The 144,179-nt window shown below is 38.4% G+C and overlaps 1 protein-coding gene across 1 annotated transcript; it reads right to left on the reverse strand.

Moving 5' to 3' along the window:
• Positions 1 to 16,431: 16,431 nt before the first annotated feature.
• On the reverse strand, positions 16,432 to 106,312 carry VEGFC (vascular endothelial growth factor C). Its single transcript, XM_069573056.1, has 7 exons — positions 105,572 to 106,312; positions 47,392 to 47,605; positions 45,513 to 45,703; positions 30,833 to 30,984; positions 20,412 to 20,518; positions 19,792 to 20,125; positions 16,432 to 16,930 (listed from the first exon to the last, which is right to left on the reverse strand). Exons 1-7 carry the CDS (start codon positions 105,716 to 105,718, stop codon positions 16,816 to 16,818), a joined length of 1,260 nt encoding a protein of 419 aa, XP_069429157.1. The 5' UTR covers positions 105,719 to 106,312; the 3' UTR covers positions 16,432 to 16,815.
• Between the last annotated feature and the right edge of the window lie 37,867 nt (positions 106,313 to 144,179).

A 144,179-nucleotide genomic window follows, 5' to 3' on the forward strand; every position in this document is an offset into this window, starting at 1 on the left:
CTCCCTCTAACAGGACACTGTGATAGGCCTGGATAAGCTGTAAATGCCCCATCATGAGATCTTTCATCTTTTCTTCTGCAAGAATAAACAAGGTTATGTTGACAGGTGTCTCCTCAGGAATGGGGATGTGGGTGTTTCATGGTGCTCATTTTTTGGTTTACCACAGGCTTTTCAGAGTTCTTGGAGAAGGAAACGGCAACCCACTCCAGTATTCTTGCCTGGAAAATCCCATGGATGGAGGAGCCTGGCGGGCTACAGTCCACGGGGTTGCAGAGTCGGACAGGACAGAGAGACTTCACTTTCACTTTAGGGTTGGTTTTTGACAGTGTTTCATTTCATGACATCCAGTTCTATTTAAATTACTATTATTGCCTAAACACAGCACCTAGGACTTTGCACCCCTTCTGCCCCCTCCCCCCCCAAAATTCCCAGTAGACGCCTAATTTCTATTCGGTGGTATCAGGGGCCTCTGCTGGGGCTGATTGGAAGGACCGCCATTTGGAATCAGGCGTGTGTCCGCCGCTGGGCTGGGCGCAGTGAAGGCAGGCTCAGTGGGGAAGTGGACGGATCACACGTGCGAGGCTTCTCGGTGTTGCTCAGGCTTCCCCCAGCGTGAGAGCCCTGGGGAGCTATTCAGCTCACTGTGCTTCAGTGATTCAACACAGTCACAGCCCAACCAGGCAGATGCCGGTGGGACCCTCAATGGGGGCGATCGCACAGCACGGTATGGAGCGCGTGGGAGGAGAGAGATTCCCGCGGCCATCTGTGAAAAATGCACACAGGACAAAATAAGAAATAGCAAGTACTGAATACACAGGTTATATTATTAACTCAATTTTAAACTCACCTACTCCATGGCTAAGAAGTCACCCAGACACACACAGAGTATGTGAAACCTTGAATCACTGTCTCATCAATTCCTTATGAAACAAAGATCTGAGGAACAGCTTGGTCCTGCCACGTAGAAATGTGTGAGGGCTGAGCATTCATAAGAGGGTAACTTGAAAAGCCACTGAGGAACAAAAAGGAAATATTTTAAAAATACCTGAGTCATAAGTATTTTTTATTTTTTTGTCTCAATAATTCTCTGGAAGCTGGACTGCTTGGGAGGTGGAAACAACTCCCCAAGATGCCTGGAAGAATTCCTTCTACTTTGTTTATTCCTCAGGGTCAACTTTTTAATGACTTTGATGAGTAGAATTATTTCATCCTGGTGTTTTTCAATTGCAGCTTTTAGAGAGGGTTTGGATAGTGTCCTCTGTCTTTATTTCCCCTGTGAGTAGTTGCTGGCGGAGAGAAGAGGGGCTTCTTCCATCACTTGGCATATTGTTTCTCTTTACAAATAGGAAGGAATACTCTTATCATGGAATCAAACTAGAACAAGGCTTCCAACCACTCTAAAAATAGAGTGAAAATTATGATACTGTGAAAGCTATTATATTAATGGAATTGAAGGAAAAAGTGCGGAGTTGGAAATTTTGGGAAGAGCCATTTTCAGAATTTCCAAATGCAAGGCTTTATACTCTCTGAAGACTTAGATTAAATTTTTCATCTCATAGGAAGCTGGCCTCAAGCTTTGGCGCTTGTCACAACTTTATTTTAGCTGGCATTGCTCTCCCTGTGGGTCACTTGGTTGTTTCACCTGTGTCCTTTCTTCATGCAGCCAGACTCTGTTAGCATCTTGGTTTGTTTCCTTCCATTGACATGTCTGAGTATGCTGATAGCCCTAGTTCCGCTGGGTGGTATGTGACCTTCAAAATGCTGTTCTTGTACTTTGCAGCCAAAACGCCATGGAGCTGAAACGGAACAACATGGGAGGAAAATTAGATCTCTCACATAATTATTTTGGATTTTGCAGGTTCTTGAACTGGGTTTTAAGTGATTAGAAGAAGAAAAAAGCCCCCTTTGAGCAAAATACTGCTTTGTCATCTTGATTTTAGAGTGTTCTTGCACTCAAAGCAGCTAAACGTGTGGAAATGTAAAAAGGAATTCATATTTCTGAGCTTCAAGAAATTGCCTCATGTTTTTTTTTTTTTTTTCATTTCTGTGGCACATTATTGGTCAGTAGGAAGTTGTCTGTTTCTGTAAAAACACCTGGAGGAATTCTACCTTCCCTGGACTCAAGGAAGATTCAGCATTTTATTTTATTATTATTTTTTTTTAACTTTGGGTCAGATCATTAATACAGGACTCAGACAGACTTCCCCACAGGCCTCCACAGAGCCCAGAAATCCAGGCTATTCTCAACGCGCTCTGTTTTTCAGTATTTGTCTCCAAAGTAGGATGCTACTCTCCAATTTCATGAGTAGTTAAGTGAGAACCCCACCTCTCTACCATTTCTCTCTGCCAGAACCTCCATGGAGCCAAAGCCGTAATTCCATTCTATTTCACGTAGATCACTGTTTTCAGTTCAGTAGAGGCAAAGAACTTGGAGTTAGAAACAGTCAGAGAAGAGTGATTTTAGATCATCAATTTTGCCGCTAGATCTTAGAGAAAAAAAAAAATCTGACCCTTCAATCTTGGAAATAGAAAGTTATAAAATATGCAAAATATTGCTTAGCAAAAGGCACTAACCTACTGGTATCACAACATCTCCACATAAAGGATGGCAGTCTAATTCCTGCTGAAAGCAATTCTGAATTCAAGAGATTAAAACTGGAATTTTGTTGGCTTTTCAAAACCTAACATGTAAGGGGCAAGTCAATTATTTCACATAAATTCCACGATATGGAAAATACTCAATCCGGAGGCCTTTTCATCTCAATAAAGTTCTTTATAGCTTTTTAAAAAATGAGGCACCTGTTACATCCTAGGCATTACACTAGGTATTTTACAAAATTGAAAAAAAATTTTTTTCTTCCAATTCCTAACATTTTAGTTATAATTGTTCCCATTTCAAGATTTCCCAATTAAACAGTTCAGTACATAAAACTGCAAGAGAGGACAACCACCTTTGAAGCTTGAATTCTTTGATTGAAAAATGAAGTGCAAAAATATTTCAAGACCCAGAAGAAAAAAAAAATATTAAAAAGTTGAAAATCAGGATAGAAAGGAAAAGGACTTGAAAGGATAAATTTATGGAGCCAAACATGTCACTAATAGGAATTGTAAGGAAGAAAATGTAAATTGGTAATAATACAATAAATAAACAAGATTGTATTAAATTGTCTATAATTCCTAAACTAACTTGTCACTCCAGTGATAAAAGATGCTGCACATCAATGCAAGATATTCACACTTCCCAAATAAGAATGGTATCTACTCTCTTTTTCCAGTAGCTGAAATTTCTTATATTTTTTCCTGTGGCTTGAGCTGATACTCAGGTGTGAGAATTTCATTTCTAGCTAAATCAGAATCTGTTACGTGCAATAGTTCTATCAAGCAATGTACTTAAAATGTGAAACATTTCAAAGAAATCCATCCTTTAGTCAAACAGCTGAGATTTTCTTTTTAGATATTATCTCAAAAGTTAACTTATTGAGTTTACTTGGCTATGCAGAAAACATTGCAGAGAATATGCAGTTACATGGAAATGTCTGGTTTAATATAAACAGACCTTTGTGGCACCGAAGCTCATGAGACCATGGGGGCTGAAAGTTATTCTAGAAAAGCAGGCTTGGTCAGACTGCACACAGGAAAGAACAAAGTCATCCAGAAAAATGTGAGGATTGACAATCTGGAAATATCCTTGCTGGGCCTGACAGGACACAAGATGGAAAAGGTGCTGTCTGAAATACTGAAATGACATTTCATCTGCAATAAACTTATAGACAGAATGAATAATCAGATTCCTTTGGTGTAAAGATTGGCAAAATGTACTAAATATTTTTTAATTGAATAGATAAAATTAACCTTTGAATATTTCAGTTTACAGGACAAACACAAAAATAAAATAATGATCAGATATTTATTAAAAATTGTATCTGAAATCAAGCTTGTCTTTGAAATCAAGCTTAAGACTACTTTAAGCAATGGCACCCCAGCAGATGGATGCACTCTAAGGTGGCTGCTTCTGAAGTTTTCTCAGAAGGTGAAAATTAGAAAAGAGGAAGACAGGAGGGCAAGAGAGAAAATTAAAATTTGAGATGATTTGTTTATAACATTATGTGAAGAAAAACACATGTCAGTCTACCAGGTATATTTTAAATTTACTCTGTTACTTACAACTTATTTGACCTCTGTTTGGAAAAGATATATTCATTGTTACTGGAAAAACCATTTCATGGTTCAGAGAGGTCAGAGGTTACATTCCTGTTCCTTTATTATTTTTTATCCTGGGTAGCATTAGCTTTTAACAGGCATCACTCAGCTTTTAAGCAGGCACATTATTTTGAAGTTTCCTAGGTTTGATAAGCTTAGAGCTGCCACTTAGGAGTTGAGGTGAGAGAGTAGGGGTGCATGCCATAAAAGACTTGGGAACTAGAGGTTTCAGAGAAAGTAAACATGTTAATCCAGAGCATGCTCCAGGCACTAGCAAGTCACCAGAAACATGTAAAATGAGAGAATACGGCAAGACCACTAGCACTTTCAAATTTAAAATGTTAGTTTTATGTTCTGTTTATAGGTGCTTGACTTGATGTTTTTGTTTGTATTTCCTTAGGGGCAATCTTTTTGAAGACTGAAAGAGTAATTATCTGAAGCTTCACTGTCCATAGTTTGAAATCTTTTAATCATACAAGTGTCTATTCTAGTTATGAAGGGAATGGCTTTTCTCAAGTTTATGAAATTATATGATCTAAACTTGGTCATCTCTAATGGTGAATTACTCCATGAAATGAATGAATGTTTATTCAGTGTTTCCAATTAAAAACCATAATATCGGGAAAAATTGTTATGAATTATAAAAAAACAAACAAAACTGAATGCTTTGGAAAGGCTCAGCCAAGGAGAGTCAGTAAAAAACCAGTGTGTCCATTTAGGTCTGGGAATGCCAACAACTGTCAATGTTTAGGGCAAATGTAACAGAAGAATTTTTTTTTTTTCAGATTGCTTTGTAAGTGACTTTCTCAATTCCTTTTAATAAAATAAAAACTGCGAAACATAAAAATCATTTAAGGATTTGTATATAAAACTGATATCCAACTTCAAAGACAAAGTCTTGTTTCTACACCAAAAGCCTAGTGAATCCATGTACAGACATATAAAAAAAGAAATTATATTTAAAGCACGATTACATTATACTTAATTGTCCTCATTTTAACTTTGTAGCTTAGCCAACCACCAACTGTGAGTTATGATTAACTGTGGTCAAATCTTTCCTTCCAATAGATTTCAACCTTGAGGCACAGATTACACCACAAGCAGAATCTAAAAACTTCCTATTTAATGTCTTTAATTTGTACAATAAAAATTAAGCTCCTCATGAATTCCATACCTATTGCTAAAGTTAATGCCAGGGAGGTGTGTAATTTGCCAAAAAAGTCTCCGTTGAGATTCTGTTAACATTTTCATCCAGTGAAATGAAATTTGCTCAGTCGTGTCTGATTCTTTGTGACCCGATAGGGTCAGTGTTTGAATTCTCCATGGAATTCTCCGGGCCAGAATACTGGAGTGGGTACCCTTTCCCTTCTCCAGGGCATCTTCTCAACCCAGGTCTCCTGAATTGCAGGAGGATTCTTTACCAGCTGAGCCACCAGGGAACCCCTATTCATCCAGAGGGTGCCATTTTTCTCACTTTAATTCTCCTCACACCCAAATTGTTTTTTGCTTTAGCATAAAGGTTTTATATATTTATCTAAAGATCGACAACCCAAAATGCCATTAGAGAGGAAGAAGTAATCTTACACATTTCTTAGAAAATGTGTTCAGAAGGATTCCTTGACTATTACCTGATTGGTGATGACAAGTGCTGGTACTGGTCCTGTAACCATCTCTGAGTGTCCCTCCCATTCAGAAGTTGTAAGGCCATCTCCAAGTTCAAGTGTGCTCATCCTCACTCAGCATGACGAGAAGACAGATTGTCAGATGTGACTTCCTCCAATAATCGTGTTCCGTAAACGTGGTCTGAAGAGGCAGTGGGACTTGGGGTTTAAGTGTCACCTGTCCTCTCAGAGTCCATCACTCTCCTCAACTTTGTAATCAAGTGACTATGAAGACCATTAATGAACAACACGTGATAGGTAGTGTCTGGGAAGAAGTTACCCCAACTAGGGGGTTGAGTAGTTAGATTTTTTTAAAAGCTGGTGATGGGGCCTGTCTTTCGCCTTCTGAGATAACGCAGGTGGTGGACCTAAATAAAATAGAAAGTCGTGCTGTAATTCCTTCATAGAGTGACAGTTGGTTTGAGAGGTCACCAAGGCACCAGGTAGCTCTCCTCTTCCATCTTGATGCTAATTTTGCAGTGGCTAGGCCAATATTCTCCCCTTGCTCCACCTTTATACATCCTTCTGAGATTATAATTTCCAGGAAATCCCAGTCAGGGAGGTTGTGGGATGACTGATAGTATGTCTTAGGAGACAGAATCCCTGTGGTTTTCAGGAGCTAAGAAAATTAGGCAAAAGAAGAGAAAGAAGGAACACTTGTTGTACCTAACAGAGATTAAAAATGTTTCAGGCTAAAATTTCACAGCACTGATGAAAGAATCAAAAACAAGCGGGTAAAAAAGTAGACAGCCTTCGAAGCAACCAAGAGTACATAATATAAAGACTTCCCCGGCAATCCAGTGGTTAAGAAACTGTGCTTCCAATGCAGGTGGTTGGGTTCCATCCCTGGTCAGGGAACTAGGATCCCATATGCTGCATGCAAAAAAAAAAAAAAACAAAAAACCAAACCATAACAGATACGTAGAATAAGAACACACACACACACACACTCATTCACTCCACCTGAGGAAATAATTATTCAAAAATATCAGTAGGGCAATTGACTAAATAATTGGGGCAAAAGTTAAATTAAGCCATAGAATAAAATAGGTTTTTGATGACTTAAAAAGTTAAATTTTGCAAATGCTACCATTAAGAAACCATTTAGTTTTTTATAAGACATTCTTTTTTCTAACATGAAATAATTAACATTTTATGTCACAGATTCTCTGGCAAATTAATTTGTAAGTTTGTTTTCTCCTTTGAATAGTTTTATTTCCTTATACAGATATTCTACGACTCTAGGGATTTTATATTTTAGGAACAAAGGAGGTCCAATGAAATTATTATTAGGATTACAATTCGAAGAAGCATCTGATTTCTTGACCAGAATAGTCAAATGCCTTTCTTGTAAAACCATGGAAGGAAAAGAGACTTGAACTTAGACTTGTCTGTAGTGAGTTTCCTCTCTCTGAGAAGTACTGACCTAGTTCATGTCCCAGGTTCACTGTTGTAGATGTTCCTTAGTGATACCATTTTCTCCATCATCTTCATAATCCTGAAAAATCTTCTGACTACTGTAAAAGGAAGGAGGCTTAACATAAATGAAATGAAAAGAGCAGATAGAAAAAATGGTTTGACTCCATAATATTTTTATACAGAGAGACAACATAAACTCCATGACCAGGCCAACAGCAAACAAGGAGAGATATACATGAACAAGTAGAAACATCAAAATTTAAATAGTATTACTCTTTAAAAGTTCATACAATTTGATAAATAGAGCAACCTGATAAAAACTGATGAAGACTGAAGAGGATTGTCACAGAGAAATTATTTGTTAACACAGGAAAGTATATCCCACCTCACCATTACCAAGCTACCTTCAAACTTTGAAATATTATCTGCAAGTTTTTGTGGTTGTCTAATCAAAAATTTTTAGATGAGTGTTTTATTTCAAGACCAGCTTAGTTCCCTGATGTGTGTAGACTAGAATAGTTTTATATGGCTACAATAAAATAAAAGTATCATCCAAAAGTTGAATCTTATTGATAATATTTAGGTTTTCTGAAGATTTGCAGTATTGAATACATGGAGGATGATCTATATTTTTTATGAACATTATAGTAGAGTCCTATTTTACCTTTTATCACTGGAGAAGGAAATGGCAACCCACTCCAGTATTCTTGCCTGGAGAATCCCATGGATAGATTGGCCTGGCGGGCCATGGTCCATGGGATCGCGGAGAGTCAGACATGACTGAAGTGACTGAGCACATTTTACCTTTTAATTTGCCTATTAGTATTTCAAAATTATATATCACACATACTTTTTGGTCTGGTGATTTTTATAGTTTTATTTTAAAATTATTACCTCCCTACTCTAAGCTCTCATAATTGTACACTTTAACCTTTCACCCTTTTCAGCAAACTATGCTTTCAACAACCTTGATTGAGACTTCTGTTGTTCATCTTTTAGGAATGGTACTTGGGATTTCCGTAGATCTCCATAAATTTATTTTCTTTTGAGGAAGGAAAAAGTAAAAAAAAAAAAAAATTCCAATCTGCTAGAAATGGATGAGAATTCCCAATATAGCTATTTCTGAGTTATAGTATTTTTTCTCCAACAACTGTTTAATAGCTACATCCAATCTTATAAGCAAGTTATATATTAAGAACACAGTTTTGCCTCCTTTGTTCAGTTTAAAAGGACAGGAATATTATGCATTTCTCAGTGACATTTTCCAGAGCATGTTCCCTTTAACAACGCAGTAAGAATTCTCTAGTTAATGTTTGAGAAGTGCTGATTTAAACTGAATCTCTAAGGTTTATGACTAAGGTTGTTGTTGTTCAGTCACTAAGTCGTGTCTAACTGTTTGTGGCCCCCTGGACTGCAGCACGCCAGGTTCCTCTGTCCTCCGCTATCGCCCAGAGTTTGCTCAGTTTCATGACCATTGAATTGATGATGCCATCCAACCATCTCATTCTCTGCTTCCCGCTTCTCCTTTTGCCTTCAATCTGTCCCAGCATCAGGGCCTTTTCCAGTGAGTCAACTCTTTGCATCAGGTGGCCAAAGAATCAGAGCTTCAGCATCAGTCCTTCTAATGAATATTCAGGGTTGATTTCCTTTAGGATTGGCTGGTTTGATCTCTTTGCAGTCCAACGGACTTTCAAGAGTCTTCTCCAGCACTACAATTCGAAAGCATCTGATTGTTTGGTGCTCAGCCCTCTTTATGGTCCAATTCTCATATCTGTACATGACTAACAGGGAAACCATAGCTTTGACTATACGGAATGTTGGCAAAGTGATGTCTCTGCTTTTTAACACGCTTGTCTAGGTTTGTCATAGCTTTTCTTCCAAAGAGCAGACAACTTTTAATTTCATGTCTACAGTCATGATCTGCAGTGACTTTGGAACCCAAGAAAATAAAATCTCTGTAACTGCTTTCACTTTTCCCCTTCTATTTGCTATGAAGTGATATGACTGGATGTCATGATCTCAGTTTTTTAATATTGAGTTTCAAGCCAGTTTTTTCATTCTCCTTTCACAAAAGTGCATTTTGTTAAAAATGAAGGAAATTCCTATCTCAGTGATACGGGAAACACTTAATCAAGCAGACATTTCAGTATAAAATTTATTTCCAATGTAATGTCATTAATATTAAGATGACTTTGAATTATTTCTTCTCATTTGTTTCCTTTTTCTTTCTATCTGTATGTTTTACAAAAACTCCCACATTTTTAAATTAAAAATGACCATTTTTCAGAACATTTCTCTTGATCTCTCAAAGCCAGACTCCAGTAAACTCTTTTACATATTAAACAGTGAAGGGTTGGAATTGATATATTTAAAGTACAAAGTTGAATAACCTAGTTTGACAAAAGGTATGATTGAATTCTGTATTACAACATTCTTTTGTCACAGTCACAAGTCGTGATAAATTCAGATCCCCAAATTTTATACTTGGCTGAATCCTGACATTCTCTAGTTTTTGCTCTCTCAGAACTTTGCTGCAATTTTAAAATAAAGTTGAATCTTGGATATTTTACTACTGGTTAAAAAGAGAATTTGACATTGAAAACTACCAAAGACTATATAAATTACTTATTGAGGGCTTACTGTGCTATTCTAAACACAAACATATCTGACAATTTTGCCATCAACTGCAATCAAGGAATGAAAGAATTTCCCTTTGAAATCAACAAGAGTGGCTTTGATTCTTGGCCACCCATTGAATCCCAATGCTGAGTGCGATCATCAGCTTGTGTCTTGTTTGGAAACACCTTTTCTAGGTTTGTCACAGTTATCTCCAGATTTCATCTGACACATTAAGAATGCATGGTGATTCCTGAAAGCAGCACATGGTTGTTCAGAACAAACCCATTACAATACAAGGTATCTTGATGTTATCAACTACAGAGGCAGGTCAATTTAAGACCCAAGTGGGGAGCAAAATCCAGCTTATTTCATTATTTTTACTTACACCTCAGTTAGGTAGGCTATTTTTCACAAACTCTCTCAGGTTGAGTTTTAGGTGTAGCTTGAGTGTTCTTGAATTAGTTATTTTCTCTGCCTATCTCCTTTGCTCTCACACCAGCTCCCAACACTATTAAGACACTCTATCTGCCTTGAAATAAATTTCTTTGGTGTCAAATGTTTGATTCACATCCAACTTTTTCTTGCCAATTAAAATTTGCAAGAGAGGCTGCTATGGACTGCACTGTGTCCCCTCCAAATTCCTATGTCAAAATCCTAAGCCCCAATATAATTACATCAGAAAATAGGGCTCTTAGGGAGGAAATCGGGGTTAGATGAGATCCTAAGGCTGGAGTTCTGATCTGCTTGGTTTGGTGTCCTTATATGAAAAGACCAGAGAGTTTTTTCCTTCCACAGGTGCTGGAGGAAGGACCACATAGGAATACAGTGAGGACATGTGGTGGGAGTGAGGAGCTAGGGAGAAAGACTGCACCAGAACCAACTCTGCTGGCCCCTTGATCTCGAACTTCTAGCCTCCAGAATGGTGAGAAATCACTTTCTGTTGTTTAAGCCACCCAGCCTGTGGTATTCTGTTATGGCAGCTGACCAGATTAAAAGAGGGCAAAGTATAAAAAATGAGCTGAGTTCATACCAGCCTTCTGACAAAAATTGATCATGTCAGATAAGGGATGCTCCATATTTTTGTTTACAGATTCAAAGTCGTTGGTACAACTCTTCATAAGGTAAGAGAGAATCAAGCATGTGGATCTGGTCAAAGAATAATGCCTCACGGTTGAAGGTGTGTGCATGGAGGGGGCCATTGATTATAAATCCAACACAGGGATGCTCCAGCCTACCTTTGGTCAAAGGCTGTCCAATAGGTGTTAATTATTTTAAAAACCTGAATGAAAGCCTACCTAGTTTTTCTCATAAATTCTCTCTTGTAAGCTTTATTCAAGCTGGGGCACTTTGCATGGGGGTTGCAAACTTTTTTCCTCTCCTGATAAGAACACGGTGACCTTGCTTGGTGTCAGCAATCCATTGGTTGAAGGGGATTTTCAGAGCTACAGGGTTTTGACCAAAACTTTGACCACAGCTGCCCCTCTGGAAGGTGATGTCTTTTGTAGAGAGCAAGAAGTGGTTAAAATAATTCAATAAGGTAAATGTCATATTTCTGAGCAGTAATTTGAAGAAAGAATTTGCAAGGACTTTTCTTAAAATTAAAATTTCCAAATGTCTTGACATAAAACAGATAGAGCTGCTCTGTGCAATGAGGCCTGGCGGTCTGGTGTCCAGCCTACGACTTTGTGGAGCACACACTGATAGCCACCGTAGAAGTGAGAAAACCGGTACACTAACGGTCACTTGCCCTGTGCTTTCACATGGACTCAAGAGAACTCTGCAACCTTGAGGACCCCCTCAGCTCCTTGAAGCTCTGGGTCCTCCCCCAGCTCAAGAGATGTGGGTCCTTACCAGGCGGTACAGATGAAGTAAAATTCTCTTTCCCGCCAGCCCTGTCACTGCCTACTCTCATGAGACAGCGGTCACAGAGCTTGTCATTTCCTCACACAGCACAAACCTGTCATGTAACTTGTTATGAAAAAATCACGATGGAAATCTCACGTGATAGGACATTACGTGCAAAACCATCTGCTTTAAATCCAGAGATGAAGAGATTCTTTCTGTTTCTCCACTGTCTTCTTGAAAGCAAATTCATCACAATATGATCACTGGTGAATGATGTGACTTTCAGCATCCATGCCCATAAACAGAGATGGAAGTTATTTCCAGCCAAATGTATTTTAAGTTTTTTTTATTTAATTAAAAAACTTCAGGGAAGCCCCATTCCTCTGATTAGTGACCTCATTAAGAATAACTATTAATCTTTAAGAAAATCACAACAAAATTCTCATGTGATTGTTTGAAATGTTTCATGTCAGAAATTGTAAATGAAAATCTTTTATAATTCTAATTCTTAAATTACAACTACTTTAGACAATTTGTTTGGGAACGCATGTAAGAATTAAAGATTTTAAAATTAAAAAAATAAATAAATTAAAAAAAAATAAAATTAAAAAAAAAAAAATAAAGTGTTGTATTTCCTGATTTCTTCATATCAAAGGGGATCACACATGGAGACTCTGGAAATTTTCTTTCAATTGTTGGAAAAGTAAATATCTTAAAAAAAAAAACAAACCCAAAACAAAACCAAGCAACTTTCGCAAGAAAGCAAAAATTGAGATTTCCTGTGCACTGCTTCCAAACCTCAGTCAGAGGCACACATACTGTATTTCATCCAGGCAAGGCTGTTGAAGTGAAATTGACTTCTGACAGTGTTTCCATCTGGGATTCTGATGATAGGATTTGATTAGGAACTGGGCCTGCAGCATCAGGATCTGGCATCTACATGTTCATAAGTCCAGAAGTCAAAACACTTGGTGCTGCCCATGGACTGTCTACAGAGGCAACTGTAAATGCTTTGAGTTGATAGAAATGATTGTCTCACTCATCACAGGCGTGGTGCTTCCCTGAAGTTCTTGAAGTTGTTCTTTTTACCTCCCCTCTGAAGGTAGTTCAGTCCGGTGTTTGTAACTCTAGGGTTGGACACAATGCACAATTTCATTCAACTTACTACTTTGACAGATTAAGAAACTGAGACTCAGATTTTGGTGATTTGCTCAAGGACAAAGCAGAAAATCAGGATTAAAAACTGGCTCACAATTCCCAGTCCAGTCCTCTTTCTGTTATAGTATGTAATTTTTTTTTTTAAAGTAGTAGGTTGTTGGCTATCGAATGAAGAAAAAAGAGCATGTGAAACTTTTTTTTTTTTCAAATCATCGAACTCCACTTATTAGTACATGTCTATAAGTCTATTCTCTGCCTACAAAATAGCCAATATCTTAAAAATCCAAACACAAACAGATAAAGCAGTACTTACTTTATAACATATGTGCCATGGACTTCCCTAAGCAGTTCTCTGGGTGGACTCTATGCTTCTTTAGGATACAAACATTGCATTTATTCACAACTTCCTACAGTTCATCTAAAAAATCAGATACATCAACACACTCTTCTACTGCAGTGGAGGAAAATACTATTTTTATGTTATTCTCATTCTCAGTTTAAAAGGTAAAATCTCTAAAAAGCATCCTTTGAAAAATCTGCTATTGGGAGTTCAGACCTTGGGGGATGGCATAGAAGTGTAGATGAAGTGGAGTCAAGGGAGTTTGCTTCAGTGCTTTGCCCTAGCATTTCCTGGGAAGGTGAACATAGAAATTCGATTACTTAAGGAGACGTGTAAACTTTAACAAAATACCAAAGCAAGTGCTGCAATATGACCTCCCTCACCTGTTGAACTTGCTTCTTCTCTCTCTTTCACTGAGTAAAATTCCTGCTGAACAGGGTACCCCTGGAGGAAGCCTGGACTGTGTGGTCAGTGAGTGACTTTCTCCCTTCTCTGAAAGAAGTGCACACAGGGTGTACCACTAATGTTCACTTCTGCTTTGAGCAGTATGGAAATGGAGGACAGAGTTGATTTTTAGAAATTCTAATAATGGAATCTGTTTCCCTCAAGAAATTAGCAAATGTCAAAAGGTCAAAACCTCCTTCTTAAAAAAAGAAATGTGGAAGCTAAATCTTATAACTGCTCACCGAAATACTTTGTTTTGTGAGTGTTTTAAACAGAATATATAGTGTTACGGAGAAGGCGATGGCACCCCACCCCAGTACTCTTGCCTGGAAAATCCCATGGATGGAGGAGTCTGATAGGCTGCAGTCCATGGGGTCCCGAAGAGTTGGACATGACTGAGCGACTTCACTTTTACTCTTCACTTTCATGCATTGGAGAAGGAAATGGCAACCCACTCCAGTGTTCTTGCCCGGAGAATCCCAGGGATGGGGGAGCCTGGTGGGCTGCCGTCTATGGGATCGCACAGAGTCAGACACGACTGAAGCAACAGCAGCAGCATACAGTGTTAGGTTTCTAGACATGAAATTCTGTTTATAAACTTTCCAAGATTTGGATATAGTAATTGTTGCTGCAAGCTTCCAGTGTTCACTCATCTTTATTCTTAAGAGTTGACTGATTGGCATTTGGAGACTCTTATAGAATTTATGAACATCTTCACTGTATATTTTAGCTTCTTACTGAATCCTGTTTGCTAATATTAATATTTTAAATGAATGTTTAGCTTGATCTCTAGTCTACTTAACCATCACCACAAAATCTCAATTATTATAATGTAATGAAGTGAGATTTTTATGGTCTACATAAAATTGTTTGCAAGAATCTCTGGCAAAGTATTGTCTTGTTGATATTGTTTTTGCTTTTCGTCAAAATTATTACATCTCCAGGGACAAATTAAATGTTATTTTTTCTGGCATGTCTTATGCTTTATATTTTGGCCTAATGATTTTTTTTTTTTTTTGGCATACTCATATATTCTGAGAAACTAGTTGTCAACACATAGTTTAAATTTTTTTAAACTGATAACTTGTAAGGGTCACTATATCAGATTCTAAGATTCTCTCCATGGCTTCAATGAATTCATTGGAAACTTAGGTTTTTTTTTTTTTTAAATTAACTAAATAAATTAACATATTTAAATGTATCAGGACTAAAAATGACGAATGCCACATCAACATAACAGATATCATGTTTGTTTGGTTATATTCTTGGCAGAAATGTGATGAAAAATTATTGAAACTGAATCTTGGCTGAATTGTATAGACAGTGACCATCTTCTGCACAAAGGACTGTGGCTCCCTTTCAGGTGGAAGGATGTTATTTATTGTGATTCCATATTTCCTTTTGGTAATGACCCCTGAGTTTGTTCTCTTGGGGAAGTTTTGATAAGACTATATCTGTTGTCAAATTTACTTATATTTTATTTTTGTTTTACTATTATTATTAGTTTGGTTGCTATTCTCAGCTTTGAAAATTACCTACATCTTAGCTGCTTCATAGATGTACAGAGCATGTATTTTCTGTCTATAGGCTTTAGATCCTTCTTTACTTAAAAAATATAAAGATGATCCATAAGTATATAATAAGAGAATTTCAGAAGACTGCTTTTTCTTCCCAATAGATTGTAAAAAAGATTTGACTTTATGAACGAGATGCTGGAGTTGTCCAGAATATGTACATGTAATTCAATAAATTTTGGATATAATAGTGTTTTAAAAGTCAGTATTGAAAATAGTGTTTCAATATATTAGGACATAAATATAACCTTTTAATAAAATATTATAAAAAATAAATTATTTTGTAGCAAAACATATACATACTAATATTTTTATTGTACTGAGTAGTCACCTATATCATTTAAAATGTTTTTGTTGTATTATATTTACAAGTTTTAAAAGACTTATTTTTATGTTTACATAACTCTATAGATTCTTTTTCCTTTTTTCAGGACTACTTATTTTTATGTGTTTGCTAGTAGTTATGTGCTTTTTAATTTTTGCTAGGAATCATGTCATACAAGCAAATAATCAATTCTCTGTCAACAAGCAAACCACTTATGTGGTTGTATTTATGTAGGCAAATATTTGGTCTTAGAAAAAAATATTTTAATGTGTTGCCTTTAAAAAAATGAAATAAGTACTGGGTGTTACTGTTGCTTTTTAACATATGAGCATTGAAATGTCACTTCCAATTTATATGTGTTCGATAGAAGCACTTCAGCTTATAAAATGTATTTAGCTAGTCACAAGAAATTAAATATTTGGAAAAGATTATTTTTGAGTAAAATATTTTAAAGCCATTTTAATATTAATACATACTGATAGCTATTATACCAGGTTAAGTCTGAATGCTCCCGGGGCACTGAATAACTTTCAGTGATATAACCATGCTAAGCAGACTATCTAATAAGATGATATGTTTTCTGTTGATTCACTTGGCTATAAATTCAAAAGTATTGTGTGCTAAAACATTTATACTCATTAAATATACTGAGATTAAAAATAAAATGTAATAGCAACTGCTATCCATCTTAAACTTTCTTTTACAGGAGCATACTTTTTCTCAGCAATCATAATCTGATACCCAGAGACAAAGAAAAAACAAAACAGGCAGGGCAGGGGGAGATGACTTTTCACAATATCAGGTTTTGCTGATAGCATAAGGTGGTAACGGATTCAACTTACCAGCTTATAATACAGTTTTCATTTTATTTTAAACATATTTTGCATGATATAAAAATATTGATCACAGTGAGCTTTACCAGTTGTTATTGCTATAAAAATGAATGCAGAAACAATATTTTTAGTGGCAATAAATTATGTAGTCATTATTCTTTTTAAAAAACAATCACAGGAGAAAAACCTCAGCTATTTGGTCATTGGCAGAAAACCAGTCTTTTAAAGAGGTCTTTTGCAGATGAGCTCCAGTCCATTTCTGTAACATTCTCCACGTGGTTCAGGAAACTGACTTTTGTCTTTGTTACCCGGTCCACAAAGTCTCTGTGTTCATAGTTCTAACATGGCAGCATGGTTTCCCATGATAGAACAATGACGAACTAGAAAAGATACAATCTTAGTTCACATGTGGTCTTTTCCAATATGAAGGGACACAGCGACATACTTCTTCACTAAATGAAAGTCCCTGTTCACAATGCTTCACTCGATTTGTACATGGTCGTCTGTAACAACTAGAGGAACAAAGAAGGACAGACTTCTGTTAAAGACCAAGAGACGAATTTGTTATGCTACAAATGCACTTTTGTGTTTTTCTAAGTTTCAGACTGGAACAAAGTTACTCATTTTATCATAAAACGGTTGTCCAGTTTATAAATTGCTAAAGTTTGTGCCTGGAATTTCCAAATTTAAGAGGGATGGAAAAAACCTTAAAAAAAAAAAAAAGTCTTGCTTGCAGAAATAACAAATGGAAGAATGGGGTGTTGTTAGCATTCATTCTTTTGAAGTGTCTGTGTTTTATAGTTGAAAGTAACATAAAACAGAAATTTTGAAAGTGAATATTTACGGTCTGCCGATTTAGCGTGATCACATAAGCGTGGCAGAATTCTCAAGAATCTGGGACTTGGTTGGAACCCAGACGTCAAGGAGATTAAACCCAGCCATTCTGGCAGGGCTGTGGTCCACAGGAGGCCCCACCCTTACTCTTAACTTGGGCTGGCAGCTGGCTGCTACGAAAGGGTGGCCAGCCTCCCTCGTCCACCTGGACTCCACACAAAAACAGTGCGGGCTGGGAGAAGGCACAGGGAGGGACAGTATTCACTGTGGGGGAGGTTCCTCTCCCCCCACCTTCAATGTCCGGTTTCTAGCGGTGATGAAAGGACAAATGACTCAGCAGTCAATAACATCCACAGCCCTGTTGCTCCAGTGAACAGAACATCTTTGAAGGACTTTCTGAGGGATGAGTATATATAATATGACCATCGAGAAAAATGCAAGGCCATCTGGAAATCAGAATGTACCACAGAAAAACTACAACTAGGGTTTTGAAATATCATTTCCTTTGCTCCTGAAAGCATATCTAGTTAAAATTTTATTTATTTCATTTCTAAATACAAATGCATTAATATAGGGATACTGGTAATCCTTTACTAAAAAGATATGATTTTCAGTAATCAATGAAACTTGCTGACTAAGGTAATGAATCACAGAATAGATACTCTGCCCAAAATACTTTTAGAATAAATATGATGAGAAAGTAAGGAGTATGTATTTTTTCAAAATATCAAGCTATCTTTTTTTTTGTTTCAGTATATGCATAAAATCTGGAATTATATGCTTAGAAAAATGAACATGGAAAGAAATTCAGTAAATAGAAAGCCATTAAGAAACAATGTATTCTGTGAGGAGAAATACAATGATAGAGACGTTTTCTTTAAGTTAATGTAAGAACTGTGTAGAAAAATATAATAACTGGTTAGTTTTATGTAAACAAAAATTTAAGGCTTCTCACTGTAAACTGGGTTCACTTGGATTCAATGTGCAAAATGGTTTAATGATCTTTAAAAAGATTTAGTATCTATATTTTTCTATAGTTTTGGTATATCCTTTTGGTAATTAGAATAGGATATGCAAGTAAAATTGGAATATCATTGCTAAAAAAATACTCTAAAGAGGAAACATAAAGATTCGTATAAGGTTTTCTGAAATGGTAATGGAAGAAGAGATACCTAGGTTCATGGAAGTCTCCTCATGCAGTAGCTAACATGTTAGTGTGGCTGGGTCATCAGAAAGATGGACTGAAACAGTAACACAAGCTCTTGAGAATCAAAAGAAGGACACTGTTTACTGAAGACAAAAGTAACGATTAACATTCATATAGATACTATATTGTAAATAATGGAAGGTAAGCTTTAAGTCATGTGGGGGTTATGACCGTCTGTAAAGAGTTGGTGGAAGAAGAGAACCCAGTGATGGTGACGGAGAACAGGTAGAGAGAAGACTAAAAGGACGATCAGGAAAGCACAGTGTTCTCTCGGCCCAAACAGAAAGCCCAAAGAGAAACTGCAGTAAGACCGGATTGTTTTGAAATCTGACAGTGAAAGGGCTACTGAAACCTTAAACGAAGCTTAATCATGGAGTCCTCAGGGCATAACAGTCCCTCAGGGCATAGCTGAGGGAATAAACAAGAGATGAAAGAGGTGAACAGATAAATGCAGAATGACCCATCATGGAGCAACTCAGAAGACAAGGACAGAGCTTGTTGCTAATGAAAGTTCAACACTGCAGTAAGAAATGCCAATAAAGAAACTCGAGAACTTTTTTAAATTGGAGGGAGAGAACAACAGAGTTGAGGACATTGAAGGTGTGGAACAGAAGGGGCGTGATTGGTGGAGCGATGCTGAAGCAAAGTGGGAGGCCGTGTCAAACACCTAGGGCTGGCTTATTCTCGGATCAGAGGAAGAAGGTCAGGGGTGAACACTGAAAGGGTCTGAGTCCAGGAGACTCTTTTTCTTTTCTGTGATGAAGGAAGCCAAATCAGGTTTAAGGAATGCCTTGAGTAACCTTTAACAATGTGCTAATATAGTTCTCTAATTCTCATTAAATACTTAGCTTCACTATTTTCATTTCTAGATACAATTCCACAGTAAATGGTATTATCCTAACCTTTGTGAACTTCGCACAACATCTTCTGCACTTAGAAAAGCTGTCCAAAATTACATCTGACTGCATTGTCATTTTTGGTGGGGGCAGGTGTGCGCTGCCTGGGTGTATGTTGAAGATGCTCGAGAAATGACTGCCCTATGCATCTGTCATCTAACTCCTGTTGCGAGCTGCTCTCTTAGCCTCTGGGACAAGGACTTAGTATAGTCTGAGCTTGGATCTCCTTTTGGTTTCCAGGGATCTCATCTTGCTTTTTCAGGAGCAAACAGTCTCCCCAAAATTTAGCATTGTTTACAAAATATCATAATTCATCTTACAGAACTTAAATGGCCCCATTGTAACAAACCAGTATTTTGGCTGAGAAAATTGCTTTGGATTGAGAAAACTATTTCCAATATAAGAGAAATTAATACTCTTTATGAAGGTTTCTTACCTGCATGTTTGATGCTGAAACTTCTTTCCTTTTAAGAAGCATTTCTGTGGATTTTCTGTACATTCACAGGCACATTTTCCAGGGTTTAAGGGCTGATTTCTTGGGCAGGTTCTTTTACATATGCACTGGCATGTGTTCTCATCAAATTCTCTGTTGGCCCCACATGAATTAGGGAAAAGTTTGTTTTTACAGACACACTGGCATGAGTCTCTGTCTAGTTCCTTGTGGGGTCCACAGCTGGAAGCTCGAAGCCCCCCTCTGCAGACGCATTGACAGGTCTCTTCATCCAGCTCCTTGTTGGGCCCACAGATGTCATGGAATCCGTCTGCAGAGTCTAGACAAACACAGTCAGGACAGCTTTACTATCCCTTACTCGGTTCTAGGTGTGGAGTGAAACAATGAAGAGCACTTAGAAGTGTCTTCCTTTCCACAGGTAGGTTCCTTTACAGAGACGTTCAAAACAGTACCAGAAGCAGAAAGTGAAGCAGAAAGTGTCCTATTTTGTAGTGACTGATTTCAAAGCTTGAGGATGAATATTGTACATGTGATTTTAATATTAGGTATTTGTTAATCAACAGAGAGACCCTTGGCATTTAGTCTTAAAGCATCATTTGGCTTACCATCTCCAGCACTGGGGGAAAAAATAAAATCCTGCTGAGCCAGGCATCTGCAGACGTGGTTATTCCAAACGTAATCTGCGGGGCAAGTCTTGTTTGCAGCCTGGCACCTGTGGAGAGACAGGTTAACAATAAGGGGTACATGGATGGGATCATCTCTTTTCTTACCTGTGTATTACAGAATCAGTGATGCTTATGAAAGTGTTAAGATAATGTAAGAATACATAAAACAAAATGCAAACATTCCCTCTCAAACTACTCCCACCCACAGGTGCTGTCCAATCCTAATGGTTTTATATAATTTCAGATTCCTCTTTTTAAGGCAAATACATTTATTTGTATGATCACCCAGTTTTAGTTGATGAGAAAATGGGATAAAGCCTTTCATATTATTCTGAAATTTCCTTTTTCCATTAAATGATCTATTATGGAAATCTTTATATGTCATTTCATAAAATTTGCTCCATTATCTTTATTAGTCCATTACTTATTAATCTGTTGGTAGCCATTGGAGTTTCTTCCAGATTTTGGGTTTCTAAACAATCCTACAGGAAACGTCCTTATACATGCATTTTACTGACTTATTTCTGAAGCACAGATGCCCATAACTGTAAAGGGCCCATTAACACAGAGTTCCCACTCCACATACCCCAGAAAGGAATCAAAGGTCATGTTTTTTACTGTTACCTGTAAACAGGTATTCCCTTTTTGAATATCATCCATGCAGTTTCATCCTCAACTTTGTCATCCCCCACACAGTCCCCAAGTCACACCCTTTCTTATATTTCTTAAAATATCTTTCCACACCCATTTCTACTGTCTTGGTTCCTACTCATGATTTCTCTCTTGGATTTTTTCAGAAGCTTCCTCTCCACTTTTTCCAACTCCTGTTTTGCTTCTCTGATCCACCTACTATATTGCCACCAGGCTGTTCTTTCTTTCTGTCTCCACAGCCCAGCATTATGGTGGTATGTAGAAGGCACACAACAACTTTTCGTTAAATGACTGAATGAAGCAGAGCATAGTGTATTATATGCTTCTTACACTAGATATATATGTCTTTATTTGCACTCTCGTACATGAGTTGCTTTAATTGAGAAATTATATAATCCATTCAAAATATCCCACATTTCCTAGCACAATGCTATCATATAGAAGACTCAACATAAATATTCATAAATGAATAAACACTGAGTAGAAAAATCTAGGGTATCACTTTTTAATCATAAATGGCTCCCTCCATTAAAAGAGAGTGTCTATCATTAAAGGGACCCTAGAAATTCATGGAATTCAACCTGAAGGAAAATATAAGAGGAAATAATTGGAAAAAAGAGGATATGGAAACATCAATATAAATATTGATATTTAACCATTTCTGTTAGAGATAATCTCTTCTACCTGTGGAATTTATGATATTTTTTGGTGCTGCTGCTATTGAGACTTGAAATCTTTTTGTAAATACCAGAAATGATGCGTACTATTGAGGAAAGCATGGAGGTAAGAAAAAGAGACACTTTGCTTTTTATCTCTCTCTGGTACTTTTTAAGAAGCTGTTTAGCTTTGTATATGCTAATTAACATTTCCAAGACTTGATTTTTCCACTTGTAAAATGTTAGTAAAAATAGAAGCCAGTAATTGTTGAATGCTTACTGTATGTCAGGAATTGGGTGAATATTTAATATGAATACTGATTATAAAGATCACTACATGTTTATGAGGTAGATCTGTCATCATTACCATCATTGTTATTTTAGTATGCTATGCTATTATAATCTTAGATTAACATGCAATATAGTATCATGTTGTTGAATAGATTGTGAGGATTTGATCATAAATGTTATGCTATATGAACATTTCAATGTATGAAACTGGAGCCGATTATACAGAGTGAAGTAAGCCAGAAAGAAAAACACCAATACAGTATACTAACACATATATATGGAATTTAGAAAGATGGCAATGACGACCCTGTATGCAAGACAGCAAAAAAGACACAGATGTGTATAACGGACTTTTGGACTCAAAGGGAGAGGGAGAGGGTGGGATGATTTGGGAGAATGGCATTCTAACATGTATACTATCATGTAAGAATCGAATTGCCAGTCTATGTCTGACGCAGGATACAGCATGCTTGGGGCTGGTGCATGGGACTGACCCAGAGAGATGTTATGGGGAGGGAAGTGGGAAGGGGGTTCATGTTTGGGAACGCATGTAAGAATTAAAGATTTTAAAATTAAAAAAAAAATAAATAAAATTAAAAAAAATAAAACATGTGGAGAAAAAAAAAAGTGAGGAAAATCTGTCATAAAAGTTTACAGAACTTAGCAAAACTCAGAGAGCTAGTGAGCAGAGAATGAATTTTCAAACCAGGAAGCCACCTGCAGGAAGCACCCTCTTCTTTGGTGTCTGCCATCACGGCAGCCACCTGGCTTCAGGAGTTATGAGCATGGGCCATGGGTGGCAGATACATGGTGCATGGTAACATTTAGTAAAATTAAAAAAATATCAATGTAACATGCATTGCCCTTTGACTCTGAATGCTCAGAGGTTAGAGGCAGTCAAGCTCATCTTTGTTCTTCTCTCACAGTACCCAGAAGACACATTCTTTGTCCATTCCAGAAACTCCATAATTATGTTATGAATGACTCATTTTGCAAAAGATTCTTTTAATTAGTTATACTTGTTCATAAATAATGTTAAAAAAAATGATCTGCTACTTAGTTAACATCATAATAATGTAAATGTAACACCAAACATTTAGGAAAGACAAGACTTGTTATCTTGCTGGGAGTCGTGGGTGGGAGCCAGGGTGGAGCAGAAATGGGAAATTGTTGCATCTGAGTGAAATTTCAGTCTCTGTAGAAAGGAGTGCTGGGAAGCCCTCCCTGGAAGGAATATAATCTTGACTTAAAGTGTCACCAGAAAGGTTTGAAGATATCTACCACTAATTTCAAAATTATAGTTAATGAAAGGGTCTTTTTCACTTGGCATTAGAAAGAATCAATTTTACTGAGGAATAATTTGCCCACAATAAAATGCCTACATAGCTCCTATTTTAAATTCATTGCCTTTTCCCAAATTTATACACCTGTGTAACTCTCACTAGGGTTTCCGTGGTGGCTCAGTGGTAAAGAATCTGCCTGCCAATGCAGGAGACATAGGAGACATGGGTTTGATCCCTAGAAAGATCCTCTGGAGAAAGAAATGGCAACGCACTCCAGTATTCTTGCCTGGGAAATCTCATGGATAGAGGAGCCAGGCAGGCTGCATTCCATGGGGTTGCAAAGAGTTGGACATGACTTAGTGACTAAACAATGATCTTCCTTCCTCTGAGTCTAGATTATATTCATTTTTTCTAGGGTTTCATGTAAAATGAATCACATAGTATGCATTCTTTTTAGCCTAGCTTCTTTCACCCAGCTGAATGTTTTTGAGATTCGTTTATGTTGTTATGCGTATCCACAGGTCATTCTTTTTAGACTGCTCAGTAATATTCTACTGTATGGATATAATGGAATTTGTTTGCTTATTCACCTTTGATTGCTGTTGGTTTGTTCCCAGTTATTGGTTACAGAGCTTATTTGTCTACCAGTTATGATATAGAAATATGTTTATGTTTCTCTGGGGTAAATACCTAGAAGGGGAAGTTATCAATCATATTGTAAGTGTGTATTTAAGCTCATAAGCATCAGCCAATATATTTTACAAAGCAGTTGCACAATTTTACATTCTCATCTGTGATTCCCATTGTACTACATCAACTTAAACACTTGGTTTTCTCTGCCTTTTTATTTTAGCTATTGTGGTGGCGGTTCCTCTTAACTCTTGTTAACAAAGGCAATGATTTCAAAACATAGTTATGTATTCATCATATATCCATGATCACTGTGGTAGTTTTCCAAATAATTGTGGGTTACAACTCATAATAGGTTGAGATTAACATTAAAAAAAAAAGAGAACAATAGGAAAAAAGTATGTAAGTGCACCATATGTAATAAGACATGCATTCATAATGAGAAAAATATCATCTGTAAGAGGGTAAAAATTAGGTATTGAGGAGGAGGAATCTTGGATCTGACAATGATTTCTGGCTCTCCAAAACCAACAAAGTCTCACTCCTTGTTATTTAGTTTCTATTAGGTTTTATTGGCTACCACACAAGCCTTGGCATGGGAAACATATCTAAAGTGTATACAAAGTAAGGCTACAAAAGTACAATGAGTAAATGGCTGTAATTGAAAGAATTCCTCTTGACCAACTGCCTTATCTCAGAGTCATACACTGAGTGGTGCCTGTGGGCTGCCCTGTGGCTTCTGCTTGATCTTTCTTTTGTGTGAAACCTGAGCTTTGAGAATTAAAGAGTTTACATTTATTAGTTAATTCTACAAAAGTTAATCAAAACATTAGCACGTCAGATGCCGAGAAGAAAAATTGTTTGACACTCTCTACAAGAGTATCTAGTAGCTATACAGGTTAATTATTGTTTTCTCATAGAAAGCAGAAGTTCAAAAAAGTTAATTTCTCAAAAAATTTTTTAAAACTTACTTTTAAAAATATTTTACTTTTGCTGGAAAATGATTATTTTAAATGTTCAAAAATTTTTATTTGTATCATACATTTATGTCAGTTGCTACTTTCCATATGTCATTTGATATATTACCATTTATAAGTAAATACATTACTTTATATGTTTCCCAGCACGTAGTTACAAAGTTCTATTCAGTATTAACAGATTTTACATTGTTATTTAACTTTTCACTATAAAATTTTTATTTTGTCCTTTTTAATCCTATACTGAATAAAAAACAAAGCTTTATATTTCCTCTTTAATGTATAAAGCCCAGACATATTTAAGATATATAAAGAGATGTAAGTATGTCTATGGCACTAAAATTTCATGGGGTAGGTGATTAGGAAAAAAACGTCTATAAAAGGATTCTTAAGGGATATAATGAAAAAAAAAGGTTGAATAATAAAGGAAATAATTTAAAACAAAACTTTGATTTTTATAGTTTTATATGGCTGCATAACTACTTGTAGAGTAATATAGACATCTACTTTAAATTTTATATATATTATGAATATCACAAACATATATACATAGCTCAGTTCAGTTCAGTCTCTCAGTTGTGTCCGACTCTTTGCAACCCCATGGACTGCAGCACGCCAGGCCTCCCTGTCTATCACCAACTCCTGGAGCGAACTCATGTCCATCTAGTTGGTAATGCCATATACACTGTTAGATATTGCTATACACACAGTTTTGTGTGTACTGGCTTGGAATATAAAATACAATTCTTAATTTTATGCAGTAAAACACACTGAAAAACACAGAGACAAGGAAATGAATTCAACATGAATCTTCATGATGATAATAAATCTGTCCTTTAATGACTGTCTCTCAGATGCTAGACACCGTTCTCAGCACAGTAGAAGTATGCCTTTTTATATCTTTACATTTTATATATAAGCAAACTGAAATTCAGAGACATGAAATGCCCAATCTTAAAACGCTAATTAGTGGCAGGTGTCATTCAGCTCTGGTTTACCCCAAGACCCAAGATCTTTTTGCTCTTTTTGTCCCTTCTTGACCTCGAACAGCATGCAGTGTGGAAGTAACGATGAAAACATGAGTAAAATAGGCAAATGCTGTGAGATATATACAGATGAGTAAGTTATTTAGTAAGCATTTGTTGATGAGTATAGTATATGTGTTTACAGTCCCCAAGTTTGCAGTGTGATTATCTGCTTCATTGGTAAAATAAGGCTAATCCTGCCACCAGCTTCATAGATGTTTTTGTGCGTATTAAGCGAGACAATGTCTGCTCGGATCTGAAGTAGGAATGGCTCAATGATTCTTAAGTGTTATGAGCTGGACATTATAGAACACATAAACCTGCCTAAAATAATTTCACAATCTAGTTTAACATGCAACTTTTACAGAGCCCTAAAAATCTGTGCAAGGACAGAGTAAATATAGTCATTGCTGTGGGTATTCAAGCAAAAGGTGCCTGTGATGCTTGGACAAGACAAGGGCAGGAGAAAGACCTCCACCTGAACTCTGAGAAACAGATAGGACTTTGGAAAGGCAGAAAAGAAAGGAAATTTATTTTAAGCCAGGCCAGAATAGAAACAAGATACAGAGCAGGAAATAAGCTTGGTCTTTAGGGAATCAGACTTCGTGAAACACAGACTTGGAGAAGAATGGGAAGCAAAACAAGAAAGGAAGGCTGATGCCAGATGACAGAGGTGGAAAATCGGTGTCCAGTTCTTTGGGAAGTTGAAAGTCACCGAAGGATTCTGGTCAGGTGAATGAAATGATGCCTTTTAAAGCTTACTTGTGACATTACTCAGGAACTGGAGACATATTTGGTACAAGACAGTACTGAAACCACTGCATTAAATCAGAAATCCATGCAGAATGAAGTAGATGGGATGGCAATGATGGAAATGAAATGGTCAGTTTAGGCTGGAGTGGCTGTCTCCCCACTCCCCCAAAATAATCAATAGCATTTGGGTATGATACAAGGAAAAGAAGTAATTAGTGACAACTGTGTGATTCCAAGGCCTCAAAGAATGTGAAAGATCATTACTATGAATAATATAGAAGTAAATAAACAGACTTAATAAATCTTTGGTTCTGTACCTATTACATCTAATATGATTATATATAAACACAGTTATATAAAAGGGTGGCATTAGTGGTAAAGAACCTGCCTGCCAGTGCAGGGGATACAAGATGTGGGTTCAATCCTCGGCTTGGGAAGATCCCCTGAAGAGGAAATGGCAACCCACTCTAGTACTCTTGCCTGGAGAATCCCATGGACAGAGGGGCCTGGTGGGCTACAGTCCATGGGGTTGCAGAGTCAGACAGAACTGAAATGCATACATGCATATAAAAGGGACTTCAATAAAATATTAATTATAAGCCAGCAAAATGCTCAGATCTTGCATTGTAATTCTGGAAACCATTAGCACAGAGATTATGACTGAAGTGCTTAGATTAGATGACTTGCCAAGGGATACAAGTGACTAGAACCCAGTACTGTGTGAATGAAATTTCTCTACTACTTCAGAGAGCCATTGTTTGCACTTGCATCAGCGTGAATTTATTCACAGATGCCTGTAAGATCTTTTCCTTTCTGTCAGTTAAAGTAGGCTACCCAAGAGTTTTACCTCAAGTGTCTCTGGAAAGGTAAGGACTCCCACCTCTCACACTAAGTAAAGCAGCACAAAGAGATGAAGCAGGGGAAACTGGCATTAGCACACCACGCTTAAGGTCAAGTCCCTTAAAAGGGAAGGTTCCTAAGAAAGTTTTTGGTGATGCATATGTTTATTCATCAATTTATTTTTGTTATAAATGATGGAGTTATACAAGGTTTCTTTACATGCCCATGCTATATGCCCTGGCTGTCCTAAAGAACAAAGTGCTGTGTTCTCATCTGGAGATAGAAAGTTCCTAGGCCTCAGGTGGCAATGTGTAACGATTTGTTATAAACTGTTCACAGAGTCAATCCGTTATGCTCTATCCAGGCTGTTTATGAGATCTAATGAAACATATGGTGCTGTATATGCTAAACCATAAAACCAGCTTAAAAATAGGATGGGAAATAATGTTGAATAACAAATATCATAGCAAACACCCTCTTCCAACAACACAAGAGAAGAAAGACTCTATACATGGACATCACCAGATGGTCAACACCGAAATCAGATTGATTATATTCTTTGCAGCCAAAGATGGAGAAGCTCTATACAGTCAACAAAAACAAGACCAGGAGCTGACTGTGGCTCAGATCATGAACTCCTTATTACCAAATTCAGACTTAAATTGAAGAAAGTAAGGAAAACTGCTAGACCATTCAGGTATGACCTAAATCAAATCCCTTATGATTATACAGTGGAAGTGAGAAATAGATTTAAGGGCCTCGATCTGATAGATAGAGTGCCTGATGAACTATGCAATGAGGTTCGTGACATTGTACAGGAGACAGGGATCAAGACCATCCCCATGGAAAAGAAATGCAAGAAAGGAAAATGGCTGTCTGGGGAGGCCTTACAAATAGCTGTGAAAAGAAGAGAAGACAAAAGCAAAGGAGAAAAGGAAAGATATAAGCATCTGAAGGCAGAGTTCCAAAGAATAGCAAGAAGAGATAAGAAAGCTTTCTTCAGCGATCAATGCAAAGAAATAGAGGTAAAGAACAGAATGGGAAAGACTAGAGATCTCTTCAAGAAAATCAGAGATACCAAGGGAACATTTCATGCAAAGATGGGCTCGATAAAGGACAGAAATTGTATGGACCTAACAGAAGCAGAAGGTATTAAGAAGAGGTGGCAAGAATACACAGAAGAACTGTACAAAAAAGATCTTCATGACCTGGATAATCATGATGATGTGATCACTAATCTAGAGCCAGACATCTTGGAAAGTCAAGTGGGCCTTAGAAAGCATCACTACGAACAAAGCTAGTGAAGGTGATGGAATTCCAGTTGAGCTATTTCAAATCCTGAAAGATGATGCTGGGAAAGTGCTGCACTCAATATGCCAGCAAATTTGGAAAACTCAGCAGTGGCCACAGGACTGGAAAAGGTCAGTTTTCATTCCAATTCCAAAGAAAGGCAATGCCAAAGAGTGCTCAAACTACCGCACAATTGCACTCATCTCACGGGCTAGTAAAGTAATGCTCAAAATTCTCCAAGCCAGGCTTCAGCAATACGTGAACTGTGAACTCCCTGATGTTCAAGCTGGTTTTAGAAAAGGCAGAGGAACCAGAGATCAAATTGCCAACATCTGCTGGATCATGGAAAAAGCAAGAGAGTTCCAGAAAAACATCTATTTCTGCTTTATTGACTATGCCAAAGCCTTTGACTGTGTGGATCACAGTAAACTGTGGAAAATCCTGAAAGAGATGGGAATACCAGACCACCTAACCTGCCTTTTGACAAATCTGTATGCAGGTCAGGAAGCACCAGTTAGAACTGGACATGGAACAACAGACTGGTTCCAAATAGGAAAAGGAGTACGTCAAGGCTGTACATTGTCACCCTGCTTATTTAACTTCTATGCAGAGTACATCATGAGAAATGCTGGACTGAAAGAAACACAAGCTGGAATCAAGATTGCCAGGAGAAATATCAATAACCTCAGATATGCAGATGATACCACCCTTATGGCAGAAAGTGAAGAGGAGCTAAAAAGCCTCTTGATGAAAGTGAAAGAGGAGAGTGAAAAAGTTGGCTTAAAGCTCAACATTCAGAAAACGAAGATCATGGCATCTGGTTCCATCACTTCATGGGAAATAGATGGGGAAACAGTGGAAACAGTGTCAGACTTAATTTTTTTGGGTTCCAAAATCACTACAGATGGTGACTGCAGCTGTGAAATTAAAAGACGCTTACTCCTTGGAGGAAAAGTTATGACCAACCTAGATAGTATATTCAAAAGCAGAGACAACAAGGCTATGGTTTTTCCTGTGGTCATGTATGGATGTGAGAGTTGGACTGTGAAGAAGGCTGAGCACCGAAGAATTCATGCTCTTGAACTGTGGTGTTGGAGAAGACTCTTGAGAGTCCCTTGGACTGCAAGGAGCTCCAACCAGTCCATTCTGAAGGAAATCAGCCCTGGGATTTCTTTGGAAGGAATGAAGCTGAAGCTGAAACTCCAGTACTTTGGCCACCTCATGTGAAGAGTTGACTCATTGGAAAAGACTCTGATGCTGGGAGGGGTTGGGGGCAGGAGGAGAAGGGGACGACCGAGGATGAGATGGCTGGATGGCATCATGGCCTCGATGGATGTGAGTCTGAGTGAACTCCGGGAGATGGTGATGGACAAGGTGGCCTGGCGTGCTGTGATTCATGGGGTTGCAAACAGTTGGACACAACTGAGCAACTGAACTGAACTGAACTGAACAAATGTTTATTTGAGAGTGGATATGAAAAATATTAAGAAAAATTTTTTAAAGTATTAATATTTCAATATTCAATCCTTGCTGAGATAAAAAATATGAATTGATATGTTGAGAAAAACTAATTGAGATGGAAGAAAGGCAACTAAATGCTATAAGATATAAAATAATATATTCAGGTTTACTTTTTGTTTTGGGCCAAAAATCTTAGGACTCAAATGCTTTTAGTTTTAATATCCATCTACAAATTTGCACACCTGATTGTATGAGTGTTTAATGTTGGTGGCATTTCCACAGAAATACTTACTTTATATGGGTAAGCTATTTTGTCTATAACATAGATTTTCCTGTTTCAGTTTAATTTTATGTTCACAGTGTATTTTCAAATTTGTCTTCTGTTTTATTTGATAGAGAAATATAGCACATTTCACAAAAATTCTTTTAATCAAATGTGTTTACTTGGAAATAATTTTATGTTAGTAGAGGATGCAGAAAAAAGCAGATCAAAGTCATACTCACTGTGGTAGTGTTGCTGGCAGGGAGCGTCTAATAATTGAATGAACTTGTCTGTAAACATCCAGCTTAGACATGCATCGGCAGGAGGTGTGATTGGCAAAACTGATTGTTACTGGTTTGGGGCCTTGAGAGAGAGGCACTGTAATTTCAAACAACTACAAAGAAGGGACAAAAAGAAGAAAAATTATATAGATACTATAAAGCATTTCTGTGGTAAATGTTGGAGCCCCAAAAGTGCAAGTTTAACTCTTCATGATTAGGGAGTGCCACATAATGTATGCAGGATGCTAAAGTTCTTTGTGATTACAAGGAAAAACTATTTTCTGTCGAATCAATATCCTTTATCAGAACAGTAAACAGTCCATGTGCTTATCTCATGCCCCTATTATTAAGCATATTAGAATTTTGATAACCAACTAATGATTACCGAGATGTGACAGACCAATGTCACATGTTTCTTCAAGGAAGAAAGGATTGTTTCAGTCTTTGATTATTCCAGGGGCACAGATATAAATATCTTTGTGAAGTAAGAGCAAAGCTATTGGCCACAAAACCTGGAAGTGTTTGGTTATGTCTTATTTTCTATAACCTGAGTACACACACATAAAATACCTAGATGTAAAATTGATTTTCATTCCAAATGAAATTCCAACTTCAAAGTAGCTTTACATTTTCTGATATATCTGATGAGTTTATTATGTTTAAAAGAAAGATACATTCATTAATAGATAAAGCATCATTTCTGCTGTTTTTACAAAAGCATTATGAAAATATAAGTGTAGAATAGGGTAGGACATCATACATGAGGGTGGATTAAAGTCTCAAATTTTGTTTAAAATCTTATTCTGAATGCCTTATTAATGGAGAAGTTCAGTTTATCTCTTCCTTTCACAAAAACAATGTTTTAAGTTAAATATACAAGTAAATTAGTGATTAAGTAAAACTAAGGATTTAAATCCCAAAGTTTCTTAAAATCTAAATTATGATCAGTAATAATGGTAAAAGCGAAATCCTGGCCATTACCTGCTTGAAACTATCTGTTCATAGTAATTTAACTACAGTCACACCATGTGTTACTTGGTATCTTTATGGATGTTTGAGTAGTGCTAGAAACGACAACACACTCTAGAGCCTTGTGAATCCATCTTCTGCTGTAATTTCATGGCAACCACGGAAGATCATGGTAAATATTTAGGGAATAGAAATAGTTGTCCATTTTGTTTATGCCTAGAGGGAGATTTATTGAAATGAAGTTTGAAGACTGAAATATGGAAATACCTAAATAATAAATGTACATTTTCTTCACTTGAAATGTACTTATTAAATATTCATGTAAAACTTCAGCTACTTTCTTAGCATCAGGTCCTTGGGAGGAGTTTGGGCACAGGCTCACATCCAGAGAGGGCACTTTATCAGCAACCACACTTTTAAGTTGTGTGATCTTTGAAAAGTCATTTAAGCTTCTCGAAGCTGAATATTTCTTTTAAAATCAGTCAATTCAGGACAACGTTTCAGCCATTAATTCACGGGACTGTGATACATATTTTGATTGCTCTGTCGATGTCAGTTATTTCCATACATTCTCAAGAATTTAGATATTTTTCCAGAGTATTTTCTATTCTGCATAGAAATCTCAACATACGATCTCAACATATCCCAGTATTATAATTTTGACCAGTTTCTTCTCTAAAAAGACATTTGTTTATGTAGTTTGGAGGAAACCTTTTTTTTTTTTTTTTGGTAAAATACCACATTGGCAGACATCTTTTGCACTATGCCTAATTCTTTTAAGAGAAGATAATTCTGTATTATCTATAGATAATATAGTTTTTCTACTTCTTATAACATCTCTGGATCCTACATTAGGAACCAGCATTATAGAAAAAATATAAAGTGGTTTAGAAAATAAGCATTTTCTAAACTCATTTCATTTTATTTAATTTTTATATTTACAAATTAATTAAGCCCTGTCATAGTGGAAATGATAGGAAGATGTACAGGTCAGCTCACAAAAACCTAAGAATTTATGTCTAATTCTTCTGTACCCAGATATATGTACCCAGAGCTTAAGAAAGCAAGTTAAAGGCCATTGGTATTAAGACTGGAATTAAAGTCTTGGACACTAATGACATTACTTGGTGAGATCATTCTGAATGAAAACAGAACATGTCTAATAATAGAAACCTGCGCAACAGGGAACATGTAAAAGATGAAAAAAGACACATGAACTAGCAAACGTGCCTGGGAAGAATTATGACCTGATGTGGAGAACCAGGAGGGGGTACTGTTGAGTGGAGGGAAGTAAAAGAAAGAGAGGGGACCCTGTGTGGTGACAGGGTCAAACGTCCTCAAGTGTGATAAGGACTGAGTGGAGATAACTGGGTACCAAGGCAGCTCTGTGGGCTGTAGCGGGCAGGGGTCAAAGGGCAGGAGCAGGTGGGGATGGAGAAACAATAAAGGTTGCCTCATATGACTGGAGAGGGAGGGATTAGACATTTCAGACCACGAGGGCATTTCCACTTAGAAAATGCATATAAAAAACACTGTAAGACCTGGCATTATCTCAAGTGACGCGAGGCAGAGCAAGGCCTGATAGTGAAGGATGAGGCGCCGCTTGAGATAACAGCTATTGGGGAAGAGTGAATCATGGTTCCCCACCCCCAGACCTCAGCTGCATCCTTCCTCCATTCAGTGATTGTTGCAAAACCAGGTTCCACCTTGGCATGACCTCCAAAAGGGAGAGAGCACAGTAAAGGAGCATTATCAGTGATCACGTACAGACTTCAGCCATTCCTGGGTGGATAATGTCCACAATCAGGACCCACCCCAAAGCACCAGGTGTGTACCAGGGAACACAAGATTGTTCTAGTGAAGACAGAGATCAGTAAAATGCACATTGAGAAGCATCTTCCCAGTGAAGTAAGCCTGGCCCTATACTTTCAAAGGGTGGAGGGATTCTGGTTGGTGAATAGACTAGCTATAAGGATAAAAGGACAGGTGAAGGGGCACTAAAAAAAAAAAGTCACTACAGAGAACTGTGTATTTCCTGTAAATTAAAAATTTTCATACGCATTAGAACTGTGGAAGAGTTTAGGAGAAATTATTTATAATTAAGGAAAATAAAAATTTAATTATTGATGTTATAGGAATGTTTCTTGTTTGAGTCTACATAGGTAACTGGCCAGCTGAATTAAGTTAATTTGATAAAAAGGAAGAAATAGGCTGAAAATTAAAGTAAAACACCTTTTCTTCTCTTGAAACACATTTTCCACCTCCAAATTTTGACCTGAGAGTTTTCCGGTGGTTTCCTTAATTCTCTACTTGACTGCCAGTGTGGAAGAAATTTAAGGGCCCGGAGAAAGATGGCTCTGACCAATATTAAAAGGAGAAAGATTTTTGATAATCAGTTTTATTCATCCATTAACGTTAGAAAAATTAGAAACATTCACTGAGGTGTGCTGTAGGTGTGGGCATTAAGGAGTAATTGTACCTATGCCAGCTGAAGATAACAGTTTCATCAATCAATGATTGAAAACCATAGTTAAGCAAAAATAACAATAAGAACGAATTTGGAAAATAAATCTCTGTATATGTATAATGAGATTAGGTTAGAATTATGAACATACCAAATAATTTACCACAAATGCTGTTGGTAAACAAGAACCTGCAGTTTAATCCCTTTATGGAATCTTTGCCTGCTATTTATATAACAGCTGAAAGCAACACAGGGACTATAATTTTCTTTCAAAAGAGTTAAGGTGTAGCTAAACACATTAGTGTTTGAAACAATAGATTCTTTATACTTTAATACAATAAAAATCTTTGTACTTTGTCAGATTATTTTGTGCTTTAATGTGTGCACAACAGTACTTTCTATTTTAAATTTAAACTTCTGGAGTACAAAGTTTATGCACTATGTTCAGTTTTAGCTAATAATTCTATGAATATACATATATCTAGAAAATACTAATTGATGATGATAATTATAACTTGATATTTTGAACATGAGTTTCCTCAAATAGTTTGATGTCATACAGTGAATTGTTCTTGAACAATGGATGTTTAGCTTGTATATAATTTGGCATCTAAATAATAATAAAACTCACCATGGGGATTGATGTTATACTATCAGTATATGCCTTTCATTAAGAGTCACTGGTTTGAGAAGATCAAAAAAATTTACATAAAGATGGCATTTAAACATGGATGGAAATTGAAAAAACTTTTTTGATTGTGTATTCAGTAAAACTGTAATAAACAAGAGGAAATGACAAACATTTCCAACTGAGAGGTCCTCATTTGCTATCAACTGGAATTCTTTAATAAGAATATTTAATGGTCCATTCCCACCAACAAGAATGGACTTCAAATAAAGCTTGAAACAATAGGTTGTTTACCCCAGCATAGCAACAGTTGTAAAGCAACAATTCCTTTTTCTACTTCTCTTGCAGGCTATGTAAGAAAAAGGTATAGGATTTCCTTTTTTGAGAAGATCCTGGATTACAGGTTAGTACCAAATTCTAAAGAATGTTTGAATATTTGGCTACAAATATGACACACACAAAAAATGCCTTCCTTTACAACATACTTTTATCTCAAAATATGACCAGTTTCTCTTCAGAGACTAGTATCTCATTACCGGATTTAATTTAAATATTCCAACTTTGAGCCTGTTAATTAAATGTAGACACAAGGTGTAGCCCCAGAAAGCATGGCTAATAACTGCGGAGAAAGTGAAGTGAAGTTGCTCAGTCACGTCCGACTCTTTGCGACCCCATGAACTGTAGCCCACCAGTCTCCTCTGTCCATGGGATTCTCCAGGCAAGAGTACTGGAGTGCGTTGCCACTTCCTTCTCCAGGGGATCTTTCCGACCCAGGGATCGAACCTAGGTCTCCCACATTGTAGGCAGGTGCCTTACCGCCTGAGCCACCAACATGGCTTAAAGACTAATAACTGCAAAATCCAATAGAAAAACTACACAACGTTTAAACAAATCATCCTCCAAATGGGAAAGAGGAAAATTGAGGGTTTATTTTTAACCTTTCAACTGAGTATACTAACCATATGGCTAGGTGTCAAGAGGTTATGGAACTTAAGTTAGGTCTGGGAAGATAGCAGGTCCTTATTAGGACATCTGATATTGAATTCATTTTACATGTTTTTATACATAAAATGTACATACAGTAATACAGTTAAAATAAAAATGCCAATTCAGGAGTTTTAGAATTACTGAATAAAACTTGTGGACATGATCAGTACCTTAAGTTGGAAAGTGTTATGTCTAATAGATACATTAATTTTCTTCTGAAGGCAAATGTGATTCTTAAAGAAACTTCTGATAACTGTTATTTGTCTAGAGTTCTTTTCCCACATCTGGGAAAAACCTGATTTCCAACAACTGTTCTTGCCAAATACTACTTAGCTAAAGATTCAAAACAAATTGCGTTCCACTTGTTAAATACATATGAATGTAATAAATTACTCCTTCAGACTGCTAGTGTTCTGTTTAATTAATGGAAGAACTATCCCTGTCAGCAGTGCAAAATAATCCTTCTAAGTTTCATTCCACTGCTGCAGTTTACTTAGGATTAAGTGCCTTTTGCAGTGAAAGACAATTTTAGGAAACATTTACTTTAACTCCGACATATCTGTAGCAGTTTTGCTAATCTATATGTGTAATTTCCTTATAACAAAAAAATAGAATGGCTGTTTCTTTTTAAGATGGCAATATGGAATTTTAAATAATGTGGTTCTTGTACATGAGAATGAGGAAAGGAAGTTTAGCACCCAGACAGCCGCTTCTTCTGTCGGCATGAATGCATTGTTTCTTTGGTTCTAACTCTGAGATATCCACGGGAAACCCATGGATTTAGCAATTCTTTTTTCATTCCCATCTTCAGTGAAGCTGCTTAATGACAATACCAACATTTAAATAACTTTTTATCCAAATACTGGCTTGAAAGCAGATGCCTTCTGCTTCTGCCATCAAATAATTTACATTCCTCAAAATCTGCTTTGTACTTTTTGGTTATGTGTCTTAAACATACAACTTCTCATGAGAAAATACGCTTGAAGCATATGTTTAGGAACGAGGTCAAGAGGACATCCGAACTGTGTAACTTTTCAAAGTTGCTTAGATATTATTTGGGAAGGACTTTGAGGCAGTTGTTGTCGATTAGCTCACTCTGGAATGCTTAGTGCATGTGGTTTTACTTTGCAGCTCACGGCTGGCTTCCTCACACATGCTGATAACCTGCCCTTCGTGAAGCACCATAAAAATGCTCTATAAGTTTCTACTAAAAACTTGGGTTGTACATTACTTAAGGTACATTGTCCTTACAGTTTATATGATTCTAGTTGGTGATTTGGTGCCAAAAGATGTCTGGAATTCCTGTAACGAAACAAAAACTTTTTTTTTTTTTCCTTCAGAAAATATCAGTAAGAAACTTCCTTTTGTGTTTGGAAACAATCATCACATGCTCCCATTTATACTACTTGGAAAATAAAATAAAACAGATAATTATATTAGTAAAAACGTCAAAGACAGAAACAGTGCCTTTAGCAGTTTCATGTCTTACTCTCCTTGGTTTGTGAACATTCTTGATAGGCACCACCTAGTAGGTGCTTCACCACACTTGCTTAATTGAATTAAAATTAAAATTCTCCCTTTTCCTATTAAAAAAATCTGAGTGGATTCTTCAGGTTGGAGAAGGGCATGAAGTTACAAAACCATGGGACTATCATGACTGAATATTGGCCATCCCTCGGCATTGGTTTTCAATCTTCCCTCCTGATATGAGAATTCTCTAAGCAGTAACAACCACATCAAGGCTCCAAAAAACCATTCATCAATGTGAGGTTTCTTCCTAGACCTACAGCTGAAGTTCCAATCACTGCTGTAGGATTCTAAATTACATGCCCAATATTCCTCTGGTATCTCCACCTACTTACCACTCAGATGCTTCAAAATCAGCCTAGTTAAAACTCTACCTTTGACCTCAGATCTGTTCCTTTTTATCTAAGGAGCTATTCTATTCAGTGCCCAGGTTTACTGCGTACCAACTACTGCACTGTTATGCCCCATAGTGATAACCAAACACAGTCTTTGCTTTCTTAGGGTTTAGAGCACGGGAAGTAAAATGATCTGACTGGTAAGGTGATGATGCTATGTTGGACGAGCAACAAAGGCTGCTACTGAAGCATAGGAAAGGATGCTGTGAAGATGACATTTATGTCCAGGCTTGAGGATGAGCAGAAATTAGCTAGACAAGTGGGGATATGGAGTGGTGTGTAAGGAGATGTTTCAAACACAAAGACCAGTTTACCTACACATTTGCTGTATGCTGGCTCAGTGTCAATAAGCAATGTTACTGGAGAGTTTTGAGCAGTGTCAGATTTATCATTTAGAGAGAGGAAACACTGCTATAATGTGGGAAAAGGATTGAAGGGAAGTAGGAAGGGGGCTTTGACATCAGTTTGCAGCTGGTCCATGCATAATGGTCCTGGTAATGGATGGATATGGTCCAGACCAGGGTGAGGTCAGCAGATTAAAGGCACTGACGGGTCCCAGAGATGTTGGAAAGGTATAGGAATCACTGATTGGGCTTTTAGTGAAAGGAAGAAAAGTCGGATCAACCGACTAATAAAAGAATGGCATCATTTACTAAGACAGAGAATACTGAAGAAAGAAAAAGATTTATTGACTTATTTGTGAGGATGCTATTGGGGGCAGGGATAGGATGGGATCTGGTGTGTGAGGGATGGGATCTGGTGTGTCACAGACTGACTCTGACTGTCTGGGGGAAGCCCAGTCACGAGGTTGAGTAGGTTGTGGGGAAATCACGAGAGAAGTCAGAGGTGGAGATGAAGACTTAGGGGAGGGATCCCCAGAAAAGCAGAGAGAGAAGGTAAGGAGGGAGAGCATGTACAGTCAGAGGAGGGTGCCCGGGGCAGGACTCAGAAGACTAAGTGCCTCCTTACCAACTGACTTCAAATTTTTAATTGCAAACTCCTGAAAATCTTTTAAAAATTGAAGTACTAAAATGAAAAGTACCCCACTATTTATAGTTACACAGATAAAAATTGCTGCTTTGCAGATCAGAATTTATAAGAATTGTGAAAAGTGATTATTGTAAGTATCAAGTCTATTGAAAAGGATCCAAACAAAATGGGAAAACAACATAAACCAACAACAATAAACCAGACAGACTTCAAAAATGGTGCAGCAAATTCCAATTGTTTTTCTTGAGAGCAGATAATAGGGAGGAAGCAGGTAAAATGAATAGTAGCAACGTCATAAATGTATTATAAAATAATCCTAAATTCTGTGAAGTCTTGAGGTGAAAGAAGGTGAAATACAGCCAGAACTATTTCCGTATGATACAAAGTAGACTTAATTTTCTTCCAGGAAAAATATACCATGTTTGATGTTTAAGTACTGAGGCTACTGGATCAAATTCTGTTTTACTTACACATAGCACTTAAACTGGAGAAGACAATGGCACCCCACTCCAGTGTTCTTGCCTGGAAAATCCCATGGACAGAGGAGCCTGATGGGTTGCTGTCTATGGGGTCACACAGAGTTGGACACGACTGAAGCGACTTAGCAGCAGCAGCAACACTTAAACTTAGCACTAAATGCTCTTAGCCCTGGAGACTGAGAATTTCTGAAGCCTAAACCCCTTTAAGGCCTCCAACGTGGCAGAGCAGTTTGTATGCTGTGTAATACTTATCTGTACATAAATACTTTCACTCTGATACCAATTAGGTGAATATGTGACCTAATTGGACCAGTGACCTAATTAGAGAATAAATATGCAGTGGTCACAGAAAACTACTAGTGGTTTGTTGAAGACTAAATATATTTGTTTTGCTTACTAACAGAGAACTGATTTTCTGTTTCCCAAATTCAGACTTTTACCTAAGGGACTCCAACTTGGCACACATGTAAACACATATTTAGTAAGCTGATAGTAACAGAAATAGAATGTTGACTCTTGCTTGTATTAAATATAAGTGAGAAAAAAAAAGGAAAAACTTCTTTCCAATTTGTTAAAGAAATGGATCTTTTTAAAAGATGGAGCTGCAATTTATAAAAGAATCACTTAAAAATCACACAAGTGAGTTAATCAACTGTTTTTAATATCATTAAACATTAAGAAAGTGTTTTAAAGTCTGATTGAATACTTAAGGATTAAGGGTCAGAGAACCACCTCCTTGAAACTGTAGGGCAAATGCTGTGGATGTGTCTGTATTTTCATCTTTTTTCTGGTGAGAGGGTCCACGGTTTTGGGGGTCCTATAAGGGGGTGTGCACTCCCTCTGTGGTGGGCACCTGGATGATCAGTGCTGAGGATGTGTCTGTATTTTCACCTTTTTTCTGGTGAGAGGGTCCATGGTTTCGGGGGTCCTATAAGGGGGTGTGCACTCCCTCTGTGGTGGGCACCTGGATGATCAGTGCTGAGGATGTGTCTGTATTTTCACCTTTTTTCTGGTGAGAGGGTCCATGGATTCGGGGGTCCTATAAGGGGGTGTGCACTCCCTCTGTGGTGGGCACCTGGATGATCAGTGCTGAGGATGTGTCTGTATTTTCACCTTTTTTCTGGTGAGAGGGTCCATGGTTTCGGGGGTCCTATAAGGGGGTGTGCACTCCCTCTGTGGTGGGCACCTGGATGATCAGTGCTGAGGATGTGTCTGTATTTTCACCTTTTTTCTGGTGAGAGGGTCCATGGTTTCGGGGGTCCTATAAGGGGGTGTGCACTCCCTCTGTGGTGGGCACCTGGATGATCAGTGCTGAGGATGTGTCTGTATTTTCACCTTTTTTCTGGTGAGAGGGTCCATGGATTCGGGGGTCCTATAAGGGGGTGTGCACTCCCTCTGTGGTGGGCACCTGGATGATCAGTGCTGAGGATGTGTCTGTATTTTCACCTTTTTTCTGGTGAGAGGGTCCATGGTTTCGGGGGTCCTATAAGGGGGTGTGCACTCCCTCTGTGGTGGGCACCTGGATGATCAGTGCTGAGGATGTGTCTGTATTTTCACCTTTTTTCTGGTGAGAGGGTCCATGGTTTCGGGGGTCCTATAAGGGGGTGTGCACTCCCTCTGTGGTGGGCACCTGGATGATCAGTGCTGAGGATGTGTCTGTATTTTCACCTTTTTTCTGGTGAGAGGGTCCATGGTTTCGGGGGGTCCTATAAGGGGGTGGGCACTCCCTCTGTGGTGGGCACCTGGATGATCAGTGCTGAGGATGTGTCTGTATTTTCACCTTTTTTCTGGTGAGAGGGTCCATGGTTTCGGGGGTCCTATAAGGGGGTGGGCACTCCCTCTGTGGTGGGCACCTGGATGATCAGTGCTGAGGATGTGTCTGTATTTTCACCTTTTTTCTGGTGAGAGGGTCCATGGTTTCGGGGGGTCCTATAAGGGGGTGTGCACTCCCTCTGTGGTGGGCACCTGGATGATCAGTGCTGAGGATGTGTCTGTATTTTCACCTTTTTTCTGGTGAGAGGGTCCATGGATTCGGGGGTCCTATAAGGGGGTGTGCACTCCCTCTGTGGTGGGCACCTGGATGATCAGTGCTGAGGATGTGTCTGTATTTTCACCTTTTTTCTGGTGAGAGGGTCCATGGTTTCGGGGGTCCTATAAGGGGGTGTGCACTCCCTCTGTGGTGGGCACCTGGATGATCAGTGCTGAGGATGTGTCTGTATTTTCACCTTTTTTCTGGTGAGAGGGTCCATGGTTTCGGGGGGTCCTATAAGGGGGTGGGCACTCCCTCTGTGGTGGGCACCTGGATGATCAGTGCTGAGGATGTGTCTGTATTTTCACCTTTTTTCTGGTGAGAGGGTCCATGGTTTCGGGGGGTCCTATAAGGGGGTGTGCACTCCCTCTGTGGTGGGCACCTGGATGATCAGTGCTGAGGATGTGTCTGTATTTTCACCTTTTTTCTGGTGAGAGGGTCCATGGTTTCGGGGGGTCCTATAAGGGGGTGGGCACTCCCTCTGTGGTGGGCACCTGGATGATCAGTGCTGAGGATGTGTCTGTATTTTCACCTTTTTTCTGGTGAGAGGGTCCATGGTTTCGGGGGTCCTATAAGGGGGTGTGCACTCCCTCTGTGGTGGGCACCTGGATGATCAGTGCTGAGGATGTGTCTGTATTTTCACCTTTTTTCTGGTGAGAGGGTCCATGGTTTCGGGGGGTCCTATAAGGGGGTGGGCACTCCCTCTGTGGTGGGCACCTGGATGATCAGTGCTGAGGATGTGTCTGTATTTTCACCTTTTTTCTGGTGAGAGGGTCCATGGTTTCGGGGGGTCCTATAAGGGGGTGGGCACTCCCTCTGTGGTGGGCACCTGGATGATCAGTGCTGAGGATGTGTCTGTATTTTCACCTTTTTTCTGGTGAGAGGGTCCATGGTTTCGGGGGGTCCTATAAGGGGGTGTGCACTCCCTCTGTGGTGGGCACCTGGATGATCAGTGCTGAGGATGTGTCTGTATTTTCACCTTTTTTCTGGTGAGAGGGTCCATGGTTTCGGGGGGTCCTATAAGGGGGTGGGCACTCCCTCTGTGGTGGGCACCTGGATGATCAGTGCATGAAACAGATCTGTTCTTCCCTTTGTGGAGGTGACAGGCATGAGTCAAATAATAACGACCCTATATTATACACTAAATGATTATAAGGTATAGTTGTTGTTTTGAAAGAAAAGTATTAGAAACCACAAAGAATTTTTAAGAATACTGAGTGTAAACCAGTCAAAAAAATCTCGCCCAGGACTTCTGGAGCCACGCGATACTTGAGGTCTGAGGAGCTGGATCTTGGCGAGAGGAGACTAGAAGGCCAGGACGCCTCAGAGGTGAGTGCAAAGGTCTGGGCCGGAGGAGGAACTGAAGGAAGCTGAGAACACGCGGACTAGAAAGAGGGAGGTCAAGGGCGAGTCGTGTTAAAGGATGTGGTGGAGGAAGGCAGAGGCAGTGATGGAGAATTTGGTTTTATTCTAGGAGCAACTGGGAATCGCTGAAGGCCTCTTACTCTGGAAACCGATAGCATCAGTCTTACATGTTTGAAAATATCCCTGGGGGCGATGTAGAGGATGGATAGGAAGCAGGGACCGGGAAGCTGGGAGAGCAAGGGGGATGGTGTTTCCTAAGTCGGAAAGTGCATCAGAAGTGCCTTGGATGACAGACATGGTGCTGGGCATGGGGATTCGAGACACTTAGGGGACAAAGCTAACAAATTAACATCTGATTTGGTGACAGTCCCATCAGAGACAATTTCCATCTTTCTGACTAGAGATGACGTCATGCAGTGAGAGGGAAAACTAGAAGACCAGGTGCTTTTTATGGTGCTGTTGTTGTTTGGGGTTAGTTTGATGTTGCAGAGAAAAAGCGTGATTGAGGAACTTTACACAAAACGTTGGGCATCGGTATCTAAAGAAGATATATTCTGAATCATTTAATGTAAATATTAAAGTAATCATTAATGTTACTCTATAAAGCTTGAGACGTTGTAAAACCAGATTCTTTTAAAACACTGTTTCTAATTAACACATAGTAGAAGAATTTGTGGGGGATTAGTAATGAAACAATAACATAGAACAACAGACCGGTTCCAAATGGGGAAAGGAGTACGTCAAGATTGTATATTGTCACCCTGCTTATTTAACTTATATGCAGAGTACATCATGAGAAATGCTGGGCTGGAAGAAGCACAAGCTGGAATCAAGACTGCCGGGAGAAATATCAATAACCTCAGATATGCAGATGATACCACCCTTATGGCAGAAAGTAAAGAGGAACTAAAAAGCCTCTTGATGAAAGTGAAAGAGGAGAGTGAAAAGTTGGTTTAAAGCTCAATATTCAGAAAATTAAGATCATGGCATCTGGTCCCATCACTTCCTGGCAAATAGATGAGGAAACAATGGAAACAGTGACAGGTTTCATTTTCTTGGGCTGCAAAGTCACTGCAGATGGTGACTGCAGCCATGAAGTTAAAAGACACTTCCTCCTTGGAAGAAAAGCTATGACCAACCTAGACAGTATATTAAAAAAGCAGAGGCAGTTCTTTGCTAACAAAGGTCCGTCTAGTTAAAGCTATGGTTTTTCCAGTAGTCATGTATGGATGTGAGAGTTGGACTATAAAGAAAGCTGAGTGCCAAAGTATTGATGGTCTTGAACTGTTGTGTTGGAGAAGACTCTTGAGAGTCCTTTGGACTGCAAGGAGAACCAACCAATCCATCCTAAAGGAAATCAGTCCTGAATATTCATTGGAAGGACTGATGCTGAAGCTGAAACTCCAATACTTTGGCCACCTGATGTGAAGAACTGACTCATTGGAAAAGACTCTGATGCTGGGAAAGATTGAAGGTGGGAGGAGAAGGGGACGACAGAGGATGAGATAGTTAGATGGCATCACCGACTCAATGGACATGAGTTTAAGTAAGCTTCAGGAGTTGGTGATGGACAGGGAGGCCTGGCATGCTGTAGTCCATGGGGTCGCAAAGAGTTGGACATGATTGAGTGACTGAACTGAACTGAGTAATGAAAAATATCTTTGGATGTTGTCAACTGTTAACTTATTTTCACGAAGTAAATAAATGAACTATTGAAAAAACAGTAATTTTCAGAAAAGAACAACAAAATTCCAATACTACAACGGCTGCCATTCAAATCTATATGATATAAGCACTTAAAAAATAAAATTTCATCAACTAATTCTAATAAGGCAGTTCTAAAATGATAAATTATGAGCTCTTAATAGATACATTTGTTTTACTTGGTAAAACAATTCTTTAAAAATCTATCATTTGAGTGTATTGCATATCATCCTAATTTTAAAAGAGACATAGCCCTTTATTCTTTGGAAAACTCAACTGGTATATCTAGGCCTTAAAAAAAATCAATGCAAGGTGATATTTCATTTAAACGAAGCACCACAGTAATAAACAATATTGTCTAGAATGCACATCACACCACTTGACTGAAATATTTTAAAATATACACAACTAAAGGTATTCAAAAAATGTTTTTTACAATAATTCCTAAATCCCTCATGTTTATTTTCTGTAACTTTAAAAAAGTCAACATTATTTTTTTTATCAGACTCAGAAGACCAAAATTCCTTTTAAATAAGAGTTTAAGTTGAATATAAAAACAGCATTATTTTTAATCTTAATATCTTTTAAAAATCAATACTACCTTTTGGAGAATATGATACTGTCATTAAGTTTTTCCATTTGATTTTTAAAAAGTGGCTTTGATGCCACTATATAAACAGAGTTCATAAAGTATCAGTTACTTTTTTGGTGATAGTCTCATCAAAAACACAACTATTGAAAAATTAACTTCATTCCTCACAGACAATAGAAGCAGCTCTGAATTGAGCTAATCTACTTAAAAAATCTTTTTCTTTTGATGTGGACCATTTTTAAAGTCTATATTGAGTTTGCTACAATATTGCTTCTTTTTTTTTATGATTTAGTGTTTTGGCTCCAAGGCATGTAGGGTGTTCACTCCTCAACCAGGGACAGAACCCGGAACCAGGGACAGAACCCGTGCGCCCCGCCCCCCCCCATATTGGAAGGCGGAGTCCCAACCACTGGACTTCTGGGAAGTCCCGAGCCAAGCTCCTTGAAAGGGGGCCGGGGTGGGGCGGGGGGGAAGCCGGGCCGCGGAGGGCCGTGCCGGAGCCGCACACCTACCGTCTTGCTGAGGTAACTTGTGCTGGTGTTCATGCACTGTTGCCCCTCGCTGTTGCAGCAGCCCCCACATCTGTAGACGGACACACATGGAGGTTTAAAGAAGGTGTTTGTGGCTGCTCCAAACTCCTTCCCCACATCTATACACACCTCCCGTGGCATGCATTGAGTCTTTCTCCACTCATTATCAATACCTGTCGGGTCACAGGGAAGGCCGTAAGTTACACAGATGCCAAGGTGGAAAAACCCACAGCAGTTGGAAGTCACTCACAATGGATTGCAGAGTTAAGATTTAGATGTAATACTTTAAAGAAATAGTTGACGGGATCCTACATTGCCCTGTGAGCTGGAATAGGATATGGTCTTTAACAGAGCAGCTAAAGGTATTTTCTATTAAAAACAAAACAAAACAAAACAAAACAACTAATGTCTAGTACCATGTAACAAGCTACATTAGTGTTATGCTTCCTTACAATTAGAATAGATTCTGCAGTACAAATAGAGCAGATTCTACAAGACAATTAGAGTAGATTCTACAGTACTTTACTTGTCCATGTGTGCTCAGTCATGTCGGACTCTTTGTGAATCCATGGACTTAGCCTCCAGGCTCCTCTGTCCATGGGTTTTTTTCCAGGCAAGAATACTGGAGTGGGTTGCCATTTCCTCCTCCAGGGATCCTCCCAACTCAGGGATTGAATCCTTGTCTCTTGACTCCTGCACTGGCAGGCGGATTCTTTACCACTGGGTCACCTGGGAGATCCCTGAAAATTTAACATAGATGCTTATAAAACCCATGGAGATAGAATCATGCTCATTTGCTATTATATGTAGTATTTTTAATGTTGCAATGCAAATATAAACAACATGTTTAATTTTTCTTTTTAAACTGAGTTGTGAATGAGATGATGGCTTTGGTTAGGGAAACTCATTTTTAGGATGGTGTCTTAGTGATAGCTACTTGAAATGAGAAGGTATTTTCTAGCAACTGGGACATGTATCCTGAACAAAGTTTTTTTTCAGGAAAGTAAAAACTTCCTATTCCTTGCATGCTTTCTCTTGGAATTCTGTTTCCAGTGAGTTGGTGTTTTACCTATGGCACTGTTGCCTCTTTAAAGACCGCATTACAGATGATGTACTTCTTAAATGTTCTAGTTTACTTTTCTCCTATTTCCCCTAAAATAAAGTTTCTAGAAAAAAAAAAGATATAAACTGCGGGTTATTCAGTCATGAAGCCATTTTGTTTGTTTGCTTTTGTTCTCAAAATAATTTGTAATCTCGAACGTTTATAGCAGTTAATATCTAACAACTGAAAGGAATTATTTGTTAAGTAGTCCCAGGGGGTCTATGCCACTTTGTGCAACACAATAATTTTTTGTGACTGCTGCTTAGAGATCTCTCACTAACTTTACCAAAGTCCAGCTCTCAAGTTAAGTTCCATCTAAAGCAACAAGAAACAAACAGCAGTCGACAAGATGATTTTGGATGATGTAGAAAGTAAACATTTCTATATCCAAAGCAAAAGAAAAGTTATGTGCAGTTATTTTTTGTGATATAGAATGTTTAAGTGATTGAAGTGTTACGGTGTATAAAATTTGTTTGTACGTTTTAAAATTTTTCTGATGGGGTATCATCTCAAGTTAAAAAAAAATTACAGTGTGCTGATATACATGCACCTGTCTTTATTTTTCAAGAAACCACTTTAACCACTCACAGTGAAATCTTAAAATTCTGTATTTGGAAAATAATTCTTTACTTTCTGTTTTACTTTTGGCCTTAAAGGTATTCAGTAGTATTACAAATGCTGAAATTAAAGGATCAGAATGGCAATTTGCACTGGGTTGACATATGAAGCTTATTATATATTTTCTTTTGCCATACTTACTTCTTAAGATCTCTGTATTATAATGTGCTGCAGCAAATTTTAGAGTTTCTCCTGTCCTTGTGTTGGTGTTAGCCTGTTCTTTACTATGTTGCCAGCCTCCTTTCCTTAACTGACACTTGTACATTTTCCAATATTCGGGGTAGAGCACAGTCATGAGTTCATCCACACTGGACACTGACCGCAGCTGCTCCTCCATTTCTTTGCCTGCATAAGCCTGTGGAAGAAGAATGCAACATAGTACTTCTCAGATTAAGGAAGCAGATGCACTAGAAAACCTTCAGGCTTGTTTGATATATATATGTATATGTGCATATATATATATATATATATAGATAATGCATGCTAGATTTCTATTAAAATATTATTTATTTTCCCCAAATTGCTTAACTTTTCTTGGTAAAATTACATTCATCTTTTAATTTGAATCAATAACACAATTTAAATTAAATTAAATATCACAATTAAAATATAAAATACACATTTGGTCATTAGGATAGAAAATTTTGAGACAAAATTTTAAAAATAATTTCTAAAGTAGCTTATTTTATTTATCATTGTTTTACAAAGTTGATGAACGTGCAAATTTAAAAGTTATCTAAGCTTCTGCTGCTGCTGCTGCTAAGTCGCTTCAGTGGTGTCCGACTCTGTGCGACCCCATAGACGGCAGCCCACCAGGCTCCCCCATCCCTGGGATTCTCCAGGCAAGAACACTGGAGTGGGTTGCCATTTCCTTCTCCAGTGCATGTAAGTGAAAAGTCAAAGTGAAGTTGCTCAGTTGTGCCCGACTTTGCGACCCTATAGACTGCAGCCTACCAGGCTCCTCCATCCATGGGATTTTTCAGGCAAGAGTACTGGAGAGGGTTGCCGTTGCCTTCTCCGAAGCTTCTATTACCCTCCAACATAAATAAGATTAGGTAAAAATCCAGTCTATGATAATTCTTTGTTTCACTTTTAGTTATTAACATTAATAAAATATAATTAAGCAGGATGCTTGAAATTAGGAATTTTAGTTTATGAAAACTATTTTAGAACAAAAGATCCCATAGATTTTAATAACAGAATCACAATAAGGTTTACATTTTGGCAGAACCTTCCAGTATTTCCAAAAAGTCTGATCATCAAGATTTATTCTGCCAGTAAAAAGACATGCTACAATAGCTCAGAGAACATGAATTCTGCTAATTAGTTAATGGTCTATATTGGTGTATTCAGTTAAGTAGAACATTCCAAGTTATGTTCAAGTCATTACCATATCTAAGAAAAAATACATTTTTTTTTCTAAATTATACCTTGAAACTATGGAAAATGGGACATTGTTTAACTTTATATGCAAAGTGAAATACTTTATTAAATATTTATTTTTATATTGCCATGATTATCCCATCTTAAGTCTAACTATATAATTAAATACTTTGGGCATTAAGTCTCAAAGTTAAGCTCCAGTGGAATCAATCTGAGAGGTGTTAAAAATGGAGCTACTTGCTGCCCATCTCCCCTGCCAGGTATCTTGCATGACATCAGGGTCTACATTCCAACGATTTACAGATTTCCCTTTCTAATTTCTGAAGTACAAAATTAATTTATTTGCTTTAAAAATCAAAATACAGTTAAATTGAAAGTGTTTCTACCACACTCCAAATCATTCTGATGTAGGTGATTTTTGTACTACATTCTGAGAAACATAATCTAAGATAGTTTTCTTACATTATCACAGAGGCTCCTAGGCAGCAGCTTATGAAACAGGTTCCTTCCTATTAGATAATAAAACTGGCCGTGCAGTTCAGTACTTCCCCCTTCCTCACTGTTGTGTGAATTGAGCATATGGATTCATCTCTTCAAGCCTGGTATTGATAGTAATCCATGGCTTTCTCAAAGATTACAGGATGATACACCAGGCAGTTATACAAAATACAACTCTACTGAATAGATCAAGAGTCAGGTGGACAGGAGACCTTAGCTTACACAAAAGTGACAAAGTATCCTCTCACAGTCTCCCAATTAAATGCGTATGAAATATCTTTCTCAGGAAAATGTCACATGAGACACAAGATTCAAGAATCATCAACATCTCAGAATCTTAAAGGATTACTACCGAAGAGAAGACTCTCCTGGTGGCTCAGATGGTAAAGCGTCTGTCTACAATGCGGCAGACCTGGGCTCGATCCTTGGGTTGGGAAGATCCCCTGGAGAAGGAAATAGCAATCCACTCCAGGACTATTGCCTGGAAAATCCCATGGACAGAGGAGCCTGGTAGGCTACAGTCCATAGGGTCACAAAGAGTCGGACACGACTGAGTGGCTTCACTTTCACTGAAGAGAAAGATGGTAAAATACATGGGTGTATCTGTGTCACTGCCACCTGGAGGAACATGTCATGGGTGGGGTTCTGTTTGCCTGTTTGCATGACTAGCCCTTGAACACCCAGAGTAATGTGAGACTGTGTGACTGGTGGGTCCCTGGGCCCTGGGGTACTTTCCCCCATGACTCAGCTGGAATCAAAGCCAGGTTGTGACCTAACCTGATCACTTGAGTCTCACAAGAAACAGGCAGGAATGTTCTCTTTACCAAAAGGAGCTGCAATACAATACCAACATTGTGTGACACGGTGAAAGGTACACACCAAACTATTGCTTGAGAAGGATGTTGGTGAAGTGGGCTTTCAATTAAGTATTATGTGAAGTTTCATGGCAAATCACTTTTGTACTTTAAAATTTAAAAAGGAAAATAACTCTAAAAATAATTACATCTGTAAGAGAAAATAACTGATTACCCAATACAGAAACAGAAGAAAACATAAGCATGTAAACTCACAACAGAGAAAATGCAGTATAAAAAATGAAAAAGATACTAGAAAATAAAAGTTACCCTATTTATACTCTTAGATTGAAAAAAGGCCTTTCTAGAAGTGAATAGGAAAACAAAATGTAAACTATTTTTATGGTAGAAAATGCTGTAAAAAAAAGACAGATGATAAAGTAGAAAAATCATTGGCAATACACATGACAGATAGAAAAGGGCTAATATTCTTAAAATATTATATGAACATATTAAGAAAATATAAGCAGACACTTCAAAAGAAAAATGCACAAAGTACTTGAACTGCATATTCACAGAGAGTAAATACAATTCATTGTACTTGGTGACAGCAGAAATGAAGGAAACTAGCATCCCTTTCAGTCCTGGTGAGAGTATAAATTTGTATAGCTATTCAAGGAAAATGTGCTATTTCAACTTAAAAGGCCTTTAAAACAAGCTCCATTTTAGACAGCAAATGCACTTTGGAATTAAATTCCCTATCTAACAGGAGTGATAATACAATTATGCCAGAAATATGTACATATTTATCATGAGGCTGTCTATGATAGTGAATATAAAAAACAGCTTTACATACAATAATTAGGAATTGATTAACATACAATACAAAAAGAAACTAGCACAGAAAGTAATGTCACTATAAACTGATGATATGAATATGTAATCTAGATGTGAAGAGAGGCTCATAATACAGTCTATGAAAATGGAGAAAACACAGCTTATATATAATATACCCCTATACACATTGTTCATATATGTACATATATGTACAATTTTTATTTCAGAAAACAATATATCTAGACAGATTGCATGCATGTGTGTATGTGTTCTCAAGAGTAAAATATATGTGGCAAAAAAGTTATCTTCTTCAAGTTGTACGATTAAGTTAATTATTATGTTCTTTATATATTTCTATGGCTTCCCAGATGGCTCAGTGATAAAGAATATGCCTGCAATGCAAGAGACATGAGTTCAATCCCTGGGTCGGGAAGATTCCCTGAAGCAGAAAATGACAATCCACTCCAGTATTCTTGCTTGGGAAATCTCATGGTCAGAGGAGTCTGGGGGCTAGAGTCTGTGGGGTCACAAAGAGTCAGACATGATTTAGGGACTAAACAACAACAAAAATATTTCTATATCTTAAAATTTAAATTTTAAATGGAAACCTTTATTATCTGAATAAAAATGTAACAGTAATCATCTCTAAGCATGTTGTAAGACTATAGTATTTGCTCTCATTTCAGCCTTTCATTTATTTCACTCTTCTTATAGCTGCACAGACTATGCCTTTGATATACTATTTGATTTAAAACAAATCCACTTTTGGGACTAGAGCCCCTTAATAAATAATATAACTTTATAAGATCAAAAAACCATTGGCAAAAGCAGAAGCTATCACAGGCAAATGTTATAAAAAAGCTTGAAGCTGAGTAATTTACTTACTTATTCCCACTAGATTTTAGTTACCATATTTGCAAGGAAGAAAAATAAGCTGTAGTATCAAAAGATCCAGGTATTCATGTTGGCTGCAGACCTTTTTTTATTGTAAGTTAAAAAATAATTATATATATATATATATATAGTTAATTGATGACTGATTCACAATGTTGGTTTGCTTTCTGTCATACATCAACATAAGTTAACCATAGGTGTACATATGTCCCTTCCTTCTTGAATCTCCCTCCCACCTCCTGCCCTTTCCTACCTCTCTGGGCTATTACAGAGCCCCAGTTTGAGTTCCCTGAGTCATAGAGTAAATTTCCATTGGCTACCTCTTTACATATGTTAGTATATGCCTCCATGCTGCTCTCTCCATTCAGCTTACTCTCCCCTGCCTCTCCCCTACCACTGCCCATCAGTCAGTTCCCTATGTCTGCATCTCCGCTGCTGTTCTGCAAATAGGTTCATCAGTACCATCTTTCTAGATTTCATATATATGCATTAATATATGGTATTTGTTTTTCTGACTTACTTCATTCTGTATAATAGGTTCTAGGTTCATCCACCTCATTAGAACTGCCTCAAATGTGTTCCTTTTTTTGGCTGAGTAGTATTCCACTGTGTATATGTAACACAGCTTCTTTATCCAGTCATCTGTCAGTGAACATTTAGGTTGCTTTCATGTCCTAGCTATTATAAATAGTGCTGTAATGAACACTGGGGTACATGTATCTTTTTCAGTTTTGGTTTCTTCAGGGTATATGCCTAGAAGTGGTATTGCTGGGTCATACAGTGGTTTTATTCTTAGTTTTTTTTTTTTAAAGAATCTCCATACTGTTTTCCATAGTGACTATATAAATTTACATTCACACCAACAGTGCAAGAGCATTCCCTTTTCTCCATACCCTCTCCAGAATTTATTGTTTGTGGATTTTTTGATGATGGCCATTCGAACCAGTGTGAAGTGATATTTCATTGTAGTTTTGATTTGCTTTTCTCTAATAATGAGTGACTCAGATCATGAGCTCCTTATTGCCAAATTCAGAATTAAATTGAAGAAAGTAGGGAAAACCACTAGACCATTCAGGTATGACCTAAATCAAATCCCTTATGATTATACAGTGGAAGTGAGAAATAGATTTAAGGGACTAGATCTCATAGATAGAGTGCCTGATGAACTATGGACTGAGGTTGGTGACGCAGTACAGGAGACAGGGATCAAGACCATGCACATGGAAAAGAAATGCAAAAAAGCAAAATGGCTGTCTAGGAAGGCCTTACAAATAGCTGTGAAAAGAAGAGAAGCAAAAAGCAAAGGAGAAACGGAAAGATATAAGCATCTGAAGGCAGAGTTCCAAAGAATAGCAAGAAAAGATAAGAAAGCCTTCCTCAGCGATCAGTGCAAAGAAATAGAGGAAAAGAACAGAATGGGAAAGACTAGAGATCTCTTCAAAAAAATTAGAGATACCAAGGGAACATTTCATGCAAAGATGGGCTTGATAAAGGGCAGAAATGGTATGGACCTAACAGAAGCAGAAGATATTAAGAAGAGGTGGTAAGAATACACAGAAGAACTTTACAAAAAAGATCTTCACAACCAAGATAATCACGATAGTGTGATCACTCATCTAGAGCCAGACATCCTGGAATATGAAGTCAAGTGGGTCTTTGAAAGCATCACTAGGAACAAAGCTAGTGGAGGTGATGGAATTCCAGTTGAGCTATTTCAAATCCTGGAAGATGATGCTGTGAAAGTGCTGCACTCAATATGCCAGCAAATCTGGAAAACTCAGCAGTGGCCATAGGACTGGAAAAGGTCAGTTTTCATTCCAATCTCAAAGAAAGGCAATGCCAAAGAATGCTCAAACTACCGCACAATTGCACTTATCTCACATGCTAGTAAAGTAATGCTCAAAATTCTCCAAGCCAGGCTTCAGCAATATATGAACTGTGAACTTCCAGATGTTCAAACTGGTTTTAGAAAAGGCAGAGGAACCAGAGATCAAATTGCCAACATCCGCTGGATCATCGAAAAAGCAAGAGAGTTCCAGAAAAACATCTATTTCTGCTTTATTGACTATGCCAAAGCCTTTGACTATGTGGATCACAACAAACTGTGGAAAATTCTGAAAGAGATGGGAATACCAGACCACCTGACCTGCCTCTTGAGATACCTATATGCAGATCAGGAAGCAACAGTTAGAACTGGACATGGAACAACAGACTGGTTCCAAATAGGAAAAGGAGTACATCAAGGCTGTACATTGTCACCCTGCTTAATTAACTTATATGCAGAGTACATAATGAGAAACGGTGGACTGGAAGAAGCACAAGCTGGAATCAAGATCGCCAGGAGAAATATCAATAACCTCAGATATGCAGATGACACCACCCTTATGGCAGAAAGTGAAGAGGAACTAAAAGCTTCTTGATGAAAGTGAAAGAGGCGAGTGAAAAAGTTGGCTTAAAGTTCAACGTTCAGAAAACGAAGATCATGGCATCTGGTCCCATCACTTCATGGCAAATAGATGGGGAAACAGTGGAAACAGTGTTAGACTTTATTTTGGGGGCTCCAAAATCACTGCAGATGGTGATTGCAGCCATGAAATTAAAAGACGCTTACTCCTTGGAAGAAAAGTTATGACCAACCTAGATAGCATATTGAAAAGCAGAGACATTACTTTGCCAACAAAGGTCCATCTAGTCAAGGCTATGGTTTTTCCAGTAGTCATGTATGGATGCGAAAGTTGGACTGTGAAGAAGGCTGAGTGCCGAAGAATTGATGCTTTTGAACTGTGGTGTTGGAGAAGACTCTTGAGAGTCCCTTGGACTGCAAGGAGATCCAACCAGTCCATTCTAGAGGAGATCAGCCCTGGGTGTTCTCTGGAGGGAATGATGCTGAAGCTGAAACTCCAGTACTTTGGCCACCTCATGTGAAGAGTTGACTCATTGGAAAAGACTGTGATGCTGGGAGGGATTGGGGGCAGGAGGAGAAGGGGAAGACAGAGGATGAGATGGCTGGATGGCATCACTGACTCAATGGACGTGAGTCTGAGTGAGCTCTGGGAGTTGGTGATGGACAGGGAGGCCTGGCGTGCTTCGATTCACGGGGTTGCAAAGAGTCGGACACGACTGAGCGACTGAACTGAACTGAGTAATGAGTGATGTTGATCATTTCTTCATGTGCTTATTAGCCATCTATCTGTTTTCTTTGGTGAAATGTCTGTTTAGGTCTTTTGCCAACTTTCTGATTGGGTTGCTTGTTTTTCATTATTGAGTTGTATGAACTGCTTGTATATTTTGGAAATTAATTCTTTGTCAGTTGTTTCATTTACTATTCTTTTCTCCCATTCTGAGGGTAGTCTTTTCACCTTGTTTACATTTTCCTTTTCTTTTCAAAAGCTTTTAAATTTAATTAGGTCCCACTTACTTTTTTTTTGTTTTTATTTACATTACTCTAGGATGTGGGTCATAAAGGATCTTGCTATGATTTATGTTATACAGTGTTCTGCCTATGTTTTCTTCTAAAGGAGTTTTATATTTTCTGGTCCTACATTTCGGTCTTTAGTCCATTTGGGTTTATCTTTGTGCATGGTGTTAGGAAGTGTTCTAATTTCATTTTTGTACATGTAGTTGTCCAGATCTTCCAGCACCACTCACTGAAGACACTATCTTTTACCCACTGTATATTCTTGCCTCCTTTGTCACAGATAAGGTACCCATAGGTGTGTGGGTTTATCTCTGGGCTATTTTTTTCCATTGGTCTATACTTCTGTTTTTGTTCTAGTAGCATATTGTCTTGATGATTGTAGCTTTGTAGTATAGTCTACAGACTTTATTTTAATTGAGTAACATCAGATTTTATTCCTCTGAACCTCATTTTACTCCATAAATGCCAATAATGATATCTTCCCCATGGAGTTTTTGTGATGATTCAAACAGACCTTTAATATGAATGTATATTATACATTTCATAGTTGGGAGTGTGATTACTTGTTATTTTACCATCTTTGGTGAGCAGAAGCACAGTACAGAGACTACAGTTTTAGATAAACTGAGTCTCAAACTGTAACTGAGTATTGTGCCAGAACTTCTTTAGATCTGCCTTCTGCAATTTTGTTCTCAATGAGCAGTGACCTAGGTACTGAGTTGTTAAGCATTGTAGTGCTTTCTGTGAATCCAGGAAGAACAAAATCTTGAGAATAGATATTACCTGCTAACCATGGCACATTCATATTGATAGTTTATTTTCAAGAAGTAAAAGAAGCCCCAACAACCTAGAATGAGTTCTGAACCAAGGAAACACTAAATTCCTTCAAGCAGAAGTTCTATCCATATGAAAAGCTGGTCCTTTGTCAATGCTTTCTTGAGTCTTTATGTTCACCAGTGTTTTCTAGAATGCTGAGGTCATTTTCTTGAATATTAATATATTCCTTTTATTTTCCAAAGGGATTTTGTATGTCTTAAAATAGTGTCTTACAAATGGATATTCAACTGTAATGGAAAGCCTAATATAATCTAAGAATGAATCCAATTTTGCATTCTGTCTTGGAGGGATCAATTAGGAGATTACTCTGATTACTCCTTTGTATCATCAGCAAGTATACACTTGCAAACAATAACCCATGTGACAGTTATTGGAAGATTTTGAGATGCTGTGGCAATAAAAGCTGAGAGCAGAGATACAACCAAGCATAAACTCCTTCTTTGGTAATTCCTACAGCCAAAACACACTTCCTTCTTACTCTGCCTAGAGCCAGATGAAGCAAGATCTCTGATTCTAGAAGTTACATGATGAGAAAGAGCTTTGGGATTTTATCCACACTCTACAATTCTCTGTAACATAAGAATCATAACATGAAGTGAACACCTGAGATGATATTGAAAGTAGGCGCTGATCAACTATATACACATAGTTGGTAAAAACTAGTTTTCCTCTTGCTGCTCTGTGATCACTAGGAGTTGTTCAGAGGTAGGAAGAAGACGCAAGTGCATGTAGGTTGCCCTTCCTCCAAGACCTGAGTGATTCCAGAGAGTCAATGAGAGGTGAAAGCCGTAGCATTCATCTAGGATTGTTGGTAGTGGTCCTAGATTTGCCAGTGAGTAGAAATTAGCTGTTAATAAAACTACAGTCCCTTTGAGCAACAATCTTAATTACTATGCTGTATATAAAGTAGCCATTCATTTAATAATTTTATGAAGTTAAAAATTCATGGGGAAATGCACATAATTATGGAAAATTTCCTTTCACCTAAAAGCATACACTCTTATCAAATATTCACAATCAGAATCAAAAGAATGGCAAGAGTCCATCAAAGAAAGGCTTGACCATACTACTGGATTTTCATGAAGTGACCATAAAAGGATCATAGGCAAATCTGATTAGTTGTTTAATATATCTATATTGGGAAGAGAGGGAGAAAAATTACTTAATGTTCAAACTAGGAAATAAAGGACACATATTTTTTCTTAAACTGTCCATATGTCATTTTTAAAAGTCTGGCTCAAGTAAAATTTTATATTTGAAATAAGTGTATGTTTTCATGGACGAATTCATAAGATAAAGCAAAGGGAGGATGATGTGATTAAATTACCAGTTTAATAAGAAACCAACTAAAACGTCTGGAAAGGAATTATTTGTCATATTAGTAATCATATACATCATCTGTTTGTCCTATGAGACCAAAATAGCAACATAAAGCAGTTATCAAGATAAAGAGCTTTACCCTATTATTCGGTTTTCTTCCTTTCTTCTTTGAAAATAGGGTATAATCGAATCAGTTAAATAAGTGCTTGCATGGTGCATTGCTAAGTTGTTTCAGTCGTGTCCGACTCTTTGAGACCCCATGGACTGTAGCCCGCCAGGTTCCTCTGTCCATGGAATTCTCCAAGCAAGAATAGAAGAGGGGGTTGCCATGCCTTCCTCCAGGGGATCTTCCCAACTCAGGGATCAAACTGGAGTCTCTTATGTCTCCTGCAGTGGCAGGTGGGTTCTTTATGACAAGTGCCATCTGGGAAGCTCTAGAATAATCGGTTACTGAAGTTATTTATTCTGCCCCTAAAATAGCAAAGGAACTTGCTTATGCAATCTTTCTTATCTAATTATGGCATTTATTAGGACATATGAACCTGTGGGTCATTCTGTTTCCTTCAGGTAACCACCCATTGTGGTCAAATTTATAAATTGTAACAGTATGTTCTAATTATTTAAAGGCTTTAAAAACAAAATTTGGGCTAAGTGGCATCCTGGAGAGGGTTCAGATTTGAGAAATTGTCCAATACATAGTTATATAAATCACTTTTAAAATCATCCTTTGGTAAAAATCACAAATAATTCTGGAAAATCAAATGGCATCCTTCTAAGGAATAAAAGTTTGTAGATGTTCTTATATAACCTTAGCAAATCATGTTACCTAATGTCTCAGTGAAGGTGTCAGGGTCAGGATCTTCTCACCCATGGGTCACCCATCATCCATGTCTACACCAAGCTGATGTGCCACAGATAGGTAACCCTGATGTAGGTATTTAAATTTGAGTTTAATATTGGAAGTTGCTAATTGGAAGTTTTAACTTTTGCCTAATCCTCTGACCTTTTTAAGTGCTGAAAAATAGTGTCATAAAAAGAATGCATGTGTGTCTGCTCAGTCATGTCCAACTCTGTTGAAACTCCATGGACTGTAGCCTGCCAGGTTCCTCTGTCCATGGAGTTTTCCAGGCAAGAATACTGGAATGCGTTGCCATTTCCTTCTTCAATAATAAAGAATGGATTCTTTAAAATCCATTACAAGTAGCGTAAGATTTTTTTAAAAAATAAAAATTACTTTTCTAGTTTACCAAATATATGAATTAAATAAAAAGTCAAATATTTGTTTCATTAAAATCTAAGTTAGACTCTTAGAAAATATTTCAAACATTCAGTTTTAATCACGTTATTTTTAAGACAACTTTCTCATGGCAGCGTAGACCATCTGACATGTCTGCATTACCAGTGCAATGGACATGATACTCTGTACACAGATCCTTGCACTGAACACTGAAAACCTCTTGCTTGTCTTTTGTTCTCAAATGAAATGGACTTTTTTCCCCTTAGGATGGTGAAAAGATTGCAAAATATTAATTCCAATCCTTTTCCAGATATGACTGCAAAAATAGCAACAGGTAGTTCACGTGAAGCCATAAATAGTGAATGCATTTACTGACTACTAAAGAAATGCCAAAAAACTAAACCTTACTATTCAAATAGGGCTTCCCCGGTGGCTGAGTGGTAAAGAATCCACCTGCAATGCAGGGGACACAGGAGACATGAGTTCAATCCCTGGGTTGGGAAGATCCTAAGGAGGAGGTCATGGCAACCCACTCCAGCATTCTTGCCTGGAGAATCCCATGGACAGAGGAGCCTGGCAGGTAACCGGCCAGTGGATCACAAAGTGTGGGACACGACTGAAGGGCCTGAGCACACACCCTATTCAAATATTCCTATATACATACTATAGAGAGTAGCTTGCAGCCAGGAATGATCTCCCTTACCCCAGCGTTATTTGGCAAAGCCTGCAGATTTCTTCAGGTTTTGGTAAGGAGGCCAGTGTTTGTTTATAGTAAGTTTTTAATAAGTGTGGAAAATGATATTAATAATATCCCAAGCCTGTGGTTTCCCATTTATAAATGTAGATAATAAAATGTGTTGTGCAAAGCTTCTCTGTGTTAAGAAGACAGTACTTAGAAAGGTGAAGCACAAAGGAAGAAGGCTGGTATACTAAGCAGCTGCTTGTCCCTAATAAGATATTTTAAATAAATAGCAAAGAAGGGAAAAATTTTATGCTTTTAAAAACTTTTATTGAATGACTCCTATGTGCCAAAGAACTGTTCTAGGCATGCTATTTATAACCAAGATTTCTCCTTTTTTTGAGTCTACATGCTAGAGATTATAATTTTTAAGAGATGAGCATATTAATTATAAGATTCTCAAATTTGTTTTTTCCCCAAAGAATTTGCTAATGTTAAGGCATACCTGTTTGGTATGTTGCAATTAATTTAAGACGAATTTCTTGTTCTTTATGTCCTTCTATGTCTAAAAGATTCCAGATTATTTACCAAAGTGTCAGGGAGGGGAATTTGTTGCTATGAAACAATGTTGAGTAAAGTAAAGCTGAATTATTTAACCAGAAGTACTGTGTCTGAAAACACAAAAATTTCATTTTGCATTTTCACTAACCTTTGAGCTGTTAAATTCCCCTTTATGATTAAAACCTATTCAAGGATTTTTTTAAATAGCAAAAGCATAAATTCTATGCATTCTTTTATTTATAAATTTAGTTACTCAACTACTTATCTCCTTTGGTACTGATTTTGGACCACAACTGAATTCTGGCTCTGGAAGGGGGTACATGTATGTGTGTGTGGTAGGTAGTCAGAGTATGCAAAGGATATACACTCAGTAAATAACCAAGCTAGAGAAATGATGACAGTTTGTTGCCAAGTCTAATGCAATAGTAGGATTTGGAATGTTTTTCTCAGGGCAGTATCTCTGAGCTTTGGGGAAACCACAGTCACTTCTTATCAGGACTTACAGATCCCTCACTGCTTAGTTTAGGAAAAACTTGGCTCGACCCTGATCAAGTCCTGAAGAATAACTTCCTTCCTATATGTTTTAACAAGTGTGAGAATAATTTTTTCTTTATCAGTGCTCACCACAGGTCCATTTATCACATGCCAATTTATTTCCATGCTAATTTCAAACCATTTTCTTAATCTTGCATCCATTGGACAAACAGCATTTTATATACAAAATGAATAAAGTGCTTCTCCTCATCCTCTGCAAAGCCAGTAACTCTGCAGGGCCTTGAATTCATCTTTGTCTAGGAACACGTCTCCTCATGTTAAGCCTTCCTCTGTCTCTCTCTCCTGTAGTATTCCTATTAGCTTAGGCAACTGTGTACAGAGAAAACTATCCAAAGTAGAAGAAAATGCTTTTTAGGCCCCCTGCCTAGCTGCTGTCATTTTTCTGCTCTCCCTCACGGCTTCCACGTTGGAGGACGCTGTCTATATCTGTGCTATTCTTCATCTCATCCGTCAGGTCAGTTCAGTTGCTCAGTCATGTCCAGTTCTTTGCGACCCCATGGACCACAGCATGCCAGGCCTCCCTGTACATCATCAACTCCCAGAGTTTACCCAGATTCATGTCCTTTGAGTCAATGATGCCATCCAACCATCTCATCCTCTGTCGTCCCCTTCTCCTCCCACCTTCAATCTTTCCCAACACCAGGGTCTTTTCAAATGAGTCAGCTCTTCGCATCAAGTGGCCAAAGTATTGGAGTTTCAGCTTCAGCATCAGTCCTTCCAATGAACACCCAGGACTGGTTTCCTTTAGGATGGACTGGTTGTATCTCCTTGCAGTCCAAGGGACTCTCAAGAGTCTTCTCCAACACCACAGTTCAAAAGCATCAATTCTTCGGTGCTCAGCTTTCTTTATGGTCCAACTATCACATCCATACATGACTACTAGAAAAACCATAGCCTTGACTAGATGGACCTTTGTTGGCAAAGTAATGTCTCTGCTTTTTAATATGCCATCTAGGTTGGTCAAAAATTTCCTTCTGAGGAGTAAGCATCTTTTAATTTCATGGCTGCAGTCACCATCTGCAATGATTTTGGAACCCTCAAAAATAAAGTCAGCCACTATTTCCACTGTTCCCATATATTTGCCCTGAAGAGATGGGACTGGATGCCATGATCTTAGTTTTCTGAATGTTGAGTTTTAAGCCAACTTTTTCACTCTCCTCTTTCACGTTCATCAAGAGGCTCTTTAGCTCCTCTTCACTTTCTGCCATAAGGGTGGTGTCATCTGCATATCTGAGGTAATTGATATTTCTCCTGGCAATCTTGATTCCAGCTTGTGCTTCATCCAGCCCAGGGTTTCTCACCTGTCAAGGCTCCCACAGTCACTCCACTGGAACTGAGTCCCCACAAGTTCTCTGCGAGCTCTCATGACCTGTCACACTTCACTTCTGTCCTGGGGATCACCCTGCTCTTATTCCATCAAATGTGTTCTTTTCCTCCCTGAGTCATGCTCTTCTGCTATTCCTTCTTCCTTCAGTTCAGTTGCTCAGTCATGTCCGACTCTTTGTGACCCCAGGAACTGCAGCATGCCAGGCCTCCCTGTCCATCACCAAATCCCAGAGTTCACGGAGACGCATGTCCATTGAGTCAGTGATGCCATCCAGCCATCTCATCCTCTGTTGTCCCCTTCTCCTCCTGCCCCCAATTCCTCCCAGCATCAGAGTCTTTTCCAATGTCAGCTCTTCGCATGAGGTGGCCAAAGTACTGGAGTTTCAGCTTTAGCATCATTCCTTCCAAAGAAATCCCAGGGCTGATCTCCTTCAGAATGGACTGGGTGGATCTCCTTGCAGTCCAAGGGACTCTCAGGAGTCTTCTCCAACACCACAGTTCAAAAGCATCAATTCTTTGGCGCTCAGCCTTCTTCACAGTCCAACTCTCGCATCCATACATGACCACAGGAAAAATCATAGTCTTGACTAGACGGACCTTAGTCGGCAAAGTAATGTCTCTGCTTTTCAATATGCTATCTAGGTGGGTCATAACTTTTCTCCCAAGGAGTAAGCATCTTTTAATTTCATGGCTACAGTCACCATCTGCAGTGATTTTGGAGCCCCCCCCAAAATAAAGTCTGACACTGTTTCCACTGTTTCCCCATCTATTTCCCATGAAGTGATGGGACTGGATGCCATGATCTTTGTTTTCTGAATGTTGAGCTTTAAGCCAACTTTTACACTCTCTACTTTCACTTTCTTCAAGAGGCTTTTTAGTTCCTCTTCACTTTCTGCCATAAGGGTGGTGTCATCTGCATATCTGAGGTTATTGATATTTCTCCCGGCAATCTTGATTCCAGCTTGTGTTTCTTCCAGTCCAGCATTTCTCATGATGTACTCTGCATATAAGTTAAATAAGCAGGGTGACAATATACAGCCTTGATGTACTCCTTTTCCTATTTGGAACCTTCTGCCTTAGTGGTGATTATTATCGGTGACCTTTGCTGACTTATCTTGTACATCATCCTGAATGCCTGAATTCTCAGGGCTCAGAAATAATTTTCCTGACATTCTCCTTATACTTCTTTCCAAGTATCCTCATCTCTCCCCAACCCTGAAAAAAAAGATCAGATTTCTCAAGGTCTCATTCTTAACATAAGTAAAATGGAACTGGGCTTCCCTGGTGGCTCAGTAATAAAGAATCTGCCTGCCAAGGCAGTAGGCGTAGGTTTGATCCTTGAATCGGGAAGAAACCCTGGAGGAGGAAATGGCAACTCCAGTATTCTTGCTGGGAAAATCCAATGGGCAGAGGAGCCTGGCAGGCTACAGTCCATGGAGTTACAAAGAGTTGGACAGGACTGAGTGACTGAGCACACACGCAAAACGGAACTGATGAATTTCCTCTCCAAATGCATTTCCTCTTGGGCTTTTCCCAGTTCATTAAAACTTACTAACCTGTTGCTTATTTAGGAGTCTGGGAATTAACTCTTATTTTCATTCCTTCCCTTACTTAGATCATATTAAATATGGCTTATCAGCAAGTACTAATAATCTTTCCTCTAAAATACAGTAGTTTTTCTCCATGTTCACTGCTGACCTCCAAATTTAAGCTGCCACTATCTCTTACCTGATTTATTGCATTACCTTCATAACTGATCTGTTCAGCTGCTCTGTTTACCCCTCCAATTGACTCTTCATCCACAAATCACAAGAATCCTCGGTAAACACCTATTGATTGAATGATCCCACTCACCTGTGTTTCAGTGGCTTAGACTTCAAGTAAAACCCAACTCTCCTTCAGATAAAATCCAGTTTAAGGCGATAAGTGACTCCCATCAATGCTCTAATTTTATACCCTTGCCACCTTAAGTCATAGAACATCGATATCTTCACAATGTCATGATGTTTTCAAGTTTAAAACCTTAGACAATTTTATTCCATTCCTAGAATTGTATGTCCCAGCACTATACACAGCTGGTGCTTTCTCTTCATTAAGGTTTCAGCTCAAAGGTCATATAATCACTGCAGCTTTCCACTGTAGTTAAATAACCTGATTGACATATGCTTTTTCAGCACCTTTTTGTTTCCTTCATATTTATTTCAGACATTGTAAACACTAGTGTATTTACTCTTATTTACTCCCTATCGTGCCTATTTTATTGCCTACCTTTTGCAGAATATCTGGCATACGGTATTTAGTTAAAGAATAAATTAAAGAGGAGGATGAAATAAAAGCAGTTTCCTATCATTTTTCATGTCATGGAAGAACTCTACAAATCAGGCTTTCCTAAAACCAAAGAGAAACATTAGAAAAATATTTAAAGGTAATTCAATTCAAATCGTATTAAAATAGTCCCAATGTAATTATTGACAATGATGTATTTTTTTCTTAAGTGGCTAAGGTATCATTTAGGAAAATGTTCCTATTTAGTCTAAATCAAGGAATAAGAAAAAAACCCACAATTTTCTTTTTTAAAAGTAATATTGAAAAATAGTACATTTTAATTTTAACTATTTAAACATGCTGACAAGGTTAAATCAATGGTAGACAGTAAACATAAGAAATCCATATCCTTTTAATCTGAATTATTTTCCTCTATTTTATTTTCACATTCAAAAATCAAATACAGACAATCAGTGCTTAGCGAAAAATTTAAAAATCCAGAAATAAAAAAGAAAGACAGAAAGAAGGAAAAAAGAAAGTCTGATCCACACAGATCTCATAAAAAGTTACAAAAGCAGTGATTATTCATTCAAAGATTAATAAGTGAAAATTGGATTAATGAAGATTCCATTTATTTTATATTTTAAGTGGAAAGTTTTTTTAGCACTTGATTGCATTTCTACCTTGAGGTAATGTAAGGTGAATTAAACCACATAGCCTCAAAAATACATTCTGAAGTTAGTAGCTTGGGGCATGAATAGGAAAGACAGAATTATGTTGCAACTGAAACATTGCACCTTTAGCTCCTTTTTTCCCCCACATCATAAAGGTTATCAAATGCATTGCAGACTCTGTAAGACTACCATTGGTTTATAGCATTTCCCTGAAACTCAGGAATTAAAAGTCCAGGATCTTGGAGAATCATCTCCTTTCCCTGCCTCAGTGTCTCTAGTACACAGAGCCTGACTGGACCGTCATGTTTCCTGTCTGGCCCCAACCTCTTATTAGCTAGAAAAAGTAACTATCCCCATTTCATCAGAATGGAAGTCTTGCCACACCACAATATAAAGGTGAAAAGGACATAAAGATAGAGGTGGCTACAAAAGACTCAAAGCAAAAGGGTACCAAATGAGAAAGCAAAATCAACAACCACTGAGTTCACAGAAAACTTGGGGGTAACAATCATGAGTTCAGTATCAGTGAGAATTAAATATTTATCATCCTTCCCCTTGAGATGATACATCACGGACATAACATTTCTAGTGTGTCAATTTTTAGATCAGTTGATGAGCAAAAGCAATCATGGGTCGTGACAAATGTATGCTGTTGCTGCTGCTGCTAAGTCGCTTCAGTCGTGTCTGACTCTGTGACTCCATAGATGGCAGCCTACCAGGCTCCTCCATCCCTGGGATTCTCCAGGCAAGAATGCTGGAGTGGGCTGCCATTTCCTTCTCCAAATGTATGATGACGTACTAACAATATAAAAACCAGGTGTCTAGTTGCTTTTACTTTTTCCTATAGAACAGATGCTTCTACATGCATTTTTTCAGTTTATTAACAATATTCATTGGAAACAGAGCTAAAACCAAGTCAGTCATGATTGAAAAATTTATCTTTCAACTTCAGTTAAATTTGTCAGATTTAAATCAAGTGTATAGCTCTGCTTCCTCCCAGAACTTCGCTAAAATAGGGGTAATGTATCATTGCCACAGAGGTAAAAAGAACAGGATAGGAGAGAATGAGAGATGAAAGAAAGATACTTTTTCTTTTTTTTTAAGAAATACATAGAGGTGTTATCAGAGGAGACAGAGCTGAAAACCATGCTGGGAATAGCTGGGAATGGCTAGAAGCAGCAAGTCATTTTATGCCTCAGATCCACAAATATAGCTGCTCATGGGTGCTCTGCAAAATGGAGGTGAAGAAACAGATAAAACGGACAGATGGGTTTTAAACATAAAGACCAAATTTAACCCTCAGATTCTCCATTTACCAAGTCTATCCAGCCAAGCAACTAAACCTTTGAAACCCTAGCCTGATCCAGAGGCTCATTCCAGGGTCACCAAGTACAGCAAAGAGCAGGACAAGACTTACTGAAAGCATGAGGGGATGAAGAAAAAGCCTACACTGAAAAAAGTAAATTTTCACGTTTCTTACTTTGCTTGGTACCATGCTAGCTGGGGCCTCAACAGCCCTCCACCACTGCTCACACACACTTACTTCCCTACCCCAGTCATGGAAATGCTTTTTCTCTGAAGAGTCTTTGTGGCCTCAGGGAAAAGATATATAGTGTGTGTATACACACACACACACACACACACACACACACACACACACACAGATGTTTTCCCCAGTGGGAAAATTAAAACAACAACAACAGCAACAACAAAAAAAACACCCCAGATCTCTATCCACTCTCTCTGTATTATATCCTATCTATTGACTAGTTCTACAACCCAGAATGAACTTCTACTGATTTTTTTTGGTGATTCAACCTTAACTATAAACAAAAACAACAACAAAGGATGATAAGAAATTTGAGGAAAATCTCTAAAGTAAAAAAGAGAGAAATCAAACAAACGGAATCTAACAAAAACAGGAAATATGGCAAGTAAAACTCTTAGAGAAAAACCCTACAATATTTTCAGATATTCATTACATTTATGAAACATTAACATCAGAAGAAATAATACCAAACTTATACAAACACTTTGAAGAAATAGTAGTTTAAAAAAAATTTTTTTTAATATAATAGGAAAAATACATGACTCACCTTATTTGATGAGGCCATTATTACTGACACCATAGTGAGATTAAACACATACAAGCAATTTCTTAGAGGCATTTTTGTTTTCTCTAGCTATTTAAGCAATATTTTAAAATTCATCACTTGGCTCTTGCTTATTAACAAGGGATAAAATTGTAGTCATCATCGTTCAACAAGTATTTAATGTCTCTTTGTGTGTGAAAGACTGTTCTCTGTGTGGACATGGAGTCTGGTAAACTGTGGCAAACCTTTAAAAAGTTTGAGGGCTACTGGGTACTAAGACCTGGAGTATTTGGTTTATATTCACACAGTGAGAAAGAGGGGAAAATGTCCCTGTGAATACCAGTTTCTGGTGTGCGTGACAAAGGATGACTAGAGAACACTATGGGGGGATGCGTTCTGACTGGGGGAAAATGACTTATTTTAGACATGAGTTGGGGGCATTTAAGGCATCCATGTGGAAGTGAGGAAGCAGGATATGTGGTTCTACTGATCAGGAAAAACCTACTTGACAGTTGTCTGTGTGTCTGGTTGGAAAATGAAGCCACGTGTGCAGTTAAGAAGGCACAGCATGAGCAGAGGGCAGCAGAGAACCTAGGCTGGGGAATTATGAAACCCGACACTCAGAGTCCAGGGGGTGAACCAGCGACATAGCCAAGCCAGAGGCAGAAACAGGTATTGTCATGAAAGCTACAGGTAACAGAGTATTTCTGAAAGGAAGGAGTGGTGTGAAGTCTAATTCTTCTGCACACTCTGTAAAATGAAGCCAGAAAGTCTGGTCACTGGGCACCTGAGCAAGGTCAGTGACTGATCCAGGCGGGTGCAGTGTAGGGAAGAAAAAGGTGGTGGCTCATTGATGGGTGACTTACCCGAGAGAACGAGGATTTTCCTAACCAGTTCTGCTAATTTGCTGAAAGAATGGACTTGGGTTTGAGGGTTTGAAAGACATAGGTTTCAGGAATCTTGACTAGAAAGAGACTACTAAAAACACAGCAGCAGGAGGTTTTCAAGGGAGCCAATGACTAATAACAATCACAAAATCCAAGATCCAAGACTCTCCAATTATTGAGAATAGATTTCAAAACCATTTTGCCTTTTAGCGAATCCATGAAAGTGGATGAAAAAGGCATGAACAGCTAACTTAAAACATATCTGATAAAACTTGCCTCCAAAATATAAAGGAACTTTGGTAAAATAGGTGATTGCATGTTTTAACAATTTAAATTTCAACATTATAAAATAACTTACATTATTCAGAACAGTGTAAATCTGTCCACATTTGGGGGATAAAAAGAGAATTCTGACTCACAGGTATTCGACCCAGTTCTATTTTTACATACATTTTTTTATAATACAGAAAGGAAAAGAAAAAGAAAAAAGATATTCATTGATATATATAAGACCTAAATCAAATCCCTTATGATTACACAGTGGAAGTGACAAATAGATTCAAGGGACTAGATCTGATACAGTCCTGAAGAACCACAGACAGAGGTTCATGACATTGTACAGGAGGCAGTGATCAAGACCATCCCCAAGAAAAAGAAATGCAGAAAGGCAAAATGGTTGTCTGAGGAGGCCTTACAAATAGCTGAAAAAAGAAGAGAAGCTAAAGCCAAAGGAGAAAAGGAAAATTATACCCATTTGAATGCAGAGTACCAAAGAATAGCACAGAGAGATAAGAAAGCCTTCCTCAGTGATCAGTGCAAAGAAATAGAAGGAAACAATAGAATGGGAAAGACTAGAGATCTCTTCAAGAAAATTACAGATACCAAGAGAATATTTCATGCAAAGATGGGCTCAATAAAGGACAGAAATGGTATGGACCTAACAGAAGCAGAAGATATTAAGAGGAGGTGACAAGAATACACAGAAGAACTATACAAAAAAGATCTTCATGACCCATATAACCACGATGGTGTGATCACTCACCTAGAGCTGAATATCCCGGAGGCCAAAGTTAAGTGGGCCTTTAGGAAGCATTGCTATGAATAATGCTAGTGGAGGTGATGGAATTCCAGTTGAGCTATTTCAAACCTAAAAGATGATGCTGTGAAAGTGCTATACTCAATATGCCAGCAAATTTGGAAAACTTAGCAGTGGCCCCAGGACTGGAAAAGCTCAGTTTTCATTCCAATCCCAAAGAAAGGCAATGCCAAAGAATGCTCAGACTAGCGCACAACTGCACTCATCTCACATGCCAGTCAAGTAATGCTCAAAATTCTCCAAGTTAGGCTTCAATAGTACGTGAACCAAGAATTTCCAGATGTTCAAGCTGGATTCAGAAAAGGCAGAGGAACTAGAGATCAACATCCCTTGGATCATAGAAAAAGCAAGAGAGTTCCAGAAAAACATCTACTTTTGCTTCATTGACTACTCTAAAGCCTTTGACTGTGTGGATCACAACAAACTGTGGAAAATTCTTAAAGAGATGGGATTACCAGACCACCTAACCTGCCTCCTGAGAAATCTGTATGCAGGTCAAGAAGCAACAGTTAGAACCAGACATGGAACAATGAACCAGTTCCAAATTGAGAAAGGAGTACATTGAGGCTGTATATTGTCACCCCACTAATTTAACTTATATGGAGAGTACATCATATGAAATGCCAGACTGGATGAAGCACAAGCTGGAATAAAGATTGCTGGGAGAAATATCAATAATCTCAGATATGCAGATGACACCACTCTTACGGCAGAAAGTGAAGAGGAACTAAAGAGCCTGTTGATGAAAGTGAAAGAGGAGAATGAAAAAGCTGGCTTAAAACTCAACATTCAAAAAACTTAAGATCATGGCATCCGGTCCCATCACTTCTTGGTAGATAGATAAGGAAATGATGGAAACAGTGACATACTTTAATTTCTTGGGCTCCAAAATCACTGCAGATGGTGCCTGCAGCCATGAAATTAAAAGATGCTTGCTCCTTGGAAGAAAAGCTATGCCCAACCTAGACAACATATTCAAAAGCAGAGATATTACTTTGCTGACAAAATTTCATCTAGTCAACATATGGATGTGAAAGTTGGACCATAAAGAAAGCTGAGCACCAAAGAATGATGTTTCTCAGCTGCGGTATTGGAGAAGACTCTTGAGAGTCCCTTGGACTGAAAGGAGACCAACCAATCCATCCTAAAGGAGATCAGTCCTGAATATTCATTGGAAGGACTGATGCTAAAGCTGAAGCACCAATACTTTGGCCACCTGATGCAAAGAACTGACTCATTGGAAAAGACCCTGATGCTGGGAAATATTGAAGGCGGGAGGAAAAGGGGATGACAGAGCATGAGATCGTTAGTTGGCGTCACTGGCTCAATGGACATGAGTGTGAGCAAGCTGTGGGCATTGGTGATGGACAGGGAGGCCTGGCAAGCTGCATCCATGGGATTGCAAAGAGCTGGACATGACTGAGTGACTGAATTGAACTGAACTAGCACCACCTTTTCTTTTTGTCAGCACTGGATGTGTTGGACAGAGGCGCTTAGAGGAAATCTTCCCAGAAACTTAAATTCTTATCTTTGCCTATTCGGTGCATAGGAATTCAATGGAGCAAGAGACTGTGGATCACATAAGAGCTTGTAAATGCTTTCTTACAACTGCTGATGGTTTGAATAGAGTACTGCAAGGTTTAATCTTGAAGGACCTAATACTGGCCTGCAAGTGTGAAAGGACCTTGGGTGAACCAGCATCATGCATACTCTTCAGGAGCTGTGTGCCATTTGGCTCAGTTCCAAAATCACTATTTGAAAGGACTATAAACTTGTTTCTATGAGGTATGTAAAATTCTTTCTCATAATCTTTTGAAATATATGTTATATAAACTGGCACATTTAAATAGCTTTCTGTAATATCTAAAATAGCAAAGGCTTTGGAAACTAATTGTCCTTATTTGAAAAAGGTGTACTTGTTTATTCAAAAATGAATTTACTTTACTTATTTTCTGCTAGAGAAGAGGCACTAGCTCTACCCCAAGTGATATGTCCCCAAAGGAGATTTACGCCTTTATTTTTGTAAGCAGAGAATTCTCTGAGGGGTCCAGCACTGAAAATCATTTGTTGAATAAGAAGAAAACTATTGGAATAATTTGCACCTAAATTGCTAATACAAAAAAAAAAAAAAAGGTTGCATGCTTTTGGACAATGGATAGCTTCTATTATTTGTTAAAGTTCACCCATATTTCAAGCAAACTTTTCAAATAAAGTGACCATATTTTGTTTAATGAGCCAATAGTTAGATTTTTCTGGTGTTTTTCTTGAATTGTAACTGCTAATAACCATTAGTCTGTCTATTCACTCAATATATAAGAGCCTAGAGTTTTAGATCTAGCCTCAAAAATTAAAAACTTAGTTGCATCTGCATTATTTAGTCTTTTTGTGCCTCAAAGTATTTTGAAATTGCGTCAGCATTTTTCATATTCCTAAATAGGGTAATGTTCACCAAGTTAAAAACAATTCTTAGCTAAACACTTGGAGATAAAAGAAAACTATAGACTAAACATTTATCAATGAACTACATAGTGAAGCATAACTCATTTTATTTTTAAAGATTCATTTTACAATGATTCTTCTAATTAAAAGAATGATAATTGTTTCTTTAAAAAATATTTTTAAAATATCTAATGTACCAGTATACAAATTCTAGTTACACAAAACACGCACTATTTACAAATGTGATAGTATTAATTAAAAGACCACCCACTTTGTCATATTAACTAGTAAACACCCTTACATAAAATGTAATTAACATTGAAAAACAAATGTAAATGAACCTAAAAAAGCACTAAAGAGGTGGGAATTATTATAAAAGAAGTCTATTTGAAAATACTCTGTGATTGTTAGTGTAACATAAAAATGTTAAATTTCAAATGTTTTTCAGATCACTAAGATATAGATTAATTCAGGATTTATTCGAATTAAAAAATCTTTTAGTATTCATGTAATGCTAATAATTAAAAATTATTTGAAAAGGAGTAATGCCTTTTTTTAACCTCATAAAAAAAGACCACAAGTAGCAATATAAATTAGTGTTCTAAACAGAATAATCATAAAGATAGTTTGGTTATAAAACTTTTGCAGGATAACTTCACTTTTTTCCCCCCAATAAAACACACTCTAGAAAATCATACCAATTCCTCATAATTTATTTTTTCACATTTTATTTCTTAGTGACTATATAAAAATAATCCATATTTCCCATGATATGAAATTAGAGCCTATTACCAAATTTAGTTCAAAATACATTTCTGTATCTTTATGAGCTGCAGATGCATAAAGCAAAAAATGAGCAGAATGTTTTGCAAACTTTGAAACTGTTCCATATTCTGTTGTTGCTGAGTAAGTTTCTTGGTTATGAGGATGATAACAAATTGAACAGAAGTCTCTCTAATGTCCACTTGATAGAATAAGATGCTAGCTTCACAGGAGTTTTCATAAACAGCACAATTAACTACATGGTGACTTGGTAGTTTCCACACCAATTTATAACACTAACCATTTGTTTATAGCTTGATGATGATGAGTAAGGTCCTCAAATAAATTAACCCCACGGTCCCTTAATCTTGTGCAAGAAAACGTAAGAAAGCTTTAGGCTAGGAATAGTGTTCCTCCTCAAGAAAATTAGAGATACCAAGGGAACATTTCATGCAAAGATGGGCCCAATAAAGGACAGAATGGTATGGACCTAACAGAAGCAGAAGATATTAAGAGGAGGTGACAAGAATACACAGAAGAACTATACAAAAAAGATCCTTATGACCCATATAACCACGATGGTGTGATCATTCACCTAGAGCCAGACATCCTGGAGGCCGAAATTAAGTGGGCCTTTAGGAAGCATTGCTAAGAACAAAGCTAGTGGAGGTGATGGAATTCCAGTTGAGCTATTTCAACTCCCCAAAGATGATGCTTGAAGTGCTGCACTCAATATGCCAGCAAATTTGGAAAACTCAGCAGTGGCCCCAGGACTGGAAAAGCTGTTTTCATTCCAATCCCAAAGAAAGGCAATGCCAAAGAATGTTCAAACTACTGCACAATTGTATTCATCTCACATGGTAGCAAAGTAATGCTCAAAATCCTCCAAGTTAGGCTTCATCAGTAATTGAACCAAGAATTTCCAGATGTCCAAGCTGGATTTAGAAAAGGCAAAGGAACCAGAGATCAAATTGCCAACATCCACTGGATCATGGAAAAAGCAAGAGAGTTCTAGAAAAACATCTAAATTTGCTTCATTGACTACTCTAAAGCCTTTGACTGTGTGGATCACAACAAACTGTGGAAAATTCTTAATGAGATGGAATACCTGACCACCTGACCTGCCTCTTGAGAAATCTGTATGAAGGTCAAGCAGCAACAGTTAGAACTGGACATGGAACAATGGACTGGTTCCAAATTGAGAAAGGAGTACATCAAGGGTGTATATTGTCACCTCGCTTATTTAACTTATATGCAGAGTACATCACGTGAAATACTGGGCTGGATGAAGCATAAGCTGGAATCAAGATTGCTGGGAGAAATATCAATAATCTCAGATTTGCAGATGACATCACCCTTACGCCAGAAAGTGAAGAGGAACTAAAGAGCCTGTTGATGAAAGTGAAAAGAGGAGAGTGAAAAAGCTGGCTTAAAACTCAACATTCAAAAAACGAAGATCATGGCATCCAGTCCCATCACTTCATGGCAAATAGATGAGGAAACAATGGAAACAGTGACATACTTTAATTTCTTGGGCTCCTAAATCACCACAGATGGTGCCTGCAGCCATGAGATTAAAAGACGCTTGCTCCTTGAAGAAAAGCTATGTGTAGCCTAGTCAACATATTAAAAAGCAGAGATATTACTTTGCTGACAAAGTTTCATCTAGTCAATGCTATATGGTTTTTCAGTATCCATGTATGGATGTGAGAGTTGGACCATAAAGAAAGCTGAGCACCAAAGAATGATGTTTCTCAGCTGCGGTGTTGGAGAAGATGCTTGAGAGTCCCTTGGACTGAAAGGAGATCCAACCAATCTATCCTAAAGATCAGCCTGAATATTCATTGGGAGGACTGATGCTGAAGCTGAAGCTCCAATAGTTTGGCCACCTGATGCAAAGTACTGACTCACCGGAAAAGACCTTGCTGCTGGGAACGATTGAAGGCTGGAGGAAAAGGGGACAACAGAGCATGAGATAGTTTGTTGGCTTCATCAGCTCGATGGACATGAGTGTGAGCAAGCTGTGGGAGTTGGTGATGGACAGGGAAGCCTGGCGTGCTGCAGTCCACGGGGTTGCAAAAAGTCAGACACAATGAGTGACTGAACTGAACTGAGTGTTCCTGCTCTTATGATTTGTCTGGGGAATTTCCCTCAGAGTCTGAAAAGGGCTAGGAACAAGCAACAACCATCGATGTGAAAGTGTTTTCAGAATGCAAATGAAAAAATTATCTCATCATTGTATAGTTATAGAAGTACTTTGATCAAACCAGTAGCAATTGGCATACTCACAGTACTTAACATCCTTGGCTCCAAATAACCTGGCCGTTATTGTATTTGGTATCATTTAAATTATTGAAAAGAAATGAACTGCTATAGCTATTGGAGACATTTTCAAAAGTAAATGTTCCAAAAATGCCTTAAGCAAAAGAAAACACCTCATTTGTTCCAATTTCAGGTAATTTTTTTTTACTGCCCCTTAAATAGTTCTTTATATACAGTAGGGCCTCAATTAAGTAGGACTTACTCATTTAAATGAATAACTCAATGACTGATAACTGAACAGCAAGTGCTCAACAAATGTTTGCTGTATCAAGTTATTAATCCATTAATTAATCTCAATCAGAACTCCCTGAATTTGGCAGATAAACCAAAAACATACAAAGAGCTAATATTTTGTTTTTCATTCTTAATTTCTGTCACTATCCAGTATCTTTCATAATTTGATCTTGTTTTTGACACATGGAAAAGTCTTAAGTATTCATTTTTAGACCAGAATCTCCATGTTGTGCTATCTAATGTCAAATCATCATCTTAACGTAAATTGAAAAGTTATAGAACATAGGGAAGGATGTATTCATTTGACTTCAATCCTAAATCTGTAGCATGAAAGCGTTCTTAATATAAGAAACAGAAAAAATTCTTATACTAATTCCAGCTGTTTCAATTGTTGGAATAATGACTTAGTTTATGTAAATCACTTTAGTGCCCAGGACTGTACCAGCTGAACAATCCGTGTTGGTGAAGATCATACTGGGATACTCTGCAGGCACATTAAAATGTGAGAAATCCAGGCTGTCTACTCTGGGGCTTGATTTATCTGGCATGGTTATCTTTAGTATCACAGCAATTGGGAAACTGCCAAATTGCTACTGAATTATGCTGTGTGTGTGATGACTTAGACCTCTAGCTCCTAATTTTAAACTAATAAGAATGTGTACTGTCCTAGACATCTTAAAACACACTATGCTGTGAAGAATAAAAAAGATAAAGTGTAACCTTTACTTGAAAAGTTGCTCAATGTGTATTTTAAACTGAAATGTTTGGTGCAACTGTTACTGATCATACTGTTCATTAGAGGACAAAAATTATGAACTGTACCCAATATCTCCATAATGGGAAAAAAAAGGTGAGCCAGAGTGATCATTATGTTTTTTCTTGACATAAAACCACCATATTTAGGAAGAAAAGCTATACATGATGTAGGGTCGAATTGATTCTCTTATTTAGTGAAGTGTTCCTTCTGTTTTCTTCTCTTTCTTCCTTATCTTTAAGTGCATGATTTAGGGGAAGATCATGAGTTTGGGATCAGATAAATCTCAGTTCAAATCCCAGTTTTCCTACTTACTTTCTGATTTATCTCCAAATCACTATTAATAACCATCCTGAGCCTTACAGTTTTATTATGTCTAAATGTTTCATAATAACTATCGTCTGGGCTGTCCTGAAGATTAAATGCTCAGTGTGTTCCATAACTTCGTGTCATCATCCTCATGCATTTTTTGGGCACTAATTATTGTTGCAAAATTTTAAAAACGACTCTACTCTTAGGAAGTTCTATTCAAATTCTTCCATGATGGGTAGCAGAAGTTTTGCCTATAAAGATGTGAAGGGCCAAACATCAAAATTTGTTCCAATAAATATTTGGCAAGAATGGGGCCAGGTGCTAGAAATGGCAGGTGGTGAATGTCTCTTAATTTGAGACAGCAGTGATACTGACATCAGAGCAATGAGGTCAGCTAACCCATGATCCACCCGTAAGTTCACCCTTCTAGGAATTCCAAACTTATAAAGAAAATATGGAGGAGGACAGTCTTTGTAACTGAACAACTGGAATGTAAATATGTTAGAGAAAGACATGACATTCTACTGCTAAGACTGAAAAGCAGGCAGGAACCTTCCAGAATCTTGACCATGCAGTTTTTACTTGGTTCTCTGCAGTACACCAGTAACAGGTTTTTAAAGGGGGAAAAAAACCCTTTTAACTAAGTTTAAGTTAGCAGTTAATAAGATTCAGTTTCTGTTACTTGTTGAATGATATCCTTTTGAAAACCTCTCTCTCCTCATCATCATTCTTATATTTCATTGACTTGTTTTCCCTCTCGGTGCTAATATTTTGGAAAGTTGTGCAAGGTAGAGTATCTGTGTTAAAACTGAAGGCTTCACAGATTTTGACTGGAAGATGCTTTGATTTCCAGCGTGAGTAAAGTACCAAGAGAATGCTGATTACATCAAAATCCCAAACAGCACACCAACACTATGGATCCACTACTGAAATTTTGAGCCACCCCTCAATTATTAAAGGTCACCAGGCATCAGTTGTTTATATAAAGTCACTAAAGTAAGGCAGACACCAGATGCTGACAAGCTCCTGTTTGCTTAATTTATGAACCAGAAGCAGACATTGACTCTCTGCTTGAGCGCTTAGCTTCCAGGGAGACGTGCACTTTCAGAGCATGTAGATGGGGGACACATGGCATCACTTCCCTGTGTAGCATGCTGCGTGGCACTGCATGCCGAGCAAGGCATATGCTTCTGCCTCATGGTTCCTGGTTCATAATTCAAGACTTTGGCATCATGAAAATGTATCATGGGACTGTATCCTGTGACAGCATGTGTGAAATTTGACACCATGGTTGTGTATGCTTTGAACGTGGAAGCATAGGGACGTGTGATGCACTTTTAAAAAAATAATCAAGATGGATTCGAATTGAAGTTTTGAATCGAATAGGATCTTCATGAGGGTAGTGCACTAAAACAGACTGATTTGAGTGACGTACACAGGAATGATGACAGTCTTATTTTCAATAATTAATGACAGTAAAAATAAAAGAGAGAAAAATTAGCTAAAAACAAATCCACCGTTTTTTAAAGAAATATCATAACCCCGTCTTCCTTCAAAAACTTTCTGCCAGCCTGTTCAGTGAACAGGTTAGTTACAATTTATTGATGAAGGGCAGGGACTAAACGCATGGAGACAGGTCCAACACAGCTGACTGATACTGACTGTAATGAACTCAAATCCATAAGGAAAATTTTTTACACACCCTGGCCTTCTCTGCCTCTTGCTGCTGCCTCCAGCCGATCCTGCTGAAACACTAAGTGACAGGTTTGAAGCTGTGGCGTCACTAAGGGCTGTTTGATGGTCCTGCTGTCTAAAAATCAAACAGCAAGTTGTTTATTATTGTTTTGTTTCGGGTGTGCTTTTGGTAGGGGTGGGAAAAGGCAGGACATGTCGAAGAATAATGATGTGTCGCCCACAGGGTGAGAAAACCTGAGCATCAGTGCTGTCTAGTATTTAAAAAGAGAGAAGCCAGCAGCCGCCCCTCTGCTGTCCGCTGGTGTGTGTGTTCCTCACCTCTGTCCCTGTCTGTCTGGAGTCTGTGCAAAGCTGCTCAGCAGGCAGCTCTGTTGGTCTGGCAGTGAGGATGACCCTTTCATCAAAGACAGTTTGTTCTTTCTGTGCTCCCAAAGGATCTCTGCTAATATTAAGATAGATGCAAAGGAAGTCTCAATCTGATTTTGCCAAAGTTTTAGAAAAGCTATGAATCAGAACCCAGTCTCATAACCCCTCCAAAGCGGATGATGCAGAGCTCAATGTCTGACAGACTGCTGAGATGCTTTTATTCCTACGTTAATGAATTGGCCTGAGAAGTTTCTAATGAAGGGATAGAAAAAAATGCAATTTTAAAATGTATAATAGAAAAATAGTGTGATTTTTCACTCTCCTTAAATAGCCAATCTTTTAACATAGTTATTGCTTATTCAGTGTAAATATGACATATACTTGCCATATTTGTTCAGAAACACTAAAATCATGTATCTTAATTTATATCTTTTGTATTTTTGATTTCTGAGATTCTGTTTGACACTACCATTTGGAGTAAAGACAATTAAGTCTGCATGTACTATTTTGTGGTCTAGTACGTACTGTCATGTCAGTTGTCTAAAGTGATTCTTACAACAAACCCCTGAGAGACGCAAGAATATTATTGTCACCACTTTCCAGATGATGAACTTAAAGTGAAGAGATATTAAACATTAACGGAGATCAAATAAGAGTAATTAGGCAGAATTCCAAATCAGTTCTGCTTTCTTAAAATCCAAATTCTTTCCAATGTTCAAAACTCAGTATTTACCACCACAAATATATTTGGAAATTGATCTGATTTTTGAAATGCAGGTCAAATTTTCTTTACTCAAGGTGACACAAGCAGCCATGTGTGAGGTTTCCCGTTGCTGCTGGAGCAAATCACTGCTCACTTTAGTGCATGTTCTACACTGGTTCCCAGAGTCCCCCGTGGAGCTAAAGCCCGTAGCTCCCTTGATGAAGGGCCATTTATTGGGCCCTCTCCCATCCTATCTCTTCTTATCATTTCCTCATCAGTGTGCCCTGGGATGATCTCCCAAATAAACTCCTTGCCTCAAATCTCCATCTCAAAGTCTACTTCTCTGGAAGCCCAAATTAAGACAGTCAGAAATAATGTGATTCCATGGATATACACATATTCATAGTCATGTAACTATGAAAAACCCATAAAAGTGAAAGCTTAATTTCCCTGGACATTGTCTGTATTTCATAAATCTGAAATTAGGTATTCTATGTCTTGGCACTATCACATGGCCATTCCTAGAAGAGACCCTGGGTCTTGCATGCCTTAGTCTTGACTGGCATTTTCTGGGTGCTGTCCCAACCTTTGTAAGCTCATCCCACAGTTGTCCAAACCCAGTGATAGGAAAGCAAAGATAACTCCTGTTCAAATTCATTGTTACCGAATTATATTTTAAATTCGCTAGAAGAATTTCCTATTGAAACGATTAAGAGGCTTTCTGAAATGCTAAGGAACTCCCTCTTAAAGGCCAGTTTTCAATGTTGTGAAAATTATCCACCTTTCTGAAAGAGAAAGCCAGTTCACAGTTTACAGCTGAACTGAAAAAATGTATAAATACAGAAAAGCTAAAATAATGTCTCATCAAAGTAAAAACTCAAACTATAATGTTTTTTGAATTTTAGAACTGTCAGGATAAATATTTCTCAATTTATATTTAGATATTAAATTTAATAGGCTTCTCTTTGGGAAGATTTATTACATCTGGTATTTTGGGAGTTGAGCCAATTCACTTAGTAGAGTAAGGGAATAAAAGATATTTGCGGAAAAATCTAACCATTAGGATATTTTATTTTAAAATGAGTGAAGCATTTGAAACAGTTCATATACATATGTATGTTTTATTTTCATGTTATAATCTTATATATGACATATATAGATGTGACTTGAGTATGTATTTTTAACTCCATTCCTCTAAGATTATCACTGAATGTAAATATAGAGAGAGGAGTTTTAATTATATAAAAAAGGGACAGAAGCTGAAAGAATTTAAAGCTCTTGTAGCCATGTTCTTGTTTAACAGGGCCTAAAATGTTCTATTTAACAGGAACTCATATACCCTCTAACAAAAGCCACCTCAACTTCCAGTATGGGTTAATTTTCATTCATTTATAGGCTGGAGATTAGAGAAAATGATCAGCTGTGAAATTACAAAACAGCTTCAAAAAATTCACTTTGAAAATTAGACTAAATGACTTTTTTATAAAGCTATACAACACAGGAGATTATTTCAAAATATCACACTGTCTCCACAAAAAGGGCCCAAAGTAAGATAATTGTCGAACTGCTTAATTCAAAATCACTAAAGAGGCATTCTGTGGGGAAAAAAAAAAATCAGTGAAATAAAAATAATCCTTGCGAAGTCTTTCAAAATTTAGAGGAAAATGGTGAGACTATAAAAATAAGGAAAAAAAATATAAATATTATAAACAATTCTAGGAGAATTGGGAATTCCATAGAAAAAGAGGAGCTGGAGAAGAGGCATCATTTGAGGAACTAATATTAAAGTTAATAACAATATCATAAACAAAACATTTAAGTAGAAATGAGGTAATTCAGTCATTAAAATTCTTATTCTTAAGGAATAGTTCAGGATATGGATAATAGTGAATATTATACTTTAAAAGTGGGCTATGAATTAGTATTTTAAGCATGAGTTTATTTTCTCTGAATATAGCTTGAGAATATGTAGGCACTAATGGTAATGTTACAGGTAGTTATTTTAATATATTTCTGCTTTTTAAAAATTACCTACAAAGACCTTATATATTTTCTATATTTAGGAAAACAATTTAAAGTGAAGGCTATTTTTAATTGAATTGTATGCTGACATTTCAACTAAGTCACTAAGCACTGGGCTTTTCTCCAATAGCTACTTCCAAAGAATACAAAATTTCTTCAGACAAAACCATCTTTTAATGCCTGATAGGATTAATCTGACTAAAACTAGCTAAACTGTCTTCTGATGATTTTAGGCTACACTGTCTATACATTTTTAATAAACATTTATAAGCCAACACACTTTTAAAGGGTACTCAGAGTAGTGGGTCAGAAGGAGCTGTAACAAGAATTCACTCTATAGCAAGTTTTACTGTGTCCTTTTCTTATCTAGCACTTGAAAACAAGTCTACTCTGGAAGTTTTTTCATATAACCTAAAGTTTCTGGATGAATATGGAATGAAAGAAACAATGCTTTCTCTGGACAACATTTTTCCCATGCATGAGCTTTCAAGAAGTTTTATTTATTACCCAGACACATGCCATTCATTAATAATCTGCTGATTCTAAAACAAAGAATTATATTGTATTTATTATTTATTTTTATTGGAGGCTAATTACTCTACAATATTGTAGTGGTTTTTGCCATACATTGACATGAATCAGCCACAGGTGTACATGTGTCCCCATTCTGAACCCCCCCCATCTCCCTCCCCACCCCATCCCTCAGGGTCATCCCAGTGCACCAGCCCCGAGCACCCTGTCCCATGCATCGAACCTGGACTGGCAATCCGTTTCACACATGATAATAATATACATTTCAATGCCATTTTCCCAAATCATCGCACCCTCGCCCTAAAGAGTTATAATTTAAAGCACTGAACAAATGCCACATTGAGGCAGCTGCAAGCAGCATCCATCTTGGTTGAGATGTCATCTAAGCTTAATGTTACTCACAGGACCAGTACCAGTACCATTGGTTTGCATATGACAAAAATCTCTCAAGGTCAGTATAAACAAGGTTGGAATCGTTTAAGTCCAGCCCAATGAGCAAGGTCAAGGATCCTAGGAATTTAGGATGATTTGTTCCCTAAAGTGAAAGTATCCTGCTATTGATCTAACAAAAGCAAATGACAATTAAAAACAATAAAGAAAGAAGTGTTATGACTACTGACCTATGGAATTGTCCTATAATTGCTTGAAAATTAATACAATTGATAAGCAAACATATTTACTTCTTCTTGTTATACCTTTTCCCTCAAATATCAGTGGATATTCTAATATAAGTATCTTTAATCTACTGTCAGTGAATATGATGATATCATATAAACTCTTTAGTAAGATACGCATATGTTAGTTTTCTGGGAAACAAATATACAGTTTTTATAGGTGTTAACTAAAAAATGAAAAAGCAACCCCCAAAACTCTCATAGATTTATGAAGATGTCAGGATTTGTAATGTTGAATATTGCATCAAGGACCATAATGAAAATTGCTGTGTGTGTGTATGCAGTCTCTGCCTTGGTCAATCAGCTCCCCCATGAACATTATATACAGCATATGTATCAGTAGAAAAATAAACATACTTTAGCACCAAGTTACTTACATATTACAGGACACAAAAGGAAGAACTTGCAGGTTCCTCTAAGATAGATGAAAAGATCGAAGCAGAAGGACATGGAGTATAAAATGAGATGACTGTGGGTACTAGAATTCAGTCTGAATTGGAAGAAATCATTGTCTGGGAAGAAAATCTGGTCAGAGGAAGATAAAGTTGAGAAAGTGATAGGGAGTAGACTCAGCTGTCTCTGACCTGTTTATTAGTTTTATTTGGCATAAATTTAGCCACCACAACTAAGCAATCTCCCACATTTCCCGTGCATTTGGGCCAACCAGGCTCAGAGAGGAAGTGGTAATCTATTTCACACTGTGTCTACAATTAAAGATGCTCAAAGCTGTGCACTTGGCATCTGCACACTACAGTTGATGTCAGAGGCAGACTCTGAGTCTTAAAGTCAGCAGGTCATAGGAACAATCCTAAAATCTCTTCTAAGTTGGTTACTTATGTTTCTGACAGATTGGTAGAACAGATTCTTTCTGAAAAAGTAGACCCATCCATGTTTCTGTCTGTCTGTCTTTACATATATGTATATGTGTGTGTATGTATGTGTCTCCTTAATTAGTGAAGATCTAGTAAGAAAGTGAGTGTTTTTAGGAAGCAAAAATTGAAATTAAAGAGGGAAATCAGAGACTACATAAGCACACAAGTCATTCTCACCTTGGATAACAAATTAAGTCCATTTTCTTTCCAATTTAGTCTCACAAAAATCTTACTAAAAATTACAGATGATAAAATTGAACTTTCAGTGGGTAAACATCTCAAACACAGTAAGTGGACTTTAAACCATGAACCTATCAAAAACCTTGTTCCCTTAGTCATTAAGCCATACTAACCTCATGATAATTATTAAGATGGCTTACTGAGTGAATTCCACTTCTAACCATAATGGAACAGCTTGTGACAAAATGATACTCCTGTTGAAAACTAGAAAATGTGAGATAAAATTAAAAACGACATACACCTACTTGAAGATAAAAATGTGAAGGCACTTGGGCTTCAGTGGCCAAGATCTTCAGGGGGGAAAAATAGCTGAGAGGTGAATTGACATTTTAAGGGCTACTTTCTCCCTCAGGTAACATGCGGTCCATGAATGGGAAAAGTTTGAGAATCCAGGCAAAGAACAGAGACGTTATTAAAAAAAAAAAAAAGTAAGACTTATGGCATTCTGTCTGTCTGGCACACTATCTACTCTGACTAGAGAGACAGCACAGTGACATTTGAGGCTGCAGTCAGGACATGAGGGGCTCAGATCCTGGAGAGAAGGTGAGATAAGAGACCTAAGTCTGAAACTTATGGTTTTGCTCTTGAGGCACTGGCTTAATTTTCAAACTGCCTGGGGAAAGAAGCAAAGCAGCCATGTAAAAATCTAAAAAGAACATTTTCATCAGTATCACTGTGCTGAGGAAACCAAAATCAAAGCTTAGGACTTGGCCAAGAAGAGGGAGTGCATAAACCCACGGGCTCTCACATGGTTCTTCTGCATGACAGCTCCCTAGGACGTGGGGAAATGGGAGCAGAATGACCCCTGCAAAGACTAGAGATGAGCCTCCAGCCACGCCACACTCTGACTGGAGTCGTCGGTCCCTAACCTACCTGATGATCAGTGAAGCCCAGTGAAAGTTGCTCCGTTGAGTCCGACTCTTGGTGACCCCACGGACTCTACAGTCAGTGGGATTCTCCAGGCCAGAACACTGGAGTGGGTAGCCATTCCCTTCTCCAGGGGGTCTTCCCAACCTGGGGATGGAACCCAGGTCTCCCGCTTCGCAGGCGGATTCTTTGCCAGCTGAGCCACAAGGGAAGCCAACCCAATGATCAGAGGATACAGTAAACCCTCTGTGGGAAAAACAACACGGTTTTATGACAGTTAAAGCTTTTCATGTGCAATGTGAGATTCTCAGGAAAACTTTCAACCACACTACAAACAAGACTAAGAGGAAAGAAACCTAGGGAAAAAGAAAAGACAGTACAAATCAAAACACAGATAAGCCAGATATTGAAACAGGTACTGTAAAACATGGTGACTAATATGCTTAAGAAAATGGATGACAAGATGAAGCATGCTATCAAAGAAACTGAATTTACTGAAAAAAAAAAAAAAACCCTGAAATTTGAAAACTGTAAGATGTAATAACTGAAAGCAGATCTCAACAGATTGGATTGATAGTATTAGGGGAAAAGCGAGGGTTAGTGAACTGGTATGTAGATCAGTAGAAAACATCCTGAGAAAACCAGAGAAAAAGCACAACAGACATAGACCACACAGAACAGGGCACAGAGGGGACAGCGGAGAGGACCAATGAACATTCAGTTGAAGGGTAGAGACTGGAGGGCAGAAGCGATATCTGAAGAAATAATGGCATTTCTGTCCCAGGAAAGGCTGCAGTCTCAGCTTTCCTCTCACCCCTGCTTTCTGCCTCTTCACCAGAACCTCCCCAGGACCCCTTCCTACGGGTAGGACAGACTTTGTTTTCCTGTGCCTCTCATGTGACTCCTCTTGTGGCCCCACACCTGACAGACCATTGTGTAAACAAACATGGAATGTGGAGTTCTGATCACTGTTCGCTGGCTTTGGCAATGGGGAGGTCAGTGCTATGTTGAAAAGAACAATGTAATTAAATATGTAATTAAATATGTATTGAGCTAGCAGATAGTACATTAATAAATGGATATTCAGATGAACTTTATTCCATCTGAGGACCTGATTCACGCAACCTCAGTTGAAAACCCTGAAGGTAAGACTGGGGATCACAATGATGGATTTAATAATTTGGATAGGCCCTGGATAGAGAACAATACTTTACCAGTAGCTAATACGAGGCAGTGTTTCATGTGAGTTTACAAAGCTAGATGGTATACACTCTTTCCCCCAGTTTATAGGTGAGAAACTGACTCAGAAGTGTTGGGATCATACACCACCTAGTGCAGTGCTAGTTCAAATCCTATACTGACCCCGAAGTCCATGCTGGTTCAACCACCCTATGCTCCCTCTAAAGATAAAATAAAATAGGATAATCAAAGCAGGCTTACGATCTGGAAAGAAAATACGGGCTCTACACTCCCTGGAAATACTGCTTCATGATAACCCTAAATATTGAAAGTTCCAATATTTGCAGGTGAATCTTATTCCTCTTCTCCCATTAAACTGGAAATGGCTAGAAATGTTAAAATGAACACCACCAAATTAACTTCTCTTACAGCTACCGAAGCTACCTAATGATTTCAATCAGTAGTATTGCTTAAAATTAATATGCTATGTTTAAAAAAAAAAACTTTGTATTAGTAAAAATCTTTTCTAAACACACTTAGCAAGTACATTTGGCTGCCCATAGAGTCTCTTTTCAGACTTAACAAGTCATTTCCAATGCAGAATGGTAAATCCTGACATGACCAACACTGTTATTGTGGAAACAGTTTAAAATATTAGTCACTACATTTTCTAAATATATTTAGCAGGTTTTTGGCTACAAATGAAATCTCTTTTCAAATCTGACATGTTATTTCCAATGACCTGAACAGGCTATTTCCCTGAGGAAGCAGAATGGAACAAAGTCTCAATGCAGGCTTTCTAAAAAGAGAATAAAATAGTATCTAATATATAGTCAACATTGACATTATCTGTTTCTATTATCCTGCTCTCTGGCCCACGGCCCCTGAAAAATAATTGAGCTCCTCTTTTAGCAACAGATGGTCCCTGAGTTGGTTTAAAGCGATCAGGATACAGATAAAAGCTATGAGTGTTTCCTGGCAGCTGGCACACATGAAGGTCTGGCTTTTTCAAATGATGAGCATCTTCTCCACACCTCTCCTCCACCCTCGGAGTGGCTGAGGGTGATGGGCCTCTGAAGCACCCATGAGAATACCCCTTCCTTCATCCCCTCTGCCCTAGTGCAACACACTCTCATCTTTCATCCAAATGAAAGTGCAAATACCAATGAACCTGCAAAACTTACTTCTCTCAAGGAAATTTATTAAAAAAAAACACACAAAAAAACAAGAATCAGTGCTTGGAATGAAACAAATTCTAATATGGACTACTTTGAAACATCATCATGTATGATGATCACCCCTAAGGCAATTAAGAAGAACAATTCAAAACATTAAGGATAAATAATCCAGTTGCAAGGGGAAAAGTTTAAAATATAAACTTGTCCAATTTTATTATCAGATGTATCTTAATATCAGTGTATCAGATGATGATTTATGGAAATTAAACAAGGTAAATACTCAAACTTCAAACATTTTTATAATAGTTGTTTTCTTCTCTATTTGAAATATCTTTTCATGTCAAATTCCCATTACATTTGATACATGGTCTGCTTATGGAAAAAAAAAATGTTTAACACTTAAAGAGTTACAAAGTTGAGTAACAAAATCAGTGGGGTGAACTATTAAAGGTAAAGAGAAAATAACAGAGAAATGTGCCCGTTTCCATTAGCATCAGAAATGCTCTAAATACGTGCTTATGAGCTTATGTTTCCTGTTCTCCTTCTCAGTAAATGTGTAAGACACATGAAGAAGGGCAGGCAGAAGCTAGAGTACACACGAAGATTCTTGTATCTTGGTCGTGACACCGTGGACACTCCACCGGGGAGAAGTGACCCCTTTGTTCCTTTGTGAGGACAACACAGCTGAATCTGTTCCTGGTGTTTTATTGATAATGTGAAGACATTTTAAACCTGCTAATTTTCTCAAGTTTTCCCCTTCTGTTACTACATCTACTTTTGATACAAGAAAATTAGCAAGTTTAAATTCTCATTTTCTATAAATGTTTCATGTGAGAACTCTTTCTCCAAATTAAACTTTAAATCTTTTGCACAGTCAAAAGGTCTTATATGATAACACTCATATAACTTAAAATTCAATCCTTCAATAACAGTAATCATTCACATGAAATATGTACAAGGAAGCTACCGAGTTTGCAAGCATGAGAAAAAAAGTGAGCTATTATGGGAAAAAGAAATCAAAATTAGAAATCATGTTGATACAATGTTACAAACCAAACAATGCTACTCAAAATCCATTTTCCTTTTCTTCCATAAAATGGGATTTCAATCTTGTTTGAAGTTGCCTATGTTTTACTTCTTGGTTTCTCTTGTAGCTAGGGATGCCCAAAAGGCAGTTTTGTTCAATAAGAGTAAGTGCAAATCTTCTAGAGATTTCAAGAAAGCTTTGCTATTAAGGCACCAGACTTCTATCTCCTAGTTCTTCCTCAAGATCTGACATAATGTGGTAGAGGAGTCTTGTTGCAACTTTGGGGGAGAAAATGTGGGAGAGCCTGGGACACTTACAACCTAACAGAGTTCCACGTAGCACCAGCACTTAACTGCTCACTGGCATGAAAAAGAAACTCAAACTTGCTTAAGCTCCACTGAGGTTAGAATTCTTGTTTCATACCGCTAAATCCCATTTTAAATGATATTCTCTACATCAACTAAAGTTGGTGAGATCACCAAGGCTGAAATGAAATTCTTTTATGGTGAGGCCATAGCTATAAAAAACAAAAACATTTCTCTAGCATCAAAGGACAAAAGTATAGGAGAAGCCTCGGGGAAAGGGGACAAAAGAGAGAAGAATAAATGCAAATTTTTAAAAAGTGCAAAAGCAATTGCACACAGCAGAGGTGGTAAACAATGGTGGTGGGAAGAGAAGAGGCAACATGCAATAAATTTTGTTTGACTGTAAATGAGTCATTAAGATGAAGTTATGTATAATTTTATCAACACAATAAACTTGACTTACTGTATTTATAAATGCTAACTTTCAGGAGTCCAGAAAATTCACTTATGAAGACATAATTTATTTGGACTACTGAATAAATGTCAAGTGCCTTTTAAAATAAAATTGATAACACATATTATACACAGGTGATTTAAGACATGCCATTACTTGCAATTCTTGGATAATTTAGTATATAAGTTTGAATAGAATGAAACTGCATATTAAGTAACAATTCTGATATTTTGAATTATCAAACAGCAATAATTATGAAAAATTAGCTCAATGCATGTTAGATTTTATTTTTAAATTTTTAAATTTTATATTCAGGTATAGTTGATTTACAATGTTGTGTTAGTTTTAGATGTACAACAAAGTGGTTCAGTACACACATATATATCCACTGTTTTTCAGACTCTTTTCCTATATAGGTTATTACAGAATATTGAGTAGAGTTCCCTCTGCTAAACAGTTGGTCCTTGTTGTTTATCTGTTTTATGTCTAGGAGTGTGTATATGCTAATCCCAAATTCCTAATTTATCCTTCCCCTCCACCACCTTTCTCATTTGGTAACCGTAAGTTTGTTTTCAAAGTCTGTGAGTCTGTTTCTGTTTTGTAAATCAGTTCATTTATAGCATCTTTTTAGATTCCACATATAAGTTATATCATGCTATTTGTCTTTCTCTGGCTTACTTTATTTCATAATCTCTAGGTACATCCATGTTGCTGCAAATGGCATTATGTCATTCCTCTTATTGCTGAGTGATATTTCATTGTATATGTGTGTGTGTGTTAGGTTTTTAAATATGATAGAAAATTATACATAGGTACTAATAACTTCAGAAGCTGAAGTCAAAGAATTTTTATTTCAGAAGAGTGCTTATGACTTAACTATATTTGGTTATAACCAGTAGTCTACATGTGAGTTTATGGAACACTTACTTGCATTGCAAAAAAATTATCTTTGCTTATATAAAATGGCTACAGCATGTAAAACACAATATGAAACAGAAAATTTAAATATCAGAGTCCAAAAATGAAAAAAATATGACCAATTCTAGAAATCAAAATGATCTCACATAAATGCTGTATATAAAAATATATCTATTTCACGGGCCAGATTATGTCTTGAAGGAATACATTAGAACACATTGCTTTACTTAACATTGCTTCTTGAACATGACATGTCTTGATTTGTATTCTCTAGATTGCTCAGTGAGAACATCCTACAAATCAACTGGTCCAGCCTCAGTACCAAACCATGATTGATCAGGTTTCAATAACTGATATGGTCAAAGATAATCTCAGATATGCAGAAGATATCACCCTTATGGCAGAAAGCAAAGAAGAACTAAAGAGCCTCTTGATGAAAGTGAAAGAGGAGAGTGAAAAGCTGGCTTAAAACTCAACATTCAGAAAACTAAGATCATGGCATCCGGTCCCATCACTTCATAGCAAATAGATGGATGAGGAAACAGTGGAAACAGTGACAGACTTTATTTTTTTGGGCTCCAAAATCACTGCAGATGGTGACTGCAGCCATGAAATTAAAAGATGCTTGCTCTTTGGAAGAAAAGTTATGACCACCCTAGACAGCATATTAAAAAGCAGTGACATTACTTTGCCAACAAAGGTCCATCTAGTCAAAGCTATATTTTTCCAGTGGTCATGTATGGATGTGAGAGTTGAACCATAAAGAAAGCTGAGCACCAAAGAATTGATGCTTTTGAACTGTGGTGTTGGAGAAGACTCTTGACTCAAGGGAGTCAAGACTCCCTTGGACTGCAAGGAGATCCAACCAGTCCATCCTAAAGATTAGTCCTGGGTGCTCACTGGAAGGACTGATGCTGAATCTGAAACTCCAATACTTTGGCCACCTGATGCGAAGAGCTGACTCATTGGAGAAGACCCTGATGATGGGAAAGATTGAAAGCAGGAGAAGGGGATGACAGAGGATGAGATGGTTGGAAGGCATCACAGACTCAATGGACATGAGTTTGAGTAAACTTCTGGAGTTGGCAATGGACAGGGAGGCCTGGAGTGTTGCAGTCCATGGGGTCGCAAAGAGTTGGACATGACTGAGTGACTGAACTGACTGACTGACTGATGGTCAAAGAGCCTTGGGCAGAGGGAGTGTACTGTAGGAATACTGTTCTGCAACAGAGTGTCTAACAATCCACCATATGGAAAATAATGTGGCAGAAGGGAATTTAAGACATTTATCCTGGGGTTGAGCATGATAAATCCACAGCTCTGAGGGAAGCAAGTAACCCTCAGGGAGAAGACTCATCAAGTATAAAATCGTTAATCATTCCAGATTACTACAGCTCCAAAATCTTGAAGCTGAGGAAAAAAAAGATATATCTAACTGAAAGAAAACTGTGTTTATAAATAAACTATTAAGATAAGCAACTTAAAATAAGGTTGCTGCTGCTGCTGCTAAGTCACTTCAGTCGTGTCTCTGTGCGACCCCATAGATGGCAGCCTACCAGGCTCCTCCTTTCCTGGGATTCTCCAGGCAAGAACACTGGAGTGGGTTGCCATTTCCTTCTCCAGTGCATGAAAATGAAAAGTCAAAGTGAAGTCACTCAGTCGTGTCTGACTCTTAGCGACCCCATGGACTGTAGCCCACCAGGCTCCTCCATCCATGGGATTCTCCAGGCAAGAGTACTGGAGTGGGGTACCATTGCCTTCTCCTAAAATAAGGTTATATATCCCTTATTTATTATTTGATGGTGAATTTTCCCCCCAAAGTTTAACAGGAAACTCTTCATTAGTATTAAAGGGGCTGCATCAATTAAAATTTGTGTTGGACAGAGTATTTAAGAACCAGTACTCTGTTAGCCAATCACCTCTACACATTCTACTGAGATTTATAACTGCAGTTAAAATAGCTCATGTGGCATCAGTAGGCATTTGTTGATAGATGAGAAGATTATCATACATACCATGTATTGTATTTCTAGCTGTTTTAAATTTAAATTAGCACTCTTTCCTAATTTCCCATCTTGATGCTATGGTGACAAATTCAGGCTTGTAAAAGCCTAGAATTAAATACATCTTTTAAATAGTCTAGGTGTTTGTTCATTAATCTGAAGACAGGAAAATATATTCTTGTTTGCACATTTTTTTTTTTCTGTCAGTTCTGAGACTTCTCATCTCTAACTTCCTTTCTCTCTAGATCCTTTGAGAATCCTCTCTCTCCCTGTGTTCCCTCCAGTTACCACTATCCAAACACTTAGTGTTGGTTCGTGGTCATTCTCAACGTATTACACTTTTAACAGCAAGAAGGGACAAAGGATAAAGCCTTCTTAACAGAACATTTGTTTTACTTGGAATGTGGTTAATAAATATGGCTTCTTAAACTATTTACAAAATATAAGCATAACATTTTAAAAGAATCCGTCAGCAAGGCAAAGATTGTTAGATACAAAATACAGGTTATTTTGAATCAACAGATTAAGAACACAAGTTGATAGATAAAAACACAAGTTGTTTAGTTTACAGCAACTAAACAACAAGAAATTTATAAAGTCCCTCCATAGCCACAAGCTCATATTAATAATTATAAAAATTTCAGTCCACTTGAAAGTGTTCTTTTGATAAATATAAAGTAATTTTTTAATTATAAGGTATTTTCTGATTTCCAGGGGAGAAAAGAAAACAGGAAGACAAGCAGTACCTTATTACAAAAGCGAAAGTTTTCCCTTAAATCTGCACTAGCTTCTGTCTTCTGGATTTCATTGGCCAATTGGCTAGGGTGTGTGAGCTGCAAAGAGAGCTGGGGAAAAAAACTTTTTAAAACTGGATACAGGAGACCTCAAACGCAGTTGGGTCACAATTACATTTAAAATTTCCAATTAAGCATTTGAATGACATGAAGAAAATGAATAAGAAGCAGCAGGGCCTAGTCATAACTGATCAAGTCTGAGAGGAGAAAAGAGCTGTACTTCTGCCCCCTGCCATGTTTCATAGATACTGTGGAGGCCATGTACAGACCAGTCTTCCAAGAGCTGCAGCAAGAGGGAAAGGAAAGAAGCAAGACCGAGAAGATCACACCTGCCTGATCCTGAGCCCCTGGACCAAACCCTGGCTAAAGCGCTGGTAGTAAGTAAAACTCGATGCTATGATCCAGTGATTAGTTCTGTCATTTTTATCATATTTTGTTTGACTTTGTCTTTTTTTTATATATCAAAGTGAACAACCTGGATTTGTTAAGTTATAAAAGTTTCATTAAGTATTACTACTTGGAATTATCAGATTATGTACTTTAATTAGTCTCTTTAACTATGGACAACACAGCATTGTTCATTTCATTAAAAAATATACCATACTTTGCTACTTATTAGTTGGCATTACTGGACAGGAGATGTTTTAAATTCACTGAATTTTAAAAGGTACTGTATGGGCACTATAATAGATAACTTGTTGTCACTTTTCACAGAAGTCTAAGTTCTTGTCTCTATTTGTCAAAAAACAAGTCACTATTATATACACATAAAACTTGTAATGATATGAAATAGTTTATACTTTGGTATTTTACAGAATTATTTCCCTTAGGCTTTATTTGATACCTTAAACACTAGTACACAGAAAGCAATAACTGCTTGATGAACAAATTAATGAATCTTAGAAAGTGACAGATACAGATATAAAAGCTACTCTTGGTATACACAAAGTATATATATTTTGAGTCAAAATGTGCCCAGAAATCTAGTTCTTTAGCTCATCTTGCTTTACGTTATAATCATAGTCTAAATAAGTCTTTAGATCTAAGAATTTGATGTCTTTTCTATTTGTAATTCAAAATGAAATAGATTTTCACTTTACCTACAATTACAATCAGCAAAATATTGAACTTTAAACAGAATAAAGCATAAATAGGCAAAAAATGGCGACTGGGGAACAGAAGACATTGTGTCTTCACATGCTGATGGTCTAGTTGTGGCTAACTCAGTTTTCTCACAATATATGTGTTTGCTGGTGAGCTTTGATGACTAAACCAAGCTAGAAGTTATAAACCATTTCTATTGCAATTTTCTCACAATCATAATTGGAAGCAATAAAGACAATGCCAAAAGTAAAGAAAAAACATATTTAGGGAAAAAAAAAAAAAGATCCTCTTCTGTTAGTCTATTATTCAAGAGACAAAAATGCTACTGGAGGGAAAACTGTTCCTTAAGATGGCCTAATAAAAGAAAAAATGTATTCTTTCTCTAACAATAAGAACCTGCAATCCCCAATTATTTAGTCCTATGACATCTATTATAATGAAATGTTGATTAAATAGGAATTACCTAATTAAATAATTTTTATTAAATCATCTGGCCTCAAGAGCAAGTTATTTTGTTGAACATCTAAAGATTTACAAGGGCTATTATAAACTATGTCCATCTTTTAATTATCAGTCTCACTGCAGTCAGGTTTTGATAACTAAACATAACCTAGATGTATTTTAACCATGCTTCAACTCTCTGCTGCGAAATTTTTCTCCGATCCAAAACACCCTCTTCTCTACACACACAGTAACTCACCTTATTAATTCCCGGAGAGTGCCTCATTTTCACATATTCTTTCTCCTCATAAACTCTAGGTTGATCCCCCACAACTTTCTGATTTCAAATTGTAGCAATGAAATGAGTTAGCTTGACAAAATTATTATACATTTTACATGTTGGCAAAGACTGACTTCCTTCCCTACCACCAGAAACATAAAAAAAACTGATGAGTACGGAAAAAATTTTGGTTCTTCACACTAAATGCCATAGCTATACACACATACACACACACCACACACACTGTGAATTTCTATATTTATGGATGTAATATGTTTATCAAGCCATAAGCCAGCAATATTATATTAAAATTGAAATCACCATAATATAAAAGCATAATTTATGCATCAAAATAGTGGGAAGATGTATTGAGGTAAAATGACAACACAGACTGTAGAATCTGATTTTGAAAAAAAAAATTTAAGTCTACTCTAAGAAAATCTGATGTCACTGTTCTTTGTAGCATGAAATTTATATACTGTACCACAAGGTAGATATATCACAGAAGATGGGATGGTTGGATGGCATCACCAATTCAATGGACATGAACTTAGGCAAACTCTGGGAGATGGTGAGGGACAGGGAAGCCTGGCAAGCTGCAGTCCATGGGATCGTAGAGTTGGACACAACTTGGTGACTGAACAACACTATCACCACCACCACAAAGTGGTATAAACAATGAGTAACTCCTGACAGTGGTGAGCATTTATTTTTGTAATGAGCAATAGTTGTTTACAGTGTGTTCAAAAATATTTACGTGCAAAATAACGTATGAGTAAAAGTATGGAAGAAATGGAAAGAAAAGAATGTGTAATTTACATTGAAGGGTATGTAACGCCAAGTCTGAAACTTTAGTGTTACCATATCTATCAGCACCCAAGGGCATGTCATCAAACTGGATGCTTTGTAGTGAATACTGATTTCTAGATTAGGAGTCTTTTTGACCTTCAAGATGATGATCCTGGAGTTACTGTACATTTTTTTCTACTGTACATAGGACACAACAGATCACATCCTTGGGAAAGCAAAGCACCTAGATGGTTTTAAAAAATGGATTTAATGAATAAAGTGATAATAGTTTAGTCTTAGCAAAATAGAAACTGTTCTGAAAAAAGACTGAACCTAAATATGATTATGTTGCAATGTTCCAGTGAACTATGGTAAAAATCATACAGCTTCAGAGATTTATATACCATTCAGTTCAGTTGCTCAGTCGTGTCTGACTGTTTGCGACCCCATGAATCGCAGCACACCATTAGGTCCCAATGAAACTCTTAGTAGCACACACTGAAATCCATATTTATGATGTCTTGGTGATAATTTATTAAAAACTGAAAAGTTTTAAACATAGGTATATTTAATGGGAACTCTTGATGTGCAGACTAATGGCACCTGACAGGCTGGCAGTTTTCAGAGCTGCCTATTAAAACTCAATTATATCCCATTCACTAAGCACATGCCACACGCAATGCACATGGCGGAGCATACGCTTCATCTGAGTGTTGCAGATTTAATGTTTGATTTAATATCACATTAACACATCCCTTGGCTTCCCTGATAGTGCAGTTGGTAAAGAATCTGCCTGCAATGCAGGAGACCCGTGTTCGATTCTTGGGTTGGGAAGATCCACTGGAGAAGGGATAGGCTACCCACTCCAGTATTCTTGGGTTTCCCTTGTGGCTCAGACAGTAAAGAATCTGCCTGCAATGCAGGAGGCCTGGGTTCAATCCCTGGGTTGGGAAGATCCCCTGGAGAAAGTATTCTGACCTGGTGATTTCCATGGACTGGTCGCAAAGAGTCGGACATGACTGAGTGCCTTTCACTTCACTAGCACATCTCTTAGTTTATGAGTTACCACTCCAATGTTGAAGAGAAAATTAAATTTATGCCAGTCTGAGTTTCAGTCCTGGGAGGAGGAAACCCACATCCAGCCCTAAGAGGAGTAGAGCAAATCAGGTACATGTGGTCTCCTCGTGTATCTCCTTTCTGAAAGTGAACATCAACATTAAGGGAAACTGTAATTTTAAAAACCTGACGTATGAAGGCAAAATTAAAATCGTGGGTGTTCTCTGCTAGAGGATGCTTGAGGCTCCCTACTGTGACTATCCCCACTGATTACAGAAGAGCCTACACTGTCAAGAAGCAGGTCACAAAAAGGTAACCCTGATTCCAAATGTCTTCATCCTGAATTCAGTTAAGTTACGTGCCATGGTATGCCATGTGACAGTAATGTAACTACACACAGCTGTGCCCTGGTATCCGGGGGTGTGGCTCCAGCACCCCTACAAACACCAAGATCCACAGGTGCTCAAATCCTTATTCTATAAATGGCATAGAACAGTCAGCCCTCCTGTATCCAACTACCTGGTGGGACTGACTCCTCCAACGGTGATTCAGATGCCGGGGGTCAGATGCAGGGGGCTAACTGTATGCTATGCTCATGTCGCTGCGACTCAAGAGCCTGTTTTCCTAAAGCAACATTGAATAGGCCTCCAACAAGTAGGCCTCACTGCTACCAAAGTTTAGGGGGAAAAAATCATCTGCACTAATTTATGACATCATTATTTGCTTAATCTGTGTATGTAAAGCAGCTTCCAATTACCCAAATTTAAGTGTAGTGGTTATGACTCATGAATAATCTTGACCTTGATAAAATTCTAATTTGGAATGGATGAACATCAAAATTAAAAGACTTAAGATTTAAAGAGAACAAACAGTGAATCACTATCAGCCCAAAACTAAAATTTTGGCTCTGAGACACAAGAATTAGTTTGTTTTTTAGGGAAGTCATGACCCATAAGCAAACATGTATCTAAATAAGTGCTCCATTTTTCCAAACATAAACTGGGAAGAAGACTTTCAAAAGGATAAAGTAACTAAATACACACAACAGACACAAACAAAAAAGAAGGAATTAAAAATATTCCATGCGGGCAATGCTACTGTAGTAAAGTAAACCACAGTGGTTTGAAACAGCTTCACATTTGGTATTTGATATTAGCTATTTCCAAGGAACTTTGAGTAAGAGGAAATAATCTCTTTTACAGATTATGGGAATTTAATCATAGAATTCATGGCACCTGGGTGGTGACTCCAATTAAAAGAAAATAAAAAAATCAAGATCCTTTTCTTTACTATTTTGGTCTAATGTAATTTGCCGATCTCACCCATTTTTGTTTGGACTTGCAGAGGGGATGGTTCGATATTGGGAGGAAGAAAAGACTCCATTTAAACATAAACAAGGAAGAGAAAAAATGCACTATTTTCCTGAGGAGAGGTTACAGGGCTATCACCAACACATTTTTTAAAATAAGGTAATTATTTTTGTCACCTCCGAAAAAGGTATTAAACCTCTGAGCACCAGTTGGCTGAAGAGGTGATAAATGGCCTACTTGTCCTTCTCCCAGTCAGTCCCAGGATGGAGTAAGCATTGCCTGTCTTCAAGTGGCACCAACTCACATTGGAGAATCTTTCTAAAACACCACATTGGCGTCTGCTTTTTTAATTTTTTTTTTAAGAAATTTTTAACCCATTTCAAGTATTTAAGCAGACTGGAAGCAAAAATATTATTAATTTCATGAACATTGCCTCTCCTTATAAAAGAATATCTAATAATGTTATTTTAATCTTGTTTCTGACCCCCTAAAATAAGCATAGCACTTTTACTAGAAAAATAAATTAGAATGAGAATGGAAAACTGCTGTGAAGAAAACATTAAAATTTAAAATTGCATCCTATAACTGAAGAAATATATCAGCACTTAAATATAAAGCTTCATTTTCTATAATTACAGTTTTTTGAGTCCTGAGATAGAAATATGAAAATCACTTTAAAAATAGATCATCTCAGTATCTGCATGTAGATTTGTATGGATAATGTACCTCGATATGTGTAGATGTGTTTAGATAATGTATTCTCTAATTCTTTATTCATGTACATATTGGCTGAGTTATCTATTTAGTGTTAAGTCCTTCCTTCCCGATTTAGTCAGCAAAACTTCCTCTGCTTAGAAATATGGTATCTGATCAAAAGTTCCTAAAATATTCCAACTAACACAAGCTGGAATCAAGATAGCCGGGAGAAATATCAATAACCTCAGATATGCAGATGACACCACCCTTACGGCAGAAAGTGAAGAGGAGCTAAAAAGCCTCTTGATGAAAGTCAAAGAGGAGAGTGGAGAAGTTGGCTTAAAGCTCAACATTCAGAAAACGAAGATCATGGCATCTGGTCCCATCACTCCATGAGAAATAGATGGAGACACAGTGGAAACAGTGGCTGACTTTATTTTTGGGGGCTCCAAAATCACTGCAGATGGTGATTGCAGCCATGAAATTAAAATACGCTTACTTCTTGGAAGAAAAGTTATGACCAACCTAGATAGCATATTCAAAAGCAGAGACATTATTTTGCTGACTAAGGTCCGTCTAGTTAAGGCTATGGTTTTTCCAGTAGTCATGTATGGATGTGAGAGTTGGACTGTGAAGAAGGCTGAGCGCTGAAGAATTGATGCTTTTGAACTATGGTGTTGGAGAACACTCTTGAGAGTCCCCTGGACTGCAAGGAGATCAACCCTGGGATTTCTTTGGAAGGAATGATGCTAAAGCTGAAACTCCAGTACTTTGGCCACCTCATGCGAAGAGTTGACTCACTGGAAAAGACTTTGATGCTGGAAGGGATTGGGGTCAGGAGAAGAAGGGGACGACTGAGAATGAGATGGCTGGATGGCATCACTGACTCAATGAACGTGAGTCTAAGTGAACTCTGGGAGTTGGTGATGGACAGGGAGGCCTGGTGTGCTGAGATTCATGGGGTCGCAATGAGTCGGACACGACTGAGCAACTGAACTGAACTGAACTGAACATCTCTATTGGAATCCTAAGGAAGTGGATACTTTGAAAATGTTATTAAGTAAAAACATGTTACTATCTCTTGAAGAGCTGGGAGCTATATCCACCACTTACTCTGAATTTCCTCTTTCCCTCTGCTTACCACTTCCAGTGGCACTCCCATCACCATCAAGTGTTCAGTGCCAAGAACTTCATAGTGTATTCTCAATGCCTGGCAAACTGGCAGACAGAACCATCAGACAAAATCTACTCTCTTAAGCCAATCAGGGAACTGAGATAACCCAGCCTTACCCTAGGAGCAGGAAGGTATTTACTCCGAGATTCATCTCAGTGACAGCAGACTGGATGCTTTGTGGTTGTCATTTCAGAAAAGCACCCCCAAAGAGGCAAGGCAATCATACTTGCTAAACAAATTTATACAAATTTAACTCTTTTTAATACTTTTTTATGTGTACCATTTTTAAAGTCTTTATTTAATTTGTTGCAATGCTGCTCCTGTGGGGTGTTTGCTTGTTTTAGCTGTGATGTATGGAGGTTCTTAGCTCCTTGACCAGGGATCAAACCTGCATCCCGTACATTGGAAGGTGAAGTCTTAACCACTGGACCACCAGGGAAGTCCCTTAACTCTTGCACGTAAGCTTCTACCATTGTCTTTTCATTAATTTGGTGAAAGTGTATTTTCATCTTTTAGCTATTCTACGATGATTTTACTATCATGTAGAATGCATATTTCTCTCTTGTGCAAATTAATAACATAAAGATGAGATATTTGCACATTATAGTAGCAATAATAGTCTGTTTCTTTAATAAACATCAAAGTATTTGGGCTTTGAAAATGTTCAGGATGAGTTCATGTGATATTATATGGCATTATAATGCCCTGTGTACCAAAGTCCTTTTTACCCAGTGACTTAAGTGTGGCATTTAGGCAACAACCATCATGCCTTGGTGGTCTACGGCTAGATGTCTCCTCCAGGGACAGACACATACTTGGCACACAGGACAGGTGGAAGCGTATTATAAGTGGGTCTACAATACAGTCTTCCTACACTGAATGATTAAATCCCTTGGATTTCCCCCAACTGTCTCAAAATCAAACATCCATATAACATCCTGTTCCCACACTACAGAAATCAGGACAACTGCTGGTAAGCTTATAAAAAGAAAACATGTAATAAATTAGGTAGGAAAGAGCTGAAGAATCACGCTGAAGAATATCACTGTTTCTTCATATGTGGAGGTATTTTGAGGACCAAGTTTTAAGGTGAAATAAATTACAAAATAAATGGCTAATTACAATCTTTACAGGAGAAGGCGATGGCACCCCACTCCAGTACTCCTGCCTGGAAAACCCCATGGATGGAGGAGCCTGGTGGGCTGCAGCCCATGGCGTCGCGAAGAGTCAGACATGACTGAGTGACTTCACTTTCACTTTTCACTTTCATGCATTGGAGAAGGAAATGGCAACCCACTCCAGTGTTCTTGCCTGGAGAGTCCCAGGGACAGGGGAGCCTGATGGGCTGCCGTCTATGGGGTGGCACAGAGTCGGACATGACTGAAGCGACTTAGTAAAATGGTAAATTACATCTTCCTGGTTTACTCTAAAATATTCATCTCCTCCCTATCTGTCCAAACCAGGACAGTACTGAAGTTGACCTTGCTGAGAAGTCTTTTAAACTCTGAAGCATTGCTATTTACACAAGGGTATACATCTGAATATCTCCTCTTTCGTTACATCCATTTTATAATAACTGACTTTTGGGTTTGAGTAAATTTTCTGCTGCACTAAAAAATTAAAATAACAAGTACAAAGTAATTGTGTTATTTACATGATAGTTCATTTCTGCCCCCATTCTGGTCTTACTTTTAATAGGAATACTTGTAAGCAGATTTGAAATGAAGGAACTGCTAGGACACTTTAGGATTATCTTTCTCACTCTAATTGCTAGCTTATTTGAGAATAAGTGTATAAATGATGGAAAATCCAACCTTATATAAGTTTTTTATATATTATTTCAACAGATTGTCTAAAAATATTTAACTTGGTAAGACAGAACATGTAAGCCACTGATGGCAGCTTGAAGAACCATTAAGAGGTGAATGTGTACGTCCGTGTGTGTCTGTGTGTGTGTGTGTGTGTGTATCTAAGCATGACCACTGTTTACATTGCTTGTTCTGTTTGGAATTCAAGCCAGAAGAGCCAAGATGACTGTTATTAGTGTATTTTATAAATGCTTCTGAGTAGAACAGGGATGGGCGCTTACGTAAGTTAAGTGGTCATCATTATCATCATCAGAAGTCCAGAGCATATAGAGGAGCTCAGACAACATATATGGGTGGTCAACAAGTGAGGAGAGCAGGCACTGCCAGGCACTTTGAGGAAGTCTGAAGTTTCTATAATATTTCACTGTTTCTTATGATGTTCTGGACTCTCCAGCCAAATGGGCTGCTCCCAGTTGCCCAAACACCCACTGACTGCATTGGCATTACTGGCCTCTGTCCTCCGCTCTCACATTTCAGTATCCAAAATATCCCTCCCACTCTCCTTTCTGTAACCAGCATTTAACCATTTTTCACAGCTTACTCAACATCACCCCACCTTTCCTGTGACTGCCAATGCATCCCCCAGAAACCTAGCCACTGACTTCTGGTAAAGCAAGAGACTCTTACAAAATGTCTTATAATTGTCTGCATTTATAGATTAACTCATTTCTGGTATTTTTAATGAGTAAGTTTCTTGTTTCTTAAAAATGATGATATACTTGTTATAGACAGGAATCACTCACTCACTTTGTATCACTCACTGCATAGTAATTTCCTGTTTAGAACTGAAGCTGCCACTAGTGAGGATTAACTAAAACATCCCTGAATTGAAGTAGATTTAAATATGAGAATTTGGAGTAAAAAGTATATAAACCTGGTTCGAATGGGTAAAGTAAGAGGTAGGAGTGTCCATAGGGCCTTCTTCTTGAGTACTTCAATTTTCCTTCCACGCTGTTATGAGGCAACAGGTGACTGAGGAAGAAAGCCCTTTGGAAGAGAATAGTTCTCCATTCCAATCTCTTACCACAAGCCCTGTGGATTGCATAAATGCAGATTCCAAAATTTTTCAAGAAACCCAGTACATATGCATTTTAATTCTCCCTCCACACCCAGCAGGGTCTGTGGCAGCATCTCATAAATAAATATATTACTGTTTCTTCAACGATGCTTAGATATATTCAAACTTAGAGGGCAAGTAAAGACTATCCGTAGCTTTATGTCAGATCAGGTCAAGGTTATAGAACCAAATAAATGTATGAAAATGAGCTCTGGGGTTTCAGAAAGGCAGAAAGGGAATCATCAGGGATCCCTTCTAACACTTGACAGCTACTGGAGTGCCATCAGTACCAGGAAAGGGTGAGACCCCACCAGCAAAAGGTATTTTAAGGCAACTATTTGATTCTGTGATGGATGCCCAATAAAGCAAATTAAATGAATGCAATTTTTCTCTAACAGTTAAACTACAAATTAAGTAAATCAATTGTGGATAGGAGCCTCCTGAATAATTTGCATGAGTAAATTCCAGAAGAAAGGATGACACTGACAAATCTGAAATATTTACAGTAAATTTTAGCATTATAGTATACATCAATCATTATCTCTTATTGTTTAAAGTTCTCTGCTACATTAATATTTCCAATGTGAAAAATCAATGATATCTTAATTCACAACTACTACAAATCTGAAGTGACAAATTGGTGTTTTGCAACACAAAGTAGACCTCTGAAGTATTTAGACAGTGCAGCAGGAATAATGTAACAGGTAAAAGGGGCTACAATGTAATGTTTAGAAGTTGAAGGAGATATCATTCCTCTGCAACTGAAGTCTGTTCTTTCAAACCCAATTATTCCTGAAAGGTCATATAGGTAAGATCACTGTATTTCACTGAAGTTATATTAGTGCAACTTAGAAATAGTAATTGTCAGAAATTGTTTTTAGGCCTCTAGCTCTGCAGCCATTCTTGTAACAGTACTATGGATTAGGCCAGTTATGATCCACCTTTAATCAGAGAGCATCCTGGGATGAACCCTGGAAGAAAGTCCCAGTTTCTTTCAGATTGTTCCATTGTGGGGAATGTAACAGGCGATCCTGGCTGCAGAGCAATACTTCCTCTGTCTCCCTGCATACTGGTCCACTTACAAGAGGAAGAGAATAATAGGCCTTTAGCAACCCTGAAGGCTCTAACCCATTACCATGCTTTTCTAAACTATATGCTGCAAAAGTTTTGTTTTGTTTTGTTTTTTAAAGGAAAAAGCTCTATTCTTGCTCCTGGTTAAATCATTTGAGTCTTAGATTCATCATCTTTAATAAAAAATATAACACCCACCTCATGAAGATGTAGTGGAAAACAAAATGAAATTAATGTATAGGTAACCACAACATTGCAGATATAACCTAAACACATGTATTTAAACACCTACTCTCAGTGTAGGTATGTATGGTATCCAGGGGGTGATCTGAACTTGTGAAGACACTAAAAAGACAGCAGTGCTGAGACAGAAAGTCCTCATTCTCTCACACCTGCATTTATTGAAATCAAAATATATATATAAGGACCTAGGTATTTTAAACTCTGTCTAACCCAATAAAATACTTTTATTTTTTGAAATGAAAGTGGAATTTCATGATATGAACTAATTCTTCCTTTTGTTAATCATAAATCAACTTTTAAAAACAAACTCAACTTCAACCACAGTGAACTCTTATCTTATCTCATGTTGGCAAATAATTGTAGTTAGTAATCTAGTGCTTTTTTTAGGTTTTGCAGTTTTTTCTTTTTAGCTTGCTCGTAATTTTAAATATTTCCTTTTTTAACCCCAACATGTCTAGTTAATTTAATTACATAATTAGGTAAAACTACCTGCCTTACTTTTCTGACATTAACTTGCTTGTACTCACATCCTTGGGAAAAACAACTTAGAAGTTTTTAGTAAATCATACAACCATAAATGGGCTTACCTTGTGGCTCAGCTGGTAAAGAAACCGCCTGCAGTGTGGGAGACCTGGGTTCGATCCCTGGGTTCGGAAGATCCCCTGGAGGGAAAGGCTACCCACTCCCGTATTCTGGCCTGGAGAATTCCATGTATAATCCATGGAGTCACAAAGAGTCGGACATGACTGAGCAACTATCACTTCACTCACAACCATAAATAATTAGAAAAGAAACCTAGGTCTAGGAACAAGGAGATCTCATTTCCATTTGTGATTTTACCTCCCAATTTTTTGTGAAGATCCCCCGGAGAAGGGAAAGGCTACCCACTCCAATATTCTGGCCTGGAGAATCGCATGGACTATATAGGTCATGGGGTCGCAAAGAGTTGGACATGACTGAGTAACTTTCACTTTGGGGCTTTGGGAGTGGGGTGAAGGATGGGATAGTTAACCATGATTCACACCTTGTGAGTTTTCTTCCATTTTAATATTAAAAAAATAATTCTGAAGTGTAAATTAACAAAAATCTGCATTTCTTGGGGATTATGTATATGTAGAGTCTTCTATTAACCTTCTGAAATCTCTTAAGGTTTATGTAGAGCGCAGAAAATTAACATTAGCTCTTGATTGTTATTAGGGCTTACATCCAAATAAGGCACTTGTTTTGTCCACTAGGGAGAGACGTGGAGTCTTTGGACCATGTCTCTTGGCATTTTCATGGCAAGGACACAGCAATTCCGCTGAAGGCAATAATGACACGCCCTCTCAAGCCTCTATTCAACCGCTGGGGAACACTTCAGTGAAGGAATAATACTCTGCTTTACGGACGGTCAACCATGAAAAGCCAACAAAATTCATAAAAGTTTTCACAGCAAAGGGAAAACTTAATTAAATCACCAATGAAGACAGTTTTGAAAATTAAGAATAAATTAACTCCAACCAAAAGAGAAGTATATAAACACATGCACATACACACATATGGGCCGCTCCACTCAGGATCCATCCAACAGAGGGAGTGACTCTTACACAGGCTCTTGGCTTATCAGGATAGGCTTCTAACTGGACCTGCTATTTCAGTTTCTCAACTGTAAACCAAAGTAAGTTATCCTAGGCAGTAGAGAGGAATTCTCTTCCTAAGTCATACTTTTAAGAAATAGTTTAACTCTGAGGAAACAGAAAGTGAATCAATATCATGAAATCCAAGGCATTTAAGCTGCAGGAAGCATTAGTGGGTCTAAGACTACATTTTTTTGTGGCATTTGAGGACAGGAAGACATTCTTATGGCAGTAATTTTACCAATGTAAATATCTGTATTGAAAATTATTTTACAAGTCACATAAAACACTCTTTTCTGCACTTTAGTGTATACGTTTTTACTCCATAGTTTTTTTCCCTTGACCCCACTGAATGACAAATTCCAACATTTAATTTTTCCCCCAAATTTAAGTACAAAGATATTTTTTTTTAATCAGTCTTCTCAATCTTAAAAGTGTGTTTCAAAATAAAACTGGGGAGGCAATTTAATTTGTACACATCCAATATATGCTAATCAGTAAACTCATGATTAGCAGTTACACACGCCTGGCACTACTCCTATCAGATGAAATAAATTGCTGCAATCTAGTTCCAGCTACGGAGAAGGCACGGAGAAGGCACGGAGAAGGCACTGGCACCCCACTCCCAATACTCTTGCCTGGAAAATCCATGGACGGAAGAGCCTGGTAGGCTGCAGTCCATGGGGTCGCACAGAGTCAGACACCACTGAAGCGACTTAGCAGCAGCAGCAGCAGCAGTTCCAGCCAGGGGGTACAGCAAGTGTGTGAAGTGAGACTTCCCATCTTATGTGGAATATGAAACTTTTTCATGAATTCAAGAACTTTATTAAGCATATTCTCCATCTTTATGTCAGATCTGAGCTTTTAAGGTAAACATACATTTTTTTTAGAAGAGCAGACACAAATAATATATGACATTTGGGAATCAGAATGTCCCCAAAGCATCTTGGCAACATTTTTCAGGCAAAGAGTTAAACATCTCGTTGAAAAACAGACAAGAAAATCCACCTTACTTTTCACAGTTCTTGACCACATTTCAGAAATGCAGCGTTTACTAAGTCGAAAAGCCATGCCTGATGGTGATTCGAGATCCTGTTGCATCTCAAGTTTGACCAACTTCTCCAGGTGAATCTGAAGTCTGATGCCCTCAAGCCCCATTACTAACCCCACAGAAGAGGAACACTCCATAAAAAGCAGCCTCGGATGACTGGTCATCCAAGCCCTGGGAGCTGCTGAGGTCCCAACTCATTTGCTAGGGAAGAAAAGAACCCTCCCGGCGGGTTAACAGGGGTTCCAGCACAGCTCGGCTCCCCGGCGGGGACCGCTCTCCAGCCGGTAGGTTATAGGAGCGCGGTCACCAGCTACCTTCCGAGCCTTGCACTCGGCGTAAATTGCCTTCCTATTTAGTAACAACTTTCTGTGGAAAAAAAGGAGAAAACTTTCTCTCAGAAACTCTACACTCAGCTCAGCAACTTTGGATCCAACGCACACAAGGTGAAACACAAGCCCATTCTTTGCACAGGTTCTGGGTCCTTTGAGACCCGACGCCCCCGCCTCCCCGGGGTCCCCACGGTCCCCGAGGCCCCCAGGGTCCCCGCAGCGCGCACCCACCTTGGCCTCGCCCGCGTCCGGCTCCGTGTCCGAGAAGCCCAGTCCCGACTCGAAGGCGGTGGCGGCGGCGGGCGCCCGGCGCGGACCGGGGAGCAGCGCAGCGGCCAGCAGGGAACACGCCAGAGAGCAGAAGCCCAGCAAGTGCATGGTGGCCGGGCCACGGGCGCGGGGGCCGGGCGCCCCGGCGAGGCTGCCTCGCGGCTCGGCCCTGTCCCCGAGGGCCGCCCGGGACCCCGCGGAGCCGGGGCGGCGGCAGCGGGTCCGGGCTCGGTGCTCGCGACGCTGCGAGCCGCTCTACCGCCGGCGCCCGCGAGCCGAGGGGTCAGAGCAGCGTCTCACAGGAAACCGGACATCCGAGCGCCCGCGACCGCGGCCCGCTAGGTGAGGCGAGGGCGCGGGAGGACGGCGCCCCGCTCGGCGGCTCGGGGAGCGAGGGGTAGCCGAGCCCAGACGCCCCGCGAGGCTCGCGCCCTGCGGCGGCCCCGGGGCCCGCGAGCCCCCGCCTCCCCCTCCCCGCGGCGGGGCGAGCCGGGTGGCCGGGCGGCGAGAGCGGCGGCGGCGCCGGGCGGCGAGGCCGGGGAGCGCGGGGCTGCGCGGCGGCGGCGGGCGCAGGGGCAGGGCATGGCTGACGCGCCCTCTGCCTGCGCTTATGTGAGAGAAAGCGGCCGAGGGAGGGCGCGTGCCGAGCCCGGCCGCCCTCCCCGCGCGCCGGCCTTGGCGGCGTCTCCCGGCGCCCGCGCCGCCCCTCCCCCGCCCCCCGCGGCGCGAGCCCCCCGCGGGGTTGGGGGGGGGCGGGCCGGCCCGCGGGCTCAGAGGCGCCGGGCTCCGGGGGCGCGGGCGCCCCGGCTCCGGCCAGAGTCCCCCGCAGACTGGCCCCCCGCGTCCCCGCTCGAGAGGCAGGGGAGCTCCAGACTCTAGAAAGTGCGAGAAAGTCGGCCCGGGGCGGAGAACCCGCCGGGCCCCCTGTCTCCCCTTGGCGGGCGACTCGGGGGCCCCCCCAGGGGATGCGAAGGCGGGCGGACTGTGGGGCGAAGGCTCTGGAGCGGCTGGAAGCCCGGGCCTGTGGCCGGTGGGGCCGCCGGGCCGGGCGCCTCAGGAGCAGCGCCTGTGGGGAGTGGGTTTGAAGGAGGAAGCAGGACGCGGGAGACACGTGTGAAGCACGTTGTTGGAGGTGAAGTCTGCGGAAGCCAAGGGCTTCTCCCGGTCAGAAAAGTCAGCGGGCGGCAGAGCGCCCTGTTGGCCGGCGTTCACCTTGGCTTGGGTGGCCTGGGTGCAGACGTCCCCCGCTCAGGGTTTCCTTAGCTCCCCGAAAGTGGGAAAGCCTCACTTTTACCTGGGGCGACGTTTCAATACACAGATCATAAAATCTCAGGAGATGAGACTTGGAGTCCACCCACAAGTTCTGAAACTCCTCTCAAGTAAGAAGCCTCAAATCTCCTCAGTGACCAGAAGCGACCCACCCCACCCCCACCGCGCCCTGCGTGGCCGCCCGTCGTCGTTAACATTTTTGATGGTCAACGTCATTGAAAAGTGTTTTCTTCCACCTATCCATTGCTTTGACTTCTGGACTTGGCTCCATGAGTCAAATCGAACTTCCTTCTGTGAGCTCTTCCAACCATTTATAAATATCTGTCATAGTAACCCATCACCGTGCGCCCTTTTTGAAAGACCCCTCAAAGTTCCCTCTTCAACCGCAACCTCATTTTGTGTGTTCTTCAGCTAGTATACTCCCCAGAACGTGACTCAGTACTTAAAAGTGTTCCAGCAAGCTGGAGAAAATGGCCTTCCTTGCCCAGATATCCTACATGTGTTGATGCCGCCTTGGATGGAGTTTATTTTCTGGCAGTCAAATCAGTGTTGACTCACGTTACACTGAAAATCAACTAACTTTCTCAAAAAATTTTTTTATCCGTGTACTGCTGTGCAGTCATGTTCACGGTTCCCAAGTTTGTGAAGTCGGTAGACGGTGCCCAAGATTTGAACTTTGTTGTTTCTCTTATTAGACGCTGTCCTCTCAGAGTTAGTCCATCATTGTAGCTCGTTGAGATGTTTGGGAAAGCTGAGCCCGCCGGGTAGTAGTTCTTTGATTATGTTCCTGCTTTTTGCCTTTTTGATTAATTTGTTTGTCTTCAGATAAAATATCTGAAAGGGAAGAGCTAAGGACAGACCTGGGTGGGATTTAAGTAGATACTGGAGCTTCCTTTTAACCATTCTAGTGATTCTCAACTTTGACTGCACCTGGAATACCGAAAGAGTTCAAAACCACACCTGAGTGTGTTTACACCTGTGGGCACCATCATGAGACTCTACTTAATTGGTCTGGGTTACGACCTGAGCCTCAGGATCCTGTTAGGCAACCAAACTGAGAATCTCTGGCATCTCCAACTTGAGCCGGGCTTACCCCGAGGACTATGAAATCAACAGAATTGAAATATATCATAGTAAGTATATTATTTGTTTTATTTGAAATAGAGCAATAATCACCGGATTTCCCCCGCCGCCCCCCTTGAAAATGCTTTCTTCCTGCTATGGTTATTAAGTACAGAAAATGCTGGCAAAATGTATATTTGAGTGAAAAAGAAAAAAAAAAATCAATGATTTCAGAAAACAATCCCGCATTAGTTGTTTCAGGGCTTATCTGTTTCCCTGTTTGTATGTTTTGGTTTTGCTTGCTTACCCTGTGGAAAAATTTTCTACCACCAGCCCACTTTGAAGCGTAAGAAGTGCATTTTTCCTGGCTTGTGAGTCCTTTATTAGCTTCAGAAAGCGCCTGTTCAATAACAGGGCTTCTGAACAATGATTTTTCAAAAAGTGCCCCCCAGCGGGGAGAAATTGAGAAGGGGAGTTAGGGAGCAGTGTTCCTGTTGCCATCTCCTCAGACCCCAGCTAGAGTGACACCTCTTGTCTGCTTTACGTATTGGATTTCTGTTTTGTTTGAAGGCATATAATGATTATAGTATCTTCATTCTGTGTTCTCCAGTATCCATTCTGACCATCTTTAGTTTATTTCTGATTTCAGTTTTTCTTCATTTTTGCTTCTTTAATTTTACTTTGTTGATCTATTTCAAATGTCTTTAGCTGAATGCTTAGACTAAAGTTTGTCTTTTGTCTATTTTCTGATGAACTTATTTAAAAAACAATTCTATCTAAATTTTGCTTTACATATATATTTGCCACTTTTGTTGTGCTTTCTTTGTTGAACAGTTGTAATTTATCTTAATTTCCCTATGACCCTTTTTCTTTACCTGAAAAATTATTTCTTTTTTATACTTTATAGGCTGATGGAATTTTTGTTATTAATTTTAATCTTATTTAATTGTACTATAAATGATATTGATTTTAGAAACTCACTTAAGCTTTCTTTGTGACTTTGTACATGGTTGATTTACTGGAGCTAATTCTTTGCATGCTCTCTTTTCTTGGATATCAAGTTTGAGCTTATTAATTTTAGTATTCAAATCTTGGTTGGAAGTGAGTTGTTAAAATCTTGTCACAATTATTGACTTTATTTTCTGTTTCTGACTGTAATTCTTTCAGTTATTTCCTTAAATAATTTGATGCTGTATTGCTAGTCTGAGATGTTCATGATGGCACATTTTTAAATCTAATTTTTCTTTAACTAGTGTATAATGTCCAATTTTGTAACTTCTAATGATTTTATTTGAAATTCTGCTTTCTCTAATATTAAAATCTTAGTCTTTGAGAATTGAGACCATCTGTGATTATGACTTAGATAAAATGATGGACTTATATCAGTATAATTTAATTGTTCCTTTTAGAAAGCTTTAAAGCTTTAGCCTGGAAAAGATAAGATTGTAAACTAGTCCACTCTTGCTTCAGGAAATGCCCACAAATCTATACATTGAAGACAGTAATCTCATGCTGCCAAACAGCCTGCTTATCAATAACAATTTGCTTATCAAGACCCTCATTCCCCTATGTCAGCCAACCCTAAACTACTGCCTCATGAACTTTGCCCAGCCCTACTTAGTTCTCCACTTTTGCAGACTTACTTTATCCTACTTGAGTCCCCAAATCCTACAATTATTCTGTTTCTGAATTAACTCTCTTGAGACACCTTTTTAGGCTCTGTCAGATAGTATTCTCTCCTACTGCTGTAAGTTCTACTAAATGAAATGTAGCTTTTGTTTGTTTAAAGGTTTGCTGATGATATTTTGAGAAGTTCAACAACCTGGATGTCCTACCAATATCCTATTGATACTTCCCTGGCTGCTGAAGCCCAGGACCTTTAATTCAGAAACAGGGAAAACAACTGAAGCCTTCGGAGATGGGGTAAGTCTCACAGTGAATCTCAGTTCCAATTTCTCTTCATTAGGCTTCCAGATGCTAAGTGTATTGTGTCCCTTAATATTCCTTTTCAGGAATGCTTTGATTCTTTGATCAAATTTGAAAGCAGTGTATCCCTGGTGGAAAGCTGTCTGTTACTAGCAACATCGCTTTTTGTCACTGCTCTTCATTATTTCCTGTTGTTGGTTGATAGCAGGAAGTTCATGTTCAGACCCTGTGTTCCACCCCAAGGAGGACAAACTGAACACTGTGCTATATCAGCATTGTTGAAAAAATTGCCCTGTATAAGCATCACCTGAAAAGTTCTTGGCAGGGGGCGGGGGTCGAGTCGAGTCCAGTCCAGTCCAGTCGAGATGGGTTGAGTTGAGTTGCATAGCCATCGTTGCTGCTGTGTCAGCCATTAGAGAGTAAAGCATGTCTGCCTTGCTGCTGTGAATAAAGAATGTTTGCGTTCTTACTGATCTCCGCATTTTATTCCAGTTCACCTGCTTGTCTATCCTGGGTTCAGCGAACAGTGTGCACAGTGAAATACAGCTAGACAATTGGCGTAGTTGGGAATGAACAGCAGGACAGTAGTGTTCTGATGGTAGCAAAAAGTTGCGTTACTTTGTGTTTCCAACCTGGAGAATTTCAACCTCCCTTTCCATGGACAGAGGCACTCATTGTCCTGGGATAGTTCCTGGAGGACTTTGTGCATCCTTGATGTTTACTCAGAAGTCATATCGTCCTTGTCAGTTCCAATCCTCATGAAAAGCAGAGAAAGTCAGTGGTATTTTTAAGCTCAAATGAGGACTCACTGACTCTCATCATAAAAGCACGTCACAGGTCTTTGTTTAAGGTTGCATATTTCTCCAGATGTGACAAAACTCTCTAAGGGGTTCCTGCAGTATAACTAGTTTTATCACCTTCAGGTATGAGTTGCATTTCCTTCATATTCTTGAAGTAGCTTCTACATGCCCTAAGAAACAGAGACTTTGTCATCTGGAAAAGACACCATGAAAGAAAAAAAAAAAAGGCCTAGGACCCACAATGGAAGGGAACTGTCAGGTAGTTTTGACTGCTACAATAGATAAACTTGAGAAAGTGAAAGCCTACATTTGTGTGTCCCAGCTAAAAAAAGACACAGGGTTTAACTCACTGACAACAGAATTAACATACCTTTAGGACATTTAAAATGAGAAATTCTTAAGAATTTTTTAGAGACAGGTGGTCTTTGGATGGAAAGAACTTCACCAGTGAGCTTTGTGTCAAGGCGGAGTTTGTAAGACATGACCAGCTTCCACTCAAGGCCTCCAGAGTTAGAATTAGATGACTGTGGCCTTGCTTGCATCTGCATGCTTTCTTTCTTAACCTGTTTTTCCTTAACTGTTTTCTTATGTGATTGTAGCCTTAAGATTCTGAGTAGTTAACCAGCCATTGTTATTTCTTAGGGCTTCCCTGGTGGCTCAGATAGTAAAGAATCTGCCTGTAATGTGGATGACCAGTGGAATATCAGAGTCTCTAACTTTAATATGACTTCCTTTCTCTTTAGTCCTTCCTTGCTATGACTCACATACTAGAGAACGTGCGCACATGTTTTGTCTAAAACAAACAAAAAATTCTGTGTTTTTTAAAAAACTTTTCTGGTGGCTCAACAGTAAAGAATCTACCTGTAGTGCAGGAGATCTGAGTTCGATCCCTAGGTCAGAAAGATCCCCTGGAGAAGGAAATGGCAACCCACTCCAGTATGCTTGCCTAGGAAACCCCATGAACAGAGAAACCTGGCAGACTACAGTCCATGGAGTTGCAAAGAGTTGGACATGACTTAGCGACTAAGCAGCAACATAGTTGATTTACAATGCTGTGTTAGTTTCTGCTGGATGACAAAGTGAATCAGTTATACTTACTCTTTTGAACTTTCTTTTTCCATTTAGGCCATTACAGACTATTGAGTAGAGTTCCTGGTGCTATACAATAGGTCCTTATTAGTTATTAAAGCTCTGTGCTTTGCACACATTTCCCTGTGAGGACTAGCCAGCTAGTCACAATCTTTTGTTAGGAAGTATTTGGTTTTATCCATAACTGTACTCAACCACAAATTTGCTTTTTGTGTGAAAGATAGCACTACAGCACAGGTAACCAAAATTAAAAACTCCTTAGAAAGAAAGGTTTCTGCCTCCATTGAAAGCACGCTCAGGGACCATTTCTCAGAGATAATGTCTATAAACAAACTTTCATGGAAGAAAGACTCAGAAAGAGAATCAGGAACAGATGGTTTATATTTAAGACCTGCCTCACATTTACAGATCTTACACAGAAGGCTTACTGTGGAGGTAACCCTTGACTGCCTGACAGTCTACCCTGAGTGACCCTTGGTCAATCTCTCTTTTCCACATGGGGCTAATATGAATAGTATATTAGTTAATGCATACATAAAGAGGGGCGTCCCAGGCACTAATGGTCAGGACTCCACTGAGCAAGGCGGTGGACGTGAGATGAGTCGGACATGACTGAAGCAACTTAGCATGCACATATGCATAAAGAACTTAATAATAGTTGGCATTTAATAATCCCTCACTAAATTTTGGATGGAACATGAATAATAGTTAAAAATTAATGTATAAATTATGTCATGTCTAATATATTTATCTTGATTTCTTTTTATATTTATTATATTTTCTCTGTTCTTCCACTCATGTGTTAAAATGATTGTTAAAATAGACAAAAAATTCTAACAAGCACCATTGTTTCTTAAGCAATTTGAAAATGTTCTTCTGTGGTACTCCTTCATCCAATATTGCTACCAAGAAGTCTGAGAATAATAATTTTTTATAGCTGTAAAATGCCTACTAACATGCCTGACTGTATTTTTATGTGTCTCACATATTTTAGTATATTTAGTACTTCTAATAATCTTATTACATAGAAATTACTATTATGATATTTATATAAATGAGGAAACTGAGCTGTGGAGAAGTTACATATCTTGTCTAATTTTAGAGCTAGAGCTAGTGTTGGCCAGACCCTGGATTCAAAGGCCTGAGGCTCTAGCATCTAGAATACCAAGCACTACATCCTACTGCCTCCTAAAGAATGTTGTTCCATGTTTTGACTGGTAACATGATCTGCCATTTATTGTTGTGAAATTTTAAAATGCTTTCTTTGTCTTTGATGTAACTCAGTTCAGTTCAGTTTGTCACTCAGTTGTGTCTGACTCTTTGCAAGCCCATGGACTGAGCACACCAGGCTTCCCTGTCCATCATCAACTCCGGGAGCTTGCTCAAACTCATGTCCATCGAGTTGGTGATGCTATCCAACCATCTCATCCTCTGGCATGCCCTTCTCTTCCCGCCTTCAATCTTTCCCAGCATCAGGGTCTTTTCAAATGAGTTTAAGTTCTTCGCATCAGGTGGCCAAAGTATTGGAGCTTCAGCTTCAGCATCAGTCCTTCCAATGAATATTCAGGACTGATTTCCTTTAGGATGGACTGGTTGGATCTCCTTGCAGTCCAAGGGACTCTCAAGAGTCTTCTCCAGCACCACAGTTCAAAAGAATCATTTCTTCTGTGCTCAGCTTTCTTTATATATAGTCCAACTCTCACATCTATATGTGACTACTGGAAAAACCATAGCTCTGACTAGACAGACCCTTGTCAGCAAAGTAATGTCTCTGCTTCTTAATATGCTCTCTAGATTGGTCATAGCTTTTGTTCCAAGGGGCAAGCGTCTTTTAATTTCATGGCGGCAGTCACCATCTACAGTAGTTTTGGAGCCTAAGAAAATAAACTCTGTCACTGTTTCCATTGTTTCCTCTTCTGTTTGTCATGAAGTGATGGGACCAGAGGCCATGAGCTTCGCTTTTTGAATGTTGAGTTTTAAGCCAGCTTTCACTCTGCTCTTTAACGTTCAACAAGAGGCTCTTTAGTTCCTCTTCACTTTCTGCCATAAGGGTGGTGTCATCTGCATATCTAAGGTTATTGATATTTCTCCCAGCAATCTTGATTCCAGCTTATGCTTCATCCAGCCCAACATTTCATATAATGTACTCTGTATATAAGTTAAATAAGCAGGGTGACAATATATAGCCTTGACATAATCCTTTCCCAATTTGGAACCAGTCTGTTGTTCCATGTTCAGTTCTAGCTGTTGCTTCTTGACTTGCATACAGATTTCTGAGGACGCAGGTCAGGTGGTCTGGTATTCCCATATCTTGAAGAATTTTCCAGTTTTTTGTAATCCACCAAGTCAAAGCCTTTGGCATAGTTAATAAAGCAGAAGTAGATGTTTTTCTGGAACTCTGTTGCTTTTTCAATGATCCAGCAGTTTCTGGCAATTTGATCTCTGGTTCCTCTGCCTTTTCTAAATCCAACTTGAACATCTGGAAGTTCTCAGTTCACATACTGCTGAAGCCTGGCTTGGAGAATTTTGACCACTACTTTGCTAGCATGTGAGATGAGTACAGTTGTGCTGTAGTTTGAACATTCTTTGGCATTGCCTTTCTTTGGGATTGGAATAAAAACTGACCTTTTTCAGTCCTGTGGCCACTGCTGAGTTTTCCAAATTTGCTGGCATATTGAGTGCAGCACTTTCACAGCATCATCATTTAGGATTTGAAATAGCTCATCTAGAGTTCCATTACCTCCACTAGCTTTGTTCCTAGTGATACTTCCTAAGGCCCACTTGACTTCACATTCCAGGATGTCTGGCTTTAGGTGAGTGATCACACCATTGTGGTTATCTGGGTTATGAAGATCTTTTTTGTATAGTTCTTCTGTGTATTCTTGCCACATCTTCTTAATGTCTTCTGCTTCTGTTAGGTCATACCATTTCTGTCCTTTATCAAGCCCATCTTTGCATGAAATGTTCCCTTGGTATCTCTAATTTTCTTGAAGAGATCTCTAGTCTTTTCCATTCTGTTGTTTTCCTCTATTTCTTTGCATTGATCACTAAGGAAGGCTTTCTTATCTCCTCTTGCTATTCTTTGGAACTCTGCATTCAGATGGATATATCTTTCCTTTTCTTCTTTGCCTTTAGCTTCTCTTCTTTTCTCAGCTATTTTTAAGGCCTTCCAATAGCCATTTTGCCTTTTTGCATTTCTTTTTCTTGGGGATAGTCTTGATGGCTGCCTCCTGTACAGTGTCACAAACCTCCGTCCATAGTTCTTCAGGCACTGTGTCTATCAGATCTAATCCCTTGAATCTATTTCTCACTTCCACTGAATAATGATAAGGGATTTGATTTGGTCATACCTGCATGGTCTAGTGGTTTTCCCTTCTTTCTTTAAGTCTGAATTTTGCAAGAACGAGTTCATGATCTGAGCCACAGACAGCCCTCAGTTTTCTTTTTGCTGACTATATAGAGCTTCTCCATCTTCAGCTGCAAAGAATATAATCAATTTGATTTCAGTAGTGACCCTCTAGTGATGTCCATGTGTAGATATTGGGCATAGATTGAATTACTGTGATATTGACTGGTTTGCCTTGGAAACGAACAGAGATCATTCTGTCATTTTTGCGATTGCACCCCAGTACTGCATTTCAGACTCTTTTGGTGACTATGAGGCTTACTCCATTTCTTCTAAGGGATTCTTGCCCACAGTAGTAGATATAATCATCATCTGAATTAAATTCACCCATTCCAGTTCTTTTTAGTTCACTGATTCCTAAAATGTGGATGTTCACTTTTGCCATCTCCTGTTTGACCACTTCCAGTTTACCTTGATTAATGGACCTAACATTTCAGGTTTCTATGCAGCGTTGTTCTTTACAGCATCGGAGTTTACTTCCATCATCAGTCACATCCACAATAGATGTTTTTCCTTTAGTTCCGTCTCTTCATTCTTTCTGGAGCTATTTCTCCACTCTTCAGTAGCAGAGTGAGCACTTACTGACCTGGGGAGTTCATATTTTAGTGTCATATCTTTTTGCCTTTTCATACTTTTTGCCTTTTCATGGGGTTGATGTGACTAGAATTTTGCAATAATATGTCCATTGTGATTTATTTATCACTTCTTTGCACACTTTGGGATCTTTCAGTCTGAGTTCATGTTTGCTTGTGTGTGTTTGATTGTTATTCAGTGACTTAGTTGTGTCCAACTCTTTTTGACCCCATGGACTGTAACACTCCAGGTTTCCCTGTCCTTCACCATCTCCTGGAGCTTGCTCAAACTCATGTCTGTTTAGTTGGTGATGCCATCCAACCATCTCATCCTCTGTTGTCCCCTTCTCCTCCTGCCTTCAGTCTTGCCCAGCATCAGGGTCATCTTCAGTGAGTTGGCTCTTTGCATCCCGTGGCCAAAGTATTGTGTGTGATATATCTGTGAAATTATAGGTCACATGTCTTTAAATACCTTATACAAACTGAAATATTGTCTCCTTATGTTTTCCTAGAACTTATTGCCTATAGACATTGAAATTTTTACCTTTATTTTCATATGTATTAACTTTTCTTGTATTCATTCCACCTATTCATCCTGTCCTCATGCATTCTAGAACTTTTCATATGATTTGAAACACCTCGCATTGTTACTATCAATGATTCTTCTCTTTCTGTGCATATATACATACATAATTTTTCTGCCATTATATACATTTTATAATTCACTTTTTTGACAGTTTTCTGTGCTTATTAAAGTATTTTTGAAATTCTACCTCTCACCAGTTGTGATTGTATATATCCTACTTTCACACTCACAAGTGAATATTGGAAAATCAGTTATTGAGTATGATGTTATGATAGAGAACATTTTGATTGACTTTTTAAAAACATAGTTCATAAGCATGAATAATGTAATAATTATAATTAGCAAATTATCGGATTTAATTATTAAATAATTAATTTTATTAATTATTATTAAAATAATTAAATTATTATTATTAAACCCAATAATTATTAAACCCACAACTGATTAGAACAGTTGTTGGTCATGCTACTGTTTTAAAATATCCATGTTCTTATGTAATTGGTTTCAAACCGCTTCCTGTGGGAGGCAGTTTCTTTCACAATATTATTACCGCCCCACCTTTCAAGCTTTATTTCTAGTTACTTTCCTTTTATGTGTCCTATTTGCCAACACTGCTTTAAGAATTTTCATTCTCCAATCACAATAGAGAAACTATCTCATATCTGGGAATTTTTTTAATGCCATTTCCATGGTAGGAACAATTCTTTCCAGTCTTGATGTTCATTGAAATACTTTTGTTAAGGTCATGGTCACATGTTCCTTTCTAATCCATCAGTGAATTCTTTTCTCCTTGTTTCTCTGAGCACTTAAATATAAATCTTAACTTTTGTTTGTGTTTCGTCACCTACATGCATGTTTATCTCTTTGTGTGCTTACTTCTTAGGGGTATTTTCTCACTGATGAGCATATGGCCTAGGCTATTATAAACAATTCATAAATGCTTGAAGAATGAGTATGTCTCTTATTTCTCTGCTTAACAAAAGCACAGTTGTTTCTTCTCATTGTCTTTCTTCTTTGCTCCTCCTCCTCCTTCCCATCATTATTCTCCACCTTCTTCTCCAAATCACACTCTGATAAAAATTATATTTGCCCCGTCTTACTTAGTCCTTAACCAGTTTGAATGTAGGAACTGAATCTCACTCATCATTTTATTCCTTGTATCATTAGTGCAGTGGTGTGTTGAATGTAATTAAAAGTAAGCAAGTAATTTGAAACAAAAACTTATTTATTCATCTATCTATTAATTGATTTATTTATTCATTTATTATTTTGACAGGTTTTTTGAAATATAAGTAACATACTAAAAATGGCACATCTATACTATGCACATAATGGAAACCATGCAGTATGTACTCTTTTGGGGTCTGATCTCAGCATGGTTATTTTGAGATTCATCCATGTTGTTGAGTACATGTAAAGTTCACTCCTTTCATTGCTGATTAGTATTCTGTGCTGTGGACAGAGACACCACTCCTTTATCCCTTCACCTGCTGATGAACATTTGTGTTCCAGTTTTTGGCTGTTAGAAACTAAGCTTTTGCAAACATTCACATTCAGATCTTAGTATGACAAGAGGACAAAGCTCTCATGAGATGATCAATATGGCTTTTCTATTTTAGCTGCTTAATGTGGTGAGTAACACTGATTAGTTTTTAGGTGTTAAACTCACTTTTTGCTGCTGGAATAACCCCAAGAGTTTGTATAGAATTGGTATTCTTTTTCTTTCTTTAATGTTTGGTAGAATTCACAGTTGAAGCATCTGGACCTTGAGTGTTCTTTGTGGTAAGATTTTAAACTATAAATTCAGTTTTTTTAGAAGATGTAGGTCTATTCAGATTATTGATTTCTTTTTGAATGAGTTTTGGTAGTTTTTACCTTTCAAGGATTTCTTTCATTTCACTTAAATTGTAACACATTCACTGACATAGCATTTTTCATGTCATATTTTTCCTTTTTAAATATGTATGGTCTATCATGATGGATTCATTCCTGATATTAATAGCTTACAGTTTTCTTTTCTTTTTCCTGATCGGAGTAGCTAGAGGCTAATCAATTTCATTGATTGTTTCAAAGATTTCATTGATTTCTCTCAATTTTTTGTATCCTTTGTCTTTTGATTTCTTCTTTGACACATGTTATTTATAATTGTGTTTTACAATTTCCAAATATTTTCAGATGTTTTAGAGTTCCTTCTATTATATCTAATTTACATTATGAACAGAGAACATACCATGACTTGAATCTTTTTAAATTTATTAAGCCTTGTTTCTCTGGCTCAGAATGTGACCTACTCAGGTAAATGCTCCATATGTACTTGAAAAGAATACATATATAATTTCTTGTGGTAGGGTGGAATTTTCTATGTGTCAATTCAGTCAAGTTGATTGATAGTGTTGTTCACTTGTTCTGTATCACTTCTGATTTTTGGTCTACATGTTCTATCAGTTATTGAGAGAGGAGCACTAGTGCTTCCAGATGGGTTTGTCTATTTCTCCTTTGCAGTTGCATCAATTTTTTTCGTATATTTTTAATCTCTCTTATGTATGTTATATTTTATTCAAAAATAAGATCTTTGAGAGTGAAAAGGGGCTCTGATAATAATTACACTGTAACAATAGACATAAATCTCAATTGTCCTGGGAATACTGGTACATTTATTCAATCTACTTAAAAACTGGCAGAGATCTGTTTTTTTCTGATGTAATATGAGTCTGTAGGTGAGAAGTTCTGGACTCATGTGGTGGCTGCACTTCCACCAAGGTCAGAGCCGCTCAGTCTCTCTGCTTTGCTGTCTGTCTCAAGGCTCCTATCTCAAGGTTGTCCTATTGCTGTTAAGATAAGAGCTTGAATTTCATGCTCAAAGCCCTGGATTTCTCATTCTCACTGGTCATTAAATTACAAAGTTCTGCATATTTTCTTTACCCAAACTAGTAGACTGAACAAGAAAGATTCACAGTGTATAATTAGAAATCCCTGTTATTTTTTTCACTAGTACCTGCTTAGATTTATTGCTGGCAGTTGCATGAAAATTAAGCCAGTGTTAACGAGTTTTCTGATCATTGTTAGACAATAGTCTTCTAATTTCTTCTAGACATAGAAACAGTCAGAATTTTGTAATTTATTACTCTAGTTCAGTTTCATAGTCATATCTGAAAAAGAGTTCCTGTCTTTGTTAAAATTGCAGCCTTCCTCCACTACTGGTCCTGTTGCAGTCTCACTACCAGTGGCAGGAAAGGGGTGGATAGAGTTGCTTTATGTTGCTGCTCCTTAGCCCCTCTTGCTAGCTGCAGTGTTTGATACTTTGAAGTCAAGATAGGGAAAGGGAAAGGAAAAGAGAAGAGAGGTATGGGGAGCGAAGGAAGAAAATCAGCTCTTGACTTTTACTAGCCTGATAGCCTACCTGCAGTATTCTCTGAGCTCGGCCGATGTGCAGAGCAAATCCCTTGTACCGATGCAGGTGTTACACCTGCAGTTTGCCTGAACTGCATGAATTTATCACCTTTCCAGCTGACAGCTTTAACTTAGATCTCAGCCAGATCCTGTAGTGCCCTGTAGGAATTCACAGTGATGCAATAACAGCATTAGATTTCTGCTTTTAAATCTGTAGTGCTCTACTACAGTGCTGAAAATGGAATGGAAGAGTTTATGAGCAAATAAGAGTCAGGACACGATGATGAGAGTTTAGTCAAGATAGGCTATAAGTCGAACTGTGATGGTAGAAACAGAAATGGAAATAGCTGGATTCATTCAAAAAAGTTAAAGTTTATAGAACTTTGTGTTTTCTTGGACATAAGAATGAGCAACAAGAAAGTTTTAGAGCTAAATCTCAGGTTTGGGCTTTTACCATTGGATTGATGATGGCACATACAGCAAAATATGAAAGCTGAGTAGGACCTGGTATATGCAGGAAGATTACAAGTTCCATGTTGGATCCATGGAAGTTTGGTTGCCCGTGATTCATCCATGTGGAAATGATGAATATTAGTGAGAATACTAGATGAGATCCCAGAAGAGAAGCCTGGGCTGAAAATATACATTTGTGAGTCATCAGTGTGGGATCATTAAAACACTGGGAGGTGAAAGTGACCACCTCCAGAGAAAGTATTATGTGTGAATGGAAAAGTCTGGTGGTTGCTACAGTAAAAAGTCAAGAAAAGGAGGTTGAGGCTACAAAGGAGCGCAGGGAGTGGCCTCTGAGTTAGATGGCGAGCTAGGAGATGGGGTTGTCACAGAGTTCAAGAGAAGAGAGTGTATTAAGATAGAGGTATCCACTGGCAGTCAAAGGCTGGCAGGAGAGTAAGTAAGGTGGGCGCTGAGCGTTGTGCACTGAACACTCTGCTCACTGATGGAAACGTTTTGGTGTAAAGTTGGGAGTACAAGGCTTGTTCCAGTAGGTTGAGAAGACAGAAGGAAACAAGGAGATAGACGCAGTGAGTGTAGAAGATGTTTTGAAAAACATTCAGAGGAAGGGTAAGAGAGAGTTCAGGGGTAACCAGAGTGGGAACTAAGGTCAAATTTTGCTACGTTAGTCTTTAATGAAATATTATGTATCTGTTAGAATCGTGTTGTCTCTGGAATTTTCATGGACAAATTTTCAGGATAAAATAGAAATAAAATAAGACTCTCATATATACAGTCATATACCACACGATCAACAGTTTGTTGAGTCTAAAGCGGCAGGGCCTCACATGCGGAGGAACCTCAGACAGGAAGGGCCGACAATAAAGTTATAGGGCTGCTTAGCGGGCCGGCATCCCAACCGCCACATCGTTCAAGGGTGAGGACTGTGTAACTAACGTGGAGATGACTTAAAGTATATGGGAAGGTGTGTGTAGGCTGTGTGCAAATACGAAGTTCTTTTATTTAATATATAAGGGTCTGGAGCATCCATGGATTTTGGGACCTTCAGCTTCCTGGAACCAATCTCCTTCAGATACTCAGGGATGACTGCAGTTTTTAAATGGCATTTCTTGAATCCAGTCCCAGGATTTTATTACCCAAAATTATTAATGAAAATTCCTTCTTTCATCTTTCCTTTCCCCTCCCTTCCTCCTTATCTTCTTTTTTCTATAACTCGTCTTTCATCTATCTCTATATGCCGCACATTTAGATGCACATTCATCTATCCATCTAGTGTCTGTTTTTCTCCCAGGGGAAAGGGTGCTGCTGCTGCTGCTAAGTCGCTTCAGTCGTGTCCGACTCTGTGCGACCCCATAGATGGCAGCCCACCAGGCTCCCCCGTCCCTGGGATTCTCCAGGCAAGAACACTGGAGTGGGTTGCCATTTCCTTCTCCAATGCATGAAAGTGAAAAGTGAAAGTGAAGTCGCTCAGTCATGTTTGACTCTTAGAGACCCCATGGACTGTGGCCCACCAGGCTCCTCTGTCCATGGGATTTTCCAGGCAAGAGTGCTGGAGTGGGGTGCCATTGCCTTCTCCGGGGGAAAGGGTAGGGGATAGATTGGGAGTTTGAGGTTGATATGTGCATACTAATATACAGTATTGAAAATAGATAATCAACAAGGACCTACTGTAGAATACAGGGAACTCTGTTCTATATTCCCTAATAACCTGAATGGGAAAAAAAATTTAAAAAGGAAGGAAACGTTTATATGTATAAGTGAATCACTTTGCTGTACACCGGAAACTAAAACAACATTGTTAATCAACTGTGCTCCAATATAAAAAAATTTTTTCTAATTTCTCACTTTTTTGCTACAGAATTTATGTCAGTTTGTAGTAGTGCAACAGTATATAAGTTTAAGTCAATTAACAGGATAATAAGCTTAAGAAAATATAATGAAGAAGGACTAAAGAGTAAAGAATAAAAATATGTGAATAAGTGTCACATATAGCTGAATTACTTTGTCAGTGATCATTATTTGTAGTCAGTCAAATAGTCAAGTGGCTGTTTATGTTTAAATACAACCTTAAATTCATGACAGAATAGATTTAACCATTCACTTTTTCACATGTTATTTTTGAGGTTTTGTTTTAAAGAAAACAAGATATTTTAGGAATTTCAATATAACAAAATGGCATGCACACAAATACATAGTTGTTTTAGAATTGGAGTGATTTCATCCATAGTTGTTATGTTTTAGGATACAGATAAGCTGCAAAGGAAATAACAGGAAATGCCTCTTTTCTGAACGAACACTGTAAAATACTACAGATAACATCACTTGCCATTTGCGTTGAATAGGTCCTTTAGAGTTGACAGCGTACATGAACAATTACAGTGTACTTAATTTTTCCTACAGTAATCTATTGTTTAGTAAAATAACATTTATTTTGAGAGAAATTCACATAACATTGTCATGTTTAAAAATGATCATATCTAAGAAGACAATAATTCTGCATTCGGAATGTCTATAAACTAGTTTAAGCAAAAGTCGTGCTGGCAAATGAAAATCCCTTTGAGATTATTGATTGGCAGAATATATGGCATGAGTTTCTTAATTTTGAATTAATCTTTTAAGCTTGTGCCTTTTCACTTCTTTTCCATGTACAATCCGAGGTCTTCAGTTCATCTAGATAGAACGAAAGAACACATTGTGGACAGAAGTACAGGTGGAAACTACAGATGTCACAGGCACAGAGTCTGGGAAAGCCTATATTCAAATCATTTTGAAATTAAGATACATAAATACTTTGCCTCAGAAACAACCTTGATAAGCTTTGTTCATCACCATCTTTGAGAAGAATTGTTTCTTACATTTGTCTAAAATAGTTCATCAACATCTCAAAGTAAATTTCACCTTGAATCCTCACTCATAGACGTTTCTTTAAAGAAAGTTTACTCAACTTACTCTTAATCGCCAGAATAGCTTATATTTGCTTCTTGTTAATTATAGTCTCTTGAATGTATTATTTTAGTTGATCCTTCTATATCTTTATTGGGTCTTTATTTTTTATTTTTTGTATTTATGGCTATATCACTTAAACTTTTACAAGTTAATTCAAAACTGATCCTACTATTTTCATATTGACCAAAGCAATTTTTATTTCTAATAAGATAGTAACTACAGCATTATTTAATTTTAACTCTGTTGAGACTTTTTAGTCTCTCTAGGACAGTGGATTTCAAAGTAGAGTCCCCAGACCAACAGCAACAGCATCACCTGAAATCTTCTTAGAAAAGATTTCTTCTTAGATGCTCTCAGCCCAGCTCCAGAAGTCTACTAAATCAGAAACTCCCGGAGTGGGGCCCAGCAGTCTTGAACAAATCTCAGAGATGAACCTGATGGACAGTGAAGTTTAAGAACCACTGATTTAAAAATCCCAATATTCAGGATGAACCCCAGACCAATTACATCAGAAACTCTAGGGGTGGGGATTGAATATCAGTGTTCCTTAAAATACTCCCTTGTCATTTATGTGCAGCTTTGATTAAGAACCACTACTCCGGGAGGTAATTCCCTAAGTCTGAGATACTGCGCTTCTGATCATATGATGTATCTGTGTTCCTATTTGCTCAATATCCTCTGTACCCAGCGAATGACAGGAGCTCTTGTTATGTAGGTCAAGGAAATGTACTAGCATGTTCAGACAGTTGAAACAGTGAAGCTTAGAAGGAACAAATACTCAGAACCTGTTAATTTTAATGATCACTTTGGGATCAGTAGCTGTTATCAGAACACTTTTGCTTTTGATACCCAGATCAGTCCCCAGATTCTACCTCCTACTTCTCTGATTTCCTCTTATCCTCTCCAAAACTCATATGAATTCTGTTCCTGCTTATCTTTTTACCCGTAGGTTTTACCCTATAAATTCCTTTATCCATACTATTAGTCTTTCAAAAATTCATATTGGCTTATGTTTCTGTTTTGCTTAAATCCCGTCAGCAGCTCTTCATCGGAGATAAAAATGCACGTGTATCTGTTTTTCCATAGATTGCTCTCCAGCATGGCCAATCTTCTAAGGATATTAAATCACTTGGAATTCTTTGAATGAGCTTTGCCTTTGATAATGTATAGCACATTTTTTATTTCTAATAGGTATTTCTTTAATGAATGAGTAAGGCCACCATTTAGTGTGTTACAATATAAACATTGGGGGTTTTAGCTTCTGGTAACTATGGGCTAAGCCAGCTGCAGATAACAATTATACAATCTGTCTCATTCCCTTACTCCCTCAAAACCTCCAACTATTTGAAGTCACTGAGTGTGCTGCCAAAATCAAGCGGAAACTGGAGGAGTATCTACTTTCCAAAGACAAAATGAAACAAACCTACATTATAAGAAATGCTAATACAAGCTTGTTAGGCTAGAAGGAAGTTAAACAACAGATAGAACTTGGCTCTAGGAATGAATGGCAATCACCAGAACTATAAATATGTAATTAAGTATTGTTTTAAAAGTAAAAATCTGTAAATGCTCACCCATTTTTTATATTCTTAGACAAAGCAATAATTGTAATATATTGAGGCATTTATAATGTGGGTAGTTGTAGCATATTTAACAAGAAAAACACAAAGAGCAAATGTAAATATAACTACTATAGCAAGCTTCCTTTATTTTATGTGAAGTAGTACAATATTAATACTAGGTAGATTGTGTTCATTTAAAGATGCATAGTGTAAATTCTAGAGCAACTACTTTTAGAAATGCAAAGGTGCACTGAAAAGCCAAAGTAGAAATCAAAATGAAATACTAAAAAATAATGTAATTATCATAAAAGAAGCCAGGAAATGAGGAATTGAGGAGCAGAAATCAAATAAGATCAAAAGAAAACAAATAGTAAAATGGCAGATCTAAATCAAATCACAATAATAATTATATTAAAAGCAAATGATTAAATATTCCAGTTAAAAGACAACAATTTTCTGACTGATTAAAGAAGCAAGACCCAACTATACATTGTCTATAAGAGACATACTTTAATTATAAAAACACAAACAGGTTAAAATTAGAATTTAAAAGAAAAAATGCCATGCAGTATCTAGTAATAAGATATCCAGAGTGATTGTATTAAATGTGGGAGAAAAACACTTCTAAACAATAAGTTTTGCCAAAGGTAAAGAGGGATATTGATAAAATTATCGATGTATCAGGAAAACATATATCACACATTATACATATGTGTGATACTAATAACAGAGATTCAAAATACATGAAGGAAAAACTAACAAGATGAAATACAAATAGATAATCTACAGCTATTGTTGGGAACTCCAACATCATATTTCAGTAGAACAAGGAGACCAAAAAATTCCATAATGATATATAGGATGTGAATTACACCATGACTCATATTGGCCTAATTGATGCTGCTGCTGCTAAGTCACTTCAGTTGTGTCCGACTCTGTACGACCCCATAGACTGCAGCCCACCAGGCTCCCCCATCCCTGGGATTCTCCAGGCGAGAACACTGGAGTGGGTTGCCATTTCCTTCTCCAATGCGTGAGAGTGAAAAGTGAAAGTGAAGTCGCTCAGTCGTGTCCAACTCCTAGCGACCTCATGGACTGCAACCTATCAGGCTCCTCTGTCCATGGGATTCTCCAGGCAAGAGTACTGGAGTGGGGTGCCATTGCCTTCTCTGAATTGATGCTACTAATCATGTTTATTAATCATATGTGTGTGTGTATGTGTGCGTGTGTATGTAAAAAAAAAATATATATATATATATATGCTGAGCTCTAAAAATTGCCCTAATACATTTCAGTTATTTCTCAAAAATTGAAACCTTCCAGGGTATATTCTTTGACTGTGATAGAATTAGATTAGAAATCATTAACAGTCTGATATCTTAAAGTAAAAAAAGCCAAACTATCTGGTTATTTTAAAAGGAATACATTTCAGAATAACTCATGAGTCAAAGAGGAAATTAAAGGAGTAATTAGGAAATTATTTGTTGTTAGGAGAATGGAGAAGGCAATGGCAACCCACTCCGGTACTCTTGCCTGGCAAATCCCATGGACAGAGGAGCCTGGTAGGCTGCAGTCCATGGGGTTGCTAGGAGTCAGACACGACTAAGCGACTTCGCTTTCACTTTTCACTTTCATACACTGGAGAAGGAAATGGCAACCCACTCCAGTGTTCTTGCCTGGAGAATCCCAGGGACGAGGAAGCCTGGTGAGCTGCCGTCTCTGGGGTCGCACAGAGTTGGACACGACTGAAGCGACTTAGCAGCAGCAGCAGCAGCAGGAGAATGGATAGAAAAATTTTATTATGTTGTATGATACGATTCTACTTACTAAAAATGAACTACTGATAAATGGAACAGTATGAGTCATTACTGTGGAAAATTCTAAAAGAGATGGGAATACCGGACCGCCTGACCTGCCTCTTGAGAAGCCTGTATGTAGGTCAGGAAGCAACAGTTAGAACTGGACATGGAACAATAGACTGGTTCCAAATAGGAAAAGGGGTACGTCAAGGCTGTCTGTTGTTACCCTGCTTATTTAACTTACATGCAGAGTACATCATAAGAAACTCTGGGCTGGAAGAAGCACAAGCTGGAATCAAGATAGCCAGGAGAAATATCAATAACCTGAGATATGCAGATGACACCACCCTTATGGCAGAAAGTGAAGAAGAACTAAAGAGCCTCCTGATGAAAGTGAAAGAGAAGAGTGAAAAAGTTGGCTTAAAGCTCAACATTCAGAAAACTAAGATCATGGCATCCGGTCCCATCACTTCATGGCAAATAGATGGGGAAACAGTGGAAACAGTGGCTGACTTTATTTTTTGGGGCTCCAAAATCACTGCAGATGGTGATTGCAGCCATGAAATTAAAAGATGCTTACTCTTTGGAAGGAAAGTTATGACCAACTTAGACAGCATACTAAAAAGCAGAGACGTTACTTTGTCAACAAAGGTCTGTCTAGTCAAGGCTATGGTTTTTCCAGCGGTCATGTATGGTTGGGACAGTTGGACTATAAAGAAAGCTGAGTGCTGAAGAATTGATGCTTTTTAACTGTGGTGTTGGAGAAGACTCTTGAGAGTCCCTTGGACTATAAGGAGATCCATCTGAAAGGAGGTCAGTCCTGGGTGTTCATTGGAAGGACTGATGTTGAAGCTGAAACTCCAATACTTTGGCCACCTGATGTGAAGAGCTGACTCATTGGAAAAGACCCTGGTGCTGGGAAAGATTGAGGGCAGAAGGAGGAGGGGATGACAGAGGATGAGATGGTTGGTTGGCATCACTGACTCAATGGACATGGGTTTGGGTGGACTCCGGGAGTTGGTGATGGACAGGGAAGCCTGGTGTGCTGCGGTTCATGGGGTCGCAAAAAGTTGGACACAGCTAAGCGACTGAACTGAACTGAATGACTCATTATCTTGAGCACTCTTTGAATGAAAGAACCTAGTGTGAAATAATTTTGAAAAAAATTATGTTTCATTTATATGAAATTCTAGAACAAGTAAAACTAATTTAAGCAGAAAAATTTTAGAACAATGTCCTTGGTGGTGGGGGCAAGGAAATAAGAACATTTTATTGGCAAATGGAATGTTCTGTATCATGTTGGGTCTGGGTTGCATAGCTGTATTCATTTGTCAAATCTTACTGCTAAGATTCCAGTGCCTTTTTGTGTATCTTATGCCCAAATTAGACCTATAATAATAATATGAATATGAATAGTCCTTACTCATACCCATAAAGTGATTGTCATTATCATTATTATTGTTGATATTATGAGTGGAAAGTAGGAAATCAATCAAGGTATAGATATAAGGAAGACAGAAGTTCTATAATTATTGCAGCTGAGTAATGGAAGATGGAAATTCACTACAATTTTTGTATGCATATGATATTTTCTGTAATTAAAAGTAAGAGAAAACATAAACAGTGATCATCTCAGATGTTTTGAACAGCATTCAGTAATTAGATCATGAGAAAGGTATTCTCAAAATCAACACAAGGAAACATTAATGGTCCTTTTCCTCTAAATTTCTTCTGTGAATATTTTTCTATTTTGTTTCAGGATGCTGTTTTGTTGCTAGGGATTTGAAGTAAAATTCTCAGTGGTAACAATAAAAAATAAAATTAATAACCTAAGGATTCAGTTCAGTTCAGTGGCTCAGTTGTGTCCGACTCTTTCCATAATTATGTTGATACAGTCCAGAATAGACCACATACATATTGTATATAGATCCATCTTTGCTTCACTCAATGTTTTATAAAGTTAATCTGACCCTTGGGAATGTTCTGGAGTAAACTTGTTTTCCCATTTTTGTGGAGACTAGTATATGATACAGAAACGTAACCACTGGGAATGGTTATGTAAGAATTACTAAATTTATATCCATCCGTCAAGCCCCTCTGAGGCTTCATTCTGTTATAAAAGTGAATTAGATTTCACTGACTTTGTTGTTCCTCATAATTTATAATGATTGCTGCCCAGTATACAATTCTATTAAAGATCATGTAAAATTGAATCTATAATTTCTGTTTGTAAAATTTGAGAGTATATTTTATGGTTTTTGATTTCTAATGTTTTAGCCACAATCCTTTTAACTCAGGGACTGAATTGTAAAGTTACCTGTCAATGACTCACCTTAGGCATAGGATAGAATCAAAAAATAAATTGGCATGAAATAATACGAGGAAAGACCAATGGGTCCTCATTTCATGACACAATGAGTCATGATCATTATTTGTCACTTTCCCCTTTTCTCTGCACTTTGTATTTCTTTTGCCCTCAAGTAGCATGCCAGCTGGTCAGAATTCTTTCAGTTCAGTCTGTCAATGGTGTCTGACTCTTTGTGACCCCAGGGACTGCAGCACACCAGGCCTCCCTGTCCATCATCAACTCCTGGAGTTTACTCAAACTCATATCCATTGAGTTGGTGATGCCACCCAACCATTTCATCCTCTGTCACCCCCTTTTCCTCCCGCCTTCAATCTTTATAACCTAAACTTTTATTCCCGCAAATCCTGAGCCTGTTTTGGTTCTGCCTCTGTGGGTTGCAGTAGCCTTTAATAAACTCTTTCTTTTTGAAAAAGTACTTCATTTTTAAAAAAGAGTATTTTGGGGGTATGTAGTAAAATTGAGAGGAAGTAGATAGATATATTCCCCATATACATCCTGCCCCTATGCATGTACAGCATCTCCCATTATTAACCTCATTCATCAGAGTGGTAATTTTTTTTTTTTTTTCACTAAGGGTGACTGAATCCAATTGATACATAATAGTCACCCAAAGTCCATAGTTTACTTTAGGTTTCACTTTTGGTGTTGTACACTTTATGGGTTTAGGCAAAATTTATAATAGCATATGTCCATCATTGTAATACTGTACAGAGTATTTTCACTAATTTAAAAACCCTCTGTGCTCTGTCTGTTCATCCTTATCCCCTCCCTACTCCTGACAATCACTGAACTTTTTACTGTCTACTTAGCTTTGCGTTTTCCCAGAGTGTCATATAGCTGGAAGCATACAGCATGTTACCTTCTCAGATTGGCTTCTTTCATTTAATGTTATGTATTTAAAATGCCTCTACATCTTAGCTTGATAGCCCACTTCTTTTTCACACTGAATAATATTCCACTGCCTGGATGGACCACAGTTTATTTATTCATTCACCTACTGAAGGGCATCTTAGTTGCTTCCCAGGTTTGGAATTTATGAATAAAGGTACTGTGAAGATCTGTGTGCAAATATCTGTGTAGATATAAGTTTTCAGCTCTTTTGGGTAAATACCAAGAAGTGTGACTATAGATTGTATTATAAGAGTATGTTTCAGTAAACTTCTTACCCCTAGATAAGGCATTATCAGGAGGTGCCTTGCTAGTCAAAGGGTGGTCTTCCAACCAATAACCTGAGCATCACTGGAAACTTATTAGAATTCTGGGGTCCAGTGCCCAACTTCAGACTCACTCAGTCTAAATCTGCATTTTAACCAGATTCCCCAGGTGATTTATACCATGTTAACTGTTTCTTAAAAGCCCCCTGGAGAATCATGAGGGCTCTTGATGAGCTGCCTGGCTCCCCTGTGACTCACACCCCTCTCTCCCCTTCACCATCCTTATGTATCCTCACCAAAATGATACCTCCCAGTGATGGCATTGAGTTTATATGTCTGAGATACTTTATACAGCATTGGAATTAGGGGTGCTTCTAGTCGGAGGCAGAGTAGCAGCTCTCCAAGTGGAGGGGATTGAGGGGTTACTAAGCCCCAAAGGTCCCCACTACCATTATAGGAGTTTGGCATCCCTTTTATTTAAACAGTGGCATTGAACCTGTGCTCTGTAGGTGCTGATGTCCTACTGAGGGTCACAGGCACAGCTGAGGGAGGCGGCTCCCTGCTTCACCCTGGGCAGCTCTTTCTGTGCCCATCTGATATATTAGAGTTCCACTTATGCTTTCTTTGGGGGAAAAATAAAATACCAGTTTCTGCTAAATAAAGGAAAACGTTAAAAATCTCTAGTGTGGCAAGTAACCAAAAGCTGTTAAATTACATACAGTTTTCAAGAGAGATAACATATTAACCTATTATCCCTTCTTGCTTCCAGGAAATATTCAGTTTTTCAGATTCACCTCTTAAAGAGATCAGGGTGCTGAAAAAATTAGTTTAGAAAGTTAATTTTTAATAGGAAAAACCATGATAAGACTGGCCCAACTCTGATATGTAGTAGAGAAACCTGAACCATCAGAGAATTATCTATGGGGCCAGGTAAGGATAAGGAAAAGGTTAAGGGAGACGTGTGCGTGTCTGTGTGTACACATAAATACAGAGATTTCATTACAGAATTTTTAAAAACTAAATTTCCTCTTGGACTCGATAAAAGGCATCACATAGTATGTTCCTTTTAGAGAACCACAGCCAGAAGTTTTCTTCAGGCTCACTCTTACTAACAGACACGATTTGCCAAAGTAACTGGCTCATTCTTCTCCTTCGGTCACTATGAATAGTTCATCAGATTATCTTTCTCCCTTTTCTCTGTCTACCATAAAGCTCATTGCCAAATGTTTGGCCTACCTCCCACAATGATGAAGAACATTAAATAGTATTGACCCAGCTTTTCCTTAACTGCATATTATTTCATTATTATTGTTTTCTCTGTGGCCACTGGTCCTTCTTGACCTGCTCTCAAAGTCACGCTTTGTTACTTTAGATTTTTTACCATGTCTTATTTTTTTCAATATTTGTCTCTAAAGAGTAATTATGTCTAAAAGTTTTTTTTTTTAAGAGGTGACTGCTTCTAAGAAAATATTCTGTGAAATTATTATTTTTACAAACTATACTTTTGTTTCTAAAATGGGAAAAGATACGCAACAAAAAAACAAGTTTGTGCAGTTAAAAAAAGGAACAATTTCTATCCTTTGTGACTTGGGTGGCTCAGACAGTAAAGAATCCGTCTGCAATGTGGATTTGATCCCGGGGTTTAACCCCTGGGTTGGGAAGATCCCTTGGAGGAGGGCATGGCAACCCACTCCAGTGTTCTTGCCTGGAGAATCCTCAGGCACCGAGGAGCCTGGCGGGCTGCAGTCCATGGGGTTGCAAAGATTCAGACACAACTGAGTGACTAAGCACAGCACAGCACAGTAATTGTAGGAGTTGTTTTAAAACACTGGTTGTATTGGAGATAGCAAACTTAAAAAATCAGCTCATATCACAAATCAGGCACGTGGGAATTCTATTGCATGAGGTTAATTAGGGGCTGTATACTTAGTAATATATAGTACTGAAAAGTTTAGTTTTTTAAATGGATATATCAATATTAAAATTATCTGTAACATGTTGTATGACCCAGGTTGACATCCTCTTCCTAGGTAAGAAATAATCAAAGTAGGAACTTATTTGAGGATGGAGAAGAAGGAACAGGAATTGGTACAATAATGTTTATTATAGTCTCACTTTCTGATTTTATAATACTACCCCAATCCAAACCCTGAATCTGGGACAGAGTGGGCCTGAAATTTATCCCCAACATGCTGTCCTAGCCAGCCCTCATCTACTTTTAATAACTTTTTATTTTCTTAATAAATTATAAGGCTACATATCAAAACTATGTAAATAATCTAACCCTGGCTTTTTCACATATCAGCACTCAGTGAGAATAAAGAATAAAATGATTACCTGAAGTCATTAAAATTCTGTATCAACCCTTGTCCTTAGAAATATAATGTAAGCCACAAGGATAACTTTAGATTTTTCTCATAGCCATCTTATTAAAAAAGCAAAAGTATGTGAAATTAATTTTAATAATATATTTTACTTTATTCAACACATCTAAAATATTCTCATTTCAACCTGAAATCTGTAAAAAGTTATTAATCAGACGCCTATTTTACAGCCTTTGTATCATACTGAAGTGAAGTGAAGTCCCTCAGTCATGTCCGACTCTTTGCAACCCCATGGATTGTAGCCTACCAGGCTCCTCTGTCCACAGGATTTTCCAGGCAGTAGTGCTGGAGTGGGGTGCCATTTCCTTCTCCTTGTATTGTACTAAGTCTTCAGCATCTGGTGTGTATTTTACAGTTACAGCGCATCTCAATTTGGACTGGCTGCACTTCAAGTATTCAGTAGCCACGTGGCTCCCATAACCTGATTCACATTTTTCATCCCTCACTTTAACTCTGAAGTAGCTACAAGATTTCAATGTTTCTGTTCTTAAGCAACTCACAGTCCAATATTCAGTTCCTTGGTTTCTTCAAATCCACTCATTTCATCTCTGCTCAGCTTTTCCGTTCTCCCTGAGGGCCGCGCAGTGGACTGCATTCACTGAGACTTCACTCTTCTGAGGTCACACTTGGCTATGCTCTTCTCAGGCCCATCTTTTCCACTTGGCTGGTGCCTTGTCTTTGCTCTTTGACCACATGAAGAATACAGCCCCTCAAACCCTCCAGTTCCTCCTTTTAGTCCCTCTCTTCTGCCTCATCACATTTATTTATCAAGCCTGGGTGGTCCAAGTTCAAAGAGCCAGGTCTGAGGATGGTCTAAGGAACAGATGTCTCGCAGGACTAAGAACTGCCTCTCCTAATGTGGCATTCCCTCAGAATGTGTGCTTTGCCTGTATTCTCTTGTTTCCTCTTTACTGACAGACCCTTAATAGACCTGTCCACACTGTTTTACTTCAAAGGTGCTCAGATATCTCCTCATGCTAGGATTAGCTCAGATTCCTTTCAAGCTGCCACATGCCTCCATAACCCTTTCGGGGTGATTTCATCAGCCCCAAGGTTTTAAATATCACACTTTCTGCTAGCTCGAGTGTCATTGTTTCCAGTCCTATCTTATCTCTTTAGCCTACATAGTTTTGTGTCCTCCTTGATTTTTCCGGTTACTATTGCCTTCTCCCTGTTCCTTGTCTTGCATTTTCTCTCTGGCTTAATGTCTTTCCTATCAGGCTCCCCAAATAGAAAACTGGGAGTTATCCTTTGACAGCTGTGTCCCTTCACCCTTGATCTTATGCCTCCTTGCTAGTTTCAACTCTCTGACTTTCAGTCTGGGATCTCCCAAGAGGAAATCTCAGTGATGGGTCCTGCCTACTAATCTCTGGGGATTTCCTCTAAAGGAAGAGGAAGTAGAATCTTGATTGTTTCTTTCACAGGCAGCTCCTTGCTCTTTTGCAGAGTGTCCCAGCTCTTTCCCAGAAAATGTCAACTTGCTCTGGATACCAAAGAGTGGGCAGCCAGCAACCTCGGTCAACACTTGCAGTTTGCTCCTGTGGGCAGATTACAGCTTTGACAACAGTAAGACAGCTCTTAAATAAAGTGACCTCCCAGTCACCAAGTTCTGGTACTTCTACTTCAGAAATCTCTCTTGAATTTCTCCTCTGTTTTGTCCATTCATAGTCAGTGTCTTGGTTCAGGTCCTGACCTGTAGACTATTACAAATGACATCAGTCCTGGTTGTTGTGGGTCCAGGTGGCAGACTGCTGTGAACACAACTCTTTGTAAATTATAAAACTGATTCTGTTATCCTCATGCTGGAAGCAGTTTAATAGCTCTCCATTGCCTATATAAAATTTTCACAGGCATTATTTTAAAGTAGAACAAATTTTAGAAACATTTTTAGAAATAAAATTACCAGTTATTCTCAATATACAAAGGAAAATAAATTTATCAAGGAGCCTCATGAGAGACTGAATTTGTGAGAATCTAGCCTTGCTCCATTTTTTTTCAGAAGGATTGTACCTGAGAATGACTGTGATTCACTGAAAACTTCCACTGATGCTTTGGAAAGAGGGAAATACAGGGACCCTAGAATCAATGAAGGAAATTTCACTCAGAGGGATGAATGCAGGACAGTTGAGCCTACTTTTCCTGTAATTTTAGGTCTTCTGTAATTTTTTGGTTTAAAAGAAAAATATGACTCTCCTAAATGAAATGCTGGGAGCTAAGAGGGCTATGAAAGCTTACCCTGTAAGAAGCAGATCCTGAAGGAATTCTGACCCCACCCTCAGGAGGCCATCCTGCTATCCTAGGAAAGGATTGGTGAAACGTGTAATGATAAACTTTTTAAAAAAATAATTCATGCTTATTTTTAGTAAATATTGAAATTATTTTATCTCCTCATAGTCTGAGTATTTCAGGTTTGTTTATTCTTTGAAAAGATTTTGAAAAACATCTATTCTAAACTTACATGGAAAAGAAAAGTCATAGTCTTAAAATTTTAATATGATTATATCTGTCAGTACCATTTTTCAAATTTTTTTTGCCTGAATGGTTTGATTTTGTTTTCATTGACTGAACTATCAAAATGTCCTCAGCAATGGGGAAGGTAGACAATATTAGACCTACTCAAAAATAGGATTTAAAGAAACTGTTTTTCTGTATAAGATTACAAATGTGGGGCCAAATTATAGACATTTTCATGTTTTAAATGTTGGTATTTATTTTGGAAACTCATGCTAATTTTTAAATTGAGTTCATTGATTCTCCCTGACAGTTTCAGTTGTGGTGAATGTGTTTATTTAAGGAAAACCAAAGAGTATGAATGTAGATTTATTTAGGGAAGAGTTTCTTGTGAAATATTCTTGGCAAAACACAGGTGATAAAAGAATAGGAGTAGATTTTCTGAAAGAAATATTTGCTTTTCTCCTCGTATTTAATTGAAAAAAATTAAAATAATGTCACTTTATTTAAAAGTAATTTTATTGTTGTTACAATACCTATAATCAGTTAACCCAAAGAAGCAAACTTTGGCTGTTGGCAGAGGTTACTGACTGTTTCATTCCTTGGAATATAGCAACTCAGGATTTACTGGGAAAGAACTGGGAAACTTTGTAAAAGGGCAAGGAACTGCCTGTGGAAAAAAGCAATCAAGATCCTATTTATTCTTGCTTTTAAGGAAATAGCCACAGAGACTAGTAGACAGGAAAGAGTGCTTTGAGTTTTCTCATTGGTGATCCTAGCCTGATAGAGAGGGAGTTGAACCTGACAAGCTGGCACAGAGTCAAGACCTAGATTGTTGTGGGGAAGGGCGGATTGTGGAATCAGTAGTCCTGAAGCCAGAAATCTCTCTGGGTCCAGTCTTAATCTACCTGCCTGAGGTTAAGAGTTTGCTTTGTGTTTAACAGCCATGAGCAAATTATTATTATTATTATTTTTTTCTGTTCCTTTATCTTTATTTTTTTATTTTTATTTTTTATTTTTTAAATTTTAATATCTTGATGTCTAAAAGTATAGCATGATCATCGCTAAGTGTAACTTTGGAAGGCGGCAGAGCAAGGAAATCCGCTTACCTCTCTCTTCTCCCAGAGTTACCTCTCAGAGGTCTTTCTAGACCAGCAGGGAAATGACCGTAACTGCACAGCATTACGGGGTATCCACATGCAATACTTGGTACTGCAATGGTGACTCTTTCTCCAGATCTTTCTCCTGAGGACTGTGTAACCAGTATTGCTCTGTGCATCAGGTTTCTGTGGCAATGTGAGGAGCTTCCTGAGGCTTCCTTGCTGTGAGTAAGTGGAACCTCAAGCTGGACTTGGCAACAGTCATCTTTGGGTGTCTAGTGTGGCAGTATCTGATCCAAAGTAACCAACTGCACCTGATAGTTCCCTAATGTCCTCCAGCATCAGCGTAGTGTTCCTGAATTCTAACGCTTCTAATTCAGGAGCAGCGGTGTCTGAATTATATGATGAACACGCCCAAGTTAGTGGGATTATCCTAGAAAGTGCAATCACGTTATTTTCATTAGTGAAAGAATTATGATCTTTTCAGCCTTGCATGTGATGAAGCAGAACATAAATGTTTATGCATGTTTTTTTATAATATGGGCTTTATCCCTGTGTGGGGCCATGATGTTTACTATGAATTTATCAAAGAAGAGCGAAACTGCTTTACCCAGTTGGACGTGCTAAAGAGAAAGACCAAATGTATTTTTTTCATTTACATAGACAAATTAAATCCAAACTTGAGTTGACAAATATGATTAATAATTAAATCTATATCATGTTTAAGGATAAATTTTATTAATGATTAGGGAATGATATAGGAAATTCAGAAAATTATTTATCTAATAATGTTCTTTTAACTGCAACTGATTAAAATAATTTATTGACACACCATGCTTGGGGACTATGTACTATATAGTATATACTTTTTAGTCTGTAGGTGGGCAGTGCTTTTCTATTAAAAAAGTTTGAGTATTAGGTACGACATTTGGTTTTTCTTGGGCTTCTCTGGAGTCTCAGAAGGTAAAGAATCAGGCTGCAATGCAGGAGTCCCTTGTTCAATGCCTGGGTCAGGAAGAGCCCCTGGAGACAGGAATGGCTACCCATTCCAGTATTCTGGCCTGGAGAATTCCATGGACAGAGGAGCCTGGTGGGCTACAGTCCATGGGGTCGCAAAGAGTCTGACATGACTGAGAGACTAATACTTTCACTTTTGGTTTTTCATATTGATCTAAAATAAATATTCTAAAATAAGAAATGAGGTCTTATCTTACAGGAAATGAATCCTAACAAAAGCATTGGCTGCACCTTGCTTTTCAAAGTAGCTGTGGGACTGCTAAAGCAGCAATAGTTTTAATGTTGGCCCCTAAATCTTCTTGTAACTGTTTGGACACATTCAGTTCAGTTCAGTTCAGTTCAGTCGTGTCTGACTCTTTGTGACCTCATGAATCGCAGCACGCCAGGCCTCCCTGTCCATCACCAACTCCTGGAGTTCACTCAGACTCACGTACATCGAGTCAGTGATGCCATCCAGCCATCTCATCCTCTGTCGTCTTCTTCTCCTCCTGCCCCCAATTCCTCCCAGCATCAGAGTCTTTTCCAATGAGCCAACTCTTTACATGAGGTAGCCAAAGTATTGGAGTTTCAGCTTTAGCATCATTCCTTCCAAAGAAATCCCAGGGCTGATCTTCAGAATGAAATAGTTGGATCTCCTTGCAGTCCCAGGGACTCTCAAGAGTCTTCTCCAACACCACAGTTCAAAAGCATCAATTCTTCGGTGCTCTGCCTTCTTCACAGTCCAACTCTCACATCCATACATGACCACAGGAAAAACCATAGCCTTGACTAGACGGACCTTAGTTGGCAAAGTAATGTCTCTGCTTTTGAATATGCTATCTAGTTTGGTCATAACTTTTCTTCCAAGGAGTAAGCATCTTTTAATTTCATGGCTGCAATCACCATCTGCAGTGATTTTGGAGCCCAAAAAAAATAAAGTCTGACACTGTTTCCACTGTTTCCCCATCTATTTCCCATGAAGTGATGGGACCAGATGCCATGATCTTTGTTTTCTGAATGTTGAGCTTTAAGCCAACTTTTTTGCTCTCCTCTTTCACTTTCATCAAGAGGCTTTTTAGTTCCTCTTCACTTTCTGCCATAAGGGTGGTGTCATCTGAATATCTGAGATTATTGATATTTCTCCTGGCAATCTTGATTCCAGCTTGTGTTTCTTCCAGTCCAGCGTTTCTCATGATGTACTCTGCATAGAAGTTAAATAAGCAGGGTGACAATATACAGCCTTGATGTACTCCTTTTTGTATTTGAAACCAGTCTTTTGTTCCATGTCCAGTTCTAACTGCTGCTTCCTGACCTGCATACAGATTCCTCAAAAGGCAGGTCAAGTGGTCTGGTATTCCCATCTCTTTCAGAATTTTCCACAGTTTCTTGTGATCCACATAGTCAAAGGCTTTGGCATAGTCAGTAAAACAGAAATAGATGTTTTTTTGAACTCTCTTACTTTTTCCATGATCCAGCGGATGTTGGCAATTTGATCTCTGGTTCCTCTGCCTTTTCTAAAACCAGCTTGAACATCAGGAAGTTCACGGTTCACATATTGCTGAAGCCTGACTTGGAGAATTTTGAGCATTACTTTACTAGCATGTGAGATGAGTGCAATTTTGCGGTAGTTTGAGCATTCTTTGGTATTGCCTTTCTTTGGGATTAGAATGAAAACTGACCTTTTCCAGTCCTATGGCCACTGCTGAGTTTTCCAAATTTGCTGGCATATTGAGTGCAGCACGCTCACAGCATCATCTTTCAGAATTTGAGACAGCTCAACTGGAATTCCATCACCTCCACTAGCTTTGTTCGTAGCGATGCTTTCCAAGGCCCGCTTGACTTCACATTCCAGGATATCTGGCTTTAGGTGAGTGATCACACCATTGTGATTATCTGGTTCGTGAAGATCTTTTTTGTACAGTTCTTCTGTGTATTCTTGCCACCTCTTCTTAATATCTTCTGCTTCTGTTAGGTCCATACCATTTCTGCCCTTTATCAAGCCCATCTTTGCATGAAATGTTCCCTTGGTATCTCTGATTTTCTTGAAGAGATCTCTAGTCTTTCCCATTCTGTTGTTTTCCTCTATTTCTTTGCATTGATCGCTGAAGAAGGCTTTCTTATCTCTTCTTGCTATTCTCTGGAGCTCTGCATTCAGATGCTTATATCTTTCCTTTTCTCCTTTGCTTTTTGCTTCTCTTGTTTTCACAGCTATTTGTAAGGCCTCCCCAGACAGCCATTTTGCTTTTTAGCATTTCTTTTCCATGGGGATGGTCTTGATCCCTGTCTCCTGTACAGTGTCACGAACCTCATTCCATAGTTCATCAGGCACTCAATCTTTCAGATCTAGTCCCTTAAATCTATTTCTCACTTCCACTGTATGATCATAAGGGATTTGATTTAGGTCATACCTGAATGGTCTAGCGGTTTTCCCTACTTCCTTCAATTTAAGTCTGAATTTGGTAATAAGGAGTTCATGATCTGAGCCACAGTCAGCTCCTGGTCTTGTTTTTGTTGACTGTATAGAGCTTCTCCATCTTTGGCTGCAAAGAATATAATCAATCTGATTTCGGTGTTGACCATCTGTTGATGTCCATGTGTAGAGTCTTCTCTTGTGGTGTTGGAAGAGGGTGTTTACTATGACCAGTGCATTTTCTTGGCAAAACTCTATTAGTCTTTGCCCTGCTTCATTCCACATTCCAAGGCCAAATTTGCCATTACTCCAGGTGTTTCTTGACTTCCTACTTTTGCATTCCAGTCCCTTATAATGAAAAGGACATCTTTTTGGGGCGTTAGTTCTAAAAGGTCTTGTAGGTCTTCATAAAACCGTTCAACTTCAGCTTCTTCAGCATTACTGGTTGGGGCATAGACTTGGATAACTGTGATATTGAATGGTTTGCCTTGGAGACGAACAGAGATCATTCTTTCATTTTTGAGATTGCATCCAAGTACTGCATTTCAGACTCTTGTTGGACACATTACATCAGCCATTAGTACCCATGCCATGGGATAATTCAAACAGCAAAATATGTCAGTGTGATGATGTACTTTCCTTCTAAATGACTATTTTACTTTTCATGCTTATGTACACTGAAAAATTGGATAAAATGTTACCTGAGATTAATCATAGGGATGAATTTTATCTGATGGCTCCAGAAAAGAATATAGGGCATTTCCCCCTGAACCTTGATCAAGAGTAGTGATGCTAGGTTCACCAGTTACAGTCACATTAGGTCACTTCCCACAAAAGTAGACATACAATGGAACCATAAGACAAAGAGGGAGCAGAAATCCTGGTGGAGACTGTGATACTTGAGTTTGTAAAGGCAAAGTAAAAGTGGAATTCCCTAAACCTGTCAGCACCATAACAGCGCAGTTCTCTTCAGTGAAGATTACGTAAGGAAGGCTAATCTTGTTTTCTAGACACTTAGCTCTCATTTTCCTGAGGATCTTTACTTCCCATATTGCCTGAGAATCTTTTAAAGAGAAAATTGTATTTTAAAGTGACTCTTCCATGATACAGACACAATAGTCTCGAATACAGCAGTGTCACAGTAATTGTGTTCAGAAGTTGAGATAAGTTCATCACTACTCAGCATGCACTAAGTGCCTTTCCAAGTGGCCTAAGTCACATAATTTTGGTGACAAACTCACTGATATTTTTTCTATAGGAATTATCACAAAACAGCCATGTTAAATGGAAATACGATGAGATATATCAAGAATAAAATAGGAAATGTAGTCTTTTCTTTTAGAAGCATTAGAGATGCTCCACTGAAATTTAAGTTTGGCTCACTTTTGCTTGTAGTTAAATATATGATCCAGGGGTAAGCACCTCATTGCTGACTGGGAGTCATAGACTGGGGGCTTCTGCTTCTGAGCCGCCAGGTACCTGCCAGGAGACTTCTGAAAGGTCAGTTAGCCCAGCCTGGAGCTCACACTTTACAGAGCTACATTTTCTCCTCTGAGCCCTGTGTCTGTCTACACAGTGTGGATTAAGAGCATTTTAAAAATAAACCCCATCTTCCCTTAAAGTTGACTGATAACATGGAGGTATGTGATCAGTTTAAGAGAGTATTGAGACCTCTCTCATCAAAGATTAGATGCTTTGGATGATACATCCCTGAACTTGAAACAGAGCTCTGCCTGTCACTGGTTCTGTGAATTTAAGGGTGTTATTTGTTTCCTCTCTTGAGAAAACGGAAGGAAAACACTACACTTTGAGGCCAGTGTAAATCACCACTGGTGTGGGCTGAATGTCTGCCCTCAAAGATTGTGTGTTGGGATTCTGTTCCTCTGGGTGATGATGGGAAGATGATGTTGGGGAGGTGATTAGGTCATGAGGGTGAAGCCCTTGTGAGTGGGATGAGTGTTATTATAAAAGAGACCCCACAGAGATCTGGCCTCTTCCTCCATGTGAGGACACAGAGAAGAGAAGCCACCTGTGAACTAGGAAGGTGTCCATCACTGGATACTGTTTCTGCACCCTGGACTTTCTAGTCTCCGGAACTTATTTACTCACTCAGGAAGTGGCATTTTGTGATAGTAGCCCAACAGGTCTAAGAAAACCACATGCAAGATTTGCAACACATTGCAGCCAAGGTGCATTTATAAGGAAAATGAGATTGGTATTGGCTTGTTTAAAATACCCCATCACACTTAGAAAATATTTAAACCCGTTCTGGATCCCCAGAGCCCTCTGATCTGACTCAGTACCATCTAGACTCCTTGTCCATCCCTGTCTCTCTCATGGATCAGGCCCTAGATTTCTGACCTCTTTCCATCACTTGGTAGCTAAATAAGGCCCATGCCGCCTTGCCTGGTTGAGGAGCTCCCTTCATAGGCTTCCTGTGTGTCTGCTGCCTTCTTGTGTCCTACTTCTTAAGTCCTCCTGCTGCCCTTCTAGGGCCACAGTGACAGCTAAACCAACCTGGATCCCCATGGCAACACCACCTGCACTGTCTAGTTGAAATTCAGTTTCAACTATAGGATTAACACAAAGATCACTAACTGTCCCTTGCCACTAAACTGTAAGCTGTGTGAGAACCTGCATACTCAGTCACTTCAGTCATGTTCTTTTTGCGAGCCCATGGACTGTAGTCACCAGGTTCCTCTGTCCATGGGATTTTCCAGGCAAGAATACTGGAGTGGGTTGCCATGCCCTCCTCCAGGGGATCTTTCCAACCCAGGGATCGAACCCACATCTCCTGCCTTGCAGGTGACTTCTTTACTGCTGAGCCACCAGGAAAGCCTTTGTGAGAGTTCAGTTAAGTTCAGTTCAGTCGCTCAGTCGTGTCTGACTCTTTGCAACCCCATGAACCACAGCACACCAGGCCTCCCTGTACATTGCCAACTCCTGGAGTGTACTCAAACTCATGCCCGTTGAGTTGGTGATGTTATTCAACCATCTCATCCTCTGTCATTCCCCTTCTCTTCCCAGCTTCAATCTTTCCTAGCATCAGGTTCTTTTAAAATGAGTCAGTTCTTTGGCATCAGGTGGCCAAAGGATTGGAGTTTCAACTTTAGCATGAGTCCTTCCAATGAGTATTCAGGACTAATTTCATTTAGGATGAACTGGTTGATCTCCTTGTGGTCCAAGGGACTCTCAAGAGTCTTCTCCAACATCACAGTTCAAAAGCATCAATTCTTTGGTGCTCAGCTTTCTTTACAGTCTAACTCTCATATTGATACATGACTACTGGAAAAACGATAGCTTTGATCTGATGGACCTTTGCTGGCAAAGTAATGTCTCTGCTTTTTAATATGCTGTCTAGGTTGGTCATAACTTTTCTTCCAAAGACCAAATGTCTTTTAATTTCATGACTGTAGGCACCAGGGATTGGGGGAGGAGAAGGGGACGACAGAGGGTAAGATGGCTGGATGGCATCACTGATTCGATGGACATGAGTCTGAGTGAAATCCAGGAGTTGGTGATGGATAGGGAGGCCTGGCGTGCTGCGATTCATGGGTTCGCAAAGAGTTGGATACGACTGAGCGACTGAACTGAACTGAACTGAGGCATCATCTGAAGTGAATTTGGAGACTCCCCCAAAATAAAGTCTGTCACTGTTTCCATTCGTTCGCATCTATCTGCCATGACGTGATGGGACCAGATGCCATGATCTTAGTTTTCTGAATGTTGAGTTCTAAGCCAACTTTTCCACTCTTCTCTTTCACTTTCATCAAGAGGCTTTTTAGTTCTTCACTTTCTGCCATAAGGGTGGTGTCATCTGCATATCTGAGGTTATTGATATTTCTCCTGACAGTCTTGATTCCAGCTTGTGCTTCATCCAGCCCAGTGTTTCTCATAATGTACTCTGAATATAAGTTAAACAAGCAGGGTGACTATATACAGCCTTGATGTACTCCTTTCCCAATTTGGAACCAGTCTGTTGTTCCATATTCAGTTCTAACTGTTGTTTTTGAACCTGCATATAGATTTCTCAGGAGGCAGGTCAGGTGCTCTGGTATTCCCATATCTTGAAGAATTTTCCAGTTTTTTGTGATCCACACAGTCAAAGGCTTTGGCATAGTCAATAAAGCAGAAGTAGATGTTTTTCTGGAACTCTCTTGCTTTTTCCACGATCCAGTGGATGTTGACAATTTGATCTCTGGTTCCTCTGCCTTTTCTAAACCCAGCTTGAACAACTGGAAGTTCATGGTTCATGTACTGTTGAAGCCTGGCTTGGAGAATTTTGAGCATGATTTACTAGCATGTGAGATGAGTGTAATTGTGCAGTAGTTTGAACATTCTTTGCCTTTCTTTAGGATTGGAATGAAAACTGACCTTTTCCAGTATTATGGCCACTGCTGAGTTTTCCAAATTTGCTGGCATGTTGAGTGCAGCACTTTCACAGCATCATCTTTTAGGATATGAAATAGCTCATCTGGAGTTCCATTACCTCCACTATCTTTGTTGCTAGTGATGCTTCCTAAGGCTCACTTGACTTCACATTCTAGGATGTCTGACTCTAGTTGAGTGATCATACCATTGTGGTTATCTGGGTCATGAAGATCATTTTTGTATAGTTCTTCTGTGTATTCTTGCCACCTCTTCTTAATATCTTCTGCTCCTGTTAGGTCATACCATTTATGTCCTTTATTGAGCCCATATTTGCATGAAATGTTCTCTTGGTATCTCTAATTTTCTTGAAGAGAGCTCTAATCTTCCCCATGTTCTTGTTTTCCTCTATTTCTTTGCATTGATCACTGAGGAAGGCTTTCTTATCTCTTCTTGCTAT

The sequence above is a fragment of the Ovis canadensis genome, chromosome 26 (genome assembly GCF_042477335.2).
Source record: "Ovis canadensis isolate MfBH-ARS-UI-01 breed Bighorn chromosome 26, ARS-UI_OviCan_v2, whole genome shotgun sequence".
Classification (NCBI taxonomy): Eukaryota; Metazoa; Chordata; class Mammalia; order Artiodactyla; family Bovidae; genus Ovis; species Ovis canadensis.

What these genes read in the sequence shown, in the direction of transcription:
- VEGFC (XM_069573056.1), bottom strand. Translation starts at nt 105,718, where the DNA reads ATGCACTTGCTGGGCTTCTGCTCTCTGGCGTGTTCCCTGCTGGCCGCT. An exon ending in TAATACAGAGATCTTAAGAA is followed by an intron (nt 45,704 to 47,391) that starts GTAAGTATGGCA and finishes GTGACCCGACAG; the next exon opens with GTATTGATAATGAGTGGAGA. An exon ending in TTTCAGCATCAAACATGCAG is followed by an intron (nt 16,931 to 19,791) that starts GTAAGAAACCTT and finishes TTGTTCCTCTAG; the next exon opens with TTGTTACAGACGACCATGTA.